General features: G+C 37.8%; 2 protein-coding genes across 5 annotated transcripts in view; one reads left to right on the plus strand and one right to left on the minus strand.

The window, feature by feature from the left end:
* Positions 1–286: 286 nt before the first annotated feature.
* Positions 287–52,162, minus strand: LOC133574852 (nipped-B-like protein B). 4 transcript variants are annotated; one of them, XM_061927157.2, is made up of 46 exons: positions 52,037–52,161; positions 47,413–47,578; positions 44,051–44,151; positions 40,406–40,517; positions 40,158–40,315; positions 39,875–40,002; positions 39,696–39,786; positions 37,131–37,634; positions 32,324–34,030; positions 32,145–32,258; positions 28,261–28,389; positions 28,107–28,169; positions 27,937–28,023; positions 27,745–27,860; positions 27,585–27,671; positions 26,633–26,864; positions 26,408–26,559; positions 26,268–26,348; positions 24,635–24,735; positions 24,433–24,559; positions 24,267–24,349; positions 22,702–22,834; positions 21,870–22,013; positions 21,720–21,806; positions 21,436–21,638; positions 21,262–21,364; positions 21,093–21,191; positions 20,280–20,426; positions 19,763–19,897; positions 19,585–19,683; positions 19,456–19,509; positions 19,269–19,377; positions 14,019–14,155; positions 13,794–13,934; positions 12,906–12,999; positions 12,658–12,812; positions 12,508–12,598; positions 9,800–9,973; positions 9,533–9,723; positions 9,348–9,455; positions 5,365–5,565; positions 5,137–5,283; positions 4,671–5,059; positions 4,421–4,595; positions 4,149–4,337; positions 287–1,044 (listed from the first exon to the last, which is right to left on the minus strand). In XM_061927157.2, exons 1-46 carry the CDS (start codon positions 52,098–52,100, stop codon positions 685–687), a joined length of 8,268 nt encoding a protein of 2,755 aa, XP_061783141.1. In that variant the 5' UTR covers positions 52,101–52,161; the 3' UTR covers positions 287–684. The 4 variants fall into 4 exon arrangements, with proteins under 4 accessions (XP_061783141.1, XP_061783139.1, XP_061783138.1 ...); XM_061927155.2 differs by having other exon boundaries at positions 287–1,041; positions 21,720–22,013; positions 52,037–52,162; XM_061927154.2 differs by having other exon boundaries at positions 21,720–22,013.
* A 61,295-nt stretch (positions 52,163–113,457) lies between these two features.
* The window catches only part of mlana (melan-A), a 7,056-nt gene continuing 6,912 nt past the window's right edge, over positions 113,458–113,601 (plus strand). The window contains exon 1 of the mRNA XM_061927461.2: positions 113,458–113,581. The gene's annotated coding sequence lies outside the window, so the exon portion shown is untranslated. The remainder of the gene's footprint in view (positions 113,582–113,601) is intronic.

Here is a 113,601-nt window from a genome sequence, read left to right on the forward strand (position 1 = left end):
GTAGTGTTTAATTTTCTTATATTCAAACACAGTGTTACTGTTCAAACTGTGTGTAATGTTACAGTGGCCTAAACATTAAATCTACTTGTTAAAAAAAACCTCTGCCTTGTTTTTAATAAATACTTAGGCCTACTATGCTACTGTATTTTAATGTTGGTCATGGTGGTACCAGGTGTTTTCTGAGGTGGTACTTGGTGAAAAAAGTTGGAGAACCACCGATCTACATTACATTGGGAAAATGCCTTTTGAGAATAAATCAACAAAGTTCTATTTTAAAATCCAAAAAAACACTTTATTAAGAACATGGTCAATAACACTAATTTCCAACATTCACTTTCTTTTTTTTACAGAATTATGTTCAGATATAAACATATTTTAGTTCAACTATAATACAAGTCAGTGGGAGTAAAAATGAACCAAGTTGCTGCACAACAGCGAAGGAGCTCCCACGCCAATGTTTTCCCCAAAACATTTCCTTCAGGTGTGTTTCTTGTGTTCCTCTATTGCAGGGGTGCCCAAACCTTTTGTCTCCAAGGGCCAAAGTGAAAATGTGCCAATGGGCAGGAATTTTGTGGGCCCCGCTTTGGGCACCCCAGCTCTAATAGGTCCTGAAATAGAAAAGAGATTTGAACATCTCTCAGTAACATACTGGATCCCCGTTTGAGTGTGAGTGATTACAGATGATCAATGTTTAGTCCCGTCCTTGGCGGCGTATAGCGCCCGTAATGTCTGTGCCACTTTGTTTGTAAGCTTCTGTCCGCTCGTTAGTGAGATTTTCTTATAAATAATGTTCGACTCCTTGATATTGTCCAGCCAAGGCACCTTCTTGCGACCTTCTCGTTTCTTGGCCACAACCCAGGGCCCCGAGTAAGAACCGGACATCCAGTGTACACTGTAGCCTCTTTTGGTCTTCTGGACCACCCGGGCGATCTGTGGCCGGTCTTTGTATTTGGGGCAGTAGATGGCGATGACGTCCATCACAGCCACGCCCTCGCTCATGTTGGCAGAATCCTCTGCGGAGTCGTCGCCTCTTCTTGACTTCTGCTAAAAAGGAAGAAGCGTTCCTTACAACAATGCCCATTTTTCTACCTTTGATGACAACACAGATACTGTAATTCTTCAAATAATAGCCTCTGCTCAAACAAATGCCTCACTTTTCCCTTCATGAAAGCCAGTAGGTGACAACAATTAAACAGTTCATTTAAAAGCATGGGTAAATTATTAGAATATATTGATAAAATGTAGATATTTATGATAAAACATATGTATAATAATATTATTTTGTACTGTATATATGTATATTTATTATCATTAGTAGAAAAAAAAAAATATATATATATATATTAGAGATGCGCGGTTTGCGGACACAACCGCGGAGTCCGCGGATTATCCGCGGACTCCGCGGTTGAAATAAAAAAAAATTAGATTTTATCCGCGGGTCGGGCGGTTGAAATAAAAAAAAATTAGATTTTAAATAGATTCAGGCGGGTGGCAGTTAAACCAATTCGGAAATATATATACATAGTTAAATGTTGTTACCCACATACGAAAAACGAGCAGGCACCTGCAGCACGCCACAACAGAAGAAGAAGAAAAAAAAAGATGGCAACGCCGGCAGCAAACGTGAACGTGACAAACTAAAAAAGGGAATACTAAAGACCAGGGGAAAAAAAGGCCCGAAAAGTTCAGCGTGGACTCGTTTTTATGAGGTTGTAAATCAGGATGATAGTAATGCTGGCTACGTGATTTGCAAGAGCTGCGACGCTGTTTATGTCTACGACAGTCACAAAACCGGGACATCTAACAAGGTGCATCACATTTGTGCAAAACCCCGAACCGCCACAAACACCCTGAGCATGAGCAGTTTCGTCCGCCGTGATCCCAGAAGAGTGCCACAGGATGTTAAAACAAGATAGAACGCAGCTGCCTGCAGCAGTTTGAGTGGCGCGAGCGCGCTTGGAGGTGCGCTCAGCGCGGCTCCCAGATGATTGCGCACTGGTGTGCGTCTGGGCCGTGACAGCGTGGCACGCATTGAATGTCTCTGCTGCATTGGATCAGTCTCCTTTCTTTAACAGGCAAAAGCTTTATAACCTCACTAATGCCTTGCATTGTCTGTTAGATATATAACAACGGGTGGGTGCGGGCGGGTGAGGTTTTGATAAAATGTTAGTTCGGGTGGATGGCGGATGGGTGACGACTTTTGTGATGCGGTTGCGGATGAAATAATTGCCTATCCGCGCATCTCTAATATATATATATATATATATATATATATATATATATATATATATATATATATATATATATATATATGTATATAACTTTGCTTAATCAAGTTTATCGTTAAAATACATATAATACTGTAACATATTTTAAAAATAATGTAAAAAATATTAATTATTATGACTTATTTATATGAATGCCAGGTAAGGTACAGGTAAATATACCAATTATTATAATACGTACTGTATTGTACCGGTAACTAGTGTTTCGATACATTTCGATTTTCTAAATAAAGGGGAAAATATTGCATTATTGGCTTTATTTTAACAACAAATCTTACGGTACATTAAACATATGTTTCTTATTGCAAGTTTGTGTCTTAAATAAAATAGTGAACATATTGACAACTTGTCTTTTAGTAGTAAGTAAACAAACAAGGCTCCTAATTAGTCTGCTGACGTATGCAGTAACATATTGTGTAATTTATCATTCTATTAATTTGTAAACATTATGAGGGACAAGCTGTAAACATGGATTATTAATCCACTTGTTAATTTACTGTTAATATCTGATTACTTTCTCTTTTAACATGTTTTATCTACACTTTTGTTAAAATGTAATAATCACTTATTCTGCTGTTGTTTGGATGCTTTACATTAGTTTTGGATGATACCACAAATTTAGGTATCATTCCGATACCAAGTCATTACAGGATCATACATTGGTCATATTCAAAGTCATCATGTGTCCAGGGACACATTTCCTGAGTTTATAAACGTAATATTAAAAAAAAACAAAGCAGATTTTGTGATGCTAAAAAATATCAATGTAATCATAGTAGTATCGACTAGATACGCTCCTGTACTTGGTATCATTACAGTGGATGTCAGGTGTAGATACACCCATGACGTTTGTTTACATTGTGACGCCAGTGAGCTACAGTGTGTAGTGAAGCATGTTTAGCTATTCCTCTTCCTCCAGTGATAATGATACTTGTACGAAACTTACTTTATTTGTTGCCATGGAGGCGAGGATTAGTGATTTAGAAGTACCGGTAGCTAAAACACTGCAGACCGGACTTTAGCCGCTAGCTAGCTAGCCACGTCTTAAAGCACCTCTTCCTGTGGGCGTTTCAGTGTTATAACTTCACCTTTATCTTTAGATTTTAAGCCAAAATGCATACGTTCTCCCTTTTCTGTCTACACACTGGGTCTGCTTGTAAGTACTCCGTGATTGTGCGCTGCCGAACATGCTCCTCTGCTCGTAAAACCAGCAATGACACGACGTGACGACGACGGGGGCCAGGAGGACGGGTACTTTTTAGAGGCAGTATAGTACCGAATATGATTCATTAGTATCGCGGTACTATACTAATACTGGTATACCGTACAACCCTAATTGTAACATATATTTCATTTAATTATTCCTTTTTGTTTAAAAAATGTGTTTTAAAAATATACTATGCAACATTTTAATGCACGTGTAAAGATTAGGGCCTCATCTCTAACAAACTCATTTGCACAAGTAAACTTTGTTCCCGCCTACAGCTGTCCCTCACCACATCGCATTTCAAATATTGCGGCTTCAACACATTGCAGATTTAATGGGGGATTGTTATAATTTTTTTAAAGACTATCTCCAACATATTTGGCCTAAAATGTTCAGTATAGTGGCTGCTGATTGGTTCAGCCTCAGAAAGCATTACATTATTGTATTGAAAGAGTGTAAAGGTGACTAAAGGGGTGTTATTTCATGTCTGGAGGATCTCATCAAAACTTATTTAGAAGGCCATCAAGAGTTTTTTATGCTCTAACTATGAAAATATTTGATTTATAACTCATGATTACTATTACTACTTATGTCATGTCCGATAAATGAGGGATGACTTCCAAGCTCTGTAATCATGTATTTTTAAGATATTTTACCGGCGGGGGATCTTCATCCTCGCTCTCCTCCTCGTCTGACTCGAGTGGTGCCGTGTGATTGGTGTGGTTGTTGTTTCGGGGTTTGGGCCCCTTGAGCAACGAGGTGATGGCCTTGTTTCTGGCGTTGGCGCTGGCTTCGCCCTCCTCGTCCTCTTCCTCGCGATCCAGGTGCTCCATCAGCACTTTGAACTGAGAGACAAAGTCAGATCACCCAAATAAGCTCCAAACTTACATTTAATGGCTGAAAAGTGCATTTGTGCCTGACTTCTTACATCTAAATACTGTTTGACAATATCCTTTTTGGTCTCTTTGCTGATGGCCGCGCCAGTAAGACCGCCCTTGAGAAACTCCATAGTCTGGCGAGGGTTGAAGTGCACCTTGGATTTCCTGTTGACGGCCTTGTCGTAGACTTTGGCCGACTCTGTTGGCGAGTACTTCTGGATTTTGCTGTAACAAAGTGTGATTTCATTACACAGCTGCTCGATTTAAAATGATGTCTGAAGATATTGCAGCGCTGCTGACCTGTCTGAGAAGCCGTATAGATTCTTCAGATGCTGTTTGAGCATGAGCAGCAGCAGGATTCCCTGCGAGGCGATGGAGAAGTCCAGCAGAGGCTTTGTGTCCTCAGGGAGGCGGGCTATGACTGCGTCCTCGTTATCCAAGTCGGAGTCGGAATCCGTCTTTTTCTGCCCCTGGACTTTTTTGTCCTCCTCATCGCTGCTGCTTTGACTACTACTACTACTACTGCTGCTGCTGCTGCTGCTGCTGCTACTACTGCTGCTGGATTGGCTACTGCTCTTGTCACTGTCCTCCTCATCAGAACTTTCCCTCATCTTGCGAGATTTTTTCTTCTTTTTCTTCTTTATCTTCTTCACCTTCTTTGGCTTTGGCAGCGGTCCTTTCCTCAAAGACTACACACACGCACACACAGAGTATAATGTCTTCGGCGATGCATGAAAGAAAAGCTTCGAGACGGCTGCTTTCTTACCTCCTTGAAAGACTGCAGCAGGTTACTCCCAGAGACAGACAGAGTGATGTCCACATGGTGCATGATGAAAAGAGGCTCCTCCTGCGTCTGGTAAGGGAAGCAGGCTAAGTTGTCCGCTACGAAGAGCAGCAGGTTCACCTCAGCTCTCTGCAAGAGCAAAAGAAAACCACCATCTCTTACTCTGTCCGTGACATGGTAGGGCGATTCATGAATAGACTGTGGACTCACAGAGCTGTCGTCAAACATGTTCAGCAACGAAATGAGGAACGCCCGCCGGTATTGACGGTTACCCCGGACCAAAGTGTACAGGTGGGAGCAGAGGGCTGCGTCTGTGTCGTGGTGGCGGAAACCTCGAAGGACTGCCTCGTTGGACCCAGCGATGGCCCGCTGGACCTGATAGGACAACTTCAACCCTGCTACAGCCTTCATCTGTGGATGGGCAAATCAGCAGTTAGAATAAAACATTGTTATCTACAGTACAGGCCAAAAGTTTGGACACACCTTCTCCTCATTCAATGCGTTTTCTTTATTTTCATGACTATTTACATCAGGGGTCCCCAAACTACGGCCCCGGCCCGCCAGCGTCCAAAATCAGGCCCGGGTGAAGTCCCAAGTATTAAAAAATATATATACAGTATATATATATATTTTTTCTGTCTTTTCTTATCCACTTTGTACCGCTTGCTACTCACTGTGTCTCCTAGCCGCTCAGGCAAATCATATTGTCTAAAAATGCATTTTCTCATCGATAACGTGACATCATCGCCCGCGTGGAAAGTGCGCTATATATATCTAATATATATATATATATAATATATATATATATATATATATATATATATATATATAATATATATATATATATATATATATATATATATATATATATATACACAGCCCGGTCCCCGGCCAAATTGTTTTAACCCAATGCGGCCCCCGAGTCAAAAAGTTTGGGGACCCCTGATTTACATTGTAGATTGTCACTGAAGGCTTCAGAACTATAATTAACACATGTGGAGTTATGTACTTAACAAAAAAAGGTGAAATAACCGAAAACATGTTTTATATTCTAGTTTCTTCAAAATAGCCACCCTTTGCTCTAATTACTTTTTTGCACACTCTTGACATTCTCTCATTGAGCTTCAACCTGAAATGGTTTTCACTTCACTGGTGTGCTTGAAGCTCATTGAGAGAATGCCAAGAGTGTGCAAAGCAGTAATCAGAGCAAAGGGTGGCTATTTTGAAGAAACTAGAATATAAAACATGTTTTCAGTTATTTCACCTTTTTTTGTTAAGTACATAACTCCACATGTGTTCATTCATAGTTGTGATGCCTTCAGTGACAATCTACAATCTACAAAAAGGTGAAATAACTGAAAACATGTTTTATATTCTAGTTTCTTCAAAATAGCCACCCTTTGCTCTGATTACTGCTTTGCACACTCTTGGCATTCTCTCCATGAACTTCAAGAGGTAGTCACCTGAAATGGTTTTCACTTCACAGGTGTGCTTGAACCTCATCGAGAGAATGCCAAGAGTGTGCAAAGCGGTAATCAGAGCAAAGGGTGGCTATTTTGAAGAAACTAGAATATAAAACATGTTTTCAGTTATTTCACCTTTTTGTAGATTGTAGATTGTCACTGAAGGCCTCACAACTATGAATGAACACATGTGGAGTTATGTACTTAACAAAAAAAGGTGAAATAACTGAAAACATGTTTTATATTCTAGTTTCTTCAAAATAGCCACCCTTTGCTCTGATTACTGCTTTGCACACTCTTGGCATTCTCTCAATGAGCTTCAAGCACACCAGTGAAGTGAAAACCATTTCAGGTTGAAGCTCAATGAGAGAATGCCAAGAGTGTGCAAAAACGTAATTAGAGCAAAGAGTGGCTATTTGGAAGAAACTAGAATATAAAACATGTTTTCAGTTACAAGATGGCAGTTCAGTTCAGTTTATTTATTTATATAGCACATTGAAAAAACAACCCCAGTTGGCCAAAGTGCTGTACAGACATAAGAAAAGGGATACGTAGTGTCACATTTACATCGTAACACAAGGATGAATAAAATACAATAGTAAAATATACCTTCAAAGAAATGCAGAATATATCACCTAAAATACTAAAATGTCATAAATAAATAAAAAAGGATAAAACAAGAAATAAAGGGTGACGTCGCGGAGGTCTACAGGTCAACCTTGTGACTTTAATTCCTTTCCTCACCTTCTTGTGCAGAGCTCGAAGGACATACTCTGATTTTTAGGATCGGGCGACTTTAATAAAGCTAAGAAAGCGCAGCAATTTCTTACTTTTTGACTTAGCCACGCTGAAGTCCTTCTCTGAGCTAGCATCCTATGCTAAGCAGACACTCGGACTGCTGCAGACGAGGGCAATAGACAACAACAAGCCGAAACAAAACCGCTGCAGACGGGGTGGAGCTGACCATAGACTCTGGCGCATGGTTAGCAAAGGAAGGCTAACTCTTCCGGGTTTACTACAGGCAAATGTTCAGTCTCTGGGAAATATGATTGAAGAACCTCCTTCAACTTCAGCGGCAAGACTCCCTAGCAGGCACTTGTTGAATTAGGTCCTGACGTTGAGCAACTCAAACCTAACGTTGGAACAACATGCTTTTTGACAATGTTTAATCAATGTTGGGTTCTGACGTTGATTTGACCATTGAATTTTAGTCATTTTCCAACCATTATTTTACAACACAAATACATCGTTGAAACAACATACTTTTTGATGACATTTATTCAATGTCAGGTTCTGACTGTCATATCGGGGGGCGTCGCAGCTTACTACGAGGTTTGTTTCCCCGGGATGCAAACGGACTACTCTGGACAAGGCGTGCAGGTAAAAACATGATTTAATTCCAACTAACACTTAACGAGGTACAAAACGGAAAACAACCCCAAGGCAAGCGTGCCTATCGCACGCGGAAGCTAAGGCAAAAACTTAGGACATGAAACTATAGACATAGACCTCATCCCTGTTCATTTTAGAATTGATTTTAAAACCTTGCTGTTTGTTTTTAAAGCTTTACATGGACTGGCACCTCAGTATATCTCGGACCTCATCCAAACTTACAATCCTGCGCGCGCTCTGAGGTCCGAGAGCCAGCTCCAGCTCGTGGTGTCCAAGACGAGACTTAAAACCAGGGGAGACAGGGCCTTCTCTGTGGTCGGCCCTAAGCTCTGGAACACTCTGCCCCTCCATATTCGAACTGCTCCCACAGTGGAGTGTTTTAAGTCTCGTCTTAAGACCCACTTTTATTCTCTGGCTTTTAACACTACGTGAGTTGTGTGGTCCTCTGTTGTCCTCTGTGTTTTTAAAATTTTGATTTCTATTTACTGTTTTAATTGGTTTTACCCATTGAAATTGTTTTTAATCATATTTATTTTATATATTTTTTTTAATTGTTTTTAATATTGTTGTGCAGCACTTTGGAAACATTTTGTTGTTTAAATGTGCTATATAAATAAAGTGGATTGGATTGGATTGGATGAAACTGTGGCATGAAATAACTAAGACTTACTTGGCAAGGCATGAAGTAAACAAACAGCATGAACTATGGTATTGCATGAAACAAGCAATGACGCCAGGACGACTGACTGGCAAAGACAGGCTTAAATAATGGTCTCTTGATTAGAGCAGGTGCGTGTCCCGAACACCAGAGGCAGGTGAAACTAATAAGTCGCCATGGTAACTAAAACATACAAGGGTGCACAAAAACAGGAACTAATGGAGTCTAAAACTAACAGAACATAACAAAAACATGATCCGGACCACGGATCACGACACTGACGTTGATTTAACCATTGAAACTGATCATATCCCAACAGACAATATGGATTCAACGTTAGACATCAACGTTATCTCAATTTACAAATATTTTGCAAAAATTGTTTATAAGTCAGTTTTATAAAAACATATATGTACAATCAACGTTGTATCAATGTCTTGTGCCTGCGGGGTCAGGGAGGAGGATTTCAAACACCTGCTCTGAAAATTTGGTATATCTGACTTAGAAGTTAAGACCATGTATTTGCCCAAAGAACTGCAATCTATTCTTGTGAGTGTTGTGTTGTGTACCCCTCCTCCCCAAAATCGCTACACCCCTAGTGCTTAACTGTGGGATTTTGTTAATAATTGCTTGTACACTTTGTACACAAGGCGCCAAACTGCCCAAAAACTTGTACTCACATGGATGAAGCCCGAATATTTCTTGTCAATATCCACTAGCTGTTGATCAGCCTTGTTCTTCATGGTTGGCTCAGGGTCGGTTCCCATGGCAATCAAGTACGGCACGCACTAAAAACAAATGTTTGCAGTGTGGGAAGCGTGTGTTTAAAAGAAGTGATTAGTGGGGGATTGAGCATGAGATTCACCTGCACAGGATGGATGAGGCCTTGGCTGAGTGTCAGCGTGATGACGCTCAGAGCAAAATGTCGCACGGCGGACTGCGTGTGGAGGAAGGACTCCAGCACTTGCTTCAGGTAGAGCTGAATGATGGAGCTGCTCATTCCTGAGGAGATGTCACCCATCTCCTTCAGATCCTCCTGCTTGGCCTTGTCCTTCCCTGAAGAAACAAAAAAACAAGGTCGGTTTTCCTGGTGTGAGAGAAGATAAGAGGACAATTGATGTATTATCCTCACATTCACGATCAGCTTCCTGCATTCGTGAGTCCTCCTCTTGTAGGTACGTCTGCAGGTTTTTAAGCACCTGGATCTTCAGACTGACGAGACTGTGCTCGTCAGATAAGGTGGTGTTGTAGAGGCTCTTCACGTCCTGCACAAACATGAGCTCCGGGTACATAATCAACTGGAAACCTTGAAAGAAAAGGGAATATTTTAGATGCCAAGGAATATACACGACAAGACACTAGGGCTGGAAGGTTCAGGCAAAAATAATAATCACAATTACTTTCATCGATATTGTAATCCCGAATAATAACACGATTATTAATTAATTTGAAAACATGGTAATATATTGTACCAGCAAAACTCAACTTTAAATATAGTTTAAAAAAAATTGTAACAAATAAACCACAGCAACTACAATAATGATAATGGTAATAACAATACATTTAAACAACAATAGAAATAATTTTTTTTAAATCGTTTTTTTAATTGCGTTTTTTACTTTTCACACTTATTTTACCACCATGTAGTGTGTGCTTTTTGTGTCAAATAAAATTTACTAAAATATGTGTCAATTAAATGCACAAATCCCCATATGTATTGGTGCAATACACCTTTGGAGAATTTTGACCAGTATTTTAGGTCAAAGCATAATAATTTTGTAAATGTATCAATAAGTAAGCATAATAACATTTTGCTTGTGTAAAGTACTTTTTTGAAACCTTTATTTTGTTAGCGAAGTCAGACCAGAGGACAGGAGGAAGAGCGCTGTGCTGCAGTTCTCAGCTTGACGACAAGTAAGGAGAGAATTTGAGGCTGTAAAAAAAAAGAGAGCGCCTCTCAAATTGCGACTGCTGTTCTGTTTGCACAATGATGTTACATCGATGATGTCGTTCACAACAACACAAGCAGATAAGATGTGTTGTGGGTCTATGGGTTCTTCTTGCTAGCTTTCGCTTCGTAGTTTTGTTGCTGTTGAAAGGGGCCGTCTTGACATTCTTTAGTACAGGACAGGTCGGTTGAGAGTGTCAGGGATGAATGAGCGGTACTGGACACATTATTTTGCCAAACAAATGTTTCTTCTCCTCACAATGACAACATTTCACTTACATTTATGTCAATTTCCCTGATATTCTGCGTTTAACAGTGGATTCCGTTATATATGTCAATTATGTGACTCTGTTTGCGGTTACGTGAAGGCAGGAATCATATGCCTTACTTTTTTTGTTCGGTTTAGTGATTATTGATTTGGCTTATTAGCGCTATTTCAAATAAAAAGTAGCAACCATAGTGAGATCCCAAACTTGTAGTCAACGTGCGCTTTTTTTCCCCACTAATTCGCTCTACATCTGTTGCTCTGGTAAAAGCTCCAGAATTGCATGGCCCATTAATCTTTTTTTTTCTTTCGATTATTATATTTTCATGAACGTGAGAAGCCATAATCGAAATTGAAATCAAAATTCAATTAATTGTCCAGCCCTACAAGACACTAGGGTTGTACGGTATACAGGTGCTAATAAAGTACCGCAATACTAATTAATTGAAATCGGTACTATACTGCCTTTGAAAAATGCCGGTATGATGTTGAGGGTGTCAAAATGCACACATAAAGTGCATACAAGCAATAACATCTTGGAGAGGAAGAATTGCAAAAAACAACAATTCTACTGGTTAATATAAAGAGGGTGCGTGAGTCGCAATATGGAGGTATTTGGGCTTCAAAACTAACAATAAAGGTGTCGCTTTAAACAAGGAGGCGCTGCGCTGCAAGTGTTGCTTTAAAACACGCTTCGCCAAATGTGGCAATTAGTATTAGCACATTTGCTTCAAACTTAGATACAAATTTAAATAATAAGCATTCAGATCTGCACAAGGAGTTATTAAGAGTGACAGGTAATAATGTAGTTGTTACACCTGTCCTGCTGATCGGCTCAGGTGCAGACCGTATAGTCGAGGAGCACAGGGCAGATGTTCCTTTCAGGGTCGATGTTTTCGTCGGGGTTACGTAACACTCTTCTCTCTCTCTTTACTCGCCCACTCACTCACTGACGTCACTCAGCCAACACGTTGACATTCTCGCAAACACATATGCTACTCTCATGAGGTAACCAGCTCCCCTGCTGTGCACATGTTGATACGTAGACGCGCGCACAGCTGCTTGGATTGATGGCAAATATTAGCGGAGTAAAAACTGCCCAATTAGCGTCAACTAATGCAAGTGAAATGACTGAATTTTGTAACAAATTCCTACAATTTGTGTTTTATCTTTAACAATGTGGGTTTTACCTGCTACATTACTTATCCGTGTAAATTTATCCATAGTTTTGTTTTTAGTACTTACTAATACTTCTATTTTTCTTGAAGCATAGCATTTAATATAATGTCAATAAAGTTTTTTATTATATTCTAATCTAATCCCTCATATGGCAGACCAAATGTAAATGGTTCTTTGAGTGCAACAATGAAAGCCCAATGCGTTTATGCCTTTTAATTTATATTTTAACCTTGTAAAATTGTTATTTGAGTGCAATAGGAAACATATGTTTATTGTATTGTAAGATTTTCTGTTAAAATAAAGCCAATATTGACATTTTTCGTAGTTCCCTTTTTTGGAAAAGTATCGAAAAGTATCGATATACATTTTGGTACTGGTACCGGTACCAGTACCAAATTATTGGTATCGGGACAACCCTACAAGACATATACTAAAATTGCCAACATACCTAAACCTATCAAGGCCTTCAGCTGGACTACTTCATCTGTGTGAGTAGTGAAGTACAGGAGATGCTCCATCACTTTGTCCTTTATGATGATCTGCAGGAAGAATCTGAGGTTGAATATTCGTGCTGGTCTATCGAGGAGAGAACGCCTACCTTACTCGCGCCTTTGAACTCCTCTTGGTCAAAGTCAAAGTGTCGACACAAAGCTCCCACGGTAAATAGAGAGCGCAGCAGCGTGGGTTTGTTGGTGATTAGAGTGGAGCTGTTGGGGTCTTCCTGATGCTGCGTCTTGAGTTTAGCCAGAGCATCTGCACATTGAGGCAAACAGAACAACAGAAATAAACAGGAACCCGTTCCTCGCATGTTGTTCTGCAAATTATGTTAGGTGTATGTCGTCTTACTATAGAAGCGATTGAAACAAGCCCAAACAAACTTGTAGTTGTGCGTCACTTTGTTCACAACAGCACCAAGACAGCTTACACAGTGTTGTACGACCTAAAAGGCAAACAAAACCAATTATATTACATGCATAAGCAATGTTATAAGAATGTGGTGAATAGGGATGGGTAACGAAACGCGGTTCTATGACGTCACAGGTGCTGATGTGAGCGGTAGGAACCAGATCGAAAAAAATGTAGCTATTGGTGCCTCATTTCGGTGCTAAATTAATGCAGACTTAGCCACCTGCAACAAATGCTTGCAGGTGATTTTGTGCAAGTAACGACTAAAGCATGTTCTGCATATTGTCAGTGTTCTGTACTGTTGCAATGATTACAACAATTTGTTGTGTATTTTATTCCATATTGTTGTATTTATCACTTAGTTACCTTTTCATTTATATTATTGGTGTATTTAAATTCCAATTCTGTTCAGCTAACATGTCACAAATTTCCAAAAAAGGCATTGTTTACAAACGTACCAATACTACAGTAATATTGGCCACGAGAGGGGACCAAACTAATTAGAGCGCGCTGTTCAGTATTGTGGCCACTGATTGGCTCAGCCTCAGGCAGCATTACTGTTTTGGATCAAAATAATGCAAAGGTGACTAAAGGGTCTTATTTAATGTCGAGAGGGCTCTAATAATGTTGAAAAGCACATTTAGAAAGTTGTAAACTGATTTTATGCTCTAAAAAGAAAATATTTATTTAATAATATGATTCCTAATTCACGGAAATTAATTTATTGATGTCATGTCTGGTCCAATTAGCAGCGATAAACAAGGGACGACTGCAACTTTGGTTTTACAGTGGAAATGATACCAGTCTGTGGTGGTAAATTACACTGACCATCATGCCGTGTTTGACGATGAGCTTCATGAGGTCATCTTCTATGGTTGTGAGAAAATTCTCACTAGGATTGTCCATCAGAGGCACGACCAGCTCCAGGATCTTGGCGACATTGCAAATCACCATGACGTCATTTGGAGTCTAAAATGAGAGGAAAAAAGAGAATTTTTAGATTTAGATTTGCCTGCCACTAGATGCAGCTATTGCACAATAAACAATGCTTACGTTGCTCTTGATAGTCAAGTGAGGTTGCATGGTCATGGCATGTTTGACCATCAGCTGTGGTCTGATTTTGCTGAACAGGTAGAGGGTGGTGATGCATGCTACCAGGTGACCGGAGTCCACCCCTTTGTCTTCACAGTCTGCAGCACAAAAAGAGGAAATCACTGTTATAAAACCTTTATTAACAGTTTTAACTGTCATACAAGTGTACAAAAAGTTACTATAAATGCTTCATTTAAGGCACTATTCAAATAACTGCTGAATCTTCTTTAGTCGGCGTGTCTGTTGGCTACAAAAGCAAACAACCTCTGGGGTCTCTAATTAGCAAAAACATTGGTGACAACCTCCTGATGTTTTCTGTATGAACTCCACGAGATGGTAGTAGCTGCATTTGGAGTATCCTGAGTAGAGATGTCCGATAATAGCTTTTTTGCCGATATCCGATATTGTCCAACTCTTAATTACCGATTCCGATATAAACCGATACCGATATATACAGTCGTGGAATTAACACATTATTATGCCTTATTTTGTTGTGATGCCCGGCTGGATACATTAAACAATGTAACAGGGTTGAGGTGGGGATGGGCGGGGTTTGGTGGTAGCGGGGGTGTATATTGTAGCGTCCCGGAAGAGTTAGTGCTGCAAGGGGTTCTGGGTATTTGTTCTGTTGTGTTTATGTTGTGTTACGGTGCGGATGTCCTCCCGAAATGTGTTTGTCATTTTTGTTTGGTGTGGGTTCACAGTGTGGCGCATATTTGTAACAGTTTTAAAGTTGTTTGTACGGCCAACCTCAGAGTGAACTGTATTGCTGTTGATCAAGTATGATTTGCATTCACTTATGTGTGTGTAAAAGCCGCATATATTATGTGACTGGGCCGGCACGCTGTTTGTATGGAGGAAAAGCGGACGTGACGACAGGTTGTAGAGGACGCTAAAGGCAGTGCCTTTAAGGCACTGCCCCCAATAATGTTGTCCGGGTGGAAATCGGGAGAATGGTTACCCCGCGAGATTTTCGGGAGGGGCACTGAAATTTGGGAGTCTCCCGGGAAAACCGGGAGGTTGAAACCGATACCGATAATTTCCAATATTACATTTTAAAGCATTTATCGGCCGATATTATCGGCAGGCCGATATTATCGGACATCTCTAATCCTGAGTCATCCGCATCCAGCCACTTTATATACCCTCTGCATGCGCTTTAAAACATTGGTTGTGCCTACTCAGCTGATGGTGTGAAACCCATGTGTGGTACACCTGCACTATTCAAATAACTGCTGAATCTTCTTTAGTCGGCGTGTGTGTTGGCTACAAAAGCAAACAACCTCTGGGGTCTCTAATTAGCAAAAACATTAGTGACAACCTCCTGATGTTTTCTGTATGAACTCCACGAGATGGTAGTAGCTGCATTTGGAGTATCCTGAGTAGAGATGTCCAAAAATGGCTTTTTTGCCAATATCCGATATTCCGATATTGTCCAACTCTTAATTACCGATTCCGATATCAACCGATACCGATATATACCGTCATGGAATTAACACATTATTATGCCTAATTTTGTTGTGATGCCCGGCTGGATGCATTAAACAATGTAACAGGGTTGAGGTGGGGATGGGCGGGGTTAAGGTGGGCGGGGTTTGGAGGTAGCGGGGGTGTATATTGTAGCGTCCCGGAAGAGTTGGTGCTGCAAGGGGTTCTGGGTATTTGTTCTGTTGTGTTTATGTTGTGTTACGGTTCGGATGTCCTCCCGAAATGTGTTTGTCATTTTTGTTTGGTGTGGGTTCACAGTGTGGCGCATATTTGTAACAGTTTTAAAGTTGTTTATACGGCCAACCTCAGAGTGAACTGTATTGCTGTTGATCAAGTATTATGGCGTCACATTAGTGCCAAAAATCCGAGCGCATAAAAACTGTTATCGCGCGATGATTCTCCACTTCGTGCGCGCGCGCGACACCCTTTTGCGCGCGCGCCGTCTCGGTCTGTGCGCTGTCATGTTTCGTTTTGGCACTTTGGGGGCGGGTATGCATAAACGGCCCCTTCTTTCTGATTGGTCAGGCGAAAAATGCTCAGAGCCAATCAGAAGTATAGCAGGGCGGGTCATCGTCAATATGTATCAAGATTACGGAGGAAGAAGTGGATAAAAAAATGTTGCGCGCTGATGAAGGTTATTTCATACCACATAAACACAATACAGGGTAATACAAAATGAATAAATAAATAAAAATAAAATAAATAAATAATAAGACAACAAACACCATAATCACATCTTTCAGCCAGAACTGGTCCACCAGCAATAACATCCAACCATAACATTATTTTATATTTTCACTTCTTCTTGAACATTTGTTTTCTAATTTATGGAATTTCTTTTGATTCAGCCATAAAATTAATGAAATAATCTTTGAATTTTGTTTTTAAAATGTTAAAAATAGCCTTTTAATAATGTATTCTGAAACAAATAATCAGAGAACTGACTAACACTGACCCTACACAACTATGTTGCACAATTAAGTCTTTTTTTTTTTTAAAGCGAAAGAGGTAATTTCAACATGTACAGCATCCTATGTCATATCTACATGTAATAAGATTTGTAACAAGGCAAACGGTTTGTTAATTGGTCGAAAATCGAGCAAGTTATGGTAATTTAATTAGTACATGTACCATTGACATCAATGTAATGATTGAGGCTAGATGTCCGAGGTAAGATGGCTACAACGTTGCTACGCTGGAGAATGATTGGTCATATGAAAAATACTCAGAGCCAATCAGAAAGGAGGGGCCGTCTAGCATACCCGCCCCCAAAGTGCCAAAAAGAAACAGAGAGCGCGAGGAGAGATGCCAGGAGTACACAGAGAGCGCACAGACCGAGACGGCGCGCGCGCAGAAAGGCACCGCGCGCGCGCGCAAAAAGGCACCACGCACGCGCAAAAGGGTGTTGCGCGCGAGCACGAAGTGGAGAATCAGCGCGCGATAACAGTTTTTATGCGCTTGGATTTTTGGCACTAATGTGAAGCCATAAAGTATGCCTTGCATTCACTTATGTGTGTGTAAAAGCCGCATATATTATGTGACTGGGCCGGCACGCTGTTTGTATGGAGGAAAAGCGGACTTGACGACAGGTTGTAGAGGACGCTAAAGGCAGTGCCTTTAAGGCACGCCCCCAATAATGTTATCCGGGTGGAAATCGGGAGAATGGTTACCCCCGAGATTTTCGGGAGGGGCACTGAAATTCGGGAGTCTCCCGGGAAAACCGGGAGGTTGAAACCGATACCGATAATTTCCGATATTATCGGCAGGCCGATATTATCGGACATCTCTAATCCTGAGTCATCCGCATCCAGCCACTTTATATACCCTCTGCATGCGCTTTAAAACATTTGTTGTGCCTACTCAGCTGTTGGTGTGAAAACCATGTGTTGTTTACAATCAACTCACTTATTCTCACTTTGCACACGTTTAATCGATCAGCATTGCGTGTGTTATCAGGTTTGCACGCGTTTTATTACACGCAAAATCAGGGTCTTTGTGCGGCGCAGCCTCACATGGAGTCAACCTCCAGCGGCACTCAGTTTAATTGTGTTTTGGTAGTAACTGCATTTGGCGTATCATGAGTGGTTCGCATCCATCAGCTTCATCTACCCTCTACTTGCGCTTAAAAATGTTGCTTGTGCCTTCTCAGCTGCTGGTGTGACACCCTGCTGTTATGTTGTTTACAATCAACACATCCGAGGTATTAACGCTGGCGGAGCAGTTTGGTCCTTCACCGCTATTATAACATTGGTTCTGTTGCTGCTATGTGTACAATCTCACTATTTTACAAAACCGCCATTTTTCCCAAAAAGTGTAACTCTGATGAAAAAAACATACCAAAAACAAATATCCACTGCAGAAGATACTGGCTCTCAGGAGGATATTCAACGCTGCGTTTTCTAGGTAAACTAAGTCAATAAACATCCTGGCCCTAGCTAGAGCATTTTACAGCAGGGGTGTCAAACTTGTAGCCCGCAGACCCATTTTTTGTCCCGCTACTTACCGGTAACTTCATACTTTAGTGTAATTGTAGCCCATGCAACCTAGGCGGCTAATATTCAAACATATTATGGCAATCTTAAATCCAACTAGAAAAAACATTAACTACAATAATGGTGCAGACACAACAAAAACAAAAAGAGAAACCTCCTGTAAGCAAGCAAAATTCTCTCTGACGATTTCCTGGGGAACTCAACTGTATTAACAATATACAATTTCTACATTCAATTTTCCATGTATACTGACTTAAGGACTACCATGGCTAAGAGTCAATATACAAACGTAGATAGTGGTAGAAGTAGTTAAAATATACACATACTGTTCACATACATTCACTGTACAAACATACATATACACATACTGTACATATACCGTACATACATACACTCATGCACATTATCACGTTTCATCAAACATAAATTAACGTTGTTAAACTGGACAACACATGGCACACTGACAAAGCTTAACCTATTGTTAATATAACAATCTACAAGGTTAATATAGGTTGCTTCTCTTTCTTCCCCTCCATTTTTCTGCATTCTTTTGTATCTCTAGTTATCGTTACGTATATGTATTGTTGCATTTGAACAACTGTATTGTTGATAATAGAGGTAAATTATTGGTATTTTTTCGTTATCAATAGCGCTATTTCTATTGGTATTTGTATTGCTCCATTTGTAGTGTAATAATGCTCATTGTCATTTCTGTATTATTATTTATTTCGTCAACTGCTTCTTTGCTATCACTTTTACCATCATATTTGTACTTATCCTATTTGCTGATGTAGCTCTATTGTTGTTGTTTTTGTTATTGTTGTGTTTGCTTTTGCCTTTTTTTCTCTTTCTATCCCCTCCTGCTCCGGCCCGGCTGCACCAAATGATAATATAAATACATTTAATAAAGTAAAATACAAATAAGGCAACAAGAGAATTATCCTACACTTCTCTTTTGTAAAGTAAATCTGAACAGCCAATATGGGCATCTACATCAACTATATGATTTGCCTGAGAAGCTGGACAGGACAAAAAAAAAAAAGGAAGTAGTTAAAATATTTAGTTATGTGGTCAAAACATGATTCTGAAGGTAATTCTTTGTGCGGCACAGCCTCAACTGGACACTACCTCCAGCGGCTCCCATTTAAATTATGTTTACAGTAATTGCTGAAAATGTCAAAATAATAAATAAAAACTACCCTAGCTATGACTTTGAAATAAATGCATCTACCTGCAATAGGCTCCTCATTATTGGGTATGTGCTCCACCAGATTGTCCACCAGCTGACTGCAGGCCTTCTTAGCAGGTTTGTATGAAGCTGCTTCTTCTGATTTGAGCAGCTAAAACGATGCAGGAGTCAAAAGAGATGATTATAAAAAGCAATCATAAAGTCACAAGATATCATTCGAAAGTCTTACATTTTGGAGGAGCTGCTCAAACCAGTCATAGCCGGAATCTTTACATGCAAGGACCTAGGGTGGAATGGAAGCAAGGGTAAACATCTTGTTTGCACAGCAGCGTGTTCAAGCATTCAAACAGCTACACACCACATCTGTGATGTTGAGGATTTTTCTGGTCATGGCGTCTGTGTCGTGACTGGGGGTGGGCGTGAACCAGATTTTCTGGAAGGTCTCATTCACCAGTTTCTGCAAGAGGAAATATGTTGGAGTAAATAAAAGTGAATAGGAAAACAAATGAGGAGAAGAATTGGAAAGCAAAACAAACCTTAATCCCTTCCTCATCGTTGACTCTCCGGATCATCTTGACGCACATCTCTGTGATCTTGTGGAAGTCGGGTAGCTCCAAGCAAATGTCCCTCAGGATCTTAATGACTCTCTTCCTCACGCTGATACCTGTGTCCTATTGACAGATGAACCATGTCACAGTTATGCTCTTTGTCCATTTTTGAAGTTTATTTATTAAAAATAGCATGCAATAATAAACAATTCTGTAAATGTGCCAATGTTAGCTGTAGACGAGATAAATTTCAACTGTGGGCACGGTATGAAATGCCAGCAATTAATAGCAATAAATAAAACACGACAAAATGATACCATTAAAGTTAATGCAAAAATACAGTTTGTTAGTAGAGTGACTATATACAGTGATGCCTACAAAAAACAATTGCGTCAAGTTAAAATGTTTGCTGTTTGGGCAGTCGTGGGTCACGCAACATGCATCCAATTAATTTTTTTGCAAGCATACATATATCCTCATATGTCAATTGGGGTGAACATATTACCAATATCCTCTCGATGAGCATGTCATAGTACTGCTCGATGAGCTCGGGTCGACTGAGCACAAAGCGACCGACGAGCTCCACGGCAGCCTCTCGCACGCTAGTGGAGTTGTCCATGAGGCGACCATGAACCCCGCGTTGCATGTCAGACTGAAAAGCATCGAAGGAAAATAAGTCAGACCAGGGTAATAAGCCAATGAGTGGATAACGACGATAGCTAATAGCTGAACACATGCTCGAAGCAGTCAGTCTCCTATAATACAAAATAGGCTTTTAAAAAAAACAGTATGTGTCCCTCAAGCTTGTTTGCTTCAGGTAAAAAAAACACAAGCTTCTGAACACATCTTTAGGGAAATCTTGAGGCTCTGCCATTTATCTATCTATCAGTCAACTACAAACATGAGAGCTGTAAGTATGATCATTTTGTAAATAGGACATTGCTGTAAAAATGTGAGTGTAATGTTAGCACTCACATAGCTACGCTATTGTTGCTAACAGAACATTACATAGGTATGTTATTGTGTGTGTTATATGATATCTATTATGTTGGACAAGAGGATAAAGTGCACAATAGCGCTTCTTGGAACACACTAGTTGACAAACACAGCTCATTAGCATTGAAGCTACAGAAACACAAAAGTGCATGTACCCACTAGCGCTTACTAAAAGCAATTTTAAAGTGTTTAATTCAAGCATCAGGGCTAGACTTTGGACAATATACTTCAACACACTAATATGAGACCGCTGACACGTGTTGATTGTTGAAAAGCATTAGATGGGCCCAGTGAAGAGCAGATGGGTATCTGAGTGCCTCACCCTTGCGAGAATACTTGGATCCACAGCCACAACCTCAGACAAGCACTTCATGGCTTTAGTTCTGACTGCAATGGCGCTCTCGCCGAGAACTCTCAGAATCTACGCAGGACAGCATGCGTTAGCCGTAAGCAACACGATGCCTGTTACGTGTCAAAATCCATTCTTTTACCTGTGATAGGTAAATGTCAAAGCTCTGTGCCAATGGCCTCATGGAGGCTAAATATCGGACAATGAGACATGATTCCTTGTAGTCCATCGTCTCAGAGAGGACCCTGGAATAATGATGAGCATTTATTACAGAGAGAACTGCCAAGTTTGACTGCAAACCTGTAGCGTTGCTTACCCAGTATGTGAGTTTCTGATGACCTTGCGCAGAAACTTTTTCCGCAATTCAGCCCTCTGCATTATGTCCTCGGTGGTGTCGGCGTCGTTGGCACAATACCGACCTTTAGGGTCCTCGTCGTCGTCGTTTTGAGACTTCATGGCCTTGTCTGCCTCACTTGTGATGTCCCTGTACCACTGGGCGATGTAGAAACTCCTGGCAAACTGCGCAAAACAAAACCAAAAAAAGTGAGTTTCCAGTTTTACTCAAATACTGTAATGATTAAAGTAATGACATGCTCTTACCACTAGGGAGGGATCTATTTCCTGCTTCTCCTCTATGTAGCAGAGCAAGGCCCTCTGGAGTTGCTGCGTCTCATCATTGCCAGGTGACTGCAAGGACATGATCTTAAAAACAGAGATCTGGAGTTTTTGCATCATAGCGGTTAACAATACCTCCTTGAGTATGCGGTCGATAGCTTTCTGGTCCATCTTGCTATTCACCGCGTCTTTGCGCAGGCGAGACGCCACAGTGCCCAAATAGTCCAGCGACGCCACCCTCAGCGCCATCTCCGTCTGCTTGTTACTGAACTGGTGCACCTGGAGAATGAAGGGGAAGACAAACTTAAGCCCAAATGTTTTCCACTAAGGGCCACAGACTGACAAATCAAATGATGCGGGGTGCATTTCGGTAGTTTTCACCTTCAAAACCGGTACAATTTATATATTTTTTCAAGGAACTAGGAAAATGTAATTTCGGCGAAAATGTGATTGGTGACGAGCCAAAGCCGAACTGAAATGCAAACACTGCCCAGATAGCAACAAGTAACAAAAAATATGAGCAAAATGAGGTAAAAAAGCGAGCATTCTAACAGTACTAAGCTAAAATGCCAACAATAGCATGCTTACAGTTAGCATTAGTGAAATATAAAATTATATATGACACTGAGGTGTATACCTGCTAAAATAGCAAAAAAAAAGCGAGTATGCTAATGTTACCAAGCTAAAATGCTATCTGTAACATGTGTCACATACTAAAATATGACTGAGGTGTATACCTACAAAATAAACTATAAAAAGTAGCATGCTAACAGATATTATTCGTTAAGTAACAAAATATTTGATGCTGAGATATATACCTGAAAAAGTAACATGCTAACATGGGAATGCTAACGACTGTGTCGCGGGCTGTTAAAAATTAGCTATGGGCCGCAAATAGCTCCCGGGCCGCTCTTTCATCACGCCTGTTTTGTTGAATAATGACTGATTCTGGAATGATGTTGCTCACCAAGAGGCGACCGAGTAAGCTCAGCAGCAGTTCAGCAGCAGGCCACTCGGGTTTGTTGACAGTGGACAGAAGATCATGGACAAAGTTCTCAAACAGAGGCCGGTAGTCATCCTCTCCTTGCTTACTGCCACACCTGACACACACGCACACACACAGTGGTCACGACAGTCTTACTGGGATAATCCACAGTGCAAAAGAGTTACAATACTAAATACCAACAAAGAAGCTGCACATCGAAATGCTGAATATTAATGTAATATTTGACAAACTGAGTGAGCGAGTCACCACTCGAAAATCCCCAACTTTAAACATTATGGGCCTGGTCTACTAAAGGTTTGCGAGCATTAAAACATGTGCAAATTTGATAGGGCTGATCTACTAAGCTCGTGCGCAGAGGATTCCGTCTCGTAAATGAGCAAAATAGAGAGCGCAAAATAGAGAGCGCAATCTATTCAGCGTGTCTGTCTTCATGTATATGCCGAATAAAGGCTTATTTTCAGAACGACCACAATTGTAGGAGATGCAAATATAATAATTTAGCAAGAGCAATGTGATTTATCAAGAGTACAACTGTTTTGTGACCACTGTTTTTGCGTATTTATTTTGCACGTCTGGAATATTTGTGCAAACTGGCACACAAATGGATGCGCCGCAGTCAGAAGGAGGCGACCAATGCTATGTTTTAAATATATATGATATCATATAATAATATTAGACATATCATCTGTCCAGCAATTCCATCTTTGAGCTGATGATTGATGTAAGGGGTTAGTTAAAAACAGCAGAAACTGTGTCTAATGGCTATTGTTAATTTTTTCATATAGGAGATATATTCTTAACATAACATAACGCTGGCGAGACTATGTCTCCCAGCTAGCCTGGGAACACCTCAGGATCCCCCAGGAAGAGCTGGACGAAGTAGCTAGCAGGCTGCTTCCCCTGCTTAGGCTGCTGCCCCGCGACCCAACTTCGGATAAGCGGAAGAAGATGAATGGATTATTAACATATCTCCTATATGAAAAAAAACCTTGCTACAATATGCATTTTCTTGCAGCTGTATCATTGGACCACACACTAGCAGTTATGTGCCAGCATCTCCCAGAACGCATCTTTGGCATGCTAAAAAGTGGATTGCATTGCAGAACTACTTCTAAAATGCCAATAAAAAGTGGTACTTATTAGTTATCTGATGCATGTTTCAAAACATCAAACATCACAGGTAGGAGCATGAAAACACAAATGTAGTGGGACATGGTAACAATTCCGAAGTACACGCAAAATCCTCATTCAAATAAGGCGGTCTGCACTCTGCACCACTTTTTGCACTTGTTATCAATTGTGCACGCAGTCTTAGTAGATCACCTGCAACACACCAACTAGTTTCTAGGCGCTGTTTAGCGCATGTTATTTGGATCTCAGTAGATCAGGCCCTATCTGTGCTGTTAATACAGGGTCTACAAGACAGCAATAGTTTCACCTTGGAACGGATTCATTCTATTATCATTATATCCAATGGGGATAAAAACATGACTGTACATGTGTTTTTGTGGACAAAACTGGCTTACTTTTTGAGAAACACAGATAGGAAGTTCTGAGCCGTTCTCATTGCTGTCTCATAGGAATTTGTGATGAGGGCCTCTTTGTCCACCTGTCAAGAGAATATTTTTTATAAGATTTAGGATGTTGTCAACATAACAATGCCAAAAGTTAAAGTCATTCCCCCCTGCTCACTTTCTTATTATGTTCATCTTCTGCATCCCTTGAGGGCAGCTGCACCACACACTGGATGAGCTGAAGAACCAAAGCGGTGACCATTTGGATATACTTGCCGCTCCCGTCTAAATCGCTGGTGTTTAATCTGAAATAGACGTTTACCGAGCATTAGTGAATGTCATTTTAGTTTGAGTCAAGTCATCCTCATTCAGTTGTTTACCTGAAGTTTCTAAGGTTGCGTTTACTTGAGGGCAGCCTGGCCATGGAGCTGAAGATCTCTTCCAGAATGAGCTGCCTGTGCTTCCTGTAGCGGGAGAACACCTACGGAGGAGAAAAATGTATAGGTCTATGAATGGTCTCATTCATCCAGGTCACTGTAATCTCAGGGCATTCAATCGATTGCAATTGGACTGTTTGGCTTGTCTTAGAAGACGTTTCGCCTCTCATCCGAGTAGGCTTCATCAGTTCATGCTCATAGACTTAGATTAGTCAGATCTAGTCTTAGACTTACAAACGTAGATTGGTCAGATCTAGTCTAGCGGCTGGTGCCAATACCTCAGTAGGCTTCATCAGGTCATGCTCATAGACTTAGATTAGTGAGAAAAACAGCTGTTTTGATTCAAACAAGCAATCCTACTGTCAAAGCTAACGACAGTAGTTGAAGTGTAATTTCCCCTCGTTAGCATTGAGGTATTGTGTGGCAGAACAATCACTGTAGATCGACTACTACGTTCTGTGACAGGAATGTTTCTAACTCCTGTTATTTGTTGGAGGATAAATTACAGAGTTCCAGAAATAACAAGAACAGAGTGGATGAGGAGGAAAAAGGTGTCATTCCATATGTATCAAGTCTATTTGTGAAACTCAGAATATTTTTTTGCCAACACTACATCCCAGTAAACATCAAACCAGGCAACACCCTAATACAGAGACTAGTGCATCCAAAGACCGGACAAACCACACCCACAAAAAAACAATTTGGTGTATGCTATCCAGTGTAACGATGAATGCACTGATTCATATATTGGGGAAACAAAACAACTACTAAGCCAACGCATGGCACAGCATAGATGGGCAAACTCTTCACACCAAGACTCAGCTGGGAGAAAGAGCACTCCTTTGAGAACAAAAATGTACAGATTAGGACAGGGAGGACGGATGGTTGGAAAGAAAAGTGAGGGAAGCCATCTATGTCAAGGTTGAAAAACCATCTCTGAACAGAGGAGGTGGTCTGCGACACCATCTATTTCCTACATTCAACACTGTCCTTTCAACCATTCCTAAAAGACTTAGCCTCCAACAAATAACGGGAGTTAGAAAAATTCTGGTCACAGAAGGTAGCCGGAACGCCATTTGTGTAATTTGTTTACAACTGAATGTAATGCTAACGTGGGTGATTCCGACTATTTTGGACTGGTGGTTGTCGACCCACAGCGATCGTTCTGCCACACAATACCTCAATGCTAACGAGGGGAAATTACACTTCAACGACTGCTGTTGGCTTGACAGTAGGATTGCTCGTTTGTATCAAAACAGTTGTTTTTCTCACTACAATAAGGCGAAACCATCCTTGCCCAGGCACACCATCCTGGTTTTGGAGTATAAATATTTGAGGTTTTGGCACCAGTCGCTCGATTAGATCTGACCAATCTAAGTCTAAGACTAGATCTGACCAATCTAAATCTATGAGCATGAACTGATGAAGCCTATTTGGGTGAGAGGCGAAACGTCTTCTAAGGCAAACCAAACAGTCCAGTTTCGATCGATTGAATGCTCTGAGAGAAGAATGTATAGTATTTATTGTCACATTAATGAGAAAGAGGCGCAAAACCATAATGCAGCGTCACACTTACTGCGGTCACCAATCCGATGGCGCTCAACTGCAGCTCGCTGACGTTCTCCACAAAAAATGGCGTGATACCCAATGCGGACACCTAAATGGTAGACATAACGATCAGACAATGTCATTTTGAGCCCTAAATGAGAGTCTCACCTGGAGGATAGTGGTGTCCGTGAGCAGCTGGACCTCAACCAGTTCTGAAATGCTGCTGACAATGTCGCACACTTTGTTGTAAAGCAGGATCACCGTCTTCTGCTTGTGGGAGGAACACTTTGCTTTCTTGCCCTTTGAATTATGCGAACCACCTTGGAGACCAAGAGAATCATTTGAATGCTTTAAAGTATTGATGAAGTGAAATGTGAAGATTGTAATATTGACCTCCGTGGGAATCCATTCTATAGGTGGGGTCAAACTGAGGATATAACGAGTTCTGCATGTGGAACTTGGTGTACTGCAACACCCTCTCGATGACGTCTTCAATGAAAACAACCTTGGGCATGCGTGGGGACGTCATGATGTTCAGCGCGGTCAGACAAGCGTCAGCTGACTTTGTCACACGCTCCAAGATGAGGTCGCGCCATAATCGCTCCTCATCCATGGAGTCGTTGCCCTACAAAAAAATGTAAATGTAAAATGTAAAAACGCATGAGGGGACATGAGCTGGGTTATTTAAAAAATTATAGTAAAATGCCTATATTCTAAGAAATTTAACATAACAAAAAAAAATCAAAATTTGACCAAAATAAATGTTTAATATTACTACAAAAATGTTTTATTATTAATTTTATTAAAATAGTAAAAAAAAAAAAAAAAAAAAATACAAGAATAAAATCTGAATATTATAGGAAAAACACTCTACTATTTTATAAGAATAATTTTGGACTCTTAAGAGAAAATAACCTAATTAATCAAAAATAAAGGTATAGATAATGCAACTTAATAATAATAATAATTATTATAATACCATAACAATATTAAGACAACTAAATCATCATAATTTGACCAAAAATTAAGAGAATACCTCAGAGTTTTGAGGGGGGAAAACATATAATTTTGGAGGTAATATTATAAAAAATAAAAACAATGATTTTATAATGCTATTTTACAAGAATAGAGTTAAGATATTAGGAGAAACATTTTTGAATAATTGTGTTATTAAATAAAGTAAAAAAACCAATAATAATAATAGTAATATTACAATTTTAAAATTTCATGAAAATAGTCTTAATAATACAATAATTAAATTTGAATAAAAGGATAAAAGCCACTGTATGAAACAGAAAAAAACAGTGAAGAAGGGCATGATAATAAAAGCAGCCTGACAACTTACTTGGTTCATTAATGTTGAAAGTTTAACACTATCCTGAATGTTCTTCTCCAAGATGTTCATAAATTTCATTATTTTTTCAGATGGAAACTGTGGAAAAGATGCACATGTAAACTCATGACAATTTCCGTACATCACTATGACACAAATACGCTCCTCCTACCTTATTAAAGATGCCCATATCTTTAATCTTAGACGAATCGCTACCCAACTCGCCCAGCTGGTGCTTTCCGAGCAGCATCTCTTGGGGTATTTCATCATCATCGTCTTCGTCATCGCCTGAGTGAGGGCACACAAAAATGTTGGAATGCAGATAATTTTTATCAAAACAGACGTAATGGGCAGCAATCTTTACCTGCAGTGAAGTCCACATCCTCCAGGTTCTCCAGAATGTTGTCCACAGCGGCTGTGAATCTCTTAAATGTGGAAGAGTCCATCAAATCTGCAGCGTGAATTAAAACAAATGTTAAAATGATGGCTTTATAGGATTTAATTTGCAAAAACAATTAAAAAAACAAACAATACCCTCAGGTCGCATCTTCTCGTACGACTTTCTCTCTTTATGTTTTTTCTTTAGTTTTCTGGACACTGAGCGACAAAATTACAAAGAAAAGAAGACATTTGCAACATAAAATGGAAAACGTTTCCTTTACAAATACGTTTTGTCAAACTGACTCACAGTCACTTAGATTCGGAGGTGGACCCCGGTCGCCCTCATCCGAGCTCCAATCTTGCTGGCGGTGACGACCTCTTTTGGCCTCATGCTTCCATGTCTTGTCGTGACCTTTCTTCTGCCTTTTCCTTGCCACTGAAACCACAACAAGAGACAAGTAAGACCCTCGCCAATTATTGCCACTTTTGGAGTAATATCCCAGGGGTGCCAGTTGGGTGTGTGGTCTACAAAGGCTAATTACTATTAGATCAGTGTTTCTCAAAGTGTGGGGCGCGCCCCACTGGTGGGGAATAGAGACATGACAGGTGGGGCGCGAGGAACGGGAGGAAATTTCACTTAAAATTTTTTTTTTTATTATTATATTCTTAGATTTTTTTTTTTACTATGCTTTCATTTTCTATACACACTGTAAATCACTTTGTGATTCTGTCTGTGAAATCCGCTATATAAATAAATGGAAATTACCGGTACTTATTTTTACTGTAGGCTTTATATTTCTCGGTACGAGCGAAAGTTTGACAGACATAGCAACAGTAACTAATGGGGGCGGGGCTAAGCGGAACAAACTTTCGCGCGGATGGGTAGCAGGCTAATGTGTGGATCACAATTACACAAATATATACATTTGTGACTCGCACCTCAAAGGTCGTCGAGCCAGAGCCAGCGCCTGCAGAGGAACAAAAATCTGACGGGCACACACTGTGTCATTCACTGGGAAGCACTCGCGTCAAGGCAGCTCAGCCCCGAACTCAATGAGGTTTTAACAGATGTTGTGAGCGCGGTAAATTTGATCAAAACACGACCACTGAAAGTGCGACTGTTCTCTGCACTGTGTGAGGAAATGGGAGCTGATCATACAGCCGTGCTGTTTCACAGTGAAGCAAGGTGGCTCTCCCGGGGAAAAGTGCTGTCACTTGCCCTGTCTTGCCAAATGCATAGCTCCTCCTTTTTTTTTTTTTGCGAAGATTGCAAAGTGGCACTTTTATTTGATTTATTTTTTAACTTGATGCAAGTTATTTGATTTATTATTGAACTTGATGCAAGTTATAACACTTTTGTTTTATTTATTATTGAACTTGATGCAAGTTATAACATTTTTTTTGATTTATTATTGAACGTGAGCAAGTTATAACACTTTTTTTTTTATTATTGAACTTGATGCAAGTTATTTGATTTATTATTGAACTTTATGCAAGTTATAACACTTTTATTTGATTTATTATTGAACTTGATGCAAGTTATAAGACTTTTATTTGATTTATTATTGAACTTAATGCAAGTTATAACACTTTTTTTGATTTATTATTGAACGTGATGCAAGTTATAACACTTTTTTTGATTTATTATTGAACTTGATGCAAGTTATTTGATTTATTATGGAACTTGATGCAAGTTATAACACTTTTATTTGATTTATTATTGAACTTGATGCAAGTTATAACACTTTTTTTGATTTATTATTGAACTTGATGCAAGTTATAACACTTTTGTTTTATTTATTAAACTTGATGGAAGTTATTTTATTTATTATTGAACTTGATGCAAGTTATACCACAGCTGCACAGTTATTTTATTTATTATTGAACTTGATGTTATTTTATGTTATTGAGCTTGAACGTATACAACTTGATGTTCAATAAATTTGAAAATGTTAAAGCTTGGCATTAGCGCTCTGTTGGGGCGATGGGGGCAGGTGGGGCTTGAAAACTCCCCCTTGTCCAAAGTGGGGGATGACAAAAAAAGTTTGAGAACCACTGTATTAGATGAACAGCTGTGGCTGTGGGCAACCTCCTGTTGTAGTTTTGAACTCCATAAGAAAGCAATAGTAGTAGATTTTAAATATCAGGAGTGGTAAAAACAAGGGATATCAAATGTCATCACAAATTGCCTGGATTTGTAACCACGTCCTGTCTATCACAAGAGCACGTCATTAACCACTACACTATCCACTCTGACACACCCTCGGCAGTTTGTGGATTTAATAGAGTATAAGCTTTCCTACAGTCCTACTTTGTATATTGCTGTTAATTGGTTCACGACATGGCTATAATTTCTGCAAAGTAGGGATCATTCATTCTTATGTATCAAACATTGTTACATGCAGAGCATTAAAATCTGTTGACTACCTTCCAAATACATTTTTCAACATAATGAGAGCCCTCTGGACATGAAATAACACCATATAGTCACTTCTTTTAATCCAAAAAAGTAAGGCTGCCCACTAATAGCGTGTACCATTAGTGGGCATGTTTCAAGCGATTTAAAAAGACTGCGTGGGCAACTAAAAAGTGGTGCAGCGCACCTTATCTAAATGAGGATTTTGCGTGTGTATACTATACGGGGCGTCACCACGGAGGCACTCTCAATGCCTGCACATTCATGTTATCTTGCTCCTACCCGTGGCTTTTGCTATGTTTTCAAACAAGCAGGAGACATTTACCACTTTTTATGGGTATTTTAGAAGCAATTGTGCAGTGCATCTACATTGACATCACTATTTATTTTTTTTAACCGCTAAAGGTGCATGATAGTCCTCCAAAACCGGTGATGAATGTTGATAAATCACATTGCACGCGCTGTATAATATATATGCATTCACTCCAGCATTGTGGGCATTTTATTGATCAGCATATATTTTTGCATATTAATGAAGACAGATAGGCAAAATGATTTGCAGGCCTTATTCTGCTCACTTAAGAGACGCAATCCACTTTGCACATGTTTAGTAGATCGGCTTTGTGTGTGCTATTAAGTTTGCACGTCTTTTAGTACACTTTAGTAAATCAGGCCATAAGTCCCTTGTTTTAATGTCAGCATTTAAGCTAGCGCCAGTCAGTCCGTGGGTTGGGGCGTTTGGTGGTAGCGGGGGTGTATATTGTAGCGTCCCGGAAGAGTTAGTGCTGCAAGGGGTTCTGGGTATTTGTTCTGTTGTGTTTATGTTGTGTTACGGTGCGGATGTTCTCCCGAAATGTGTTTATCATTCTTGTTTGGTGTGGGTTCACAGTGTGGCGCATATTTGTAACAGTGTTAAAGTTGTTTATACGGCCACCCTCAGTGTGACCTGTATGGCTGTTGATCAAGTATGCCTTGCATTCGCTTATGTGTGAGTAAAAGCCGCATGTATTATGTGACTGGGCCGGCACGCTGTTTGCATGGAAGAACAGCGGACGTGACGACAGGTTGTAGAGGACGCTAAAGGCAGTGCCTTTAAGGCACGCCCCCAATATCGTTGTTCCGGTAGAAATTCGGGAGAAGGGTTGCCCCGGGAGATTTTCGGGAGGGGCACTGAAATTCGGGAGGGTTGGCAAGTATGCCCTACGTCCGTGTTTTACCGGATATATACCGCTCCGTACAGCGGCGTTTTAAAAAGTCATTAATTTCACTTTTTGAAACCGATACCGATAATTTCCGATATTACATTTTAAAGCATTTATAATATAAACAGGCCTATATTACCGGACATCTCTAGTTATAATTAATACTGTTTATCGTTACATCCCTAATGTCCATAAATGACCACTTTCTCACTCTCTCCTAGTTAGTAAACACATTTCTCTCTAATTATTGCTTGCTTCTCCGTCCGCTTTGCAGTTTCAGTAAATAAATAAATTCCAATACATTTTTAGCATTTATGCTGTAAATTAAAACTTTCTACAAGGCACTCAACTCAAAATTCTTGGAAAGTTTAACGGCACAAATGAGTATTCTTGTTACAAGTTAGGCTCCCTTCTTTATAAAGAGCTACAAATGTCTTGTGAATGCTGATACAGTAGATGCTATTAAAGCATGAAAACAGTGCCTGGCCGTCATGACTGGAAGCCAAGCGGTCGACTTAAAATGTGTATGATTTTTGGATACAAATGCAAATTGTGTTTAGAGGGAAAGATTACCCTCATCTTCGGAGCTGTCGTCATTGTTGCTACCATCGCTCTCCTTTTCATCCGAGTCGCTAGCGTACTTTGGCGTCTTGCTGATCATACCGTGTCTGCGCTTGTTTGACGTCTCTGCAAGCACACAGGAGGTGAGGCCACTTTCAGCATACTTGACTCGTAACTCTTCTTCGTTTTACCTTTAGATTTGTGACTAGAAGACCAGTTCCTGGACTTGTAGGTGGTCTTCAGTTCCTTTTTGAGGCTGTGTATTTCGTCAGTGCTCAGTCGCCGGAGCGTCACAACAGGCTTGGCGCCTTTTTTTAAGTTCTCAACCAGCGACCTCCTTTCCAGTAAAACGCGAGGTTCTTTCCAGTTGTCAACAATGGCAACGTCGCTCGGCAGTTGGGCGCCTTTATCCGTGCTGTCCCGCTTCACTTTGGGGATCACAAAGTTCTTCAGGCTCCTGGAATTGCCGCTCAGGAGGTATGCGGGGAACTCGCTCAGTTTGTTCTCGAGGGAAGATTGTTTAATTGCAGCTGGGACACTTTCACTCCCACTTTTCCCCTCTTTTTTATTTTGTGGGGATTGAGACGTGGTCTTTTCTGTCCTTTCGCCGGAGTTCCTGCTCCCATCCTGCCTTGTTTTGTGGTCCTGCTTGGGAGTCCCATCCAGAGACAGCTCACGTCTGTTATCCTTTGATGGTTTGTGTTTCTTTGCCTTGTCTTCCCTCTCTTTATGTCTGTCATCTTTCTCCCTTTCCTTGACTTTATCCCGGTTCCTCTCCTTCTCACGAATTTTGTCTTTTTCCTTATCCCGCTCCTTTTCCTTCGATCGATCTTTATCCCTATCCAGAACTTTCTCCCTGACTCGGTTTTTCTCTTTGTCCTTTTCTTTGTCTTTAACTCTCTCTTGGTCCTTTTCTTTGTCTTTAACTCTCTCTTGGTCCTTTTCTTTGTCTTTAACTCTCTCTTGATCCTTTTCTTTGTCTTTAACTCTCTCTTGATCCTTCTCCTTGCCTTTATCTTTCTCCCTATCTCTCACCCTGTCTTTGTCCCTATTTCTGTCCTTTTCTTTATCGCCATCTTTTTCCCTAACTTTGTTTTTCTCCCGGTCTTTCATCTTATCTCTATCTTTTTCTCTTTCCCTATTCATGTCTCGGTCTGTGTCCCTATCCTTGGATCTATCTTTCTCTTTTTGCCGATCCACATCTGTGTCTTTATCCCTATCCTTTATTTTATCCCGATCCAAGTCTCGGCCTTTATCCCTATCCTTGAGCCTCTCCCTTTCTTTCGCTCTTTCCTTATCCACATCCTTTTCTTTATCTTTATCAGTGTCGTTGTTATCTTTTGTTTTCTTCTTCTCACGGCCTTTGTCGTCATTATGAGTGGAGTTACGCTCCGCCTTGCTTAAGGTTTTCAAAGTTTCCGGTTGACTGTTGAGATTCTTGTCCTCTTTGTGCCGAGAATCTGAGTCTCTGTTCTGCTTCACCCTTGGCAAGACCCCACGTTTCTTGCTGCTGTCGTTTCTGCCGTCTGTTCTGTGTTTGGATTCCTGCTTCTGCTTCAAACGGATATCCAAATCGGATCTCTCGAAATCATCACTCGGCTCCTTCTTCATGGGTGGGCGCTGCCCGTCCACTTTAACTGCGCCCGCTCCCGCGTTGAGGCGCAAGATGTGTTCGTCACACAGCTGCTTGGCGTCGAGGACCACCACTGGCTGTCTTATTCCTCGTCCGGCTTGCTGCAGATCGATACTGACCATCAATGCAGGACGAGTGGAACCGTTACTGGCAGCGTTCATCTTCTTGGGTGTCAACTGGCTGCTGGCGCTGTTGCCTCCTTGTCCATCCTCCGCTCCTGGCTCCTGAGGGTAGGAGTCTTGCTTGCGTTTCTTCAGCGGCTTGTCTTTAAAATAGAAAGACGGTAGTTAGAATATGGAATTAATACAAACGCATGTTTCAATGATAAAGTTATTTGGTTATCCTTAAATACTGGTAAAACCAAGTTTAGGATTTTTTGCAGTCGTAAGAAAAGTGTGGATGACTTTTACAGGAGTGTCAAATTTGTTTTCATTGAGGGCCACATCGCAGAGGGCCACTTGTAACAGCGAATATATATGAATTTGCCTATGTTTACATTTTGCTTTATATTTATTATTTAACTTATTTTTTTGTCTGGTTTTGTATTTGTTTTGTATCATCCCGTGAGGTGTATATTACTCTTTTTTTTGTTCGGTTTGTACTTCATGAAGTTTGTGTGTTTTTTTGTTTGTTTTCACTATATTTGGATGTATTGTTTGGTTTGTATGTTATCCATTAAGTAAGAATACATATTATGTTGAAGGGGGCAGGAAAATATAAGATTTTCTTCACCCTGTTCCTTCTCAGGCATTGGTGTGTAAATGTGTGTTTAGTTGCTGAGGTTTAATTGTCTATTGATCAAAGATGCACATCAATGAAGGAGATAAATAAAAAAATGAAATGAAATGAAATGCATTTGATTTATATATATATATATTTTTTTTTTTATAGGTACAATGTAAAAAAAAACGGTACATTTTACAGTAAAGAAAACTGGCAACTCAGTCACCAGAATGTTACTGCAAAATATAACAGTGTTTTTTTACTGTAAAAATTCTGGCAAATGAGCTGCCAGTTTTTTTTTTTACCGTAAAAACAATGTGCTACTGTTTTTCTATTGACAGTAACAGTATACACAGGAAAAACAACAACCTTAGATGTGTTTTGCTTAGATTAGAGGTTTTGTGTGGACCCCAGTAAGACTAGCTGACTGCCATGGCATCAGCTAATGGGAATCCTTTTCAAATAAACAAATGAAATAAACAAATTTTTCGGTAAATGACTGTTCGCTCAGTTGACAAAATGTAATCATTAAAAACATTATTATGCTGTTAAAAAAAAAGTTAACTTTTCTGTAAAATCTATTGTCATTTTTACAGTGTACATTTTCATGGATATCTTGCTTAAAAATCCAAAGCAAATATTTAAGTATCTATTTTCATTTTGACAACAAAAAAAATAGTTTGGAAAGTATGATAATATAATATTTGTTGCAATATTTAATAATCATTTAAGTTCAAAAGGTATGCAAGTTGAAGCAGTGCATATATATTTTTCTGTCAAAATGGAGAGAATGATTACATTTATTAGTGAGAAAAGATAAGGTACATTATTGACACATATTATTTCCAAGCGTTCTCAGGCCACATAAAGTAATGCAGCAGGGCAGACCTGGCCGCTGGGCCGTGAGTTTGACATTTGTGCCTTATAATATGTCGAAGGAGATGAGATTCAGAGAACAAAATAGATTAAGGGCCAGATCTATTAAGATCCAAATACCACACGCTAAACAGCATGTGTCAACTATAAAATTGTGTGTACTGTTAGTAAATGTTGAAAACAAGGGCAAAAGTGGCGCAGACTGTCCTATTTAAACGAGAATTTTGTGTGTACTATCGGCATTATGTGTCCATTAAAACACTAATTTCCCTACACATGTTCAACCAGTGTGTAATGTTGTTGAACAAGCCGCACACATCTATAATCTGTAACACACTTCCTGCAATATAGAATTACAATTTAGACAACAGAAACTATTTTTGCGTGCAAGGCGGCTACACTACAGCGCATTCATGCGTCTGAAATTATGCATATTGCATAGTTCATTTTTTAATGTACGATCTGTATTATAATCATAATGTTAGTATTATAATACAGATCCTATGTGAAAAATTGAATGCCATAACAAATACACCAGCAGACACCATAACACATCAATTGAATTAGTTTTATTCAGCCCCTTATATTGCTGAATAGACAAAATGTCTAATATTTTTTATTTATAATTGTCTAGCTGACAATCCAGCTCCTTTCTCATAGCCATTTGTGTGTAACTGTGTCAGTTTGCACGTTACTTTAAAACGTGCTAAATAAAGATGCAAAAAAGCGTCCGCAGAACAGTTTCAGCATTGCTCGATCACATTGCGCGTGCTGAATAATTATACTTGCATCTCCTTCTCCCAGTATTGTGGGTATTCTGCTAATCATATATTCTACATGCACTTTCTATTTTGCTCATTTAAGAGACCCAATCTTAATAGATCAGCTTTGCATGTGCCATCAAGTTTGCATGGGTTTTAATACATGCAAAGCTTTAGCAGATCAGTCCCTAGGTTTTTGGGTGTTACGAATTTAGAATTGATGAAAATGTGTCATGGAAATCACATACAAATTAAACAAAGGTTAAATCATCAATATATAATATCAATATATTTCACATAAGGTAAAATAATTGCTAATTTAAAAAAACATTGTATATTTTGTATAATTGACTGATTGTTCCATATCTGACATTTTGCACTGAAGTGTGGAGTTACGGCGAGTGCCTGTAAAACATATTTTAATTAAATCTTCCTTTTGCAGAGGAGAGCTGTAAGAGTCATTAGTCAAAATGCACACAGGGAACCCACAAAACCGATATTTAAACTTTTTGAAATTTGATGAACAGATAAGAGTACAGTATTCTAAAAAAATATATGTAGCACATAGAAAAAATATACAGAACAACATTCAAAACAGATTTGTATAAATAGAAAATAATTATAATCTAAAAGTAGCAGAGATTTTGAAAAAAAATCTTGCTTTAGAACAGTGACAGCCAATCAAAGGTGTTAATGTATGCACCAAACTTGACAGTGGAACAAAACAATGTAAATCTCTTTCTGTATTTAAACAACTGTAAAAAACATGATTATGAAAATATATGACTTTGAGTGAGCTAATGGCTTTGTTTAATTCGTTGTATGTTATGAAATAGAAACATAGCCTGTGTAGTCTTCTGAGTTCAACAGTGAATGTTGTATTTGAGTGAATAGAGGGCAGGTATAAGTTTATACTTCTTTCTGCTCATTTTCATTCATTTCTTTTAATGTTGCGTCGATTGTTTTTATTTGATGTTAAGTAAATAAAACGTAAGAAAAAAGTACCTTTATCCTGGACTTCTTTCGACCATCTCTCACTGACGGACTCCCGCTCTGTCCTCTCAATCTCGGCGAGTGTGTCGATGTCAGCGTCATCCAGTACAATGGCTGCTGAGACGGCGCCACTCTCGTTGCTGTTTCCCTGCTGACAGTTCGGCGGCTCTTCGGCACCAAACTTGCACTCCGCGTCCTGCTGCTCCGCGCTCGGCAACTCGTTTTTACTGTTTATCACATGTGCTTTGCAGTCCTCCTCTGTCCCAGGGGAATGCTCGGCGTACTCTTCTTTTTCTGCAGTCTTCACCCGGGACAGCTTTAAGGTCAGCCTCGCTGAGTCTTTCGCCGGAGATCTAACAATGTCGTACAAGGCGTTTTTGTCCACTTGCTCGGCGATAACTTTGCTCCTTTGCTTCTGCTTCTTTTTGCGCTCAGCGGAGGAAAGGTGTCTGTTGGGGGACGCGCCTGGAGGGACGTCGGCGGAAGGTGACTGCACGATGAGCAGAGGTCTTGACCCTACAGAGGAACGAAGAGAATGGAGACTCATTTGACATTTACTAAAATTGTTCTATTATCATTTATAAGCCAAATAAAATATTGTGATATATATTGTTATGGCAAGAGGCTGAAATTGCAATATAGAATTCAGGCTTATCACCTATCACTGGCACAAATGATGAAAACTGTCATGAATGGAACGTATTGCGTCATAGCAGTAGCCTAGCAACAAAAGCGGTATACAGTGACCCCTCACTACAACGCGGTTTACTTTACACGGACTCACTGTTACACTGATTTTTTTTGTGTGTGTCATGTTTTACAATGTTGCATGCTTTTTTTTTTTTTTTTACAGCGTATGAATGCACATTGTGTTCTGCGTCCTGATTCGTTAAGGGACTGTAGACCATTGTCAATCAATCTTCTTCATGCAATGTGTCCTGTAGAGTACATAATACGTTCAGTTTTGGCCTAAAACAGGCTTTAATCTTTGGTTTCATTCTTTAATACAGTAGTGTACTGTACTTATTTTTTTTAAATCCACAAAGGTTTCAACTTTGAGAGTGTTTAAACGAGAGAAATGTGAGAAAATGTTACTGCCTGTCTGAGAAAAGTTTATAAAGTGTGTGGTTAGGGTTTTTACAGCCTTAAAACATATATAAGAAACAAAAAAACATATACCGTACAGTAGCGTAAACGGAAAAAACATAATAAATAAGAAAAACAACCTGTAAACAAAAAAACATGCACAGTAAATGAAAAAAAAAACATCCTGTAAATGAAAAAACATTTAGTGTAAACGAAAAAAATATATAATGAACATAAAAAATAAAATAAAATAAAATTTGACTACACGGAAAGAGGGTATTTTTTGGAACGTAACACCCGCGTTAAACGAGGAAACACCGCACACCTCTCTGTCCTGGCTGCCCAGTTTAATATGGCCAAATCAACAATAGGTTTGCAGTAATCATAATAGAGGAAAGAAATGTATGACGCAGAGTTAGCTGCGTTTTATTTGAATGTGAAGAGACTTAACTCCCAGGCAACAAAGTTATGTTTGTTATCAGACAATTCTATTTGTCTTATTTTTACACAAATGCAGTTGACTCATGTCCACTTGCCAATAGCGGTCCGTCGTTTATCGCTGTTAATTGGTAAATAAATGAATTTCTGGCTTTGTCTTATAAATCAAATATTTTAATAGCTCCAGCATATAAAAACAGTTTTCGACCTTCTATATCTTTTTAACATAAGAGCCCTCTAGAAATAAAATAACACCCTTCAGTCACCTTTACTCTTTTAATCCAATATAGTAATGCTGCCTGAAGCTGAGCCAATCAGTGGCCACAATACTGAACAGTGCACTCTGATTGGTTTGGTCTCCTCTAGTGGCGATTATTGGCAATTTTTTTTGGTTAATTTAGTAATTTTTATACTTGAAATTGCTTAATATAGGACTAAAAAAAATGTAAAATGTGCTTGAAAAATATTGGAACCTCAATATTTGAAGCGCAATGTGGTGAAGGACGACTGTACACACATTGTAAACACCATGTATGTCAATTAATAAAGTTAAAATGGCTAGTGCAATTTGACACTGGAACTGATTCATTCCATTTTTATAATTTCCTATTGGGGGAATATTGTTATTTTGGTTCCACTGTATAGACAGGCAGGAACTGGGAGACTAGGCAGGATAGAGTGAAAGATGAAAGCAGCATTGTGCAAAGACATACTGGATGAAAACCTGCTCCAGAGCGCTCTTGAATTCAGACTGGGGTGTGCCAAGCTTGTGGTATCGTACTCAAAAAGACTTCAGGCTGTGCATCAAAAACGTATTGCGCAAAGGCTGTGAATATTTGTGTTATTTCTTAGCTTTTTATTTTTAATAAATGTGCAAAAATCTCTATAAAAAATGTGTTCACATTATCATTATGGGGTATTGACAAAAATAGTTTTATTCCATTTTGGAATAAGGCTGTATCATAACAAAATGTGGAAAAAGTGAAGGCCTGTGAATAATCCTGATGCACTGTATATCTCTTATCTAGTGTGTACTTGTTTCTGCAGACATACATTTGGCAGGTTCTTCGCCGTCGTCAGGGGAACACTCAGACTGTGGCGACTTGACTGGAAACAACGCAGCCATCATGGAGTGCTCATTGTCCTGTCAACCGCAAAAAGACATTAATTGGGAATTTTTCACGCGTTTGTCAGTCTCAATGTCAGCTGGAGTCCAATCGTTTTGTTTTTACCTCATTTCCAAGTCTGTGCGCGATATTCACATAGTCGTCATCCGAGCCGGGCTTGACGAGGTGATTGGACGGGTTACTTGATAGCGGAGCGGATACCTTACTGTGGAGATTTCGAATACTGCCTGCAACTGGAACACAAATGGCAATATCAGTTATGTGGATTGCTATGTTTTCCTATGATTTTGAAGAGGCCTTTGTGTTGTGACCATACTTCTCAAATTCAATCCAAAGGTCAAAAACGGCAAACAAGTTGAGGTTGGATATGAAGCGCCATGGGACCCACCTTGCTGTGTCTGCTGGTGCTGCGAGTAACTAGGTGGACTGTACTGCATGTAGTCAGCAGGACTCTGAGGAGTGTAAGGACTCGGTATGGGGCTGTTTGAATGCGGCTGCTGCGAGATGAACCGAGCTCCCGACCCGGACTGTTGCGAAGTGAAGCACCTGTGAAGGAGTATCATGTAATTTTGCTTTGAAAAAATTAAATTAAATAAATACAGATGCAGATGTGATGCATTTTCTTTACTATCCTACCCAGAGGATCTTTGAGCAGCTACTGGAGTCTGCTGGTAGTTTGGCGTTGGACTCCTGTGCACTTGGTTTGGTGAAATCTTATACTGCGGCACGGCCGGTTGTTGTGTCACACCTGAAAAAGAAATAATGATGGATAAAGTCACCATAGCTTTTGTGCTCAAAAAAACATCATCAAAGAAGAAAACTAGGCTCAAGGTAAATGGGTTATACTTGTAAACCGCTTTTCTACCTTAACTTCTAAAGGCCACATGCGTGAACGCACCTTTTAGTTCTTATTTCCAAAATTGTGTACACTACTGAATTGGGGTTTTACGCCGACATATAGATACCTTTACTGCTATCTGGTGGTGTCAGAAGAGTATAACATACAATGGAATTTGGAAAAAAAAAGTGTAAAAATAAAAATTAGCATGTCACTACACATGAAGTACACGTTTGTTACTTATGGACTAAGTACATCATATAAAAAGATGATTATTAGTTTTTATTCTAATTAGGGTCCAATAAGCCCAAATAGCAACGAGAAAAAAAAAATCATGTAAACAAACAGCTTGGGCCTTAAGAGGTTATGGTAATCAAAGCGCTTTGACACTATTTCCACATTGATGACAGGAGCTGCCATGCAAAACCTTAACTCAGACCCCTCAGGAGCAAGGATGAAGTGTCTTGCTCAAGGACAACACAAACGTGACTAAGACGGCAGACGCTGGGGATCGAACCAGGAACCCTCTGGTTGCTGGCACAGCTGATCTACCCACCAAGCCACTTACCCAACTTAGGTCTTTAACATCTGCAGAGGTACTGCATAGGGGCCGTGAAATTTTTGGTTGATTTTTTTTTAAATATATAAGTTTTTATATTACCGTAATCCCTGCATTTTTTTTCACAATCGTAAATGTTTTTAATCACACATTAAAACATTGAGGCAACTCACTGTCGTGTAGTTGAATGTGAATAGAAATAACATACCATGATTGAGTAATTTTACTACATTCATGTTAGCATTTAAGATTCGCGCTCTAGTGGCCAGCTAGCGATTGGTGCATTAGCTGTCAGCTCGCGATTAACACGCCAGTTGTCAGCTCGCGATCAGCTCGCTAGTGGTCAGCTAGCGATTAACGCACCAGTTGTCAGCTAGTGATTAGCGTACTAGTTGCCAGCTAGCGATTAGCACCCTAGTTGCCAGCTAGCTACTAGCGGCACAATACTGTTATTTAAATATCGTTCATATTGCACAATAACAAAGTACTTTTAGGAGCAGTTTATTGTCAAATACAATCATAATTTCATCCAAGATTTATACAGCACTTTGCAAAAGTATTCACCCCACTTGAACTTTTCTGTGTTTTGTCACATTACAACCACAAACATAAATACGTTTTATTGGAATTTTATTTCAATTGTGAATTTCAAAGAAATTGATACGTGACTCAAAACATTTTTTTACAAATAAAAAACTGAAAAGTGCGGTGTGCTAAAGTATTTTCTCTGAGTGCCAACCAATTCCAGAAGTTCCCTGATGATTGCTACCATCTAAACTCCGTCCACCTGTGTGTAATCTCACATCAGTACAAATACAGCAGCTATGTGACAGCCTCAGAGGTTGGTCGGGAGAATAACGGGGAGCAAGCAGCATCATGAAGTCCAAGGAACAAAGCAGACAGGTCAGGGATAAAGTTGTGGAGATGTTTAAAACAGGCATAGGCTATGAAAATATGTCCCAAGCTTTAAACATCTCACGGAGCATTGTTCAATTCATCATCCGGAAATGGAAAGAGTATGGAACAACTGTAAACCTACCAAGACAAGGCCGTCCACCTAGTCTTACAGGCCAAACGAGGAGAGCACTGATCAGCCAAGAAGCCCATAATGACTCTGGACTAACTGCAGAGATCCACAGCTCAGGTGGGGGAATCGGTCCGCAGGACAACTATTAGTCGTGCACTGCACTGATGTGGTCTTTATGGAAGAGTGGCAAGAAGAAAGCCATTGTTTAGAGAAACCAGAATAAGTTTTCCAGAAGCCATGTTGGGGACACAGCAAACATGAAGAAGAATGTGCTTTGGTCAGACAAGACCAACATTTAACCTTTTAGCCAAAATGCAAACCCCTATGTGTGGTGGAGAACTAGCAGTGTGTGAAGTGAATTCAATTATATTTATATAGCGCTTTTCTCTGGTGACTCAAAGCGCCTTACATAGTGAAACCCATTATCTAAGTTACATTTAAACAGGTGTGGGTGGCACTGGGAGCAGGTGGGTAAAGTATCTTGCCCAAGGACAGAGCAGCAGTGACTCGGATGGCGGAAGCGGGGATTGAACCTGGAACCCTTAAGTTGCTGGCACGACCGCTCTACCAACCGAGCCACGCCACCCATCACTCTGAGCACACCATAACCACTGTCAAATATGGCAGTAGTAGCAGCAACTTGCTTCCCTTCAGCAGGGACAGGGAAGATGGTCAAGGCTGATGGGAAGATGGATGGAGACAAATCCAGGGCAATCTTGGGAGAAACCCTGTTGGAGTCTGCTAAAGACGTGAGACTTGGGTGGAGGTTCACCTTCCGGCAGGAGAACGACCCTAAATTTAAAGCCAGGGCTAAAATTGAATGGCTTAAAACAAAACAGTCATGTGTTAGAATGTTCCAGTCAAAGTCCAGACCTAAACCCAATCAAAGATCTGAAAACTGCTGTTCACAAACGCTCTCCATTGAATCTGACTGAGTTTGAGCTGTTTGGCAAAGAAGAATGGCCAAACATTTCAGTCACTTGATGTGCAAAGCTGGTATCTTAAAAGACGTGCAGCTGTAATTGCACCAAAAGGTGGTTCCTACAAAGTATTGACTCAAGGTGGCTGAATACTTTTGGACAATGCCCTTTTCACTTTTTTTATTTGTAAAAAAAAAAAATGTATAAAGTTCTTTCAATTTCACAATTGTATGTACCATTTTATGATAGTCTTTCATATAAAATTCCAATAAAATATATTTATCTTTGTGGTTGTAATGTGACAAAATATGGCAAAGTTCAATGGGGTGGAATACATTTGTAAGGTGCTGTAAGTAGGAGGTCCCTGCTCCTTCTATCCATCAGTTTGGGGGGTCCTTGGCCTGGAAAATGTTGAAAACCCCTGATGTAGGCAACATGATTTAGGCTTCAGCTACAACTGATCAGAATTGTAGTCAGTTATGCTGAAAAACTTCAGATTTTAACTAGACAGCTAAATCTGAATATTCATTTTATAAGTTAGAGCCCAGACCTAAATCCCGTTTGGAGACCCAATTGCACAAATGATGCCTTCTCAAGCTAACATACTTGGAGCATTTTTGCAAGGAAGAGTGGTCAAATATTGCCAAGTCAGAAGAATGCATACACTCTAAAATTAAGTATAATAATGATAAATGCTTCATTATAAACCAAATATGTACTATATTAAGTTTTAGTTAGTGTTCAATTAAAGTGTTTCTACAGAAACGTATAATTTAAGAACCAAAATTGCAGACATATGTGACTTTTGTTCGCATACAGTAGTTTGCTACAATTGACAGCCAAAGCAAGCATTGAAGTACAATCGCCTCAATTTGGTGTGCAGAATTTCAGCTTCCCTCCCCACATAATGTGCGACTGCGGAGCTGCATTGTCATACTTTTGTCTCGGAAGATCTTGGGGTTTCTGGAGAGCAACGCTTGCAGGAGCACTGGCATGTCACCCTCGGGCTCATCATTCCCCAAGTTGTCCTTCAGCTCTCTGAGAAAGCACACAAATAACGGAAAGCAAAGTCAGAATGCACAGGGTAGACAACGTTCTTGAGCACCGCTCTTTTCTATTTTCAGCATTTCCATCTGCAAGAGCAACAAAATCTGGTGTGATGGCTAAAAAATGTCCATCCCACCTGGAAATTTCACTTTACAAACCAATAATACACTTCCTATCATGCAAAATAAACTTTAATTATGTTCTAACACTATAATGTGTTTATGAGCACCAAACGTGAAACTAATTTGTAATTTCCCTTCTTTAAAGTACTCGGTTTTCATGACGTCATGAAGGGAAAAACCTCCCTCCTCATGGATAGTATACTACCTCTGACCCACTAAATCAGGGGTCGGCAACCCGCGGCTCTAGAGCCGCCCTAGTGGCTCTCTGGAGCTTTTTCAAACATGTATGAAAAATGGAAAAAGATGAGGGGAGAAAAATATATTTTTTGTTTTAATATGGTTTCTGTAGGAGGACAAACATGACACAAACCTCCCTAATTGTTATAAAGCACACTGTTTATATTAAACATGCCTCACTGATTCGAGCATTTGGCGAGTGCCGTTTTGTCCTACTAATTTTGGCGGTCCTTGAACTCACCGTAGTTTGTTTACATGTATAACTTTCTCCGACTTTCTCGTACGTGTTTTATGCCACTTCTTTTTCTGTCTCATTTTGTCCACCAAACTTTTAACGTTGTGCATGAATGCACAAAGGTGAGTTTTGTTGATGTTATTGACTTGTGTGGAGTGCTAATCAGACATATTTGGTCACTGCATGACTGCAAGCTAATCAATGCTAACATGCTATTTAGGCTAGCTATATGTACATATTGCATCATTATGCGTCATCTGTAGGTATATTTGAGGTCATTTAGTTTCCTTTAAGTCCTCTTAATTCAATGTATATCTCATGACACACTATCTGTATGTAATATGGCTTTTAATTTGTTGCGGCTCCAGACAGATTTGTTTTTGTATTTTTGGTCCAATATGGCTCTTTCAACATTTTGGGTTGCCGACCCCTGCACTAGATACATCTGACACCCACCAACCGCTGTTGTGAAAAAAGCCGGCTTTGCTACACATCTTAAAATCTCCCAACTATCCATCAATCTCCTAGGCGTGGGAGCTCTGGGTTTGATCAGCAAATAGGCTAACCTAGCATGACGTTGCGATTAAAATGTATGTGTAATATTAGCCCTGTAGCTCACATAGTATGCTATAGGGTTGCGCGATATAGATGATATAAATCAGTGGTTTTCAAACTTTTTTCACCAAGTACCACCTCAGAAAACACTTGGCTCTCCAAGTACCACCATAATGACCAACATTAAAATACAGTAGCATAGTAGGCCTAAATATTAAATAAAAACAAGGTAGAGATTTTATTAACCGACTGTATTCAATATTTTTGGCGACAGTAACATTACACACAGTTTGAACAGTAACATCAGGGTTTCTACTTAATGTAATTGAATGTAGCGCGCTGCCACGGCATTTTTATTACCGCCACACTTTGAAAATAAGAGCTTTTTTTTTTTTTTTATTACATGAAGATGAATTAAAGTAATATAACATATTGTAGCCCCCAGAATAAATCACACAAAGTCAAACGCTATTTTTAACTTTTGTTACCAATCTTATGATAACAACCAATGGCACAAGTCCAACAGGTTTTACCTCCCATGAAAAAACGTTGCTTTCCCCGACACACAACACTTCCTCATTCTGTGCCAATCACCGTTTAAGTACCGACGGTGTGTTTGTAAACATGGGAAAAACTGACATCAAATTCAAACCACACGAACATAAAACATGAACAATAGCTGGTCGTTACAGTATGAATTGATATATAAATAGCCCATTATTTGCGCACTATTGACAATCGCTGTACCAAAAACTTGACTACCGAAAAAAGACTGATCACCGAAAGCCACGCTACCGAAACCGGATTTAAACAAAACGCACTCCATTTTATGGAGCGCTGTCAGCATGTCTGCGATCATGTGGACGTGATTTTTGTATATATTGCAGACATCTGCGCGGAGGCAACCATCTACAAAATGTGCAAATATTAAGAGGACTTTTAAAAAGAGAAAGTCCAACTAAAGCTGCAGCGCGAAGTAAGTGCGACGTCATGCTCGCTTCTGCCTCAATTTAGTCAGGGACATCGAGGGACACAAGCAGAGTCTCTAAACAAAAGTATATTCTATAATAACACCAGAAAAAGATGCTTGCTAGTTGTTTTTAATTTTTAAAGAAGTCATTAAAAGTCTGTAAACACTTGAAAAAAATCTCAGCAAAGTACCTTGTACAATGTATGTATACATTTTTTGAGCCTTTTTAAAGAAAATCATATCAACATAGCAATTTACGCGATGATGTCATTGTGACCACGTCCACAACACGACCCCAACGCCACAGGTATCTTGGCAGTTTAGGGGAAACCCTGAGCACTCTGTTTGAATTTTTGATTTAGTGATTCTTTGGCGTAACACTAGATGGAGCCTGCGTACCACAGTTTAAGAATCTGTGAAATAAATAATTTAAATTTGGCTACGAATTGAGACTTCATTATTGCCACGTCAATATTGCATATTATATAATATTGCACTTTCTAGAAAATTTGACAGCAAGAAGCAAACAAAGGTGTCCTCAAAATGATGTGGTAGCGAGTGGCTACTGTCCCTCCACAGTGCAGCTTCTAAATCACTATAGAAAATAGACTGTGTTTCTTACAAGACGAGGAAGAGCTAAACATGTGACGTTACGCACTGCAGGATACAAAAAAAAGCATTGCTAACCGGTACAATGTAAATAGTCATGAATATAAAGAAAACGCATTGAATGAGGAGAAGGTGTGTCCAAACTTTTGGCCTGTACTGTATATTGTTACAGCAAGAGGCTGCAATATATATCGCAATATAGATTTTAGTCCATATTATTGCCCATCCCTACTATGCTAGTGTTGCTAACGTTTGTGTCCTTATTGTAACGTTGTTGTATGTAATGTATGGCATCTATCACATTGGACAAGCGCAGTTACATTGTATGTATGTATAAAGTGCACTTAGAGGAGACACTGTCTGAGACAGGCTTGTACAAACACAGCTCATTAGCATTAAAGCTACAGACACAAAACGGCTTACTAAAAGCCCTTTGAAACTGTCTAAATTCCAGCATCAAGGTAACACACTTCCAATACAGTGTTGAAAATACTATAAAAACATGGAGCGGGAAAAAAACTCACATGTGTTCCGTGGACACCTGGTTGAGGCCGCGCGCCAGCTGAGTCACCAGACTGTCGTCCCGGCATACCAGCAAGCTGCTGACCTCTTCGGAGATCCTTCCATTGTACAGAAGGCTCTTGGCGGTGGTGGCAGGTAAAGGAGAGGGCAGCGGGAGTTGGTTTAACACTGCAACAAATGGAAATAAAATAGCATTCAAAAGTGAATATACTGGTACCTCAACTTAAGAGTATTTTGAAATGAGAGCTATCTCTCGGCTAATTGTTATGCTTTAGGTTGCAAGCAAAAGTTTTAGTTACAAGCATCCCCGCCATTAGTTGGCATAGCGAATGTCACAGTGATAAGATCCGCCCATAACATTAGCTTATAGCTGCTAGTCTGCACCATACTGAAGCAGCAAGACTCTAACATCAGTCAAGGATGTGAAAATATCTAAGAGGCAGACATTTATCCATGAAAATATGGAGAAGCTGCTGATGGTGTGTTTGACAGAGAAGCAGGTGGAAGGAGACACCGTAGAAGTCTCCTCTCCAACTGTACATTATTATCACATTATTTCATAAAACTACTGTAGTTGTTTGTAGTACATTCTATTGCATACTTGCCAACCTTGAGACCTCCAATTTCGGGAGGTGGGGGGTGGTTGCGGGGGGCGTGGTTGGGGGCGTGGTTAAGAGGGGAGGAGTATATTTACAGCTAGAATTCACCAAGTCAGGTATTTCATATATATACAGGTAAAAGCCAGTAAATTAGAATATTTTGAAAAACTTGATTTATTTCAATAATTGCATTCAAAAGGTGTAACTTGTACATTATATGTATTCATTGCACACAGACTGATGCATTCAAATGTTTATTTCATTTAATTTTGATGATTTGAAGTGGCAACAAATGAAAATCCAAAATTCCGTGTGTCACAAAATTAGAATATTACTTAAGGCTAATACAAAACAGGGATTTTTAGAAATGTTGGCCAACTGAAAAGTATGAAAATGAAAAATATGAGCATGTACAATACTCAATACTTGGTTGGAGCTCCTTTTGCCTCAATTACTGCGTTAATGCGGCGTGGCATGGAGTCGATGAGTTTCTGGCACTGCTCAGGTGTTATGAGAGCCCAGGTTGCTCTGATAGTGGCCTTCAACTCTTCTGCGGTTTTGGGTCTGGCATTCTGCATCTTCCTTTTCACAATACCCCACAGATTTTCTATGGGGCTAAGGTCAGGGGTAGTTGGCGGGCCAATTTAGAACAGAAATACCATGGTCCGTAAACCAGGCACGGGTAGATTTTGCGCTGTGTGCAGGCGCCAAGTCCTGTTGGAACTTGAAATCTCCATCTCCATAGAGCAGGTCAGCAGCAGGAAGCATGAAGTGCTCTAAAACTTGCTGGTAGACGGCTGCGTTGACCCTGGATCTCAGGAAACAGAGTGGTTCTCAACCTTTTTTCAGCAATGTACCCCCTGTGATTTTTTTTTAAATTCAAGTACGGTACCCCCTAATCAGAGCAAAGCATTTTTGGTTGAAAAAAAAAGATAAAGAAGTAAAATACAGCACTATGTCATCAGTTTCTGATTTATTAAATTGTATAACAGTGCAAAATATTGCTCATTTGTAGTGGTCTTTCTTGAACTATTTGGGAAAAAAAGATATAAAAATAACTAAAAACTTGTTGAAAAATAAACAAGTGATTCAATTATAAATAAAGATTTCTACACCTAGAAGTAATAATCAACTTAAAGTGCCCTCTTTGGGGATTGTATTAGAGATCCATCTGGATTCATGAACTTAATTCTAAACATTCCTTCACAAAAAAAATAAATCTTTAACATCAATATTTATGGAACATGTCCACAAAAAATCTAGCTGTCAACACTGAATATTGCATAGTTACATTTATTTTCACAGTTCTTTTTGACAGACATTTAGTGACAAACCTGAGCTTGTGCTTCACTGAGTTTATGAACTTACATTCATATTTTGTTGAAGTATTATTCAATAAATATATAAAGGATTTTTGAATTGTTGCTATTTTTAGAATATTTTTTTAAAATCTCACGTACCCCTTGGCATACCTTCAAGTACCCCCAGGGGTACGCGTACCCCCATTTGAGAACCACTGTACTAGGTCATAATATCAGTGTCAGTTGAGTCGGTTCATAGGTTGCCTGTAGGGATTTTTAATGTCCAGCAGATGTCATTATTTAGTGACACAGTATCGACACAGTATCAATACAGTTTTGCAATGTGTCGAAACGCTTCATGACGCCTCATCAACCCATCACTAGTAGATAGATTATAGCTGCATCGCTTGCGGCTCGTCATATATTTAACGTTAATCCGTGATTTCACCGAGCGTTTCACTGACGGTGAGCAGCCTGACGCTGCTTCATTAACACCGCCGCTGTTTGACTCTTGGCCCGGGGCAGACGCTCGTAGTAACAGTCACGTGTTACAATACCGACGCGCTAACGTGTCCAGGTTATAACCATGTTGTCAATAAACACACATGGACTGAAGCTAAATTGTCCACTGTCCACTGCAGCATGTGAATGCAATGAAAATAATAAAATCTGAGCCAACCAGCTGTTAAAATGTTGTCCAGGTTAATGTTTTGGCCATTAAAGACCATTCATTTCAAGATTTCAACTGTGATTGGGCTTTAAACAGGTGGCTGACCTGTTCAGATGAGTGTAACTGCTACTGGTCAAATAATGTGAAATAGCATTTAATTTTACATGTATGCAATGCCATTTAAATGCAATTATAGATAATAATAATAATAATAATAATAAATACTGTGTAGTGTTGTAAATAGTCAACGGGAAGGATTCTATTAAGATATAAGCCATGAGCACTACACAGCCAGAAAAAAACCTAGGCAGGACAAGTACAAATATTGGGGCAAGTAGATTTGAGAAGTCAGGCAAGTAGAAAAAAACCTTAACGTTGAACCCTGCATGTGTTGAGCTGCTGCCGCTTAAGGTTAGACGGCACTGTACATAGAGCGGTTCTGCTCGTTAGTAATAAATTCTAATGTTGGATGTTCACTCCTTCACACAGATGAGTATAGAAAAATATTTTCAACGGCCGAAAAGGGCTCGACTTGGAGAGGAGGTAGGCCTACAGTTCGGACCACAGGTGCGACCTGTTCAGCAGCAGCAGCAGCAGCAGCAGGAGGAGGAGGAGGAGGAGGAAGAGGAGGAGGTTGACTGACTGTGGCAGGACACCTCTGCCTCTGTTTCACTTCATGTTGCTGGTAAATAATATGGTTGTAGTAGTAGGCTAAAGTTAAATTATTTAGTATTCACTAATTAAAGGGGCAGAGCTTTAAGAGACATTTTAGCTTTTATATTTTATAAGATATATTTTTTGTAAGAACCACAATTAATAAATATATTTCAGTGAATCACTAATTGTTCAAATCTGTATATAAATATGTACATAAAATGTTGTAATTATATTCCAACTCCGCGTTCTTCTTGGTCATCGCTGCTGCCCCCCGCCCGCCCGCCCGCCGACCACACCACCACAAATAGATGCCTGTCCTGTGGGAAACACTGAATATTGGTCCATATATAAGGCTCACCGAATTATACGGCGCACTGTCAGCTTTTGAGAAAATTGGAGGTTTTTAGGTGCGCCTTATAGTCCGGAAAATACGGCACATATGTAAATAAACATTTACAAAATCTTTCGTACCCGTATATTTGGTCAGGTGTGGCTAATGTATGTAAAAATGTTTATTTCTTATCAAATTTGGTGGGTGCGTTTTACATACCGGTGCGCTCCCTAACCTAAAAGTTTGGTACTAACAAATTTTTACACTTTTTCAATGCATTTTGTGGATTATTTGGAAATACCAAGACGCTGTTGCACTTACGGTCGGTGAGGCTAGCGATTCCAGCGAGAGTCGTGATGGGAACATGAGGCATATCACCATTTATGCTGAAGATGAGGTCAAAGGGTCGACTGGATGCGCAGGCTGCTCGATATCACCACGGTCTTCTCCCAATCCTTGTTTCGTAAATTGACTAAATTGTCACCCTTGAGTTATTGAGTCTGTTTAGCTGATTGGAGAGCCAGCTAGTGGGTCCATGACAATGACTTCTGTTTTGTTTGATCATCCGTTTTACTGCCGTGTGACAGGCACTATTTGGAAACAATTACCCTATTTTCCGCACTATAAGGCGCACCTTCAATGAATGGCCTATTTTAAAACTTAGTTCATATATAAGGCGCACCGCATTATAAGGCGCATAGAATAGACGTTACAGTAGAGACTGGGGTTGCGAGACCTGTTGTGGCTCAATATTGGTCCATATATAAGGCGCACCGGATTATACGGCGCACTGTCAGCTTTTGAGAAAATTGGAGGTTTTTAGGCGCGCCTTATAGTGCGGAAAATACGGCACATATGTAAATAAACATTTACAAAATCTTTCGTACCAATATATTTGGTCAGGTGCGGCTAATGTATGTAAAAATGTTTATTTCTTATCAAATTTGGTGGGTACGTTTTACATACCGGTGCGCTCTCTAACCTAAAAGTTTGGTACTAACAAATTTTGACACTTTTTCAATGCATTTTGTGGATTATTTGGAAATACCAAGACGCTGTTGTACTTACGGTCGGTGAGGCTAGCGATTCCAGCGAGAGTCGTGATGGGAACATGAGGCATATCACCATTCATGCTGAAGATGAGGTCAAAGGGTCGACTGGATGCGCAGGCTGCTCGATATCACCAAGGTCTTCTCCCAATCCTTGTTTCATAAATTGACTAAATTGTCACCCTCGAGTTATTGAGTCTGTTTAGCTGATTGGACAGCCAGCTAGTGGGTCCATGACAATGACTTCTGTTTTGTTTGATCAGTCGTTTTACTGCCGTGTGACCGGCACCGTTTGGAAACAATTACATTATGTAAATACCGTATTTTCCGCACTATAAGGCGCACCTAAAAACCTCCAATTTTCTCAAAAGCTGACAGTGCTGACACCTTATATATGGACCAATATTGAGCCACAACAGGTCTCGCAACTACGGTAAGCAGCCGCCAACTTCATTTTCCCACGTAGTAGAAGTGAGCTTTACATGTTTATTTTGTGTGTTGTGTTGTGTGACATTAACGTTTGAGCAACGTTGAGTTATTGATATATTGTTATTGCTTTGCACTATTTCGAGTGTTACTATAATGTGATAGCACTAACGTTTGATTTACGGTAACATTATCAGACTGTTTTTTAAGTGTTTATTGAATCGAGGAATCTATATCACTATGTGATATAAATGTTGCACTAACATGTTATACCTTGCTGTTGTTAAAAGATAAACGAAATACCACGTCACTGACTTTACCTCGGGGAAAATAATAAAACAGCTGTTTATTCATTTTGGGAGTGAACGGAGTTGTCAGAACGCTGGTTTGTAATCTATTAATAAAGTTTGACTGACCTATCTGACTGTTTTGTTGACATTCCCTTTAGCGCAGCTCCATCTAATGGATGCATAACGTAACCCCAGCCTCTACTGTAGCGTCTATTCTATGCGCCTTATAATGCGGTGCGCCTTATATATGAACAAAGTTTTAAAATAGGCCGTTCATTGAAGGTGCGCCTTATAATCCGGTGCCCCTTATAGTGCGGAAAATTCGGTAAACATTTACAAAATCTTTCGTAGCCGTATATATTTGCGGCTTTTGGTCCGGTGTGGATATCTGAAAAAATATTTTTTTATTATAACATTTGGTGGGTGCAGTTTGAATACCGGTGCGCTCCCTAACCTAAAAGTTTGGTACTAACAAATTTGGACACTCATTCAATGAATTTTGTGGATTATTTGGAAATACCAAGACGCTGTTGTACTTACGGTCGGTGAGGCTAGCGATTCCAGCAAGAGTCGACTGGATGCGCAGGCTGCTCGATATCACCAAGGTCTTCTCCCAATCCTTGTTTCGTAAATTGACTAAATTGTCACCCTCGAGTTATTGAGTCTGTTTAGCTGATTGGAGAGCCAGCTAGTGGGTCCATGACGATGACTTCTGTTTTGTTTGATCAGCCGTTTTACTGCCGTGTGACAGGCACCATTTGGAAACAATTACCCTATTTTCCGCACTATAAGGCGCACCGGATTATAAGGCGCACCTTCAATGAATGGCCTATTTTAAAACTTAGTTCATATATAAGGCGCATAGAATAGACGCTACAGTAGAGACTGGGGTTGCGAGACCTGTTGTGGCTCAATATTGGTCCATATATAATGCGCACCGGATTATAAGGCGCACTGTCAGCTTTTGAGAAAATTTGAGGTTTTTAGGTGCGCCTTATAGTCCGGAAAATACGGCACATATGTAAATAAACATTTACAAAATCTTTCGTACCCGTATATTTGGTCAGGTGTGGCTAATGTATGTAAAAATGTTTATTTCTTATCAAATTTGGTGGGTGCGTTTTACCTACCGGTGCTCCCTAACCTGGAAAGTGCGGTGCTAACCAATTTGGACACTTTTTCCAATGCATTTTGTAAATTATTTGTAAATAACAAAACGACGCCGGGATGCTGTTGCACTTACGGCGGGTGAAGTTTGAATACCGGTGCGCTCCCTAACCTAAAAGTTTGGTACTAACAAATTTTGACACTCTTTCAATGCATTTTGTGGATTATTTGGAAATACCAAGACGCTGTTGTACTTACGGTCGGTGAGGCTAGCGATTCCAGCGAGAGTCGTGATGGGAACATGAGGCATATCACCATTCATGCTGAAGATGAGGTCAAAGGGTCGACTGGATGCGCAGGCTGCTCAATATCACCAAGGTCTTCACCCTATCCTCACATCTCCAAAATGCTGTGGAGTGGAACAAATTGTTTTTTTTAAAACAAAAAGGCAATACATGGGTTATTATCAATGCGGTTGAATACATTCCCATAGTGCTCCTCTTCAATTGTCATACTATTGCTGGTTTCCTGATGTACTGAATGAGGCCTTCTTAGCCAGCCTGCTTGGCAAGTTTCATGTCTGACCCAGAAGGTGCCACGACCATTCCATCCCCCCCTTCGTCTCCCTTTACCTGGCCACAAACACACAACCTTCCCTATCGCAACCTCGCAGCGAGCGCAGCTTATGTATAACCACCAAAAAAAAAGAGTCCCAACCCCTAGCTAGCTTTTTGTTAGCATGCTCCTACTTAGCTAGAGGGCTAACAACAAAACAACACAAAAAAGGATGTCAATTCACCAAAAGCTAGTCTCGTTTTCCCGTCTTTTGTGCCGCAGCCGTCACGGCGTTCGGTCTGAAAATAGCCACATTTTCTCACCTTAACGCCAGCTGTCACGGTGTAATGGTTAGGTTATTACGACCGCTTGACGTGCAAGTAGCGTCAGAGCGTCCGGGAGAGTAAAGAAGTCCCGGGGTTAGCCGGCTAGCAACAACTGGAGATGTGGCTAGGCTAGCGGGCTAACTGGAAGTTGTCTGCCCCTGGATCGGAACCAGCTAGCCGCCGCTAGCCGTGTGTTGTCTCGCCCCCCTTGCTCGGGGATCGGATCCGTGCACCTCAACGTCGCGTCCCGACAAAGTAACGCCGGGAGACTAAGCATAATCATAAAAATAAAAATAAACAATAATAACCGCTAGGGAGGCAGCGTTTGAAGGAGGAGGAGGGGGGGGGGGGGTGTACAAAAGCACAAGAGCCGTCACTAAATCACCGTTCGGAGCCTAACCCTCTTAGGCGATCACACAAGGCCGCCTGGTGCACACAATGAGTCGGCCTCCGCAAGGGGGCCTGACGGAAGCGTTTCTTTTTACGTCGGATAAATGTGCCTTATTTACCTCGGGATGTGATGAGAAAGAAGTGGCTCCGGTGGTGGAGGAGGTGGACGAGGAGGAGGTGGAGGAGGGGGAGGAGCGGTAGGATGGCAGCTGGTTGAAGGTGGAGAGGAGACTCTAGCTCCCTCTCCGTCCCGCCATCCGAACAGCTCCTCCAACAGGGGAACGACAGCCAACCCCCGCCGGACACACACACACACACACACACACACACACACACACACTGCGGGCCTTTTGTCTGGGTACCCCTCAGCTAATCTCGGATCTAAACAATGGGAACTTTACTGATTGACAATTCAGAATTCGACCAAAAAGATCAATACAGAGTTTGAAAAAAGAAACCCAATCCATAACTCACCTGTAAACACCTGTAAGTCCAACTAATAACAAGTAAAAAACTAAATTAAAAAAAGGAACTGGTGATGATAACCATAGAGCAGGGGCAACGTTCCCTCTAAGGTGCGCGCCTGTGCAATTGCGCACTGCTCAAGCCATCCTTGCCAACCCTCCCGGATTTTCCGGGAGACTCCCGAAATTCAGCGCCTCTCCCGGCGAGTTCTTGGTTTCTTATGTGGGTTTATTGTTAGGCAGTTTCATTAACGTCCCAGCGCGGCAACAACACACAACAAGAGCAGTCACGTTTTTGTATACCGTAAAGCAGTTCGTCTGCCGTAAACAGCAATGTTGTGACACTCTTAAACAGGACAATACTGCCATCTAGTGCATTTGATGAAAGCACTTTTGTGCGTGCCACACAGCAATGCATCATCAGAGAGGGTGTTCAGCATGGTTCGAAAAATAGTGACAGCGAATAGAACAAGGATGGACAATTCAACCCTTAACTCAACAATGAGTAGATGAGTGTTACGTGTGTGTATATGTGTAAATAAATGAACACTGAAATTCAAGTATTTATTTTATATATATATATATATATATATATATATATATATATATATAATACAATATATATATATATATAATACAATATATATATATATATATATATATATATATATATATATATATATATATATATATATATATATATATATATAATAAAATAAAATAAAATATATACGTATATATATATATATATATAGCTAGAATTTACTGAACGTCAAGTATTTGTATATATATATATATATATATATATATATATATATATATATATATATATATATATATATATATATATATATGAAATACTTGACTTGGTGAATTCTAGCTGTAAATATACTCCTCCCCTTTTAGCCACGCCCCCGACCACGCCCCCTCCCACCAGACCACGCCCACCCCCACCCCCCTACACCCACCTCCCGAAATCGGAGGTCTCAAGGTTGGCAAGTATGGCTCAAGCGTCCTCTGCGCACGGCAAATCTATGCCATGCACAAAATCAAATAAAAATATAAGCGCATAACAATTTTCGACAGACGGACACGACAGAGAAAACAGTTTTCGTCAGCATTGTTCAAATATTGAAACGTCTGTCGAGACGCTTTGAGGACATGAGTTCCATCCATCACTTTACTGAGCAAAACTATTTATTTTCGGCCATAAACACATCACCAAAACATTAGTAAAAAAAATGATGTCTAGCAAAACTGGTCATTTTCTGCAGTATAAACCAGACCAAAAGCAACTTTGTTATATCAACAGCAGCCTCTCACTCTTTCTCACTTGAGCCAACACATGCACATATGGCACTTAGCCAGTGATGCGTTTACAGCCACACAAAAAGTCGGACAACTCCAACACCACACATAAAGTGTAATACCAGGTCATTACACTATGATTTACCAATCAAATGTGTGCTTATTCTAGTGTCATTTATGAGGAATCTTAATTGATGAATATGAATCATGAAATGCTGTGAGTATATTAAATAAATACTAATAAAAATATTTTTTTTTACAAACAGGAAGTTGCAGGAATGTACACATGATCCTCTGCTTACATCTCATTGTGCAACATGTGAATGTTTTAATGGAAACTAAATGCAATGTCTGAAAGGGGTACAAATTATTTCCAAAGCAGGACCTCCACCCGGACAAACAATACAAGTACACAGTTCATGAAAAACAATATTTTTTGTTATTGTCATTGTAAGTGGGCCTAAACACTTATATTAGAAAATAACCTCATGGAAATGACTGCTGTCATTTGATTATAATAATAAGAGAATGTTGTCTGTCTATCTGTGTTGGCCCTGCGATGAGGTGGGCACTTGTCCAGGGTGCGAAAGGGACAAGCGGTAGAAAATGGATGGATGGTTGGAGATTTACTTGTTATTTAGTCAGGTTTGGGACAGGTGTGCTGCTGGTGTAGCCACAGTGTGCACATCTGATGTTGCTCACATGGGCTCCACTGAATGCTCAGGGAATTTTTGCGTTTGCTCACACACATGAAAAATTAGAAGGGAACATTGAGCAGGGGTAAGTCCTGGGCATGACGTTAAAGTGCATCCGGCAGTGGAGGCTCCTCTATGGGGTCTTGGGGCACTAGGAGGTTAACCCCTTTACTACTGTTACCCCAGGTGGCCCTTGGCAAAGGCCTAGTACCTGACTGCCCCCTAGCCAGGGATACGGTGAAGACCGCAAAGGCGGAGCAGGCGGAAGACGGTAGATTTAAGAACTACCACAACGGCTGCAATGGCGGAAGAAGGCTGCAGCAGAAAAAGGGTCCCCAGTCATCTTGGACTCCATGCCACTGGACCCTGACCCGATTTCTGTCAAGGATCGTGTGGTGACTGTCTGTGCACCAGTCTCCCCACGTAAAACAAAGTCACGCACAGGCATCCTCCATAAAGAGATACACCCCTACCAGGAGGATCGTCATACTCGTTCGAGTGACCGCCGATGATGATGAGAGCAGGGGTGTCAAAGTCAAGGCCCTTGACTTTGTATTGACTATGAAATAAATCACTTACTCAATTTTACAGCCATTTAAAAAAAAAAAAAAAAAAAAAAAAGATAATAATTTAAAAAAAAGATGTCAGAACAAAAGTGTAGGAGCGGGAAAAAGGAACTATATTAAAGACATAAGATATATTTGAAAAATAGATACATTCTAAATCGTTTTAAATGAATATGTTTAATAAGCCGTAATAAGAATGTTGTACACTAAAACACATACAAATATGTTGATATTAATAATTAATTAATCATTATTTTAATCATAATATAGAATCAGTCTAATGGGAATTTGATTGTTTTAAATTGTTTTTCGAAACAAAAATAATAAAACATGCAAAACGTACATTCTTTAAAGTCGGCTAAATAAAAATGTGTCAAAACAAAAGAGTGAAAAAAGGAAAATGCAACTAAATTAAATACATGAAACATATTTTGGAATAATAAATAAATTGTAAATTATTTTAAATAAATACCTTTCATATAAGGCTTCATTGCCGCCATTAGAATAAAATGAAAATATTTTTAATAAGCAGTAAGAATGACAATAATGTTCAATACGATATCAGAAAGTCATTAGAATACTTGCAAACTAAATTAACAATTTGGGTTGTCAAAGTCGAGGCTGGGTATCCCTCGGCTAATCTTGGATTTAAACAACGGTGAACTTTACTGATTGACAACTCAGAATTCGACCAAAAAGATCAATGCATAGTTTGAAAAAACTAACGCAATCCATAACTCACCTGTAAACACCTGTAAGTCGAACTACCATAACAAGTAAAATAAAAAAAAAGGAACTAGTGATGATAACCGTAGAGCAGGGTGTCAAAGTCAAGGCCCGCGGGCCGGATCGATTCAAATTATTCAATAATTGATCAAAGTAATAATAATAATTTAAAATTCAAATGAATTAAAATGTTATTTTTTTGGAAATATTTTTAAAATAATAATTCTCTTTTACGCTGATTGAAAATCGATTCATAATTGTCAAAAAAACAGCAAATTCTGTTGAGGTCAAACAAGATGAAAAACAAAATTTTTGCTTATTTTTAGTCAAATTCTGATCAAAGCAGGTGTGTTTTTAGCAAGGTTTTAGATCTCTCTCCACTTTTGACTATTGCATTAATGTAGACTTCTGTTTTGTTTGGGTGCAGTTCCACTTTTCTCCAGACAGGGGTGCTACAGGACAGTGGTTTTTAAGTGTAATCAAAGTGTTTACGTGTCGCAGACAAAAAAAATAACAGGTGAAATGTCTTTGTATTTGTATAATGTGTTTACAGGCATAACACATTAAAACAGCGTTGAGAACTTTTTGAATTAGGTCCTGACGTTGAGCAACTCAAACCTAACTTTAAAAATTAGGTGTCAAAGTCAAGGCCTGTGGGCCAAAATGAATTATATCTGATTTTTTTTTTTTTTATATATATATATTTCATTGAATTTTACAGTTAAAATCACATTTGACAATCATAATTTGCTCACTCAGACCCTTCACACATCCACTCATCCACACTCACATGCACACTTGAGGAGAGAGGCGCACTTGGGCTTTAACAACTCAAGGTTTACAGTATAGACATTATTAGAAAAAGTACCCAGATATTGTATATATATATTCATCCATCCTACACTGTCTCAGGATCAGCAGACGATCCAGACCATAGCAAGACGGATGAATATTCAAGGATCCTCAGGAAGTGATCACTAGATCACCTCCCGGGGGACCTCTCCACCGTTCACACTTAAAAAAGAAGAAGAAAATCACATTTTCGTGGCTTGATCAGATGCAAAAAAAATAATAATAATAAAGAAATAAATAAAAAATCACAAAAAACAACAACAAGTAAACTGTGAGAAAACCATATCAAAAGTGACAAAAAAAGCAATGGTAGTGTGGGAACAATACAAAAAATAATAACAATTAAAGGTGCAAACAGCGACGGACAGGACCGACTTTGAGGGCCCATAAAATCCAAACCGGAGCAGTAATTAAAACTCTTTCATCAACTTTTAATCAGAAGGGTGCAATCTCTCTACTGTGCTAATTTGAAGCTGACACGACAAACGCGCTCAGAGGAGATAATGTTTGAAAAAAGGTGACTGTTTTTACACAACTCTTGTTTTGAAGGGGGAATTGCAAACTTTCTGTTAATTTATGCTGGGGGTTGTCAGTGTATGAAATATAGGTCTAAGTGAGACCTACATAGAGGTTTTTGTTTCATGTCTCTACGACATTCCTACTGGGAGTTACAGGCAGTTTTGTTTTCTTCCTAGGGGGTGCTAGAGCGCAATTTTGAGTTTTGGGGTTTGGTTTTTTTGATTAGATCGCAATTTTCGCCAGTCCTGATGTTTGTGTCCAATATGGTGAGTTTTGAAGCATGTTAAGGGGGTCAAATTACAGCTCAAAGAGGCGGCGGTATAATAATAAAACGCTAGAAATACAATAGGGTCCTCTGTCCCAAAGGGACTCGGTCCCTAATAATAAAAAAGGAATACAACTACAAAAAAGATAAGACCCCCGGGATGATATTTGGTTAGTATTAGAACCGGCCCGCAGGCCACAGCCGCCTGCTGCTGTCTTGCACGCACTAATACTCCGTCAGTGTTGCCGCTAGGAATTTTTAAAAATGGGGTACCATCAAGTCATAAAAATGGGGTCCCATTTTTGGGGTCCCACTTTTTTGTAACTCTTTTGAAAACAAATGATAAATGTATGCATTATCCTGTTATATCTCACATTCTATATTGTGTTTTGGAAAAAGGTTGTCATAAACGTTACTTGATTCATTAAAAAATAATAATACAGTAAATAAACAGTCACTTTCTTCTTTCCTATATATTATATATATTATCATATATATTCTCATATATACTGTAACTTTTGTCTGGCTATCCCTCGGCTAATCTCGGATCTAAACAATGGGAACTTTACTGATTGACAACCCAGAATTCGACCAAAAAGATCAGTACAAATTGTGAAAAAACATAACTCACCTGTAAACACCTGTAAGTCGAAATACCATAACAAGTAAAAAAAAAAAAGGAACTGGTGATGATAACCGTAGAGCAGGGGTGTCAAAGTCAAGTCAATGAATTATCTATGGCCCCCGGGATGATAGTTGATTAGTATTAGAACCGGCCCGCAGGCCACAGCCACCTGCTGCTGTTTTCAGTGTTGGTGTTAGGAATTTTCAAAATGGGGTCCCCCATCAAGTCATAAAAATGGGGTCCCACAGTAAACTTTTGGGGTCCCACATTTTTTGTAACTATTTTGAAAACAAATGATAAATGTATGCATTATCCTGTTAGATCTCACATTCTATATTGTGTTTTGGAAAAAGATTGTCATAAACGTTACTTAATTCATTAAAAAAAATAATACAAAAGAAAACACATTTTTATGCATATGTAAATGTATTCAGATATAAAAATTCATTCACTTTCTTTGTTCCTTCATGGATCTAAACTTTACCGCTGCCGGTATTTTTTTCGATATTTTCATTGTAATATTTTCAGAATGTGTTTGTTCTATTTTTAGCCAAAGTAAGACAAAGAAAACAATCTGAAGTTGTCTTTATTTTTTAGTTTTAATGCCATGATTTTAATAGTCCGGCCCGCGTGTGCACAGATTTTCCTCCATGTGGCCCCTGAGCTAAAATGGGTTTGACACCCCTGCCGTAGAGTTACAATACATTGTTGCGTCTGACCAGTCTTCCTCTCAGGGAATTAAAGTCACTGGTCAATCCCAAGTTCTTTCAGATGACATATATGTTGAGTAAGAAGGACCATCAAGACAGAATAGGAATATTATCAAGTTTTACTACAGCTTTAGGAGACCATTCCTACAGTCCGTTAATAGCGGCATCTAGAAGCGGTCTGAAAGCCAAACGGAAAGAGACAACTTATTGAATACGAAAACAGCCCCCGCCCTGCCCAGAGGGGAATACAGCATCATTGTTCTACTACTGATAAGGTAAAAAGGGAGTATGCTCTACTACCACATTCCAACCCCTTCAAGGTAAAGCACAGAGTTTACTTGCGGACATAAGATACAAGCCAAAAGAGTACACATGGGAAAATATCATTTAAACATGACTATGCATAAAGAAAGAACTCTTAAACAATATATGCATTCGCCACAACATTTATAGACAGAAACTGTCACATCCGACACAACACGATTCCAGTCAAACTGATTCTCGCGATATATATTATTTGGTAAAATATATTTTTTAATAGAACCTTTTCAAAACAGGTTACAGGTTACAAAATCACACACGTGCTGCTGACATGACGTATACCCTTAGCCCAGGGATCAGCAACCCGCGGCTCTCGAGCTGCATGCAGCTCTCTTTTGCCGCCCTAGTGGCTCCCTGGACCTCTTTCAGAGATGTGTGAAAATGGAAAAAGATGAATTAAAAAAATAAATTTTTGTTTTAATATATTTTCTGTAGGAGAACAAACATGACACAAACCTTCCAAGTTGTTAGAAACCGCACTGTTTATGTTATACGTGCTTCACTGATGAGAGTATTTGGCGAGCACCGTTTTGTCCTACTAATTTCAGCGATCCTTGAACTCATCGTGGTTTGTTTACATGTGCAACTTTCTCCGATGCCGCCACAGAAAGACGCGTTTTATGCCACTCCTTCTTTGTCTCATTTTGTCCACCAAATGTTTTATGCTGTGCGTGAATGCACAAAGGATAACTTTGTTGATGTTATTGATTTGCTTAAGTGCTTATCTGGCATATTTGGTCAATCCATGACTGCAAGCTAATTGATGCTAACATGCTATTTAGGCTAGCTGTATGTACATATTGCATCATTATGCCTTGTTTTATTGGTATATTTGAGCTCATTTAATTTCCTTTACTTATGTCCTCTGTGTATTTAATTTACATTTGCATGTCTCATGACACATTATCTATATGTAATATTGGCTGCATATCTGATAGTTGTTTGTGCGCCATGTTGTTCCAGACCACAGCAAACGTTACCCAGCTTGCAAATATAGTAATAAATCCATTAATAGAAGACAGTCTGTCATTTCCTTTAACTTGGACACACACATTTATGCCTTTGGCCATTCTGAGCCAGTCATTTCCAGAAGTTATGTCATCCTGTGAGAAGCCAATGTTGCAAAAATGTGTAGAATAAATATTAAAATACAACATTTCTGTCAACAAAGATTTGCGTCAGCCTTTGATAGTAGGCTAATATAACTAATATAGACACTTACATCATGTGTTGCCTTCATTATAACACTTATATAAGGCTTTTAATTTTTTTTGTTTTTGGACCAATATGGCAAAATATTTCCAAGAATATTTTGATTTAATTTCTTTTAATTTCAAATTATATACATTTTTGGAAATTATGAATCGAATAAATGAGAATAGTGATAGATGTGAATAAAAAAAAATTTCAGCACCCCTAAAAAACATAAACTACATTGCATTTATAGAGAGTGGAACTCAAATATAACTGTCACATTCTCGAGTCAAACTGATTCTCGCAATATCCATCCATCCATTTTCTACCGCTTGTCTCTTTTTGATAAAAAATGTTTTCATTAAAGCTTTTCAAAACAGGTTACATGTTACAACGGGAACCGGTTTGGCAGTAATCGGACCACAAAGCAGAGACTCGGGCAAAAGTCAATACAAAATGTTTTATTAACAAAAGAGGGTGCGCAGGTGTGAAAACACTCCAAAAACTAGGTCCAAAAGATAAACAAAAAGCGATGGCAAACCAAAACGTTACCGTAAAAAAGGAAGTTTGAGAAAAACAAGGTACGGAAAAGGTGAAAAGCCAGTGAACAAAGGGGCAAAGGGTCAATAGGTCAACAAGGACTAGGGACACAGAACTCAGCCACTAGACGGGCATGGCGGAGGAACAATCTAGTGACCAATGTTGAAACAGAAGGCTTATGAAGGCCTGATTGCAGAGTGTGGGATAGTGGCTCCGCCCCAGGAACACCAAATATGGGCTCTGCAGTTTCTCTGGCAAGGCATGCTGAATAAAGAAGCTTGATAGCTATTAACCTGGAGATGGCCTAAAAATGTAATTCTTAAAAAAAAATAAAAAATCATTTAATTTTACATTTTTTATCTTTAAAACTATGAATCGATTTTGAATCTGAATAAATGAAGATTGCAAATTGGAGATGGCCTAAATTGTTCATTTATAGAAATTATTTCCTAAAAATAAAAAATCATTGAATTTAATTTAATTCCTAATTATTATTATTTATTCTAATCAATTTTTGAAAATTATGAATCTCTTTTGAATCAGTATGAATGAGAATCACGATTTAGATGTGAATCGATTCTTTTCAGCACCCCTAATAACCATAGGACTACACAGCATTTCTAGACAGCGGCACTGAAATGTAAATATTACATCCGATAGGCAAAAATACTTTTCTGGAGTCATTTATTATTTGGTCAAATTATTTTGATAAAACCTTTTCAAAGCAGGTTACAAAAGCTCATATTGGCTGCTCACATATGACGCATACACAGCTACTAAGTCGGAGATGGCCTAAAACTCTTTTTTTTTTAAATTAATTCTTAAAAAATACAGTAATTTCATTTCATTTGACATTTTTTATTAATGTTTTATCTTTTTTAATCGATTTTTGAAAATTATTAATCTATTTTGAATCAGTATAAATGAGAATTGAAATTTGGATGTGAATCGATATTTTTCAGCAACAGCACCCCTAATAACCGTAAAACTTCCTTGCATTTACAGACAGCGGATATGAAATGTGACTGTTACATCCGATACGCGACAACCATACTTGCCAACCCTCCCGAATTTTCCGGGAGACTCCCGAAATTCAGCGCCTCTCCCGAAAACCTCCCGGAACAAATATTCTCCCGAAAATCTCCCGATTTTCAGCCGGAGCTGGAGGCCACGCCCCCTCCAGCTCCATGCGGACCTGAGTGAGGACAGCCTTTTTTCACGAAGGGAGGACAACTGGGTGACAAGAAATAAATCATCCAGACTAGAGATAAATTGTATTATTATGTTTATCTTACCTACAAATAAATATATTTATTAATAATAATTTTAAAAAACTAAATACATTTTTACTATATTTTGCTAAAAACATCAAAATTAATTGTATTTTTTCTGACTCCTTATTACATCCAGGCATTAGAATTATACATTAAAATAAACATATTTGAAATAATTAATTTTAAATTATCATAATAATTTATTTAAAATGACCATATTTAATCATTAAAATTATTGCTTGTTTATCAACAACTTTAGCATTTTATTCATTACATTTTGAAACTCTCAGAAGCCAAGTTATGTTATATTCCTTAATATTTATTTATGCAAGTTTGAAGTATCAATCATCTAAACACAGTTTTGTTTGCATATTTTCAGGATGTAGATATATATATATATATATATATACAGGGACGTGCACATGATTATAGAGGGGCAGGGGCTCAAAGTCAGAAAAGGGCAGGACATTTTTTTTGGTCCTTTGCACAATATGGAAATTAATGTAAAATTAAATTTGCTAATAGGAAGCTAACTACTTAGCTGTGTGTCCTTTGTAGGTAAAAGTGATTGCCATTTCTTTTGTGTCAACAAATTATTGTCATAATGAGTTAATTCACATTATCATAGGCTTGGAAGACATGAAAAGCAACAAAACACTGGTTTATTATTAGAATATTTATTGTTAAAGATAAGCACTTTAATATTGAACATTGAACAGTGCAACATGAACTTTGAAAAAAAATACAAAAATAAATACTCAAATGGAAAAAAATTCTATGAGAAAATCTGTCCTTCTTCCCTTAACTTGATGAAAACACCATCAAGTTGTAACTTATGGTCTTTCTCACTTAATGCTCAGACTAAACAACTGAAACGCAATACAGGCCCAAAAATATGGACCAGGGGCCAGTAGAGGGCTGTAGGATGGAGGCCACCCATACCCAAATATGCTCCTCAATGTAAATTCAGGGCTTCCATGAAGCTAGTACTTGGTTTTAGCCATGCATTAAGAGGTTTGCTACCCTTAGCTGCTTCCTGGCGCTCCTTCTCCTTCCTTTTCTGTATCCTTTCTTTTTTTTGGCAGTGTGCTGCAGGCATAATCAACATGAATCAAGTTTAAATACAGATGGTAATATTCCTAACAGATAACCTACATCTTATATCCCCAGAATGCTGAAATTATTATTATTATTAATAATAATAATAACAATTATTATTATTATTATTATTATTATTATTATTATTATTATTATTATTATTATTATTATTATTATTATCATTATCATTCTTATTATTATTATTATTGTTATTATTATCATTATTATTACTATTATTATTTTGTTAACCCACACAGTAATAGCAAAGTCACAATAAACTTTATATCTAAACCTCTACTGTGAGAGAAATGTGATCCGCCGTAAACACAGTGCATTTTATTTTGAAAATTAACCTGGTGTTTTATTTTGTATTTTGTACACTACTTCCTGTCCCGCATGATCCGCTCTGCTCTGTGCGGAATTGATGTGCCGTGCTCCGACGTCCGGCAAAAACAGAAACTGACACATTGAATAATAGAATAATACAGCGTTTTTCTAAAATATTACCCATATTAGATGCTGAATAAGTGGACGGCGACTAGACCATAACTCACAGGTTCAAGTTGCTCCACTCTCACGTCTCCTCAGGGGCGCAGTTGGCTCTCTCTCCTCTCACTTACTCACTCACTCGCCCTCTCTCTCCCTCTCTGGCGGAAGCGGCAGGCTCAAACAACCCGGTATTACAAGAAAACGTGGAGTTATTGTAACGCTGTTTTTTTTTACATCCCTAACAGGAATTTATTAATGTTATTTAAAGAAAAGAAGAAAAAAAAAAAAAAAGAAAAAAAACACACACACACACACACACACAGGCAGAGGGCACTTTTTAAGACGAGGCAAAAAAGGGCAGGGGCTCAAGCACCCATAGGGCCCTATGTGTGCACGTGCCTGTATATATATATATATATATATATGTATGAAATACTTGACTTGGTGAATTCTAGCTGTCAATATACTCCTCCCCTCTTAACCACGCCCTCAACCACGCCCTGCCCCACCCCCGACCACGCCCCCACCCCCCACCTCCCGAAATCGGAGGATTTAAGGTTGGCAAGTATGGCGACAACACGATTCTCGAGTCAAGCCGATTTTCGCGATATATTATTTGGTTCAGACTTTTTAATAAAACATTTTCAAAACAGGTTACAAAAGCTCATATTAGCTGCTGACATACGACGTTTACAAGGCGTAGATGGTCTTAAAAAAAACAATTTTTTTAAATTCATTTTTTTTAAATGTTTTATTTAATTTCCTTTCATTTTAAATTAATTTTGTATCTTTTTAAAGCGATTTTTGAAAATTATGAATCGCTTTTTAATCGCAATAAATGGCTAACAAGTTGGCTAACTCGTAAGCATCTATCGTTGTTATTGGTACTAAATATAAGAACTGTTTGACTGTTTGTGTTTCACGCTTAAATCTCTGAAGGTTTTATTATCATGTTTGTACCAAATAATATATTGTGAGAATCAGTTTGAATAAAGGATCGTGATGAAGCGAAAATTGATTCTGAATCAAATTGTCATCTCGAGAATCGGAATCAGATCGAATTGTGAGTTGTTGTAAGATTCCTGTCCCTAATACAAAGATGAGGACTCATTGTTAAAACTAACTAAGGTTTACAAAATCATTTGATGCAAAAGTCAAAATGTTTGAAGAGTTGATGTACAAGTCAGTGGGGGGAATTCATGATCCAAACAAGTACAGGACTAAATAGTAGGGCTGTAAAAAAAAATGTGGTTATTGATTTAATTATTATTTGTAACAATTCTTAATCTATTAAAAAATATATAAAAAAAATAAAAAATAAAAAAATGAATATAATATATATATATATATATATATATATATATATATATATATATATATATATATATATATATATATATATATATATATATATATATATATACAGTATATATTATTATTATTATTATTATTAGGGACAGAGTCCCTTTGGGACAGAGGACCCTATTGAATTTCTAGCGTTTTATTATTATACCGCCGCCTCTTTGAGCTGTAATTTGACCCCCTTAACATGCTTCAAAACTCACCAAATTGGACACGCACAATAGGACTGGCAAAAATTGCGATCTAATCAAAAAACAAAAAATTGCGCTCTAGCGCCCCCAGGAAGAAAACAGAGACAAAACTGCCTCTAACTCCCAGTAAGAATGTTGTAGAGACATGAAACAAAAACCTCTATGTAGGTCTCACTTAGACCTAGATTTCATACACTGACAACCCCCAGCAAAAATTAACAGGAAGTTTGCAATTCCCCCTTCAAAACGAAAGTTGAGTAAAAACAGTAACCTTTTTTCAAACATTATCTCCTCTGAGCGGGTTTGTCGTGTCGGCTTCAAATTAGCACAGGAGAGAGATTGAACCCTTCTGATTAAAAGTTGATGAAAGAGTTTTAATTACTGCTCCGGTTTGGATTTTATGAGCCCTCAAAGTCGGTCCCGTCCATCGCTGCTTGCAGCTTTAATTGTTATTATTTTTTAAATCTGTCCTGTACAGCCACCAAGAATTGATAAATGTCTTGAATCGATAATCGAGTCTAAATCGAATAAAGAATAGAATCGAATCAAATCGTGTGGTGCCCAAACATTCACAGCCCTAGTAAATAGTATACTAAAAAATATCTAGTAAACATAGTCATATCTTTTATGTGTTTTTTTTTTGGTGCTTTTTCTTTGGCTTTTTTGCTATGGGTATATCAAGTATAACGCCTCACAAGCCAAACAACAATGAAAAGTAAAAAAAAAAAAAGAATGACATGTTTAAAAAAAAAAGAATGGTGATGATAACCATTAGAGATGTGAATCTTACGCCTCATAATTCGATTCCAACTCTTGGGGTGACGATTCAATTCAACACGATTCTCGAGTGATAAAGATTTTTTAATAAAACCTTTTCAAGACAGGTTACATGTTACAAAAGCATCTCTTGGCTTGGCTGATGATGTATATGACATATACACACAGCTACTGAGCCGGAGATGGCCTGAAACACGTCCTTTCACAAATGTATTCCTACACATTTGAAAAGTAATTTAGTTAAAAATTTATAATTATATATATTTTTCACGTCTTTTCACAAATGTATTCCTAAAAATTTGAAAAGTAATTTAGTTAAAAATTTGTAATTATAAATATTTTTTAAAATTATTTAAAAATCAAAATAAATCGATTTTTAATGAGAATTGAGCATTAGAGATGGGTTCATATTTTAAAAATAAATTATCTATATCGATTTTTGAAAATGATGATTCGATTTTGAATCGGAATAAATGAGAATCCCGATTGGGATGTGAAACCATTTTTTTCCAGCACTACATTGCATTTATAGACAGGAGAACTCAAATGCCACTGTTTTGATTGATTGATTGAAACTTTTATTAGTAGATTGCACAGTACAGTACATATTCCGTACAATTGACCACTAAATGGTAACACCCCAATAAGTTTTTCAACTTGTTTAAGTCGGGGTCCACATTAATCAATTCATGTTACTATACAAAGATTGTGTTATGTGTTTTATGTTGCACCATCGCACTAAGAAAAATCTGAGTTTGTGAACCCGTTCTCAAACAATGGCAATAAAAACTATCCTGATTCTGATTCTGATTCTTAGATGATGACCCGGTCCCAGGTGCATAGAATTGTCCAAAAATATCCTGGTTTAGGTCAAAGGTCAGGAATCTTTTGTTCTTCCACAATTTGGCGCTGAACACCCCTGCATACACATGAAGATTATCAAACGCTAATCTGGCCATTATACCTATTTATTTGACTAATCTTTTCTATAAAGAGTGAGTCACTCAAAGCTGGTGTAGAATTGTGTGTCCAATATTATATAAAGTATATCTATCTATATAAGATAAGATAAGGACTAAACATGCATGTCAGTGATTTCAAACTACACTCACACAACAATAAGAAGCGAGCCTCCTATGGCAGTGCAGCCGCAGTTTTGCTGTATCACCACTAGATGTCGCTGCAGAGTGTTTCCAGCGCAGTGACGTCACCAGCATGCACGCTAAAAAGCCTATAAGAAGTGACTTTGAGCGCCGGGCGCGGTGGCGCGCGCCTGTAATCCAAGCTACTGGGAGGCTGAGGCTGGCGAATCGTTTGAGCTCAGGAGCTCTGAGCTGCAGCGGACTATGTCGATCGGGTGTCCGCACTAAGCTCGGTATCGATATGGTGCTCCTGGGGGAGCCTGGGCCCACCAGGTCGTCTAAGGAGGGGTGCACCGGCCCAGGTCGGCAACGGAGCAGGTCAAAGCCCCCGTGCCGCTCAGTAGTGGGATCGCGCCTGTGAATAGACGCTGTAGTGCAGCCTGTGCAATAAAGCGGGACTCACTCTCTTTTACCAACATCAGCCATTCAAAAACACATTTCACCTTCTTTATTTATTTTTTTCTAAAACAAATTTGCAGCGCCACTTTCAACGCTTTAATTACACTCAAAAACCACTGTCCTGTAGCACCTCCGCCTGGACAAAAGTGGAACTGCACCCACACCAAACACCAGTCTCTTGCTAAAAACACACCTGCTTTTATCAGAATTGGACTAAAAATACGTTTTGGTTTTTATCTTGTTTTACCACAACCGTTTTTTGCTAGAATTTGCTGATCTTTTGTTTTTAAAATCTTTCCTAAAAAATGACATTTTAGTTAATTTTTTGTTTCAAATTATAAATTTTTTTTTGCTATCAATTATTGAACATTTTAAATCGATTTTGAATTGGAATAATGAGAATTGACTTTTTTTTAGCACCCCTAATAAACCTAAAACTACATCGCATTTATAGACAGTGGAACTGAAAAGTAACTGTCACATCCCATACAACACTATTCTCCAGTCTAACTGATTCTAGCAATGTATTATTTAATTTAAAAAATGTAATAAAATCTTTTATAAACAGGTTACAAAAGCTCAGCCGTAGATAACCAAAAAATAAATTTAAAACTTGATTCTTTAAAAAAAACTTAATTTCATTTCATTTGATATTACTTTTTTTTTTTTTAAATCTATTTAAATCGATTTTTGAAAATTATGAAATTTTAAATCGGATTTATGAGAATTGCAAGATATGGAATTGGCCTAAAAACATTTATTTTCTATTTTTGTTATGTCCAAAAAAAAAAAAAGAACGTTTCAATTTGATTTAATTTAGTTTGAAATTATTCATACTTTTTTAATCGATTTTTGAAATGATTAATCGATTCTGAAAAGGGTGGAGTGCCATCTCCGGGTTGGGGAGGAGATCTTGCCCCAAGTGGAGGAGTTCAAGTACCTCGGAGTCTTGTTCACGAGTGGGGGAGGAGTGGATCGTGAGATCGACAGGCGGATCGGTGCGGCGTCTTCAGTAATGCGGACACTGTATCGATCCGTTGTAGTGAAGAAGGAGCTGAGCCGGAAGGCAAAGCTCTCGATTTACTGGTCGATCTACGTTCCCATCCTCACCTATGGTCATGAGCTTTGGGTCATGACCGAAAGGACAGGATCACAGGTACAAGCGGCCGAAATGAGTTTCCTCCGCCGGGTGGCGGGGCTCTCCCTTAGAGATAGGGTGAGAAGCTCTGCCATCCGGGGGGAGCTCAAAGTAAAGCCGCTGCTCCTCCACATCGAGAGGAGCCAGATGAGGTGGTTCGGGCATCTGGTCAGGATGCCACCCGAACGCCTCCCTAGGGAGGTGTTTCGGGCACGTCCGACCGGTAGGAGGCCACGGGGAAGACCCAGGACACGCTGGGAAGACTATCTCTCCCGGCTGGCCTGGGAACGCCTCGGGATCCCCCGGGAGGAGCTGGACGAAGTGGCTGGGGAGAGGGAAGTCTGGGCTTCCCTGCTTAAGCTGCTGCCCCCGCTACCCGACCTCGGATAAGCGGAAGAAGATGGATGGATGGATGGATTCTGAATCAGAATGAATGAGAATTTAGATTTTTGTAACCTGTAGCCTGTTTTGAAAAGTTTTTATTATCATTTTAATACCAAATAATATATTGTGAGAATCAGTTTGAATCAAGAATCGTGTTGAATTGAGACTCGATTCTGAATCAAATCGTCATCTCGAGAATCGGAATCAGATCAAATTGTGAGTTGCTGTAAGATTCCTGTCCCTAATACAAAGATGAGGACTCATTGTTAAAACTAACTATGGTCAACAAAATCATTTGATGCAAAAGTCAAAACGGTTGAAGATTTGATGTAAAAGTCATGGGAGGAATTCATGACCCAAACAAGTACAGGACTAAATAGTATTCTAAATAATATTTAGTAAAAATAATAATATCTTTAGTATTTTTCTTTTTCTTATTTTGGTGTGTGTACATCCAGTATAACGCCTCACAAGCCAAACATTGATGGGAAGTTTAAAAAAAGAATGTTGATGATAACCATTAGAGATGTGAATCTTACAACTCACAATTCAATTCCGATCCTTGGGGTGACGATTCAATTCAACATGTTTCCCGAGTCAAACAGATTCTCGTAATGTTTTATGTGGTAAAGATTTTTTAATAAAACCTTTTCAAAACAGGTTACATGTTACAAAAGCGCCTCTTGGCTTGGCTGATGACGTATATGACATATACACACAGCTACTGAGCCGGAGATGGCCTAAAACCCGTCCTTTCACAAATGTATTCCTAAAAGTTTAAAAAGTAATTTAGTTAAAAAATGTTAACTATATATATTTTTTCAAATTATTAAAAAATCGAAATAAATAGATTTTGAATGAGAATTGCGATTTAGAGATGGGTTCATATTTAAAAAAATGAATTCTTTATATCGATTTTTGAAAATGATGATTCGATTTTGAATCGGAATAAATGAGAATCCCGATTGGGATGTGAAACCATTTTTTTCAGCACTACATTGCATTTATAGACAGCAGAACTCAAATGCCACTGCTACTATACAAAGATTGTGTTATGTGATTTATGTTGCACCATTGCACCAAGAAAAAATTCGAGTTTGTGAACCCGTTCTCCATACTTGCCAACCCTCCCGGATTTTCCGGGAGACTCCCGAAATTCAGCGCCTCTCCCGAAAACCTCCCGGGACAAATTTTCTCCCGAAAATCTTCCGAAATTCAGGCGGACTCAGGTCCTCCACAATATAAAAAAACGTACCTGCCCAATCACGTTATAACTATAGAATGATGGAGGGCGAGTTCTTGGTTTCTTATGTGGGTTTATTGTTAGGCAGTTTCATTAACGTCCTCCCAGCGTGGCAACAACACACAACAACAGCAGTCACTTTTTGGTATACCGTAAAGCAGTTCGTCTGCCGTAAACAGCAATGTTGTGACACTCTTAAACAGGACAATACTGCCATCTAGTGCTTGTGATGAAAGCACTTTTGTGGGTGCCACACAGCAATGCATCATCAGAGAGGGTGTTCAGCATGGTTCAAAAAATAGTGACAGAGAATAGAACAAGGATGTATAATTCAACCCTTAACTCAACAATGAGTAGATGAGTGTTATGTGTGTGTATATGTGTAAATAAATGAACACTGAAATTCAAGTATTTATTTTATATATATATATATATATATATATATATATATATATATATAATATAATAAAATAAATATATATATATATAGCTAGAATTCACTGAACGTCAAGTATTTCTTATATACATATATATATATATATATATATATATATATATATATATATATATATATATATATATATATGAAATACTTGACTTGGTGAATTCTCGCTGTAAATATACTCCTTCCCTTTTAGCCACGCCCCCAACCACGCCCCCGTCCCACCACGCCCACCCCCACCCCCCGAAATCGGAGGTCTCAAGGTTGGCAAGTATGGCATTGTGCAAAGTCAACATGGAACCAAACAAAAGGAACTTACCCAAAATATCACCCGTAGCATATGTAATCTATAACATCCATAACTTGTGTGAGTATGGGGTGGCAATGTTGGGTGTGGGGTGGGATGGGGGGCCCTTTAGTCTTGTGTCAGTGGGGCCAGAATTTATCATGACCATTTTACCTATTTATTTGGCTTATCTTTTCTATAAAGAGGGAGTCACCTTGAAGTGACTCACTCTTTATAGAAAAAAGGTGTCGAATTGTGTGTCCAATATTATATAAAGTATATCTATATAAGATAAGATAAGGACTAAACATGCATGTCAGTGATTGCAAACAACAATAAGAAGCGAGCCTCCTATGGCAGTGCAGCCGCAGTTTTGCTGTATCACCACTAGATGTCGCCGCGGAGTGTTTCCAGCGCAGTGACGTCACCAGCATGCACACTAAAACCTATATGAGAAGTAGGTATGAGCGCCGGGCGCGGTGGCGCGCGCCTGTAATCCAAGCTACTGGGAGGCTGAGGCTGGCGGATCGTTTGAGCTCAGGAGCTCTGAGCTGCAGCGGACTATGTCGATCGGGTGTCCGCACTAAGCTCGGTATCGATATGGTGCTCCTGGGGGAGCCCGGGCCCACCAGGTCGTCTAAGGAGGGGTGCACCGGCCCAGGTCGGCAACGGAGCAGGTCAAAGCCCCCGTGCCGCTCAGTAGTGGGATCGCGCCTGTGAATAGACGCTGTAGTGCAGCCTGTGCAATAAAGCGGGACTCACTCTCTTTTACCAACATCAGCCATTCAAAAACACATTTCGCCTTCTTCATTTATTTTTATTTTTATATATTTTTTTGCGGCGCCACTTTCAACGCTAAGAAACACTAAAAAAAACACTGTCCTTTAGCACCTCCGCCTGGAGAAAAGTGGAACTGCACCCACACCAAACACCAGTCTCTACTATTTCTGCAATAGTCAAAAGTGGAAAGAGATGTAAAATCTTGCTAAAAACACACCTGCTTTTATCAGAATTCGACTAAAAATAAGTTTTGGTTTTCATCTTGTTTTACCGCAACAGTTTTTTTTGCTAGAATTTGCTGTTTTTTTTGACGATTATGATTTGATTTTCAAAATGATAATAATTTTTTTTTTTTTTTAAATCTTTCCTAAAAAAGGACATTTTAATTTATTTTTAGTTTCACCCAAACAAAACACGAGTCTCTACTATTTATGCAATAGTCAAAAGTGGAAAGAGATGTAAAATCTTGCTAAAAACACACATGCTTCTATAAGAATTCGACTAAAAATAGGTTTCGGTTTTCATCTTGTTTTACTACAAAAGTTTTTTGCTCGAATTTGCTGTTTTTTGACAATTATGTATTGATTTTCAAAATGAGAATAACATTGTTTTTTTGTTTTTTTAATCTTTCCTAAAAAAAGGACATTTTAATTTATTTCAATTTCACCCAAACAAAACACGAGTCTCTACTATTTATGCAATAGTCAAAAGTGGAAAGAGATGTAAAATCTTGCTAAAAACACACATGATTTTATCAGAATTCGACTAAAAATAAGTTTTGGTTTTCATCTTGTTTTACCGCAACAGTTTTTTTTGCTAGAATTTGCTGTTTTTTTTGACGATTATGATTTGATTTTCAAAATGATAATAATTTATTTATTTTTTTAAATCTTTCCTAAAAAAGGACATTTTAATTTATTTTTAGTTTCACCCAAACAAAACACGAGTCTGTACTATTTATGCAATAGTCAAAAGTGGAAAGAGATGTAAAATCTTGCTAAAAACACACCTGCTTTTATCAGAATGCGACTAAAAATACGTTTTGGTTTTCATTTTGTTTCACCACAACAGTTTTTTGCTAAAATTAGCTGGGGGGTTTTTGACAATAATGAATTGATTTTCAAAATGAGAATAACTTTTATTTTCTTTAAAAAAAATATTTCCTAAAAAAGGACATTTTAATTTATTTTTAGTGTCACCCAAACAAAACACGAGTCTTTACTATTTATGCAATAGTCAAAAGTGGAAAGAGATGTAAAATCTTGCTAAAAAAACACATGCTTCTATAAGAATTCGACTAAAAATAGGTTTTGGTTTTCATCTTGTTTTACTACAAAAGTTTTTTGCTCGAATTTGCTGTTTTTTGACAATTATGAATTGATTTTCAAAATGAGAATAACATTGTTTTTGTTTTTTTTAATCTTTCCTAAAAAAGGACATTTTAATTTATTTCAATTTCACCCAAACAAAACACTAGTTTCTACTATTTATGCAATAGTCAAAAGTGGAAAGAGATGTAAAATCTTGCTAAAAACACACATGCTTCTATAAGAATTCGACTAAAAATAAGTTTTGGTTTTCATCTTGTTTTAATACAAAAGATTTTTGCTCAAATTTGTTGTTTTTTGACAATTATGAAATTATTTTCAAAATGAGAATAACTTCTTTTTTTTTTAAATCTTTCCTAAAAAAGGACATTTTAATTTATTTTTAGTTTCACCCAAACAAAACACTAGTTTCTACTATTTCTGCAATAGTCAAAAGTGGAAAGAGATGTAAAACCTTGCTAAAAACACACCTGCTATTATCAGAATATGACTAAAAATACGTTCTGGTTTCCATCTTGTTTTACCACAACCGTTTTTTTGCTAGAATTTACTGTTTTTTGACAATTATGAATCCATTTTGAATCGGAGCAAATGAGAATCACAATATGGCAATGGCCTAAAAGCTTTTGTTTTTAAAATCTGTCCTAAAAAAGGACATTTTAATTCATTTTTAGTGTCAAATTATACATTTTTTTTGCAATCAATTATTGAAATCGATTTTGAATTGGAATAATGAGAATTGATATGAATGTGAATTTACTTTTTTTAGCACCCCTAATAAACCTAAAACTACATTGCATTTATAGACAGTGGAACTGAATAGTAACTGTCACATCCCATACAACACTATTCTCCAGTCAAACTGATTCTAGCAATGTATTATTTAATTAAAGAAATTTAATAAAACCTTTTCAAAACAGGTTACAAAAGCTCAATATTTTTAAAACACGATTCTTTAAAAAAAACTTAATTTAATTTCATATTAAATTATTATTATTATTTTTTAATCTATTTAAATCAATTTTTGAAAATTATGAATCGGATTAATGAGAATTGCTAGATATGGAATTGGCCAAAAAAACATTTATTTTTTATTTTTATTATGTCTAAATAAACAACAACATTTCAATTTGATTTAATTTAGTTTAAAAATTATTCATACTTTTTTAATCGATTTTTGAAATTATTAATCGATTTTGAATCAGAATGAGTGAGAATCGTGATTTGGATGTGATTCGATTGTTTTCAGCACCCCTAAAAACCATAGATCTACATTGCAGATCTCAAATGTCACTATCACATCCCAATCACGATTCTAAATTGATTCATAATTTTCAAAAATCGATTTACAAAAAGAGTGGATCGTGAGATCGACAGGCGGATCGGTGCGGCGTCTTCAGTAATGCGGACGCTGTATCGATCCGTTGTGGTGAAGAAGGAGCTGAGCCGGAAGGCAAAGCTCTCAATTTACCGGTCGATCTACGTTCCCATCCTCACCTATGGTCATGAGCTTTGGGTTATGACCGAAAGGACAAGATCACGGGTACAAGCGGCCGAAATGAGTTTCCTCCGTCGGGTGGCGGGGCTCTCCCTTAGAGATAGGGTGAGAAGCTCTGTCATCCGGGGGGAGCTCAAAGTAAAGCCGCTGCTCCTCCACATCGAGAGGAGCCAGATGAGGTGGTTCGGGCATCTGGTCAGGATGCCACCCGAACGCCTCCCTAGGAAGGTGTTTCGGGCACGTCCGACCGGTAGGAGGCCACGGGGAAGACCCAGGACACGCTGGGAAGACTATCTCTCCCGGCTGGCCTGGGAACGCCTCGGGATCCCCCGGGAGGAGCTGGACGAAGTGGCTGGGGAGAGGGAAGTCTGGGCTTCCCTGCTTAGGCTGCTGCCCCCGCGACCCGACCTCGGATAAGCGGAAGAAGATGGATGGATGGATGGATGGATGGATTTACAAAAATACATTTTTTAAATAATCAATTTAAAAAAATATATTTTTCTGTGCTTACTTGCTGTGCGTATACATCATACATCAGCAGCCAAGAGGAGCTTTTGTAACCTGTAACCTGCTTTGAAAAGGTTTTATTATCATTTTAATACCAAATAATATATTGTGAGAATCAGTTTGAATCAAGAATCGTGTTGAATCAAGAGTCGATTCTGAATCAAATTGTCATCTTGAGAATCAGAATCAGATCAAATTGTGAGTTGCTGTAAGATTCCTGTCCCTAATACAAAGATGAGGACTCATTGTTAAAACTAACTATGGTTAACAAAATTATTTGATGCAAAAGTCAAAACGGTTGAAGATTTGATGTAAAAGTCGTGGTACAGGACTAAATCGTATCCTAAATAATATTTTGTAAAAATAATAATATATATATATATATACAGTATATATATATATATATATTTTTTTTTTTTTTTTTTTTTGGTGTGTTTCAGTATCCAGTATAACGTTGTCAATAAACATTGATGACAAGTTTAAAAAAAGAATGGTGATGATCACCATTAGAGATGTGAATCTTACGACTCACAATTCGATTTCGATCCTTGGGGTGACGATTCAATTCAACACGATTCTCAAGTCAAACAAATTCTCGTAATATTTTATTCGGCAAAGATTTTTTAATAAAACCTTTGCAAAACAGGTTACATGTTACAAAAGCGCCTCTTGGCTTGGCTGATGACGTATATGACATATACACACAGCTACTGAGCCGGAGATGGCCTAAAACACGTCCTTTCAAAAATGTATTCTTAAAAAAAAAAAAAAAAAAAAAAAAAAAATATTAATTCAACTTTTTTTTTTTTAAATCAATTTCAGAAAATGATGACTGGATTTTAAATGAGGATGGCAATTCGTAGATGGCCTAAAAAAATCCTTTTTGCAATGTAGTTTTATGTTTATTAGGGCTGCTGAAAAAAAATCGATTCACATTCAAATCACGATTCTCATTAATCAGATTCGAAATTGATTCAAATTTTTCAATAATTGATAAAAAACAAAAAAACAAAAAAATAAATAAAATTACAATAAATTTAAAAAAATTCTTTTTTTTCTGAAATATTTTCAAAATAATAATTCTCAATTTTACTCTGATTGAAAATCGATTCATAATTGTCAAAAAAAACTGCAGATTTTTGCAAAAAAGCGCTTGTGGTAAAAAAAGATGAAAACCAAAATGTATGTTTAGTCCAATTCTGATAAAAGCAGGTGTGTTTTTAGCAAGGTTTTACATCTCTTTCCACTTTTGACTATTGCATAAATAGTAGAGACTGGTGTTTGGTGTGGGTGCAGTTCCACTTTTCTCCAGGCGGAGGTGCTACAGGACATTGTTTTTTGAGTGTAATTAAAGCATTGAAAGTGGTGCCGCAAAAAAGAAAAAAAATGAGAAAAAAAATGGTTGATGTTGGTAAAAGAGAGTGAGTCCCGCTTTATTGCACAGGCTGCACTACAGCGTCTATTCACAGGCGCGATCCCACTACTGAGCAGCACGGGGGCTTTGACCTGCTCCGTTGCCGACCTGGGCCGGTGCACCCCTCCTTAGACGACCTGGTGGGCCCGGGCTCCCCCAGGAGCACCATATCGATACCGAGCTTAGTGCGGACACCCGATCGACATAGTCCGCTGCAGCTCAGAGCTCCTGAGCTCAAACGATCCGCCAGCCTCAGCCTCCCAGTAGCTTGGATTACAGGCGCGCGCCACCGCGCCCGGCGATAATACAGTCTTCTCATAGGGGTTTTATCATCTAGTGGTGATACAACAAAACTGCGGCTGCACTGCCATAGGAGGCTCGCTTCTTATTGTTGTGTGAGTGTAGTTTGCAATCACTGACATGCATGTTTAGTCCTTATCTTATCTTATATCAGTGACGTGCGGTGAGGTTGATGGCTGGTGAGGCACTGACTTCATCACAGTCAGATTTACAAACATATGAACCCTAAAGAGTATCTTATTCACCATTTGATTGGCAGCAGTTAACGGGTTATGTTTAAAAGCTCATACCAGCATTCTTCCCTGCTTGGCACTCAGCATCAAGGCTTGGAATTGGGGGTTAAATCACCAAAAATGATTCCCAGGCGCGGCGCCGCTGCTGCCCACTGCTCCCCTCACCTCCCAGGGGGTGAACAAGGGGATGGGTCAAATGCAGAGGACAAATTTCATTACACCTAGTGTGTGTGTGACAATCATTGGTACTTTAATTTAACTTTAACTTTACACATACAAACTGTAGCACACAAAAAAGCAAATTTGATTAAAAAAACTTTATTATGGTCTTACCTTTACTTAGAAATTAAGTCCATGCGCCGCAACTAAAGCCCTCACTTAAACTTTCCACGTGCAAGATTGAATCTATTTAAAAAAGTGTAACCGATGGTTTATAAATGTGGCCTATACTGTATGAAACTACAAAATAACAAACACGGAGGCTCCAGTTTACACAAGGACCACTTTATTTACCTTCTTTCAAAAACCTCCGCAACGTGTCATCACTTCCGCTCTTAGCGCCTTCAAAATAAGAGCTCAAGGCATATACTGTATAACAGCGCATAACAGGAACTTAACATCACAAAGAGGAAAGCCCATGAAAATAGGTTACAAAAGTTATTTAATAAGAAGCCAAAAGTGCAAAAACAATAATGTTCGTGTTGGAGGAGTTGTGAATTAGGTACACCTGCATTCTGCAGGTGTATCTAATGTTGTGTCCCTGCAGTCATTCACAACTCCTCCAACACCAACATTATTGTTTTTGCACTTTTTGGCTTCTTATGAAATAATTTTTTAAAATAGATTAAATCTTGCACGTGGAAAGTTTAAGTGTGGGCTTTAGTTGATACAACAATTCTACGGCGGGGGTGCAGGAGGCGGGGCTACTGGAGCCTCAGCCAGTGCGTCTTTTGCAGCCGTTTTATGATCGCTCAGCACAAGAAATACGTTACACACATACAGTTGTTGACAAAATACACTGTACATTATATACCTCAGCTAACTAAACTATGGAAATGTATAATATAATTCATATAGCAATACGGTCTCACTGCACAGCAGGCCAGCAGTTAGCCGAGTCATTGCGCAATCCATGTTGCGGCACTGAGTGACGTGCCTCAACTGGCTGCTGTTCACCGCACCGTCTCTTCTCAGTATTTGAACGGCAAATGTGAAAATTCAGCGATTTTGAATAAAAAAATAATCTAAAACTGGTGAAGTTAAATGGAAAATAACTTTGTAGTATAATCACTGAATACATATAACAATTTAAAATTTTTTTTTCTTTTTACATTTTTTTTCTTTCCATGATGGCAGGTGAGGCCCCGCCTCACCTGCCTCTAGTGACTGCACGTCACTGTCTTATATAGATATATTTTATATAATATTGGACACACAATTCTACACCAGCTTTAAGTGACTCACTCTTTATAGAAAAGATTAGTCAAATAAATAGGTAAAATGGCCAGATTAGCATTTGATAATCTTCATGTGTATGCAGGGGTGTACAGCGGCAAATTGTGGAAGAACATAAGATTCCTGACTTTTGACCTAAGCCAGGATATTTTTGGACAATTCTATGCAACCATTTTTGTGGGACCGGGTCATCATCTCAGAATCAGAATCGGAATCAGAATAGTTTTTATTGCCATTGTTTGAGAACGGGTTCACAAACTAGGATTTTTTTCTTGGTGCAATGGAGCAACATGAAACACATAACACAATCTTTGTATAGTAACAGTGAGTTCTGCTGTCTATAAATGTAATGTAGTGCTGAAAAAATTGTTTCTCATGTATTCCAATTCAAAATCGAATCATCATTTTCAAAAATCGATATAAAGAATTAATTTTTTTAAAATATGAACCCATCTCTAAATCGCAATTTTCATTCAAAATCTATTTATTTCGATTTTTAAATAATTTGAAAAAAAATATATAGTTAACATTTTTTAACTAAATTACTTTTTAAACTTTTAGGAATACATTTGTGAAAGGACGTGTTTAAGGCCATCTCCGGCTCAGTAGCTGTGTGTATATGTCATATACGTCATCAGCCAAGCCAAGAGCTGCTTTTGTAACATGTAACCTGTTTTGAAAAGGTTTTATTAAAAAATCTTTACCACATAAAACATTACGAGAATCTGTTTGACTCGAGAATCGTGTTGAATTGAATCGTCACCCCAAGGATCAGAATTGAATTGTGAGTTGTAAGCATACTTGCCAACCCTCCCGAATTTTCCGGGAGACTCCCGAAATTCAGCGCCTCTCCCTAAAACCTCCCGGGACAAATATTCTCCCGAAAATCTCCCGATTTTCAGCTGGAGCTGGAGGCCACGCCCCCTCCAGCTTTATGCGACCTGAGTGAGGACAGCCTTTTTTTTTATGACGGAAGGACCACAGGGTGACAAGAACTAAATCATCCAGACTAGAGATACATTGTATTATTATGTTTATCTTACCTAAAAAATTATATATTTATTAATTAAAAAAAAAAAAACTAAATACATTTTTACTATATTTTGCTAAAAACATCAAAATTAATTGTATTTTTATTTGTATTTTTTCTGACTCCTTATTGCATCCAGCCATAGAATTATACATTAAAATAAACATATTGGAAATAATTAATAATTAAATGATCATAATAATTCATTTAAAATGACCATATTTAATTATTAAAATAATTGCTTGTTTATCAACAACTTTAGCATTTTATTCATCACATTTTGAAGCTCTCAGAAGCCAAGTTATGTTATATTCCTTAAGATTTATTTATGCAAGTTTGAAGTATCAATTATCTAAACAGTTTTGTTTGCATATTTTCAGGATATATATATATATATATATATATATATATATATATATGTATATGTATGTATATATGTATGTATGTATATATATATATATATATATATATATATATATATGTTTGAAATACTTGACTTGGTGAATTCTAGCTGTCAATATACTCCTCCCCTCTTAACCACGCCCCCCACCCCCCCACCCCCCCACCTCCCGAAATCGGAGGTCTCAAGGTTGGCAAGTATGGTTGTAAGATTCACATCTCTAATGGTTATCATCAACATTCTTTTTTTAGACTTCCCATCAATGTTTGGCTTGTGAGGCGTTATACTGGATATACACACACCAAAATAAGAAAAAGAAAAAAACTAAAGTTATTATTATTTTTACTAAATATTATTTAGAATACTATTTAGTCCTGTACTTGTTTGGGTCATGAATTCCCCCCACGACTTTTACATCAAATCTTCAACCGTTTTGACTTTTGCATCAAATGATTTTGTTCGTTTTAACAATGAGTCCTCATCTTTGTATTAGGAACAGGAATCTTACAGCAACTCACAATTTGATCTGATTCCGATTCTGGAGATGACAATTTGATTCAGAATCGAGTCTCGATTCAACACAATTCTTGATTCAAACTGATTCTCACAATATATTATTTGGTATTAAAATGATAATAAAAACTTTTCAAAACAGGTTACAGGTTACAAAAATCAAAATCACGATTCTCATTCATTCTGATTCAGAATCGATTAATCATTTCAAAAATCGATTAAAAAAGTATGAATAATTTCAAACTAAATTAAATCAAATTGAAACGTTCTTTTTTTTTTTGGACATAAAAAAAATAAAAAATAAATGTTTTTAGGCCAATTCCATATCTTGCAATTCTCATAAATCCGATTTAAAATTTCATAATTTTCAAAAATCGATTTAAATAGATTTAAAAAGAAAAATAATTTAATATCAAATGAAATTAAATTAAGTTTTTTTTTAAAGAATCAAGTTTTCAATTTATTTTTTTTGGCTATCTACGGTTGAGCTTTTGTAACCTGTTTAGAAAAGATTTTATTACATTTTTTAAATTAAATAATACATTGCTAGAATCAGTTAGACTGGAGAATAGTGTTGTATGGGATGTGACAGTTACTTTTCAGTTCCACTGTCTATAAATGCAATGTAGTTTTAGGTTTATTAGGGGTGCTAAAAAAAAAGTCAATTCACATTCATATCAATTCTCATTATTCCAATTCAAAATCGATTACAAATGTTCAATAATTGATAGCAAAAAAATTTATAATTTGAAACTAAAAATGTATTAAAATGTCATTTTTTAGGAAAGATTTTAAGAACAAAAGATCAGCAAATTCTAGCAAAAAACGGTTGTGGTAAAACAAGATAAAAACCAAAACGTATTTTTAGTCCAATTCTGATAAAAGCAGGTGTGTTTTTAGCAAGAGACTGGTGTTTGGTGTGGGTGCAGTTCCACTTTTGTCCAGGCGGAGGTGCTACAGGACAGTGGTTTTTGAGTGTAATTAAAGCGTTGAAAGTGGCGCTGCAAATTTGTTTTCCAAAAAAATAAATAAATAAAGAAGGTGAAATGTGTTTTTGAATGGCTGATGTTGGTAAAAGAGAGTGAGTCCCGCTTTATTGCACAGGCTGCACTACAGCGTCTATTCACAGGCGCGATCCCACTACTGAGCGGCACGGGGGCTTTGACCTGCTCCGTTGCCGACCTGGGCCGGTGCACCCCTCCTTAGACGACCTGGTGGGCCCAGGCTCCCCCAGGAGCACCATATCGATACCGAGCTTAGTGCGGACACCCGATCGACATAGTCCGCTGCAGCTCAGAGCTCCTGAGCTCAAACGATCCGCCAGCCTCAGCCTCCCAGTAGCTTGGATTACAGGCGCGCGCCACCGCGCCCGTCGATAAAATATTGCGGCTGCACTGCCATAGGAGGCTCGCTTCTTATTGTTGTGTGAGTGTAGTTTGAAATCACTGACATGCATGTTTAGTCCTTATCTTATCTTATATAGATATATTTTATATAATATCGGACACACAATTCTACACCAGCTTTAAGTGACTCACTCTTTATAGAAAAGATTAGTCAAATAAATAGGTAAAATGGCCAGATTAGCGTTTGATAATCTTCATGTGTATGCAGGGGTGTTCAGCGCCAAATTGTGGAAGAACATAAGATTCCTGACCTTTGACCTAAGCCAGGATATTTTTGGACAATTCTATGCAACCATTTTTGTGGGACCGGGTCATCATCTCAGAATCAGAATCAGAATAGTTTTTATTGCCATTGTTTGAGAACGGGTTCACAAACTAGGATTTTTTTTCTTGGTGCAATGGAGCAACATGAAACACATAACACAATCTTTGTATAGTAACAGTGAGTTCTGCTGTCTATAAATGCAATGTAGTGCTGAAAAAATGGTTTCTCATTTATTCCAATTCAAAATCATAATTTTCAAAAATTGATATGAAGAATTTATTTTTTTTAAATATGAACCCATCTCTAAATCGCAATTCTCATTCAAAATCTATTTATTTCGATTTTTAAATAATTTGAAAAAATATATATAGTTAACATTTTTTAACTAAATTACTTTTTAAACTTTTAGGAATACATTTGTGAAAGGACGTGTTTTAGGCCATCTCCGGCTCAGTAGCTGTGTGTATATGTCATATACGTCATCAGCCAAGCCAAGAGCTGCTTTTGTAACATGTAACCTGTTTTGAAAAGGTTTTATTAAAAAATCTTTACCACATAAAACATTACGAGAATCTGTTTGACTCGAGAATCGTGTTGAATTGAATCGACACCCCAAGGATCAGAATTGAATTGTGAGTTGTAAGATTCACATCTCTAATGGTTATCATCACCATTCTTTTTTTAAACTTCCCATCAATGTTTGGCTTGTGAGGCGTTATACTGGATATACACACACCAAAATAAGAAAAAGAAAAAACTAAAGATATTATTTTTACTAAATATTATTTAGAATACTATTTAGTCCTGTACTTGTTTGGGTCATGAATTCCTCCCACGACTTTTACATCAAATCTTCAACCGTTTTGACTTTTGCATCAAATGATTTTGTTAACCTTAGTTAGTTTTAACAATGAGTCCTCATCTTTGTATTAGGGACAGGAATCTTACAGCAACTCACAATTTGATCTGATTCCGATTCTCGAGATGACGATTTGATTCAGAATTTACTCCTGATTCAACATGATTCTTGATTCAAACTGATTCTCACAATATATTTATTGGTATTAAAATGATAATAAAAACTTTTCAAAACAGGCTACAGGTTACAAAAATCAAAATCACGATTCTCATTCATTCTGATTCAGAATCGATTAATCATTTCAAAAATCGTTTAAAAAAGTATGAATAATTTCAAACTAAATTAAATCAAATTGAAACGTTCTTTTTTTATTTTGGACATAAAAAATAAAAATAAAAAAATGTTTTTAGGCCAATTCCCTTTCTTGCAATTCTCATAAATCCGATTTAAAATTTCATAATTTTCAAAAAAAGATTTAAATAGATTTAAAAAGAAAAATAATTTAATATCAAATGAAATGAAATTAAGTTTTTTTTTTAAAGAATCAAGTTTTCAATTTATTTTTTTTGGCTATCTACGGCTGAGCTTTTGTAACCTGTTTAGAAAAGATGTTATTACATTTTTTAAATTAAATAATACATTGCTAGAATCAGTTAGACTGGAGAATAGTGTTGTATGGGATGTGACAGTTACTTTTCAGTTCCACTGTCTATAAATGCGATGTAGTTTTAGGTTTATTAGGGGTGCTAAATAAAAAAGTAAATTCACATTCATATCAATTCTCATTATTCCAATTCAAAATCGATTAAAAATGTTCAATAATTGATAGCAAAAAAATGTATAATTTGAAACTAAAAATGTATTAAAATGTCATTTTTTAGGAAAGATTTTAAGAACAAAAGATCAGCAAATTCTAGCAAAAAACGGTTGTGGTAAAACAAGATAAAAACCAAAACGTATTTTTAGTCCAATTCTGATAAAAGCAGGTGTGTTTTTAGCAAGAGACTGGTGTTTGGTGTGGGAGCAGTTCCACTTTTGTCCAGGCGGAGGTGCTACAGGACAGTGGTTTTTGAGTGTAATTAAAGCGTTGAAAGTGGCGCTGCAAATTTGTTTTACAAAAACATAAATAAATAAAGAAGGTGAAATGTGGTTTTAAATGGTTGATGTTGGTAAAAGAGAGTGAGTCCCGCTTTATTGCACAGGCTGCACTACAGCGTCTATTCACAGGCGCGACACTACTGAGCGGCACGGGGGCTTTGACCTGCTCCGTTGCCGACCTGGGCCGGTGCACCCCTCCTTAGACGACCTGGTGGGCCCGGGCTCCCCCAGGAGCACCATATCGATACCGAGCTTAGTGCGGACACCCGATCAACATAGTCCGCTGCAGCCCAGAGGTCCTGAGCTCAAACGATCCACCAGCCTCAGCCTCCCAATAGCTTGGATTACAGGCGCGCGCCACCGCGCCCGGCGATCATACAGTCTTCTCATAGGGGTTTTATCATCTAGTGGTGATACAACAAAACTGCGGCTGCACTGCCATAGGAGGCTCGCTTCTTATTGTTTTGTGAGTGTAGTTTGCAATCACTGACATGCATGTTTAGTCCTTATCTTATCTTATATCAGTGACGTGCGGTGAGGTTGATGGCTGGTGAGGCACTGACTTCATTACAGTCAGATTTACAAACATATGAACCCTAAAGAGTATCTTATTCACCATTTGATTGGCAGCAGTTAACGGGTTATGTTTAAAAGCTCATACCAGCATTCTTCCCTGCTTGGCACTCAGCATCAAGGGTTGGAATTGGGGGTTAAATCACCAAAAATGATTCCCAGGCGCGGCGCCGCTGCTGCCCACTGCTCCCCTCACCTCCCAGGGGGTGAACAAGGGGATGGGTCAAATGCAGAGGACAAATTTCATTACACCTAGTGTGTGTGTGACAATCATTGGTACTTTAACTTAACTTTAACTTTACATATACAAACTGTAGCACACAAAAAAGCACATTTGATTAAAAAAACGTTATTATGGTTTTACCTTTACTTAGAAATTAAGTCCATGCGTCGCAACTAAAGCCCTCACTTCAACTTTCCACGTGCAAGATTGAATCTATTTAAAAAAGTGTAACCGAGGGTTTATAAATGTCGCCTATACTGTATGAAACTACAAAATAACAAACACGGAGGCTCCAGTTTACACGAGGACCACTTTATTTACCTTCTTTCAAAAACCTCCGCAACGTGTCATCACTTCCGCTCTTAGCGCCTTCAAAATAAGAGCTCAAGGCATATACTGTATAACAGCGCATAACAGGAACTTAACATCACAAAGAGGAAAGCCCATGAAAATAGGTTACAAAAGTTATTTAATAAGAAGCCAAAAAGTGCAAAAACAATAATGTTCGTGTTGGAGGAGTTGTGAATTAGGTACACCTGCATTCTGCAGGTGTATCTAATGTTGTGTCCCTGCAGTCATTCACAACTCCTCCAACACCAACATTATTGTTTTTGCACTTTTTGGCTTCTTATGAAATAATTTTTTTAAATAGATTCAATCTTGCACGTGGAAAGTTTAAGTGTGGGCTTTAGTTGATATAACAATTCTATGACGGGGGTGCAGGAGGCGAGCCTCAGCCAGTGCGTCTTTTGCAGCCGTTTTATGATCGCTCAGCACAAGAAATACGTTACACACATACAGTTGTTGACAAAATACACTGTACATTATATACCTCAGCTAACTAAACTATGGAAATGTATAATATAATTCATATAGCAATACGGTCTCACTGCACAGCAGGCCAGCAGTTAGCCGAGTCATTGCGCAATCCATGTTGCGGCACTGAGTGACGTGCCTCAACTGGCTGCTGTTCACCGCACCGTCTCTTCTCAGTATTTGAACGGCAAATGTGAAAATTCAGCGATTTTGAATAAAAAAATAATCTAAAACTGGTGAAGTTAAATGGAAAATAACTTTATAGTATAATCACTGGATACATATAACAATTTAAATTTTTTTTTTCTTTTTACATTTTTTTTCTTTCCATGATGGCAGGTGAGGCCCCGCCTCACCTGCCTCTAGTGACTGCACGTCACTGTCTTATATAGATATATTTTATATAATATTGGACACACAATTCTACACCAGCTTTAAGTGACTCACTCTTTATAGAAAAGATTAGTCAAATAAATAGGTAAAATGGCCAGATTAGCATTTGATAATCTTCATGTGTATGCAGGGGCGTACAGCGGCAAATTGTGGAAGAACATAAGATTCCTGACTTTTGACCTAAGCCAGGATATTTTTGGACAATTCTATGCAACCATTTTTGTGGGACCGGGTCATCATCTCAGAATCAGAATCAGAATCAGAATAGTTTTTATTGCCATTGTTTGAGAACGGGTTCACAAACTAGGATTTTTTTCTTGGTGCAATGGAGCAACATAAAACACATAACACAATCTTTGTATAGTAACAGTGAGTTCTGCTGTCTATAAATGCAATGTAGTGCTGAAAAAATTGTTTCTCATGTATTCCAATTCAAAATCGAATCATCATTTTCAAAAATCGATATAAAGAATTAATTTTTTTTAAATATGAACCCATCTCTAAATCGCAATTTTCATTCAAAATCTATTTATTTCGATTTTTAAATAATTAGAAAAAATATATATAGTTAACATTTTTTAACTAAATTACTTTATAAACTTTTAGGAATACATTTGTGAAAGGACTAATGGTTATCATCACCATTCTTTTTTTAAACTTCTCATCAATGTTTGGCTTGTGAGGCGTTATACTGGATATACACACACCAAAATAAGAAAAAGAAAAAAACTAAAGATATTATTATTTTTACTAAATATTATTTAGAATACTATTTAGTCCTGTACTTGTTTGGGTCATGAATTCCTCCCACGACTTTTACATCAAATCTTCAACCGTTTTGATTTTTGCATCAAATGATTTTGTTAACCATAGTTAGTTTTAACAATGAGTCCTCATCTTTGTATTAGGGACAGGAATCTTACAGCAACTCACAATTTGATCTGATTCCGATTCTCGAGATGACGATTTGATTCAGAATCGAGTCTTGATTCAACACGATTCTTGATTCAAACTGATTCTCACAATATAGTTATTGGTATTAAAATGATAATAAAAACTTTTCAAAACAGGTTACAGGTTACAAAAATCAAAATCACGATTCTCATTCATTCTGATTCAGAATCGATTAATCATTTCAAAAATCGATTAAAAAAGTATGAATAATTTCAAACTAAATTAAATCAAATTGAAACGTTATTTTTTTTTGGGACATAATAAAAATAAAAAATAAATGTTTTTAGGCCAATTCCATATCTTGCAATTCTCATAAATCCGATTTAAAATTTCATAATTTTCAAAAATCGATTTAAATAGATTTAAAAAGAAAAATAATTTAATATCAAATGAAATAAAAATTTTTTTTTTTTTAAAGAATCAAGTTTTCAATTAATTTTTTTTTGGCTATCTACGGCTGAGCTTTTGTAACCTGTTTAGAAAAGATTTTATTACATTTTTTTAAATTAAATAATACATTGCTAGAATCAGTTAGACTGGAGAATAGTGTTGTATGGGATGTGACAGTTACTTTTCAGTTCCACTGTCTATAAATGCGATGTAGTTTTAGGTTTATTAGGGGTGCTAAAAAAAAAGTCAATCCACATTCATATCAATTCTCATTATTCCAATTCAAAATCGATTAAAAATTTTCAATAATTGATAGCAAAAAAAATGTATAATTTGAAATTAAAAATGTATTAAAATGTCATTTTTTAGGAAAGATTTTAAAAACAAAAGATCAGCAAATTCTAGCAAAAAACGGTTGTGGTAAAACAAGATGGAAACCAGAACGTATTTTTAGTCATATTCTGATAAAAGCATGTGTGTTTTTAGCAAGATTTTACATGTCTTTCCACTTTTGACTATTGCATAAATCGTAGAGACTGGTGTTTGGTGTAGGTGCAGTTCCACTTTTCTCCAGGCGGAGGTGCTAAAGGACAGTGTTTTTTGAGTGTAATTAAAGCGTTGAAAGTGGCGCCGCAAAAAAATATATAAAAATAAAAATAAATAAAGAAGGCGAAATGTGTTTTTGAATGGTTGATGTTGGTAAAAGAGAGTGAGTCCCGCTTTATTGCACAGGCTGCACTACAGCGTCTATTCACAGGCGCGATCCCACTACTGAGCGGCACGGGGGCTTTGACCTGCTCCGTTGCCGACCTGGGCCGGTGCACCCCTCCTTAGACGACCTGGTGGGCCCGGGCTCCCCCAGGAGCACCATATCGATACCGAGCTTAGTGCGGACACCCGATCGACATAGTCCGCTGCAGCTCAGAGCTCCTGAGCTCAAACGATCCGCCAGCCTCAGCCTCCCAGTAGCTTGGATTACAGGCGCGCGCCACCACGCCCGGCGATCATATAGTCTTCTCATAGGGGTTTTATCATCTAGTGGTGATACAACAAAACTGCGGCTGCACTGCCATAGGAGGCTCGCTTCTTATTGTTGTGTGAGTGTAGTTTGCAATCACTGACATGCATGTTTAGTCCTTATCTTATCTTATATAGATATATTTTATATAATATCGGACACACAATTCTACACCAGCTTTAAGTGACTCACTCTTTATAGAAAAGATTAGTCAAATAAATAGGTAAAATGGCCAGATTAGCATTTGATAATCTTCATGTGTATGCAGGGGCGTACAGCGGCAAATTGTGGAAGAACATAAGATTCCTAACTTTTGACCTAAGCCAGGATATTTTTGGACAATTCTATGCAACCATTTTTGTGGGACCGGGTCATCAAATCAGAATCAGAATAGTTTTTATTGCCATTGTTTGAGAACGGCATACTTGCCAACCTTGAGACCTCCGATTTCGGGAGGTAGGGGGTGGGGGTGGGCGTGGTCGGGGTGGGACGGGGGCGTGGCTAAAAGGGGAGGAGTATATTTACAGCTAGAATTCACCAAGTCAAGTATTTCACATATATATATATATATATATATATATATATATATATATATATATATATATATATATATTTATATATATATATAAGAAATACTTGATGTTCAGTGAATTCTAGCTATATATATATATATATATATATATATATATATATATATATATATATATATATATATATATATATATATATATATATATATATAAAATAAATACTTGAATTTCAGTGTTCATTTATTTACACATATACACACACACATAACACTCATCTACTCATTGTTGAGTTAAGGGTTGAATTGTCCATCCTTGTTCTATTCTCTGTCACTATTTTTCGAACCATGCTGAACACCCTCTCTGATGATGCATTGCTGTGTGGCACGCACAAAAGTGCTTTCATCAAATGCACTAGATGGCAGTATTGTCCTGTTTAAGAGTGTCACAACATTGCTGTTTACGGCAGACGAACTGCTTTACGGTATACCAAAAAGTGACTGCTGTTGTTGTGTGTTGTTGCCACGCTGGGAGGACGTTAATGAAACTGCCTCACAATAAACCCACATAAGAAACCAAGAACTCGCCATCCATCATTCTATAGTTATAATGTGATTGGGCAGGTACGTTTTTTTATATTGTGGAGGACCTGAGTCCGCCTGAATTTCGGGAGATTTTCGGGAGAAAATTTGTCCCGGGAGGTTTTCGGGAGAGGCGCTGAATTTCGGGAGTCTCCCGGAAAATCCGGGAGGGTTGGCAAGTATGGAGAACGCGTTCACAAACTCAAATTTTTCTTGGTGCAATGGTGCAACATAAAACACATAACACAATCTTTGTATAGTAACAGTGGCATTTGAGTTCTGCTGTCTATAAATGCAATGTAGTGCTGAAAAAAATGGTTTCACATCCCAATCGGGATTCTCATTTATTCCGATTCAAAATCGAATCATCATTTTCAAAAATCGATATAAAGAATTAATTTTTTTAAATATGAACCCATCTCTAAATCGCAATTCTCATTCAAAATCTATTTATTTCGATTTTTAAATAATTTGAAAAAATATATATAGTTAACATTTTTTAACTAAATTACTTTTTAAACTTTTAGGAATACATTTGTGAAAGGACGTGTTTAAGGCCATCTCCGGCTCAGTAGCTGTGTGTATATGTCATATACGTCATCAGCCAAGCCAAGAGCTGCTTTTGTAACATGTAACCTGTTTTGAAAAGGTTTTATTAAAAAATCTTTACCAAATAAAACAATACGAGAATCTGTTTGACTCGAGAATCGTGTTGAATTGAATCGTCACCCCAAGGATCAGAATTGAATTGTGAGTTGTAAGATTCACATCTCTAATGGTTATCATCACCATTCTTTTTTTAAACTTCCCATCAATGTTTGGCTTGTGAGGCGTTATACTGGATATAAACACACCAAAATAAGAAAAAGAAAACAACTAAAGATATTATTTTTACTAAATATTATTTAGGATACTATTTAGTCCTGTACTTGTTTGGGTCATGAATTCCTCCCACGACTTTTACATCAAATCTTCAACCGTTTTGACTTTTGCATCAAATGATTTTGTTAACCATAGTTAGTTTTAACAATGAGTCCTCATCTTTGTATTAGGGACAGGAATCTTACAGCAACTCACAATTTGATCTGATTCCGATTCTCGAGATGACGATTTGATTCAGAATCAACTCTTGATTCAACACGATTCTTGATTCAAACTGATTCTCACAATATATTTATTGGTATTAAAATGATAATAAAAACTTTTCAAAACAGGTTACAGGTTACAAAAATCAAAATCACGATTCTCATTCATTCTGATTCAGAATCGATTAATCATTTCAAAAATCGTTTAAAAAAGTATGAATAATTTCAAACTAAATTAAATCAAATTGAAACGTTCTTTTTTTTTTTGGACATAAAAAGAAAAAAAAAAAAATGTTTTTAGGCCAATTCCATATCTTGCAATTCTCATAAATCCGATTTAAAATTTCATAATTTTCAAAAATCGATTTAAATAGATTTAAAAAGAAAAATAATTTAATATCAAATGAAATGAAATAATTTTTTTTTTTTTAAAGAATCAAGTTTTCAATTTATTTTTTTTGGCTATCTACGGTTGAGCTTTTGTAACCTGTTTAGAAAAGATTTTATTACATTTTTTAAATTAAATAATACATTGCTAGAATCAGTTAGACTGGAGAATAGTGTTGTATGGGATGTGACAGTTACTTTTCAGTTCCACTGTCTATAAATGCGATGTAGTTTTAGGTTTATTAGGGGTGCTAAAAAAAAAGTCAATTCACATTCATATCAATTCTCATTATTCCAATTCAAAATCGATTAAAAATGTTCAATAATTGATAGCAAAAAAAAAGTATAATTTGAAACTAAAAATGTATTAAAATGTCATTTTTTAGGAAAGATTTTAAAAACAAAAGATCAGCAAATTCTAGCAAAAAACGGTTGTGGTAAAACAAGATAACATTTTTAGTCCAATTCTGATAAAAGCAGGTGTGTTTTTAGCAAGAGACTGGTGTTTGGTGTGGGTGCAGTTCCACTTTTGTCCAGGCGGAGGTGCTACAGGACAGTGTTTTTTGAGTGTAATTAAAGCGTTGAAAGTGGTGCTGCAAATTTGTTTTACAAAAAAATAAATAAATAAAGAAGGTGAAATGGTTGATGTTGGTAAAGGAGAGTGAGTCCCGCTTTATTGCACAGGCTGCACTACAGCGTCTATTCACAGGCGCGATCCCACTACTGAGCGGCACGGGGGCTTTGACCTGCTCCGTTGCCGACCTGGGCCGGTGTACCCCTCCTTAGACGACCTGGTGGGCCCGGGCTCCCCCAGGAGCACCATATCGATACCGAGCTTAGTGCGGACACCCGATCGACATAGTCCGCTGCAGCTCAGAGCTCCTGAGCTCAAACGATCCACCAGCCTCAGCCACCCAGTAGCTTGGATTACAGGCGCGCGCCACCGCGCCCGGCGCTCATACCTCCTTCTCATAGTGGTTTTATCATCTAGTGGTAATACAACAAAACTGCGGCTGCACTGCCATAGGAGGCTCGCTTCTTATTGTTGTGTGAGTGTAGTTTGAAATCACTGACATGCATGTTTAGTCCTTATCTTATCTTAAATAGATATATTTTATATAATATTGGACCCACAATTCTACACCAGCTTTAAGTGACTCACTCTTTATAGCATACTTGCCAACCTTGAGACCTCCGATTTCGGGAGGTGGGGGCTGGGGGCGTGGTCAGGGGTGGGGCGGGGCGTGGTTGGGGGCGTGGTTAAGAGGGGAGGAGTATATTGACAGCTAGAATTCACCAAGTCAAGTATTTCATACATATATATATATATATATATATATATATATATATATATATATATATATATATATATATATATACATCCTGAAAATATGCAAACAAACTGTGTTTAGATAATTGATACTTCAAACTTGCATAAATAAATATTAAGGAATATAACATAACTTGGCTTCTGAGAGTTTCAAAATGTAATGAATAAAATGCTAAAGTTGTTGATAAACAAGCAGTTATTTTAATAATTAAATATGGTCATTTTAAATGAATTATTATGATAATTTAAAATCAATTATGTCAAATATGTTTATTTTAATGTATAATTCTATGGCTGGATGTAATAAGGAGCCACGAAAAAATACAAATAAAAATACAATTAATTTTGATGTTTTTAGCAAAATATAGTAAAAATATATTTAGTTTTTTTTTTTTTTTTAATTAATAAATATATTTATTTTTAGGTAAGATAAACATAATACAATTTATCTCTAGTCTGGATGATTTAGTTCTTGTCACCCTGTTGTCCTCCCGTCATGAAAAAAGGCTGTCCTCACTCAGGTCTGCAATCAGGAGATTTTCGGGAGAATATTTGTCCCGGGAGGTTTTCGGGAGAGGCGCTGAATTTCGGGAGTCTCCCGGAAAATTCGGGAGGGTTGGCAAGTATGCTTTATAGAAAAGATTAGCCGAATAAATAGGTAAAATGGCCAGATTAGCGTTTGATAATCTTCATGTGTATGCAGGGGTGTTCAGCGCCAAATTGTGGAAGAACATAAGATTCCTGACCTTTGACCTAAGCCAGGATATTTTTGGACAATTCTATGTAACCATTTTTGTGGGACCGGGTCATCATCTCAGAATCAGAATCAGAATAGTTTTTATTGCCATTGTTTGAGAACGGGTTCACAAACTAGGATTTTTTTTCTTGGTGCAATGGAGCAACATGAAACACATAACACAATCTTTGTATAGTAACAGTGAGTTCTGCTGTCTATAAATGCAATGTAGTGCTGAAAAAATTGTTTCTCATTTATTCCAATTCAAAATCATAATTTTCAAAAATTGATATGAAGAATTTTTTTTTTTTAAATATGAACCCATCTCTAAATCGCAATTCTCATTCAAAATCTATTTATTTCGATTTTTAAATAATTAGAAAAAATATATATAGTTAACATTTTTTAACTAAATTACTTTTTAAACTTTTAGGAATACATTTGTGAAAGGACGTGTTTAAGGCCATCTCCGGCTCAGTAGCTGTGTGTATATGTCATATACGTCATCAGCCAAGCCAAGAGGTGCTTTTGTAACATGTAACCTGTTTTGAAAAGGTTTTATTAAAAAATCTTTACCACATAAAACATTACGAGAATCTGTTTGACTCGAGAATCGTGTTGAATTGAATCGTCACCCCAAGGATCAGAATTGAATTGTGAGTTGTAAGATTCACATCTCTAATGGTTATCATCACCATTCTTTTTTTAAACTTCCCATCAATGTTTGGCTTGTGAGGCGTTATACTGGATATAAACACACCAAAATAAGAAAAAGAAAAAAACTAAAGATATTATTATTTTTACTAAATATTATTTAGAATACTATTTAGTCCTGTACTTGTTTGGGTCATGAATTCCTCCCACGACTTTTACATCAAATCTTCAACCGTTTTGACTTTTGCATCAAATGATTTTGTTAACCTTAGTTAGTTTTAACAATGAGTCCTCATCTTTGTATTAGGGACAGGAATCTTACAGCAACTCACAATTTGATCTGATTCCGATTCTCGAGATGACGATTTGATTCAGAATCGACTCTTCATTCAACACGATTCTTGATTCAAACTGATTCTCACAATATATTATTTGGTATTAAAAGGATAATAAAAACTTTTCAAAACAGGTTACAAAAATCAAAATCACGATTCTCATTCATTCTGATTCAGAATCGATTAATCATTTCAAAAATCGATTAAAAAAGTATGAATAATTTCAAACTAAATTAAATCAAATTGAAACTTTCTTTTTTTTTTGGACATAATAAAGATTAAAAATAAATGTTTTTAGGCCAATTCCATATCTTGCAATTCTCATAAATCCGATTTAAAATTTCATAATTTTCAAAAATCGATTTAAATAAAAAAGTAATATCAAATGAAATGAAATTAAGTTTTCTTTTAAAGAATCAAGTTTTCAATTTATTTTTTTTGGCTATCTACGGCTGAGCTTTTGTAACCTGTTTAGAAAAGATTTTATTACATTTTTTAAATTAAATAATACATTGCTAGAATCAGTTAGACTGGAGAATAGTGTTGTATGGGATGTGACAGTTACTTTTCAGTTCCACTGTCTATAAATGCAATGTAGTTTTAAGTTTACTAGGGGTGCTAAAAAAAAAAGTAAATTCACATTCATATCAATTCTCATTATTCCAATTCAAAATCGATTAAAAATGTTCAATAATTGATAGCAAAAAAATGTATAATTTGAAACTAAAAATGTATCAAAATGTCATTTTTTAGGAAAGATTTTAAGAACAAAAGATCAGCAAATTCTAGCAAAAAACGGTTGTGGTAAAACAAGATAAAAACCAAAACGTATTTTTAGTCCAATTCTGATAAAAGCAGGTGTGTTTTTAGCAAGAGACTGGTGTTTGGTGTGGGTGCAGTTCCACTTTTGTCCAGGCGGAGGTGCTACAGGACAGTGGTTTTTGAGTGTAATTAAAGCGTTGAAAGTGGCGCTGCAAATTTGTTTTCCAAAAAAATAAATAAATAAAGAAGGTGAAATGTGTTTTTGAATGGCTGATGTTGGTAAAAGAGAGTGAGTCCCGCTTTATTGCACAGGCTGCACTACAGCGTCTATTCACAGGCGCGATCCCACTACTGAGCGGCACGGGGGCTTTGACCTGCTCCGTTGCCGACCTGGGCCGGTGCACCCCTCCTTAGACGACCTGGTGGGCCCGGGCTCCCCCAGGAGCACCATATCGATACCGAGCTTAGTGCGGACACCCGATCGACATAGTCCGCTGCAGCTCAGAGCTCCTGAGCTCAAACGATCCGCCAGCCTCAGCCTCCCAGTAGCTTGGATTACAGGCGCGCGCCACCGCGCCCGTCGATAAAATATTGCGGCTGCACTGCCATAGGAGGCTCGCTTCTTATTGTTGTGTGAGTGTAGTTTGAAATCACTGACATGCATGTTTAGTCCTTATCTTATCTTATATAGATATATTTTATATAATATCGGACACACAATTCTACACCAGCTTTAAGTGACTCACTCTTTATAGAAAAGATTAGTCAAATAAATAGGTAAAATGGCCAGATTAGCGTTTGATAATCTTCATGTGTATGCAGGGGTGTTCAGCGCCAAATTGTGGAAGAACATAAGATTCCTGACCTTTGACCTAAGCCAGGATATTTTTGGACAATTCTATGCAACCATTTTTGTGGGACCGGGTCATCATCTCAGAATCAGAATCAGAATAGTTTTTGTTGCCATTGTTTGAGAACGGGTTCACAAACTAGGATTTTTTTTCTTGGTGCAATGGAGCAACATGAAACACATAACACAATCTTTGTATAGTAACAGTGAGTTCTGCTGTCTATAAATGCAATGTAGTGCTGAAAAAATGGTTTCTCATTTATTCCAATTCAAAATCATAATTTTCAAAAATTGATATGAAGAATTTATTTTTTTTAAATATGAACCCATCTCTAAATCGCAATTCTCATTCAAAATCTATTTATTTCGATTTTTAAATAATTTGAAAAAATATATATAGTTAACATTTTTTAACTTAATTACTTTTTAAACTTTTAGGAATACATTTGTGAAAGGACGTGTTTCAGGCCATCTCCGGCTCAGTAGCTGTGTGTATATGTCATATACGTCATCAGCCAAGCCAAGAGCTGCTTTTGTAACATGTAACCTGTTTTGAAAAGGTTTTATTAAAAAATCTTTACCACATAAAACATTACGAGAATCTGTTTGACTCGAGAATCGTGTTGAATTGAATCGTCACCCCAAGGATCAGAATTGAATTGTGAGTTGTAAGCATACTTGCCAACCCTCCCGGATTTTTTTTCCGGGAGACTCCCGAAATTCAGCGCCTCTCCCTAAAACCTCCCGGGACAAATATTCTCCCGAAAATCTCCCGATTTTCAGCTGGAGGTGGAGGCCACGCCCCCTCCAGCTTTATGCGACCTGAGTGAGGACAGCCTTTTTTTTCATGACGGGAGGACAACAGGGTGACAAGAACTAAATCATCCAGACTAGAGATACATTGTATTATTATGTTTATCTTACCTAAAAAATTCTATATTTATTAATTTAAAAAAAAAAAACTAAATACATTTTTACTATATTTTGCTAAAAACATCAAAATTAATTGTATTTTTATTTCTATTTTTTCTGACTCCTTATTGCATCCAGCCATAGAATTATACATTAAAATAAACATATTGGAAATAATTAATAATTAAATGATCATAATAATTCATTTAAAATGACCATATTTAATTATCAAAATAATTGCTTGTTTATCAACAACTTTAGCATTTTATTCATCACATTTTGAAGCTCTCAGAAGCCAAGTTATGTTATATTCCTTAATATTTATTTATGCAAGTTTGAAGTATCAATTATCTAAACAGTTTTGTTTGCATATTTTCAGGATGTAGAGATATATATATATATATATATATATATATATATATATATATATATATATATATATATATATATATATATATATATATATATATATACAGTATATATGTATATGTATATGTATATGTATGTATAATGTATGTATGTATGTATATATATATATGTTTGAAATACTTGACTTGGTGAATTCTAGCTGTCAATATACTCCTCCCCTCTTAACCACGCCCGCGCCCTCAACCACGCCCCCGCCCCACCCCCCCACCTCCCGAAATCGGAGGTCTCAAGGTTGGCAAGTATGGTTGTAAGATTCACATCTCTAATGGTTATCATCACCATTCTTTTTTTAAACTTCCCATCAATGTTTGGCTTGTGAGGCGTTATACTGGATATACACACACCAAAATAAGAAAAAGAAAAAACTAAAGATATTATTTTTACTAAATATTATTTAGAATACTATTTAGTCCTGTACTTGTTTGGGTCATGAATTCCTCCCACGACTTTTACATCAAATCTTCAACCGTTTTGACTTTTGCATCAAATGATTTTGTTAACCTTAGTTAGTTTTAACAATGAGTCCTCATCTTTGTATTAGGGACAGGAATCTTACAGCAACTCACAATTTGATCTGATTCCGATTCTCGAGATGACGATTTGATTCAGAATCGATTCTTGATTCAACACGATTCTTGATTCAAACTGATTCTCACAATATATTTATTGGTATTAAAATGATCTGTCTGTGTTGGCCCTGCGATGAGGTGGCGATTTGTCCAGGGTGTACCCCGCCTTCCGCCCGATTGTAGCTGAGATAGGCTCCAGCGCCCCCCGCGACCCCAAAGGGAATAAGCGGTAGAAAATGGATGGATGGAAAATTATAATAAAAACTTTTCAAAACAGGTTACAGGTTACAAAAATCAAAATCACGATTCTCATTCATTCTGATTCAGAATCGATTAATCATTTCAAAAATCGTTTAAAAAAGTATGAATAATTTCAAACTAAATTAAATCAAATTGAAACGTTCTTTTTTTTTTTTGGACATAAAAAATAATAATAATAATGTTTTTAGGCCAATTCAATATCTTGCAATTCTCATAAATCCGATTTAAAATTTCATAATTTTCAAAAATCGATTTAAATAGATTTAAAAAGAAAAATAATTTAATATCAAATGAAATGAAATTAAGTTTTTTTTTAAAGAATCAAGTTTTCAATTTATTTTTTTTTGGCTATCTACGGCTGAGCTTTAGACTCGAATTATTTTGTGATTTATTTTTATTTTATACGCTAGGCTAAGGCACAGCGCCTCAAATGTTATCCTTTTTTTGTAAACTGAATTTATTAGGAAAATCATGAAAAAAAAGAAGTATTTTCTGACTGTTTAGAAAAGATTTTATTAAATTTTTTAAATTAAATAATACATTGCTAGAATCAGTTAGACTGGAGAATAGTGTTGTATGGGATGTGACAGTTACTTTTCAGTTCCACTGTCTATAAATGCGATGTAGTTTTAGGTTTATTAGGGGTGCTAAATAAAAAAGTAAATTCACATTCATATCAATTCTCATTATTCCAATTCAAAATCAATTTAAAATGTTCAATAATTGATAGCAAAAAAAATGTATAATTTGAAACTAAAAATTAACTAAAATGTCATTTTTTAGGAAAGATTTTAAAAACAAAAGATCAGCAAATTCTAGCAAAAAACGGTTGTGGTAAAACAAGATAAAAACCAAAATGTATTTTTAGTCCAATTCTGATAAAAGCAGGTGTGTTTTTAGCAAGAGACTGGTGTTTGGTGTGGGTGCAGTTCCACTTTTGTCCAGGCGGAGGTGCTACAGGACAGTGTTTTTTGAGTGTAATTAAAGCGTTGAAAGTGGCGCTGCAAATTTGTTTTCCAAAAAAATAAATAAATAAAGAAGGTGAAATGTGGTTTTAAATGGTTGATGTTGGTAAAAGAGAGTGAGTCCCGCTTTATTGCACAGGCTGCACTACAGCGTCTATTCACAGGCGCGATCCCACTACTGAGCGGCACGGGGGCTTTGACCTGCTCCGTTGCCGACCTGGGCCGGTGCACCCCTCCTTAGACGACCTGGTGGGCCCGGGCTCCCCCAGGAGCACCATATCGATACCGAGCTTAGTGCGGACACCCGATCGACATAGTCCGCTGCAGCTCAGAGCTCCTGAGCTCAAACGATCCGCCAGCCTCAGCCTCCCAGTAGCTTGGATTACAGGCGCGCGCCACCGCGCCCGGCGCTCATAACCATTTCTCATAGGCTTTTTACCGTGCATGCTGGTGACGTCACTGCGCTGGAAACACTCTGCAGCGACATCTAGTGGTGATACAACAAAACTGCGGCTGCACTGCCATTGGAGGCTCGCTTCTTATTGTTGTGTGAGTGTACCGTATTTTCCGCACTATTAGCCACACCTAAAAACCACAAATTTACTCAAAAGCTGACAGTGCGGCTTTTAACCCGGTGCGCTTTATATATGGATTAATATTACGATTCATTTTCATAAAGTTTCATGCTGGTGACGTCACTACGCTGGAAACACTCCGCGGCGACATCTAGTGGTGATACAGCAAAACTGCGGCTGCACTGCCATAGGAGGCTCGCTTCTTATTGTTGTGTGAGTGTAGTTTGAAATCACTGACATGCATGTTTAGTCCTTATCTTATCTTATATAGATAGATATACTTTATATAATATTGGACACACAATTTGACACCTTTTTTCTATAAAGAGTGAGTCACTTCAAGGTGACTCCCTCTTTATAGAAAAGATAAGCCAAATAAATGGTCATGATAATCTTCATGTGTATGCAGGGGTGTACAGCGCCAAATTCTGGCCCCACTGACACAAGACTAAAGGGCCCCCCATCCCACCCCATACTCACACATGTTATGGATGTTATAGATTACATATGCTACGGGTCAGTGACGTGCAGTCACTAGAGGCAGGTGAGGCGGGTCCTCGCCTGCCATCATGGAAAGAAAAAAAATTTAAAAAGAAAAAAATATATATTAAATTGTTAAATGTATCCAGTGATTATACTATAACGTTATTTTCCATTTAACTTCACCAGTTTTAGATTATTTTTATTCAAAATCGCTGAATTTTCACATTTGTCGTTCAAATACTGAGAAGAGATGGTGCGGTGAACAGCAGCCAGTTGAGGGACGTCACTCAGTGCCTCAACATGGACGGACTCGGCTAACAGCTGGCCTGCTGTGCAGTGAGACTGTATTGCTATATGAACTATATTATACATTTCCATAGTTTAGTTAGCTGAGGTATATAATGTACAGTGTATTTTGTCAACAACTGTATGTGTGTAAAGTATTTCTTGTGCTGAGCAATCATAAAACGGCTGCAAAAGACGCACTGGCTGAGGCTCGCCTCCTGCACCCCCGCTGTAGAATGCACGGCAACCCCTGACGGGAGTGTTATATCAACTAAAGCCCTCACTTAAACTTTCCACGTGCAAGATTGAATCTATTTAAAAAAGTTATTTCATAAGAAGCCAAAAAGTGCAAAAACAATAATGTTCGTGTTGGAGGAGTTGTGAATGACTGCAGGGCCACAACATTAGGTACACCTGCAGACTGCAGGTGTACCTAATTCACAACTCCTCCAACACGAACATTATTATTTTTGCACTTTTTGGCTTCTTATTAAATAACTTTTGTAACCTATTTTTTATGGGCTTTCTTATTTGTGATGTTAAGTTCCTGTTATGCGCTGTTATACAGTATATGCCTTGAGCTCTTATTTTGAAGGCGCTAAGAGCGGAAGTGATGACACGTTGGAGTTGAGCGGAAGTTTTTGAAAGAAGGTAAATAAAGTGGTCCTCGTGTAAACTGGAGCCTCCGTGTTTGTTATTTTGTAGTTTCATACAGTATAGGCGACATTTATAAACCCTCGGTTACACTTTTTTAAATAGATTCAATCTTGCACGTGGAAAGTTTAAGTGAGGGCTTTAGTTGCGGCGCATGGACTTAATTTCTAAGTAAAGGTAAGACCATAATAACGTTTTTTTTTTTATCAAATGTGCTTTTTTGTGTGCTACAGTTTGTATGTGTAAAGTTAAAGTTAAGTTAAAGTACCAATGATTGTCACACACACACTAAGTGTAATGAAATTTGTCCTCTGCATTTGACCCATCCCCTTGATCACCCCCTGGGAGGTGAGGGGAGCAGTGGGCAGCAGCGGCGCCGCGCCCGGGAATAATTTTTGGTGATTTAACCCCCAATTCCAACCCTTGATGCTGAGTGCCAAGCAGGGAAGAATGCTGGTATGAGCTTTTAAACATAACCCGTTAACTGCTGCCAATCAAATGGTGAATAAGATACTCTTTAGGGTTCATATGTTTGTAAATCTGACTGTGATGAAGTCAGTGCCTCACCAGTCATCAACCTCACCGCACGTCACTGCTACGGGTGATATTTTGGGTAAGTTCCTTTTGTTTGGTTCCATTGTTATGATCCGCTGCCCGGATCATATTTTTGTTTTTGTTTTCAAGTCACTTGTGTTTTCAGCACCTCTTGAGTTTGTTTCTGTTGCCATGACGGCAGATTATAGTCACCTGCCTCTGGTTAGTGTCCCGGACGCGCACCTGTTGCCCGGGCACTAATCAGAGGGCTATTTAGTTTACGTGCTGGCCTCATTCGGTCTGTTGGTTTTGTTTGCTCCTACACAACAAGTTACGTTCTTGGTTTCTCTCATAGTTTACATTTTTTGATATTAGCATCTTTGCTACCCTCTTGTTTTCCGTGCCGTGGTGCACCGCGCAGCATTTTGTTCTGCAATCAGAATAAATCATTTATTCTCACCTGCAAGCCGCTTCCTGACATCCCTCTGCATCTTGAAAAGACGACCTCCGGCATCACAATGCCACGTAAGCGTAACATCCATGTTGACTTTGCACAAAGCAAAGGTCACTATCAACATGCTTGGATGAGTGTGGTGCGGAAGAATGCAAAGTCCCTGACCTTTGACCCTCGCCAAGACATTTTGGACAATTTTGTCACCATTTTGCGGGAGCGGTTGTCTTTTGTCGCTGCATTCCCAGTCGGCAGGCTTGCCAGCAGGCCCAAGAGATTGATACGTTGGTTATACATACATGTCTTTTAAAAAAGGACTTTGAAACAAGGCTTCAAATAGACGCCCCTCTGGCAGACCCCCTTATTTACCTGGATGGAGTGAGTGGTAGTCCCGAATAAGGCAATTTGAAGATGGCCAAAAAACCTATTTTTAGACATTCATTCCTAACAAAAACCTTCATTCAATTCAAATTTTTTTAAATTATGAATGGATTTTGAATCACTATAAATGAGAATCGCGATTGGGATGTGAAGCCATTTTTTTCAGTACTACATTGCATTTATAGACAGCAGAACTCAAATGTCACTGCTACTATATATATTAGAGATGTCCGATAAATGCTTTAAAATGTAACATTGGAAATTATTGGTATTGGTTTCAAAATCATCGGTTTCAAAAAGTAAAATGTATGACTTTTTAAAATGCCGCTATGTACACGGACGCAGGGAGAAGTACAGAGCGCCAATAAACCTTAAAGGCACTTCCTTTGCGTGCCGGCCCAATCACATAATATCTACAGCTTTTCACACACACAAGTGAATGCCACGCATACTTGGTCAACAGCCATACAGGTCACACTGAGGGTGGCCGTATAAACAACTTTAACACTGTTACAAATATGCGCCACGCTGTGAACCCACACCAAACAAGAATGACAAACACATTTCGGAAGAACATCCGCACCGTAAAACCATGCAATGCATACTTGGTCAACAGCCATACAGGTCACACTGAGGGTGGCCGTATAAACAACTTTAACACTGTTACAAATATGCGCCACGCTGTGAACCCACACCAAACAAGAATGACAAACACATTTCGGGAGAACATCCTCACCGTAACACAACAGAACAAATACCCAGAACCCCTTGCAGCACTAACTCTTCCGGGATGCTACAATATACACACCCCGCTACCCGCTGCCTCCCACCTCAACCCCGCCCACCAATAATGCACTTTGTGACTTCAATAATAAATATGCCAGTGCCATGTTGGCATTTTTTTTTCCATAACTTGAGTTGATTTATTTTGGAAAACCTTGTTACATTGTTTAATGCATCACAACAAAATTAGGCATAATAATGTGTTAATTCCACGACTGTATATATCGGTATCGGTTGATATCGGAATCGGTAATTAAGAGTTGGACAATATCGGAATATCGGCAAAAAAGACATTATCGGACATTTCTAGTCAGGAATCTTATGTTCTTCCACACTGCACTCATCCCAGCATGCTGGTATGCCTAAAAAAGTCAACATGGAAACACAAAAAGGAATGTACCCGAAATAATGTTGTCTGCGGATAGGGATGGAGGGCCCTTTAGTCTTGTGTAAGTGGGCCCAGAATTTGGCGCTGTTCAACCCTGCATACACATGCAGATTATCAAACGCTAATCTGGCCATTTTACCTATTTATTTTAATTACACTTAAAAAACACTGTCCTGTAGCACCTATGCCTGGAGAAAAGTGGAACTGCACCCAAACAAAACACTAGTCTTATTATTTCATTTTGTTTTACTACATTTTTTTTGCTACAATTTGCTGTTTTTTGACAATTATGAATTGATTTTCTAAATGAGAATAACTTATTTTCTTTAAAATATTTCCTAAAAAAAAGGACATTTTAATTTATTTTTGGTTTCACCCAAACAAAACACGAGTCTCTACTATTATGCAATGTTTAAAAGTGGAAAGAGATGTAAAATCTTGCTAAAACACACCTGCTTTTTTTTCAGAATGCGACTAAAAATAAGTTTTGGTTGTCATTTTGTTTTACTACAACAGTTTTTTTTTGCTAGAATTAGCTGTTTTTTTGACAATTATGAATTGATTTTCAAAATGAGAATAACTTTTTTTTTCTTTTAAAATTTTTTTTTCCTAAAAAAGGACATTTTAATTTATTTTTAGTTTCTCCCAAACAAAATACTAGTATACTCTTTATGCAATAGTCAAAAGTGGAAAGAGATGTAAAATCTTGCTAAAAACACACATGCTTCTATTAGAATTCGACCAAAAATAAGTTTTGGTTTTCATTTTGTTTTACCACAACAGTTTTTTTTGCTAGAATTTGCTGTTTTTTTGACGATTATGAATTGATTTTCAAAATGATAATAACTTCTTTTTTTTTTTTTATCTTTCCTAAAAAAGGACATTTTAATTTATTTTTAGTTTCACCCAAACAAAACACTAGTCTCTACTATTTATGCAATAGTCAAAAGTGGAAAGAGATGTAAAATCTTGCTAAAAACACACCTGCTTCTATAAGAATGCGACTAAAAATAAGTTTTGGTTGTCATTTTGTTTTACTACAACAGTTTTTTGCTAGAATTTGCTGTTTTTTTGACGATTATGAATTGATTTTCAAAATGATAATAACTTTTTTTTTTTTTAATCTTTCCTAAAAAAGGACATTTTAATTTATTTGTAGTTTCACCCAAACAAAACACTAGTCTCTACTATTTATGCAATAGTCAAAAGTGGAAAGAGATGTAAAATCTTGCTAAAAACACACCTGCTTTTATCAGAATGCGACTAAAAATAAGTTTTGGTTGTCATTTTGTTTTACTACAACAGTTTTTTGCTAGAATTTGCTGTTTTTTGACAATTATGAATTGATTTTCAAAATGAGAATAACTTTTTTTTCTTTTAAAAATCTTTCCTAAAAAACGACATTTTAAATTATTTGTAGTTTCACCCAAACAAAATACTAGTCTACTATTTCTGCAATAGTCAAAAGTGGAAAGAGATGTAAAATCTTGCTAAAAACACACCTGCTTTTATCAGAATTCGACTAAAAATAAGTTTTGGTTGTCATTTTGTTTTACTACAACAGTTTTTTGCTAGAATTTGCTGTTTTTTGACAATTATGAATTGATTTTCAAAATGAGAATAACTTTTTTTTCTTTTAAAAATCTTTCCTAAAAAACGACATTTTAAATTATTTGTAGTTTCACCCAAACAAAATACTAGTCTACTATTTCTGCAATAGTCAAAAGTGGAAAGAGATGTAAAATCTTGCTAAAAACACACCTGCTTTTATCAGAATGCGACTAAAAATAAGTTTTGGTTGTCATTTTGTTTTACTACAACAGTTTTTTGCTACAATTTGCTGGTTTTTGACAATTATGAATTGATTTTCTAAATGAGAATAACTTATTTTCTTTAAAATCTTTCCTAAAAAAGGACATTTTAATTTATTTTTGGTTTCACCCAAACAAAACACTAGTCTCTACTATTATGCAATGTTTAAAAGTGGAAAGAGATGTAAAATCTTGCTAAAACACACCTGTTTTATCAGAATGCGACTAAAAATAAGTTTTGGTTTTCATTTTGTTTTACTACAACAGTTTTTTTTGCTAGAATTAGCTGTTTTTTGACAATTATGAATTGATTTTCAAAATGAGAATAACTTTTTTTTTCTTTAAAAAAAATATTTCCTAAAAAAGGACATTTTAATTTATTTTTAGTTTCACCCAAACAAAATACTAGTCTACTCTTTATGCAACAGTCAAAAGTGGAAAGAGATGTAAAACCTTGCTAAAAACACACCTGCTTTTATCAGAATTCGACTAAAAATAAGTTTTGGTTTTCATCTTGTTTCACCACAACAGTTTTTTGCTAGAATTTGCTGTTTTTTGACAATTATGAATTGATTTTCAAAATGAGAATAACATTGGTTTCTTTTTTTAATCTTTCCTAAAAAAAGGACATTTTAATTTATTTAAATTTCACCCAAACAAAACACTAGTCTCTACTATTTCTGCAATAGTCAAAAGTGGAAAGAGACGTAAAACCTTGCTAAAAACACACATGCTTCTATAAGAATTTGACTAAAAATAAGTTTTGGTTTTCATCTTGTTTTAATACAAAAGATTTTTGCTCAAATTTGCTGTTTTTTGACAATTATGAAATGATTTTCAAAATGAGAATAACTTCTTTTTTTTTTTTTTTTATCTTTCCTAAAAAAGGACATTTTAATTTATTTTTAGTTTCACCCAAACAAAACACTAGTCTCTACTATTGATACAATAGTCAAAAGTGGAAAGAGATGTAAAATCTTGCTAAAAACACACCTGCTTTCATCAGAATTTGACTAAAAATACGTTTTGGTTTCATTTTGTTTTACCACATTTTTTTGCTAGAATTCGCTGTTTTTTGACAATTATGAATTGATTTTCCAAATGACAATAACTTTTATTATTTATTTTCTTAATCTTTCCTAAAAAAGGACAATTTAATTTATTTTTAGTTTCCATCCATCCATCCATTTTCTACCGCTTATTCCCTTTGGGGTCGCGGGGGGCGCTGGAGCCTATCTCAGCTACAATCGGGCGGAAGGCGGGGTACACACTGGACAAGTCGCCACCTCATCGCAGGGCCAACACAGATAGACAGACAACATTCACACTCACATCCACACACTAGGGCCAATTTAGTGTTGCCAATCAACTTATCCCCAGGTGCATGTCTTTGGAGGTGGGAGGAAGCCGGAGTACCCGGAGGGAACCCACACAGTCACGGGGAGTACATGCAAACTCCACACAGAAAGATCCCGAGCCCGGGATTGAACCCATGACTACTCAGAACCTTCGTATTGTGAGGCAGATGCACTAACCCCTCTGCCACCGTGAAGCCCCTATTTTTAGTTTCACCCAAACAAAACACGAGTCTCTACTATTTATGCAATAGTCAAAAGTGGAAAGAGATGTAAAATCTTGCTAAAAACACACCTGCTTTTATCAGAATGCGACTAAAAATAAGTTTTGATTGTCATTTTGTTTTACTACAACAGTTTTTTGCTCGAATTTGCTGTTTTTTGACAATTATGAATTGATTTTCAAAATAAGAATAACTTTTTCTTTTTTTTTTAAATCTTTCCTAAAAAAGGACATTTTAATTTATTTTTAGTTTCACCCAAACAAAACACTAGTCTCTACTATTTATGCAATAGTTAAAAGTGGAAAGAGATGTAAAATCTTGCTAAAAACACACCTGCTTTCATCAGAATTCGACTAAAAATACATTTTGGTTTCATTTTGTTTTACCACAACAGTTTTTTGCTTGAATTTGCTGTTTTTGACAATTATGAATTGATTTTCAAAATGAGAATAACTTTTTTTTTTTTTTTTTTTCTAAAAAAGGACATTTTAATTTATTTTTAGTTTCACCCACAGAAAACACTAGTCTCTACTATTTATGCAATAGTCAAAAGTGGAAAGAGATGTAAAATCTTGCTAGAAACAAATCTGCTTTCATCAGAATTCCACTAAAATAAGCTAGCATATTGAAGGCGCGTGTTCATCACAAAGATTATCAACAAACAAAATGAATAATTAATAACAATGGTATATTGCTTCACCACTTTAGTCATAATTTTGGCGCTTAAGAAACTTTAGCTCTGTTTGAGACTGTCATTACTGCCTCAAGTGGTGGAAAGATGTATTACAACTGAGTACCCCTGAAGCCCAGCTGAGAAACATGTTTTGGTGGCCCTCGAGGTAGCGCTCGCAGCCTCGGCCCCGTGGTTAAGACACACCGCTCTCAATAATACATTTTAGATATGCTTTGATGTACATTTTGTTCCGCAGTCACTTCTGCAACCCGTTTTTGAGTCGTCTCGCAAGATGGCGTTCTCGGATTACACATGAAAACACACTCCACTCCCACCAAAAGTATCATTTACTTTTTAAAAGTGTACACTGTTTAAGTCGTCACCACCATTTCTTTTCCTCAGACACGGTCAGAAAATGAACTGGTCACACCAGATTATTTACCAGGTCACACCATTAGGTACACCACCACACTCAGATAGATTCAGACAGTGCACTAAAAAGCTATTTTTAGAAGTATTTATGTGTTTGCAAGTGTTATTATGCACCGGCCAAGATTATATGAAAACAATACGTCATGCTACCTTTTTTGTGTTTCCTCAGAGCCTGAAGCAGAGGGGAAGGAAATTTTTCAATTTCATATTGGAAAATAACCTCATGAAAATGACTGCTTTTATAATAATAAAAGATTGAAATTGTTATGACGTCAGGTTTGAGACAGGTGTGATGCTGGTATGGCCACGGTGTGCACGTCCGATGTTGCTCACATGAAAAATTTAGAGGGAACATTGGACACCACTACTCAGATCCGTAGGTCGTGAGTTCAAACCCCAGCCGAGTCATACCAAAGACTATAAAAATAGGACTCATTACCTCCCTGCTTGGCACTCAGAATCAAGGGTTGGAATTGGGGGTTAAATCACCAAAATGTTTCCCGAGCGCGGCCACCGCTGCTGCTCACTGCTCTCCTCACCCCACAGGGGGTGGAACAAGGGGATGGGTCAAATGCAGAGAATAATTTCACCAAACCTAGTGTGTGTGTGACTATCAATGGTACTTGAACTTAACTATCAGGTTCAAACACCGATGACGTCTATTAGACGAGACAAGAAGCAAGGAATCAAACAGAGACAGGATTCAACTCAGCTCATGAGGAGAGCGCCTGTGTGCCTGCACCCTCGTACAGCGTCAACACACCGCTCTGACGAGGGATTTATTTGGACATTCCCTGATTACATAGCCACAGCTGCTCCTAAGGCAGGGGTCGGCAACCCGCGGCTCTAGAGCCGCATGCGGCTCTTTAGCGCCGCCCTAGTGGCTCTCTGGAGCTTTTTCAAAAATGTGTGAAAAATGGAAAAAGATGAGGGGAAAAAAATATATATATTTTTTTTGTTTTAATATGGTTTCTGTAGGAGGACAAACATGACACAAACCTCCCTAATTGTTATAAAGCACACTGTTTATATTAAACATGCTTCACTGATTCGAGTATTTGGCGAGCGCCGTTTTGTCCTACTAATTTTGGCGGTCCTTGAACTCACCGTAGTTTGTTTACATGTATAACTTTCTCCGACTTTCTAGGACGTGTTTTATGCCACTTCTTTTTCTGTCTCATTTTGTCCACCAAACTTTTAACGTTGTGCATGAATGCACAAAGGTGAGTTTTGTTGATGTTATTGACTTGTGTGGAGTGCTAATCAGGCATATTTGGTCACTGCATGACTGCAAGCTAATCGATGCTAACATGCTATTTAGGCTAGCTATATGTACATATTGCATCATTATGCCTCATTTGTAGCTATATTTGAGGTCATTTAGTTTCCTTTAAGTCATCTTAATTCAATTTATATCTCATGACACACTATCTGTATGTAATATGGCTTTTAATTTGTTGCGGCTCTAGACAGATTTGTTTTTGTATTTTTGGTCCAATATGGCTCTTTCAACATTTTGGGTTGCCGACCCCTGTCCTAAGGGGAGGGAGGGTCATAAATAGCTGTTGCACTCGGTCATAAACAGTTCATTCCCAAAATAATCATACTTATCTCATCATAACAAATATGACTTACTTCACCAATTATTATTTATTTATTTATATTGTGATTACTTATGGAGTATATTGTGGATAAATTGAGAACAGGAAGTGAACAAAAGTTTTAGCAACTGTTATGTAAAAGAAAAGGGGTAGGATTAAATAAGCTCTGCTTCTTCCTACTCCTTTTCGAACATGTTGAAAAGAGAAACTGGAAATTGTGATGTATCATGTTGTATGCTTGCATGTTCGAAATAAACTCAAACTCAAGGTGCCTGGAGCGGTGTCAGGTCTTCCTGTGGCGTTCAATAGGTCAAATAAACCGACACCTCCACGTCGCATCCCATCGCACACAGTGGAGTTTTACAAGCCTTTTGCTTGATAAGATCAAAGACAGCTTTTGTTTTCTCGCAGGGCGACCTGAACTCATGGGAACACAAAGATGTGTGATAACTTATATACAATTATTCTGACATTAACTACTTCCAAAATACATATTTATTTTTGGCGTGGCTCAAATGGCCCCTGATCCGCACTTTGGACACCACTGTTCTCTAGGAAAAACCAAACCAAAACCTATAGAATTTTTCCATTGAAATGTGCTTGATTTTTCTCTATGCTTTTGTCTAAAATTTAGTTTCGGCTTTCACGGGTTGACTACGGCCGACGGGCATTCATTTGCAATGAGCACAACAAAAAGCCACCAGCTGACTGCCGCCCGGTTTCCACGAGTGGATAATCGTGTTGCATGCAGGTCCTTGAGGGGGTAGGTGGGGTTTCACGGTGATTACGCTGCTTCAATGGTCTTTAACCCCAAGCCTCAAAGACCCGTGACCGTCATGAGGATTTTTTTTCTTCCCCTCCGCCCCCCCCGGGACACGGGAGAGGCAAAAGAATTTGGGGCGGTAGAAGAAGTAATAATAAGCCGGGCACTGGACTCTGTAAGCTGGAGACAAAGAGAGAGGACCACTTGTCTGCAGTTCAATTAGTCTCTCTGGTAAGATGATGTTTTGTGTT

This window comes from Nerophis lumbriciformis, linkage group LG32 (genome assembly GCF_033978685.3).
Source record: "Nerophis lumbriciformis linkage group LG32, RoL_Nlum_v2.1, whole genome shotgun sequence".
Taxonomy (NCBI): Eukaryota; Metazoa; Chordata; class Actinopteri; order Syngnathiformes; family Syngnathidae; genus Nerophis; species Nerophis lumbriciformis.

Bases quoted from the DNA above. Each gene is read 5' to 3' on its own strand.
- LOC133574852 (XM_061927154.2), bottom strand. From the start codon at position 52,100: ATGAATGGTGATATGCCTCATGTTCCCATCACGACTCTCGCTGGAATC. The intron at 28,390-32,144 runs GTAATCTTTCCC...TTGTGGTTTCAG, and splicing joins CGACAGCTCCGAAGATGAGG to TGGCAAGGAAAAGGCAGAAG. The intron at 1,045-4,148 runs GTAAAATATCTT...CTTCCTTTTTAG, and splicing joins AGGATGAAGATCCCCCGCCG to CAGAAGTCAAGAAGAGGCGA.